This window comes from Mobula birostris, chromosome 22 (genome assembly GCF_030028105.1).
Source record: "Mobula birostris isolate sMobBir1 chromosome 22, sMobBir1.hap1, whole genome shotgun sequence".
Taxonomy (NCBI): Eukaryota; Metazoa; Chordata; class Chondrichthyes; order Myliobatiformes; family Myliobatidae; genus Mobula; species Mobula birostris.
This window is the reverse complement of record NC_092391.1, coordinates 26609273-26736608: the sequence shown is the minus strand read 5'-3', so window position 1 is coordinate 26736608 and position 127336 is coordinate 26609273. Positions and strand designations below refer to the sequence as shown.

Here is a 127336-nt window from a genome sequence, read left to right as displayed (position 1 = left end):
GGTGCTGAGAGTCACTTCCCCCCATATTAGACGCATGGGGATCACCTTTAAAAGGAGATTGTGTAAAAGGATTATTCCGCTGTTTTAGTGAAAGTACCATTTCTGTAAACATTGTAAATAAATGGTGTTTAATAAAAGATTTTGTTTCAGAAATCTGTATGATGTAAGTGAGATATTAAGTGTGCCCTGGCCCTGTGATGCAGTGTTTTATAGCCTTCAAGTTACCCACGTAAAACCCTCTGGTGATTATAACATACAGTAACAGCCAGCCAGACGGTGCTAGTTTGAAAATATGGTGTATTTTCTGTTAACTGCTTTTTGTAAACTGTACTTGTAACAATAAAACTGTGCCAAGGGCATCTAGAACTAATCTACTCCTGTTCAGCTCCATTTCCTTGGTCTTCTTTGGACTCTGGTTCTTTCTTGTCTTCGGGCAGTGCTTCACCCAAATGAAAGGCAACAGCCTACGTTTGTACAACGTTCTTTGTGCTGTAGAACATCACAAGATGCTTCACGGAGTCATCGGTCCAGAGAGACTTTGGTCACAGCCACATAAAGACACCGAGAAGGCAGCCCAAGAACCCGAAGCAAAGTAGACTTTCATTTATAGACCAAGTCATGGCTTCAGCCAGTGAATTTTGACACATAGAATAGTAGGTCTGTGAAATAGGCTGCCAGAGCTGGTGGCTTTTAACAAACTCTTGGAGAGGCACAGGAATATGCAGAAAATGGAGGAACATGGATCACATGAGATTCAGAATCCGAATCAGCTTTATTATCACTGACAAATGTCATGAAATTGGTTGTTTGCAGTGACAGTACAGTGCAGTATATAAAATATACCATAAATTACAATATATATATATATAAAGTACTATGCAAGAGTCTTCTAGGGTGCCTCAGACCTGTGCACTTGACTGTAGTCATTTTATGTATTGCACTGTTCTGTTGCCTCAGGATAAAACAAATTTCATGATATATATGAGTAATAATAACTTGATTCTGATATGGGTCTCCATTGTGGACTGAGCGTGGGAAGGGGGCAGGGATTTTATATATATAATATCTGCCCATAAGGCATGGGAGCAGAATTACACCAGTTAGCACATTGAGTCTGCTCCGCCATTCCATCACGGCTGATATATTATCCCTCACCATCCCATTTTCCTGCCTTCTCCCTGTAACCTTTGATGGCGTGTCCGATCAAGAACCTATAACCAATGACTTGACCTCCACAGATTCACCACCTTTTGGCTAAAGAAATTCCTCCTTATTTCTGTTCTAAAGGCATCCGTTAGTCTTGCAAGACCATGGATCTGCGCCTGGAAAGTCTTCACTCTCCAGGGCGTAGGCCTGAGCAAGGTTGTATGGAAGACCAGCAGTTGCCCATGCTGCAAGTCTCCCCTCTCCACGACACCAATGTTGTCCAAGGGAAGGGCATTAGGACCCATACAGCTTGGCACCAGCATCGTTACAAAGCAATGTGTAAAAGTGCCTTGCTCAAAGACACAACACGCTGCCTCGGCTGGGGCTCGAACTCACAACCTTCAGATCGCTAGTCAAATGCCTTAACCACTTGGCCACATGCCCACACTGTTCTAAAGGGACATCCCTCTATTCAGAGGCAGTTTCCCCTGGTCGTACACTCACCCACTGTAGGAAGCATTCTCTCCACTCTACCCAGGCCTTTCAATATTTGATAGGCTTCAGTGAGATCCCCCCTGCTCCATTCTTTTAAACTCCAGTGTGTACAGGCTCAGCCATCAAACGCTCATCAGACGTTAACCCTTTCATTCCTGAAGTCATTCTTGTGGATCTCCTCTGGACCCTTTCCAACATCAGCACATCTTTTATTAGATAAGGGGCCCAAAACTCCTTACAATCTTCCCACATGTGGTCTGACCAATGTCTTATAAAGCCTCAGTTTCACACCCTTGTATTTTAGTCCTCTTGAAATGAATGCTAGCATTGCATTTTCCTCCCCTACCACCGACTCAATCTCAGAATCAGGGTCACTTTCACCTGCATATATTGTGAAATGTGTCACTTTGTGGCAGCAGTAAATGCAATACATAAAAATACAATAAATTGGCCCCTCTGCACCAGACCTGATGCTCTCTATAGTACCTCTGTAGAAATTTGCGAGTGTTTGGTGACTTACCAATTCTCCTCAAACTCCTAATGAAATATAGCTGCTGTCATGTCTTCTTCATAATTGCATCAATATGTTGGGCCCAGGATAGATCCTCAGAGATGTTGACACCCAGAAACTTGAAACTGCTCACCCTTTCCACTGCTGATCTCTCAATGAGGACTGGTGGTGTGTGTTCCCTCGGCTTCTCCTTCCTGAAGTCCACAATCAATCCTTTGGTTTTATTTACTTGAAGTGGAAGATTGTTGTTTCAATAGATACATATAATGTCAGAGAAATGTATACAATATACATCCTGAAATTCTTTTTCTTCGCAAACATCCACAAAAACAGAGGAGTGCCCCAAAGAACGAATGACATTTAAATATTAGAACCCCAAAGCCCCCCCAACTCCCCCCTCCCACGCACAAGCAGCAGCAAAGCAACGAACCCCCCCACACCAGCAAAAAGCATCGCCACCCCCCCACCAAGCACTTATGTGTGCAGCAGAGCATCAATAAAGACACAGACTTGCAGTACCCCAAAGACTACTCATTCACCACAGTCTCTCTCTCTCTCTCTCGCTCCCTAATAAGGGAAAAAAGAGGTGTCCCCATTTCACAGTGAGAGGGGAGATATAACAAAGCAATTCACCGATTTATGGTGCTAAAAGTCTGTTGCGTCACTTTTTCCGAGCTGTGTGTCCAAACAACTCGGGTCTCTGGGCACACTGCCAGCAGCCAGCTTGCTGCTTTCGATCTTCTGTCTCCCACGATGTACCAGACGGTGGCACCGACCTCAAGTCTGCCCGTCTCCAGAGCCATGAGAAACCGGCACCCTGAAGGCACATTAGTCTTCTAGGCAGTGACCTTGACATATCGAAAAACGGTCAGTCACAAGACCCCAAGAACGGGTACTGTTCCCGCAAAGAAACAAAGTCAGCAGGTAACTCCAGGTCAGGGTCTTCAAAAGAACCCTGAAAAGGAATTAAAGATATTAAAGATAGAAATAGAGCTGTTTCCAAAGATGCAAGCAAAGAAGTCGCTGTTAGGCACCATCATCCTCCTAAACTCCACTCAACCAGCTGATCTATTTTGCTCCTGTATGCCTTGTCCTCACCACCTGCGCGTCTGTCAACAATGGTGTGATATCAATAAATTTATAGATGGCATTCGAGCTGCGCCTAGCCTCACAGACATGGGTATAGAGAGAGTACAGCCGTGGGCTAAGCACACGTCCTTGAAGTGCATCAGTGTTGATTGTCGGGATTTGAGATTATCGACAATCATATTGAATATACAGTGAAAATGAAGATCCGGAGGATGCAATCATCGAAAGCACGGTATAAATCAGTTCTTAATCTGCACTAGGTGACTGTGCTGATTTTGTTCATTTACAGTCAATCAAAAGGCAGCAGCAAACACTGGATTAATTCCTCATCGATAACTATTAGGAACTAATGCATGGTCATTTTAAGTGGGAGCTAATTTAGGCCTCAAGCACCAAAGTGACGGGTGAACAGGGCTTGCTGACCACACAATGATCCAAACTGTTTACCAGCCATTTTAAGTAGTGATTCACTGATACAAGGAAGGAGGTGCAGCAGCCAGCCTGTCAACCTTACTGACTGTAGTGCCAGTGAAAAGGATTTATTGGTGCCTTCCAAACTGAATTGGATTACCTCTGGAAAGAGAACAGTCTAGAAGGACTATGGGAAGAGCGGGTAATGAGACTGAGAGATGGCTGAGTGGGATTGTTTTGTGCTGTAACAAGTCTGAGTGGTGGAAGGTGCTTCAGAAATGTCAATTGTATCTTTCTTACTGTGTGAAATCTATATTAAGTGCCTTGCAACGTGATCTTTAAAGCTGTGGTAGAGGAGCCAGAAGCTCAGTGATCGAGGTACTCACAGAAGCCTGGAAAACCCCTAGCAGTTAGTTGTAGGAGTGTTCGGCCTGACATTTGAGGTAGAGTAGATTCCGGTTAATGGGTCATTGGTTTATCAGGGCAACTGCTTATCTGGGACAACTCCTAAAGAACAAAATCTAATCGAGAAAACAGATGTGATTCCCTTCGTTTATTTGGGGCACCATGCCACTTAAATTGGGACAGGAGGAATTGGTTTTAGCCAGAGGTTGGGGATTCTGTGGAATCTGTTGCCACGGGCAGCTGTGGAGGCCAAGTCCTTCCTATGGATATTTAAGGCAGAGGTTGATAGATTCTTGATTAATCAGGGCTTAAAGGGATACAGAGAGAAGGCAGGAGACTGGGGTTGAGAGGAATGAAAGATCAGCCATGATGAAATGGTGGAGCACACTCCATAGCCAAATGGCCTAAATCTGCTCCCGTACAGTATCTGATGGTCTTATGGAGACTGTTTCCCAACAGTTTCAAACTAATGCCAGTGGCATGCACTTGTGTGGCCATTAGACACTACGTCATGCTTAGAGCAAACACTTTTGAAGTAGCATCAGCGGTGTGTATTTGTGTTCCAAAAACAGTCATTTTAGTCACTGATAGTTTGGGAGAAACAAGCAGTAAGATAATTTAAAACCGTTTTGTTCATTGCGGTTTCAAGCATTCAGGCTTGGAGATGCCAGTAACGGCTGGTGGTGAAATTGGAATGATTTCACTACTTCAACAAGTTAGGGTCTACAAAGGATTTGATATTATTGAATGTTAGGATGAAAATTAAGACTTGGAGGATGCAATCATGAATAACATTGTATGAAGGCAGGTCCAGTATCCGTGTAAAGAGTCTGTGCTGACTTTGTTCACTCACTTAATCAAAAGAACACGGCAGCATACACTGCATGAATTGCTCCATCGATAACTGTGGGGAACTACTACACAGTTTTTTAATACTGTAGTGGTATTGGTAACGTTCTAAACTATTCTGTATTTCATTTAGATGTATAATTTGTTACTCGTGGTACTTTGTCTTTTTTGTAACTTGTTAACTATTTCCATGAAACTTTGGCAAATTGAGGCAGGCACTTAATTGGGACAAAATGTACTGGGCTCAAAGTGTCCCAGTTAACTGGAATCCCCTGTATGTTGAACTGAGTCTTGGTTATTGTGACTCTGGTGCCCTCAGCTGGAGTCCAGAAGAACTGTAGTAAGGCCCCAGTATTCCTCCCACATTTCAGCATCACAAGGAAAAAGGAGCCATTCTTCAGAATCTCTTGTGTTTATGACCTCTCACATTCCATTTTTATTTGCTAATCCCTGTGTGACTCTCTTTGCTAATATCTTCCCTTTAATTCTGTTTCTTGTTCTATTTGTCAGTCCCTATCTCTATCACTTTCTGCTTCTATCTTACAGTGTCCTAGGGTTCATTGCTGTTGAGAAAGACTTTAAGCAGGTGGTGCTTCCGGTCAAACCTAACAAATATTAAACTGAGTCTTTTACAGATATGATGCAGGAGAATATATGATGGGGGATAAGGCAGGTAAATTAAAAAATTTGTGTTTGTTTTTGTGGAAGGGAATAGTGGACAACTACAGGCAATCGTGGTGACAGGCCTAGAGTTAATGAAGAGCTGAAGGATATTAGCATTAATTGAAGAAACACCATTGGACAGGTTAATGGGACTAAAAGCTAACAAAAAATCCAAGGATGTTTAGACCTATATCCCATGGTTTTGAAAGAGAATGCTATGGAGATAATGAATGCACCGATTCTAAAATGGTTCCCACAGACCTGAAAGAAGCAGATGTTACTCCACTATTTTGGAAAGAAAGGAGAGAAAGAAAGCAGGGAAATGACAGTCCAGTTAGCCTCATATGAACAGTAAGGAAAATGCAGAATCTGGCAACAGAGCATTCAGAAAATAATATGATTTTCAACAAATGATTCAAAAAGTAAAGTTTTACAAAACTTTTCCGTTTTGTAAAAGGGAAGTCACATTTGACAGATCTGTTAGAATTTTTGAGGCTGTAACAGGCAGATTGGATTGGACAAGTGGTGTATTGAAATTTCAGTATTCTACAATCATTCATCTTTTTAAAATTGTACACTTGGGATTAGGGGAAGTGTAAGGAATGGATTCCTGCATGGCTGACCATAAGTCATTAGGCTATCGAGTCTGCTCTGCTACTGCATCTTGGCTGATTTAATAACCCCCTAACCTCCATTCTCCTGCCTTCTCCCCTTAACCTTTGACACCTTTATAAATCAAGAATTTATCAACCTCCGCTTTAAATATGCCAAATGACTTGGCCTCCTCAGCTGACTGTGGCAATGAATTCCACAGATTCACCAGCCTCTAATAAACCTGATATTTTTTGTGTTTGGGAGGCTGTGACTTGTGGAGTGCCACTGCGATTAGAACCCATTTCCCAGCTGTTCACGACCTGTATCGATGATCAGACGGCAGAGTGAAGTGCAATGTTTCCAGGTTTGCTGCCGATGGGAGTTGAGTGGCAGTGAGTAACGAGGAGCATGTGGAGAAGCTTTGTAAAGATATAATCAGGTGAAATAAATGAGAAGGGACATTATAGATGGAATGTAACCAATTATCCTCCCAGGAGGGGGGAGAAGATGGCGGCGCGACGGCAGCACGCGCGGCCACTTCCGTGATGAATATCTGTTATCTGTCAAGTAGGGGACAGTGCACAATCCTGATTTGTTGGAGACGGACGTGAGAGTACGGAGGAACATCTGGAAAACTTCTGAAATGCCCGCTTCGCTGCCGCTGCTACTGTGTGGTAACCAGAATATCCGGAGCAGAAGGCCCCGAAATCCTCGGCTTTGCTTGTTTCAGCGGCTAGGGAGAGGTCGAAGACGCTCGGCAGAGGATGGTGCTCAGGTGGCTGTATCGGAGGGCTGGTTGGAGGCTCGAAGTTTTCGGACCGATGGACTCAGTGTCGGCTGTGGTCGGCTGCTTCCAAGGTATCGGCAAGTTGTCGGTACCTGGAGGTTTATGGCAGGGAGTTTCTCCCTTTTGCCACCTGCTATCAGGGACTCGGGAGTCGATCAACTCGGGACTTTGAAACTTTTTTTTACCGTGCCCATGGCCTGTTCTTTATCAAATTATGGTATTCCTTTGCACTGTTGTAACTATATGTTATAATTATGTGGTTCTGTCAGTGTTAGTCTTTGGTCTGTCCTGTTTTCTGTGATATCACTCCGGAGAAATATTGTATCATTTCTTAATGCATGTATGCATTTCTAAATGACAATAAAAGAGGACTGAGTGTTCTCATAATCTAAAAAAAAATTATGTCAACCACTCCGGTACAAACAAAAACACAGAAAAACAAAGTATATTTGAAATGATGAGAGTTTGAAACATGCTGGTGTTCAGAGTGACTGGAGTGCCTTCATACATAAATCACTGAAATTCAGCATGCAGCTATGCCTAGCTATTAAGAAGGAAAATAGTACAGTATTTTGCCCTTTACTGGAAGATCATACAGGGGTTTTACAGGATTTACACAGAGTCCTGGTGGAACTGATCTAGATTGCTGAACACAGGTCTAGGGAAGTGTGTATTTGAGACAGAGGGAATGTAACAGCATTCACCAGATTGGTTTCTAGCAGCGTCTCACAGGGCATAATTAAGAACAGGTAAGCTGTGTTCTTATTGAATGGTATAGCAGGTACCAAACGCTAAAATTCCTTAACATGTATCTCCTTCTCTTTGGAGAATACAACTCAGGTAACAGCAGTGGCTGACTCAACAATATATCAGAAGTCATAACCTACAGTATGTGTTACGTTTCGTAACTTCAAAACATTAAATTAATTGAAATGAAGATGAGGGGGTGTCCGAAATGTGGGTCTGGCTTCATCTTTACTTTAAACGAGGTGCACATGTATCATGTGGGTAGCGTGATGACGTAGGCAATTAACGTATTTATACAGATAACCGGTAATTAATTATTTAAATGAACACGTTTGCTCGAACGGTATATAATATATATGTATATACACACAAGATCACTCAAATATTACTGAAATATTAAATACACAACAAGATGGTTCAGATAGCTCTTAAAGGTACTGTATAGATCTGTTCAATACAGCAGATTCTGGTTAACCGGGACACATCGGGGCCAGTACAATCTGCCACAATTAGCAGAAGTTTCATGGAAATAGTTAAACAGGTATATAAAAAAGACGAACTGAGTAACAAATAATGTATTTAAGTGAACTCCAGAACAAATGAGAACACTACCAATACTTCTACAGTATTATAAAACTGTGTATTATTTCCTAATAATTATGAATGGAGGAATTCATCTGTATCACGTTCTTTTGACTGTAAATTAACAAAATCAGCAGAGACACCTGGATTGCCCTCATACAACGCTTTCGATGACTGCATCCTCTAAATTTTCATTTTTATTGCAACATTCAAGATTGATGCCTTCAAATTCTTCTGAGTTCCTAACATGTTGAAATAATGAAATTGTTTCCTTTTTACTCTTGGCTGTTTCTGACATCTCCAAGCCAGCAAAACAGACCTGAATGGTCTTACTGCTTATTTCTCGCCAGTGACCGAAATTCACTGTGTTTTTCGCAAGTGATGCTATTTAAAAGCTGTTTGCTGTAAGCATGGTAGTGTTGGGCACGTGGCCAAGTGGTTAAGGCGTTGGTCTAGTGATCTGAAGGTCGCTAGTTTGAGCCTCAGCTGTGGCAGCATGTTTGTGCCCTTGAGCAAGGTACTTAACCACACATTGCTCTAGTCTGTGCGAGGAGTGGCGCCCCACACAGACTTCCAATCTGCGCTTTGTAAGGCATGAAAATGCCCTACGCGGGCCTCTCATGGTCTGAGTCGACGTTCCCTCCCCTCCTCCTTCCCTTGCTGTAAGCATGTTGGGGTGTCTAACTGCATGCCACTGACACTGGTTAGAAACTGCTCTGCAACGGTTTCCTGTCCCAATTAAGTGACAGAGTGTCTCAAATAAACAAAGAGAATCCAGGCAATTTTCTCAATTAGTTTTTGTTCTTTAAGAGTTGTTCCAAATAACTGTCTGTCCTGATTAACCAATGGCCCAATTATTCACAATTAGATGATTCATTCTCTACTGATCACTTCCTTGATTCATATCAGTTCCTCTTTGTCTGACTGCTACCAGTAAGTCAGTCTGACTCTGTCTTTCATACGGTTCCCCATCTTCATGCCTCCGCACTTTCTCCGCCTTTTGCTGGACTATTTTGTCCGTTTTGAATCAATATCTCAAATGAAAGCAGAGAACACTCAGCGGGTCAGACAGCATCTGCGGAGAAAGGAACAGCTAACACTTGGGTTGTAGATCCTTCACCGGGACTGGCAAAGTGAAAAGTCAAGTTTTAAATTCAGAGAGGGTGGTACGGATACGACAAAGGGAATACCTCTGGTAGAGCGAGGCCCAGGTTGCCATGGTGATAAGCTGCTTACCAAGCCGTCTGGTTAATGGATGAATGAGAGCACTTAGGAGAAAGAAAGACCAATAGAACATTAAAAGGTAACAGTGAAGCGCAGGACTGAGCTTTTGCTGAAGCCAAAACGAGTTAGAAGGGAATGCTCGTCAGATCAGACAGTGAGGAAAACTGAGGTACTGTGGACAAACAGATAACCTGGCAGCAGAGCTGGCCAGATTTGATAGAAATGAGTTGACTAACAAGGTTAAAATCGACAATGAATCCTGTTGGCTGTAATGTGGCCAGACGTGGGAGAAAGCATGGCTCCCGAGCTCTATGCATGGCAGGGCACCACGGGCAGGAAGGTCACACAGTTTCACCCGTTTGTGCCCCTGGACGGTGGCAAGGGATGAGGTAAAGGGGTAGGTGTTGTTTCTCCTCCGGATGCACTGGTAGAGGAGGAGTGGTTGGCGGAGATGGCGGAGTGGAGCAGGGAGCTGCGAACGGAACAGTCCGGGTTCAAGCTTACCTGTCATATGGACATGGAAGCGTACAGTGAAGTGTGTCAACACAGAACACAAGCAACAAAACAACAACAGCAACATAAGCCCCCATCCAACGCACACTCCCACCCCCCTCAGGATAGGCCGCCTTCGACCTGCAGCCGCCAGCAGAGCCGGCCTCGGGCTTGCAGACGTCAGACCTTGACTTCCCGAGATGACTCGCAAAGGTTCACAGACTCGAGGCTCTGGTCATCAGGCCTCAACTTGTGGACTAGCGACCGACCCCCGGGGCCTCGACCCTCGGCACTGACCCCGGGGCCCGCTGAGCACCGAACACTAGGCCTCGAACTCTGGACCCGCCGATGCTAAGGTGAGCAAAAACGAATGCGAGTGGTGCTGGAATCGTACCACCGGCCACGTTACAGCCAACAGGATTCATTGTCGATTTTAACCTTGCCGGGATGTCCCTCTAGCCGGTAGCAGTTGTAGGTTTTGCACGTACCGATAGAGAGGATTTGGCAAGCTGCTGCAGTGCAGCCTCTCCCCTCCGAGGCAAACCTTTGCAGGGCTGAGGATGACTTGCCTCCACTCCGGTTCTAAATTGACTAATGAGGGCAATGGCGGAGCCCCTGACTCTGCCATACTGATGGGAAGGCTGGGTGGATATTTTAGGAGGTGGTGTACACCTGTCATTGACGCAAGACTTCTCTGTGTTCCTGGCACTTGGATCTGCGGCTCTCAATCCAAATCCCCCTCCTTCGCTTCCGCGGTCTCACAGGGGTCAACGGGGAAATACTGCATTTTTTCAAGGCTTGTGTGAACCTATCCCTCCATCCGTCTGTCCCCACCCCACTGCAGGCCAAGAATGGAAGAGAGTTTCCCAAGGACTGAGCTCATTGGAAGGGACACCTACTGTCACACACACAAGGAACTCAGCAGGCCAGGCAGCATCTATGGAAAAGCATACAGATGACGTTTCGGGCCGAGACCCTTCAGGGTTTCCAGCCTCTGCAGATCTTCTCTTGTTTGTGGAAGGAACACTTGGTTTTTTTTAAAATTGGTGTTAGTACTTTACTTTATACTTTATTGTCGCCAAACAATTGATACTAGAACGTACAATCATCACAGCGATATTTGATTCTGCGCTTCCCGCTCCCTGGATTACAAATCGATAGTAAATATTAAAAATTTAAATTATAAATCATAAATAGAAAAATGGAAAGTGAGGTAGTACAAAAAAACCGAGAGGCAGGTCCGGATATTTGGAGGGTAGGGCCCAGATCCGGGTCAGGATCCGTTCAGCAGTCTTATCACAATTGGAAAGAAGCTGTTCCCAAATCTGGCCGTACGAGTCTTCAAGCTCCTGAGCCTTGTCCCGGAGGGAAGAGGGATGAAAAGTGTGTTGGCTGGGTGGGTCGTGTCCTTGATTATCCTGGCAGCACTGCTCCGACAGCGTGCGGTGTAAAGTGAGTCCACGGATGGAAGATTGGTCTGTGTGATGTGCTGCGCCATGTTCACGATCTTCTGCAGCTTCTTCTGGTCTTGGACAGGACAACTTCCATACCAGGTTGTGATGCACCCTGGAAGAATGCTTTCTACAGTGCATCTATAAAAATTAGTGAGGGTTTTAGGGGACAGGCAAATTTATCGGTTTATTATTGTCAGATCTACCAGGATACAGTGAAAAGCTTGTCTGCAAACTGTTTACACAGATCAAACCATTGCGCAGCGCGTTGAGGTTAAACAATAGGAACGCAGAATAAAGTGTAACAGCTACCAAAAGAGTGCAGTGCAGGTAAATGGTAAAGTGCAAGATCATAACGAGGCAGAGTGTAAAGTCAAGGATCTATCCTAATGGATGAGAGGTCCATTTGAGCATCTGATAACAGTGGGAGGGAAGACATCTTTGAGCTTGGTGGTGTGTGCTTTAAGGCTTTTTTGCATCTTCTGCCTGATGGGAGAGTGGAGGAGAGAGATTGTCCGGGGTGTGTGGGGATCTTTGTGTGTGGCTGGCTGCTTTACAGCAAAGAGAATAGATAGTGCGTAGTGGGGAGGCTGTTTCTGTGACACGCTGAGCCCAGTCCACGACTCTTTGCAGTTCCTCGTGGTCGCGGGTAGAGCAGTCGCCACACACCTGGCATCCAGAGAGGGAGCTTCCTGTGGTGCATCAGTGAGAATCGGTGACCGGTCGCATCGAACGTCCATCCCACAGAAACCATCTGGTTCCGCATTGTTGCCCCTCCTGACAAACAAGGACTCAAAAAGGCCTGGTTCCAACTAAAATTCAAAGACATTGGAAGCAGGTTGATTTCAGCTAATGTTCTAAAAACTGCAGCGAAGAAATTCACTCTCAAGTTTACCTTCTCTCACATCTGAGGAGGGTTGAAAGTGTCAGGGAGCCAAAGTACAGTCATGATGTGCCAGTATTGAGGTTTAACAGTCAGAGTGCAGGTGGGATATTTTGTTCAGGATGGTGTTTCAGACTCGCCCAGAGCAGAGAATACCTTCTGTTTTAGAGTTGTTGGGAAGGTTTTGAGGAGGCAGGAAGTCAGTTTACCTCAGTGGTTTAGACCTTTGCAAATGAGAATCTTTATTGGTTGAACAAGTTGGGTCTTTATTCTCTGGAACGTAGAAGGTTGAGGGGGGACTTGATGGAGGTATTTAAAATTATGAGGGGGATAGATAGCGTTCACGTGGATAGGCTTTTTCCATTGAGAGTGGGGGAGATTCAAACAAGAGGAATGAGTTAAGAGTTAAAGGGCAAAAGTTTAGGGGTAACATGAAGGGGAACTTCTTTACTCAGAGAGTGATAGCTGTGTGGAACGAGCTTCCAGCAGAAGTGGTTGAGGCAGGTTCTATGTTGTCATTCAAAGTTAAATTGGACAACTATATGGACAGGAAAGGAATGGAGGGTTATGGGCTGAGTGCAGGTCAGTGGGACTAGGTGAGAGTAAGAGTTCGGCACGGACTAGAAGGGCCGAGATGGCCTGTTTCTGTGCTGTAATTGTTATATGGTTATTTTTGAGGGTGGGGGGTGGTGCTGTTCGAGAACTTCCAGGAGTGAGAACATCTGTGAGGAGAAAGAGAGAAGAATGGATAAAAAATTCACAACGCATATGGCCAGAAATTTGTATCAGTTGACTGAAATTCCACCATCGCTCATGGTAGAACTGCTTACCACTCAATAATACAAAATAACAGCAAGCCAGGCAGCCTATGTAGAGGAAGAAACACTGGACATGGGAAAACTTCTGTCTTCTGAGAGTCTAATTTTTCCTAATTGGACTTTTCTTGATAAAGGTGCAATGATCTGAAAGATTAACTCCATTTCTCTCTCCACTGATGCTGCCTGAGCCACTGAATTTTCACTTCAGAATTCCAGCCTCTGCAGTTTTTGTTTTTCCATTTAGTTTCCCTTCGTAACTGAGGATAATACAATAACTTGCTAGAAGTTTATGGCTGCATTAGTAAGCAGCTGACATGTATGTGTGACCACAGTCAGACTCCACCCCCACAGTATAAGGTTTGCTCGGGCTCCTTAATCGACACCGGTCTGAATCTCTTGATTCCTTTGGACTTTGGTTCGTTTCCCAGTTCTTTCTGACAGTGAACTGGGAACTTCTCTCAAATCAAGCTGGTAGTGGGATGAAGCGTGAAGAGCTGACGGCATGGACCACCTGATCCAAATCAAATGGGAGAGCTGGTCAATGCACCAGGCTCAGTGTCTGGGACATTCTTCACAGAACTAGTTGCCCTGAAGTCAGCTGACACCATTATTGCTAAACTGCGCCCTGTACACCAGCATTTTCTTGGAAGGTTAATCATAGGCCAGTTGGAGGCAACACGGCTGCTGGCTTTGACCACTGCTCTCTGCCACAGTCCCTCCTCCCACGTTCTTTTATATTTCTCCAATTGACTCCCATAGTAACCACTTTCAGCAAAGCATCACTTAACCATTATGTCACAGGGGAAAGCATTGAACTAACCAAGTCAATTCTCTGCAGGTCAATCCAGTCCCTCCCTTTCCCTAATCTAAGAACATGAGACATAAGAAATAGGAGCAGGAGTCAGCCATCTGGCCCGTTGAGCCTGCTCCACCATTCAATAAGATCATGACTGATCTAGCCAAGGACTCATCTCCACCTGTCTGCCTTTTCCCCCTAACCCTTATGCAAAAATCTATCCAATCTTGTCTTAAATATATTTACTTAGGTAGCTTCCACAGCTTCATTGGGCAGAGAATTCCACAGATTCACCACTCTCTGGGGAAAAGCAGTTCCTCCTCATCTCCGTCCTAAACCTGGTCCCTGGAATCTTGGGATTCTAGTCTCACTGACCAGAGGAAACAACTTTCCTGCCTCGATCTTATCCATTCCTTACATAACTTTATATGTTTCTATAAGATCTCCTCTCATTCTATTCTCAAAGCCTTGTGAGCTTATTTCCCACAAATGCATATCCACCTTCCATTTCATTGACTATCCACACTCCCCGCATCCCTGTAGGCAACAGGTTCTGGGTCATTACGGGAGGGGTTGAGCGAGATAATAAATCAGCCACGATGGAGTGGTGGTACAGGCTTAATGGGCCGAATGGACTAATTCTGCTCCTATTTCTTATGGTCTTATATTACCTTTTTTGTTAAGGTTCGCCATCACTGTGAAATTTGTTGTTTTGCAGTACCGTTCAAGACACAAGATATTACTATAATTTAAAAAGAAATATTAAAAAAGGTAGTGCTCGAAGAGAGCACAGCAGCGAGGAAGCGATCATGGACTGTTCAGAAGTCCGATGGCAGAGGCGAAGAAGCTGTTCCTAAATCATTGAGTGTGCATCCTCAGGCTCCTTCACCGCCTCCCTGATGGCAGTAATGAGAAAAGGGCACCTCCTGGATGGTGAGGGTCTTTAGTGATGAGTGCTGCTTTCTTCAGGCGCTGCCTTTTGACGACGTCCTCGATGGCGAGGAGGCTAGGGCTCATAATGGAGCTGCCATGGCTTTTCTCCATCCTGCGCCTCGGAGCTGCCGCACCAGACGGTGATGCAACCAGTCAGAGGCCTCTCCACGATGCATCTGTAGAAATTTGCCAGAGACACACCAAATCTCCTCAGACCCCCAGTGAAGTACAGTCACCGGCATGCCTTCACTGCGATTGCATCAATACATCAGGCCCAAGATAGAACCTCAGAACTTCACCTTTTCCACTGCAGACCCCTTAGTGAAGACTGGTGTGTGTTCTTCTGCCTTATCCGACCTAAAGACCACAATCAATTCCTCGGTCTTACTGAAGTGGAGTCCAGGGTTGTTGTTCCAACACCAACCAGTCTATCCATCTCACCCCTGTGCACCTCCTCGTCACCATCACAAATCACCACTTGTTGCAGAACTGGTTTTTCACATTCCTGCTGCATATCTTGCCTAAGATCTTCAATGTATGATCTCTAGACCATTACTGTCGGCTAATGGAAGCTGTCTTTCTTTGTTGACTTTATCTAAAACTGCCATGTCTTGTACACAATCAAATCTCTCACCCAGATTGACTAACGACAAGTAGAACAGGAAGGAGATCGAGAACCTAGTGACCCGGTGACATGACAAAGACCTTCCCCACCCCTCCAATGTCAGCAAGACAGAACAGCATGCCGTTGACTTCAATGGGATGGAGCACACATCCCTGTTTGCATCAATGGCGCTGAGATGGAGACAGTTGAGATCTTTAAGTTTCTAGGTGTAAGCATCACCAGTAGCTTGTTCTGGACTGACTATATACATGTCATGGCCAAGAAAGCACACCAGTGCATCTTCTTCCTCAGAAGGCTAAGGAAATTCGGCATGTCCCCATTGATCCTCATCAATTTTCATAGATGTGACATAGAAAGTGTGTCAGTGTGGACATGGTGGAGGATTACAAATACCTGGGGATACGAATTGACAATAAACTGGACTGGTCAAAGAACACTGAGGCTGTCTACAAGAAGGGTCAGAGCCGTCTCTATTTCCTGAGGAGACTGAGGTCCTTTAACATCTGTCGGACGATGCTGAGGATGTTCTACGAGTCTGTGGTGGCCAGTGCGATCATGTTTGCTGTTGTGTGCTGGGGCAGCAGGCTGAGGGTAGCAGACACCAACAGAATCAACAAACTCATTCGTAAGGCCAGTGATGTTGTGGGGATGGAACTGGACTCTCTCACGGTGGTGTCTGAAAAGAGGATGCTGTCCAAGTTGCATGCCATCTTGGTCAATGTCTCCCATCCACTACATAATGTACTGGCTGGGCACAGGAGTACATTCAGCCAGAGACTTGTTCCTCCGAGATGCAGCACAGAGCGTCATAGGAAGTCATTCCTGCCTGTGGCCATCAAACTTTACAACTCCTCCCTTGGAGGGTCAGACACCCTGAGCCAATAGTCTGGTCCTGGACTTATTTCATAATTTACTGGCATAATTTACATATTACTATGCAACTATTTATTACTATTTTCTATTACTATTCTATTACTATTTATTATTTCCATGACTATTACTATTTATTATTTATGGTGCAACTGTAACGAAAACCAATTTTCCCCGGGATCAATAAAGTATGACTATGACAGAAAGCGTCCTTTCTGGATGCATCATAGCTTGGTATGGCAACTGCTCTGCCCATGATCAAAGTGTTGTGGACGTAGCTCTGCACATCGCAAGGTCAGCCACCTCTCCATAAACTCTGTCTGCATTCCATGCCACTTGGAAAACTAGCCGGACAGAATCAAAGACCACTCTCACCCTGGGCATTCCCTCTTCTGCCCTCTCCCAACAGGCAGAGGATACAAAAGCCTGCAAGCACACACCTTCAGGCTGTTGGCCTCTTGTATGATGGGATGGACTCTTGACCTCTCAACTTACCTTGTTATGCCCTCGCACCTTATTGTCTACCTGCACTGCACCTTGACAGCAACAATCTTCCGGTCAAGATGGCGCTAGTGAACAACAGTTCCTCGGGCGACATCTTGCAGGTAGCCAATTTCTCCAATTCTTACACTTTTTCTATGCCTTCTGCTTGTTCTTTTTGTCTTGTTTGTGACAGGGAAACTGTTGGAGCCTGCGGCGTACAGTTTGGAACTTGTTCGAAGGATCCAGCGCTGTGCTGTGTCTGGAGAGCTGCCTTGTGGAGATCAGAGGCAGCAGGGGCGAGGTGGGTGAGGGTGCCGACAAGCTGACTCGTGGACAAGACCAGAGACGAGGAATGACTCCATCCTGAAGCGGCGAGGAAGATCGAAGCATCAAGGGTGAACGCGGAGGCGGCCACTGATCGCTCCCCATGGAGAACGATCGGCAGCGATTGAAAGATGTTCTGATGTCGGCCTCCGAGCCAGTGATGACAGGGTCACCAGGTCCTGCAGGGATTTGCACAGGTGTAGGTTTATTCTCCCTTCTAGAACATGGATAAAAGCCGTTGAGCCCAGCCGGAAGTGAAGAGCCACAGCCGTTCACCATGTTAGGTTTTGCTTTGTAGGAAGCCTGTCAGAGCCGATGTGCTTCAGGCCACGATGGCGTATCTGTTAGGGCTCTGAAAATCGGTGCCAGCAAACTGACGGGAGCGTTCAAGGACACCTTCAATCTCTCCCTGCTTTCGGTGGTTCCCACCTGCTTCAGAAGCATGGCTGCCATACCAGTGCCCAAGAAGGGCAGGGTGAGCTGCCTCAACGACTGTCACCCAGTGGCACTCACGCCTACTGTGGTGAAGTGCTTTGAGAGGTTGGTCGTGGCTAGAATCATCTCCTGCCGAAGCAAGGACCCAGACCTGCTGAAATTTGCCCATGGTCACTGCAGGTCCAGAGTGGATGCCCCCTCACTGGCTCTCCAGTTGGCCATGGGTCATCTGGACAACAGCAGTACCGGTGTCAGGCTGCTGTTGGAAGAAGGTCGGCCCCTGTACTCGAGCCATACCTCTCTCTTTCTTTTGATGGAGGGTGAGAGCATGTTGGTCCTCGAGACGGGGAGCTTGTAGAAGCGACTCAGAAGATTGTGACCTCAGAACTGCAAGTTGCTGGTCTCCGCTCTCACTGTGGCAGGAGTGAGTTCTCTCTCCCTCGCTGGGGAGACAGAGCCTGTCTGAGATGCCAAAGTGCTGGGTTGTGGACTGTAGCTTTTGATGGATTCTAGATCAAGGTCTCTTTTGGGGGGGGAGGCTTTTGCTGTTGCCCGCACAGTGGGTAGGGGGGCAGTGCTTCTGCTGGTGCTCTTGTGAGGGGTGGGGGGTTTCGGGGCTTTGATGTTTCTATCATTCATTCTATGTTTGTGTCTGTGACACCTGTGAAGAGTGAGAACTTCAGGCTGTATACTGTATGCATTCTCTGACGTTACAATAAAGCTTTGAACCTTTGATATCTCGTCCTTGCTGACAATCAACACTGGTGCACCTTGAAGATGCGTACATAGCCCACTGCTCTACTCCCACCATTGTGTGGCTCGACACAGCACGTATGGCATATATAAATTTGCCAACAACTCAACTATTGTTGGCAGAATTTCAGAAGGTAACAAGCCGGCATACAGGAGCAAGATGGTTCACCTTGTTGAGTGGTGTTGTAGAAACAATCTTGCACTCAATATCAGTAAGACTAAGGAATTGTTTGAGGACTTCAGGAGGGGAAGTTGGGGGAACACACACTAGTCCTCGTCGAGGGATCAGCAGTGGAAGGGGTGAGCAGTTTCAAGTTTCTGGGTGCCAACATCTCGGAGGATCTGTCCTGGGCCTAACATATTGATGCAATTACAAAGAAGTCACAACAGCAGCTATATTTCGTAAGGAGTTTGAGGAGAATTGGTACAGTATATCACCAAAGACACTCGCAAATTTTTACAGATGTACTGTGGAGAGCACTTTAACTGGTCACATCGCACTCTGGTGTGGAGATGCTACTGCAAAGAATTGGAAAAAGCTGCAGAAAGTTAAAAAAAACTGGGCCAGCTCCATCATGGACACTAGGCTCACGAGCTTCCAGGACACGTTCAAAAGGCAATGTCTCAACAAGGCGGCATCTATCATTGAGGACCCCCATCAACCCTCTGCTCATCGCTACCATCAGGCAGGAGGTACCGGAGCCTGAAAACCCACACTCAGTGATTCAGGAACAGCTCCTTCCCCTCCACCATCAGATTTCTGAATGGACATTGAACCCACGAACACTACCTCAGCAATTTTCTGCTCTTTCTGCATTACTTATTTAATTTAATTTATATATACTTATTGCAATTTATGGTTTTTATTACTATGTATTCCAATGCATGGCGCCGACAAAAAATTGCTACGTGACAATAATAAACCAATTATCTATCATCTTCACACCAAAGAGAAATACAGTAGTTCACAAGAGAGAGACAGAGAGAGAGAGAGGGAGAGAGGGAGGGAGAGGGAGGGAGAGGGGGAGGGGGAGGGTAGGGAGAGGGGTAGGGGAGTGGTAGGGAGAGGGAAAGGGGGAGGGGGAGAGGGAGGGAGAGAGAGAGAGGGAGGGGAGGGGGAGAGGGAGAGGGAGGGAGGGAGAGGGGGAGGGGAGGGAGAGGGAGAGGGGAGGGGGAGGGGAGAGGGGGAGGGGGAGGGAGAGAGGGGGAGGGGAGAGAGAGGGGGAGAGATAGAGAGGAAGGGAGGGAGAGGGGGAGGGGGAGAGAGGAAGAGAGAGAGGGGAGGGGGGAGGGAGGGGGGAAGAGAGAGAGAGAGAGAGAGAGAGAGAGAGAGAGAGAATGAGAATGAGAATGAGAATGAGAATGAGAATGAACCTGCTTGAGATGTCAAATGACTGGACTGTAGATCATGGTCTCCGGGGGCTTTGCTACTGCTTACATGGTGGGTGGGGGGGTGATGCTTTTGCTGGAGCAAGGGGGAGAGGTTTTGATGATTTTGCTGGAGATTGTGTGTGTGAGGGTGAGGTGGTCTTTGGGGTTCTAACATTTTCCATTATTCTTTTTTCATTTTTTTTCCTTCTGTTTCGTGGATGTCTGTGAAGAGTAAGAATTTCAGGTTGTATACTGTATACATTCTCTGATATTAAATTAAACCATTGACCTGTACCGATTTAAGACAACTTGTTCCTGCAACCTATGAACTCACTTTCAAGGACTCCACCTCATGTTCTCGATATTTATTGCCTACTTATTTTTTATTATTGGTATTTTTTTGTACTTGCAGTTTGTTGCCTTTTACAGGCTGGTTGTCTGCCCCGTTGGGTGCAGTCTATCATTGGCTCTATTGTGACTATTGGATTTACTGAGTCTGCCCACAAGAAAACGAATCTCAGGGTTGTATGTGATGACAAACATGTAGTTCAATAATAAAATCACTTCTTTGAACTTTGAAATGGCACCGAAACAAAGCCGAACACAAAGGGAATTTTTATAACACACTGGTTGGCTTTTTGATATGCAAATAGTCTGAAAGACAAGTGCAAGGAAACTGAACAATGTTTTACAAAAGCAAACTAAGTAAATATTTAGAGGAGAAACTTGGAAGGTTATAATGAAGACATTTAGGCGTTCCACAATCGATGAAGTTGCCCTTTACGACTTCGGCTTCATCCGGCTATTTCCGTTACAAAAATACGAAGCTTTCGATTACCGACTTTAACTTTTAAAATATTATATTTATAAATCACCGAACTAATGTCAACAAATCACGAAGTACTTACATTTAAATATAGGTTGAGAAAAAAATAAATACCTTTTTAGAAAAATTGGTTTGCGGATTTTTTTCGTCCCGTAGTACGCCATGACGTCGAGTGCGCATGACGTCATGATGTACACGTCGCCGATTGGCGAGTGAAGATGGCGCCGAGCGCCCGGTGGCCTGTGTAACGGAGTGTAGTCGTTCGGTCTTCGGCTCTGTGTTCGGTGAGCCTATTCTCCTTTAGCGGGCCTGGCTGGACAATGCAAGGGGAGGAGGTGACTGCACTGAGCTTGGTGACAGCTCATTTGCTGTGGTGGGAGGCTGCCGTACCATAGGCCTGATGGGGAGGGTGAGAGCTAGGGGATCGGCGGACAGGGAGGACCCCGGGTCGCTGAGAGGATGTGGGAGCTGACAGCCTGGACTGTTGGAGAGGCTGAGGGAGGTGGACGGAGGGGCTGGAGGGAATGAGCAGGGGCAACCTCTGAACTTAGTTGAGACTGGAAATTGTAAAGCTTCTGGGTGTTTTCGAGGGGCAATTGTTGAGTGTGAGTTGGGGACATTGGAAACATTCAACATGTTGGTCAACATATGTGGAAAGATCTTCGATCTGAAATGTGAACTGCTTCTCTTTCTACAGATGCTCTTTGACCTACCGAGTGTTTCCAAGATTTTCTGTTATGTTACATATAATCCCCAGCACTTGAAAACTTGATTTTAGTTTTCCCTGTTGTGGAGATCTCTCCCCCTTGCCTGTCACGTTATGCCACTAATCTGTCGCAAGGGCTGCATTAGAACTGTCTGTACACAGTGCACATCTTTAAACATTACAGCCTTCTCCTGACGGGTGCATGCGAAGGCTTGTTGATAATGATGGTAATATTAAACTGAAGCCCTGTGTGCACACAAATGTAGAAGATCTCATGCTATTTTAAAGGGTGGGGAACTTCTCCTTGGTGTCCTAGTGAATGGTAATCTATTAATTAACCAGCATTCTCCATACTTTATTTTTTTCAGAGTCAGTGCCACGTATTTTTCTCTTCCCCACCCACCTTATTGGTTATGCAGTCATTGTTCAGTAAGTTTCCTACGAGCCAAAGACTCTTGGCTTGTGTTGCGACAAAGATGGTATTTGTCTTTGAAACTGAGATCGATGTTTATTTGGGATGTGGAGCCTAAGAAAAGTAAAAGGAGTTGATACGAGATGGAATGGCTGGGGCCAGGAATTTTATTTGATCTTAGCATTGAACCCATGTACTTGTTCGAAGTAAAATTTACTATCGGAGTACATGTTTGTCCCAAGCACAACCCTGAGATTCTTTTTCTTGTGGGCATACTCAGCAAACCTATAGAACAATAACTGTAATGAAAGAGCAAGTAGAGCATAGAAGACAACAAACTGAGAAAAAGCAAATGCAAATAAATAGCAATAAATAAAGGGAGCATGAAATAACCAGATAAAGAGTCCTTAAAGGGAGATCATTGGTCGTGGGAACGTCTCAATAGATGAGTGTAGTTATCCTCCGGTCAAGAGCCTGATAGTTGAGGCATAGTTACTGTTCTTGAAGCTGGCGGTGTGAGTCCTGAGGCCTAATGGTAGCAGCGAGAAAAGAGCATGATCTGGCTGGTGAGGACAACAGTGTTTCACGTAGATGTGCTCAATGAAACAACAGGTTAAAGAGTCCTTAAAGGGAGATTATTGGTCGTGGGAGGGCAGGGGAAAGGAGTGGTTTCTCAGGTGAAGATTTGATTAGAAATCAGATTAGTCAGGGTAGCAGTATCTTGATCCTTCTGTTGTTTTAGTATGCTTTTGTTGAAAGTTGTGATTTGTACCGGATCCCCAAGGTTCCAGGACGCAAGGATTCTGAGTTGGTGATCCTGGTAGTGGGTTTTAGTTGGAGCAGGATATAGGAACATGAAGAAAAGCGGAAAGAAAGCTGTAAGACCCCTTGATCCTGCACTGCCTGCTGTGTACACCCTATTCCAGTAGTGTAAGTAGAGAGCAGCAAACCTGTCTGAATTATTCTTATATATTTGTTTTACTGTCAATCGTGGCACCCTAACTTGAGGGCTGCCAGCTCACCACTGACTGGATCTTCCTGGTCTGACTGGCTAGGTGTCATACAAGACACAGCAGTTTTCTCATTAAAGAAACCATTCACGTGGTGTTGGTCAATGTTCACATATTCTTGTTTGATCTAGCACTTGGATTTAATATGTTCTCAGGATGTAAGCATTACTGGCAGAGCCTTATTTTTTAAACTTGCCCTATTATTGACCTGAAAAAGTGGTGCTGTACTACCTTTGGATGTGCTTGTAGGCACAATCTCCTAAACCAGCTCAAAATCAACTAAGATTGGATATACAGTGGGTTCCAGTTAATTGGGACACCTCGGCATCAGTAGTTTTTCCCCAATTCTGTGACTGCCCCAGTTAGCTGAAGTTCCATGGAAATAGTTAAAAATGTATTTTTAAGAAAGACAAACTACTGTTTAACTGTGTAGTAAATAGTGTATTTAAATGAACAGAACAAATTAAAACACTGCCAATTCTTTATAGTACTATAAAACTGTGTATTAGCTCCTAATAGTTATTGATGGAGGAATTAATTCAGTGTTTGCTGCCATGTTCTTTTAATTAACTGTAAGTGTAACAGACAACTAGGGCAGATAATGGACTGTCTTTATACAATGTATTTGTTGGTTGTCTCCTCCAAATCCTCATTTTTGTTGTAACATTCAAGATGATTGTTGATACCTTCAAATTCTTTGTAGTTTCTAACTTGTTGAAGTAGTGAGATCATTTCATTTTCACTCCTGGTCATTTTTGCATCTCCAAGCCTGAATGCTTGAAACCTCAGTAAACAAAACAGTTCCAAATTGTCTTAATGCTTACTTCTCGCCAACCATTTGTGACCAAAATCACTGCTTTTTGAACATAAACATGCACAACTAACACTATTTAAAAACTATTCACTCTTAAGTGCTGTGTGGTGTCTAATAGCCACACCAGTGCATGCGATTGACTCTAGTTAGAAACTGTTCGGCAATAGTCTCCTGCCCCATAGTGTCCCAAATAAATTGCAGATCGTCTGACAGCTCCGAGTCAGCCATACAGCATCAAAACAGATCATCTGGCCACCACGTCCATGCTGACCACCTACACTAGTCTCATTTATCAGCACTTGGTTCATAGCCTTTAATGCCTACATAATCCATGTGCTCATCTAGATTCTAAAATGTACAAATACTCACTTCCTCCAGCCACTGGGGAGGTATGTTCCAGATTTCGACCACTCTGGTTGGAAAAGTTTCCTTCTCAGATACCCCATCCCATTTTAAACCCATGCCCTCTAGTTTTTGACACCTCTGCTATGTAGAAATGTTTTCTATTATTTGTACTGTCATAGTTTTATAAACCTCCACTGCTCCAAGGAAACCAATCCAGCCTATCCTTTTTCCCCTCGTGAGTGAAGCTCTCTGTGCCAAGCAGCATCCTGGTGAATCTCCTCTGCACTCTTTCCAGTGATGTCCTCCATCTCTTGTGATGAGCAGAACTGCTCAGTGTTCAGTTCTCTTATAAAGTTGTACCATAACCTTCCTGTTCTGCTCTCTGCTCTAGTTAATTGAGATGAGTACCTTTATCTGCATAACTGCGGCAGAGATGACGAGAACAGGAAGGTAACCTGTTTGACTTTTTTTTTATCACCTTATGCATTGTACTATCATTCAGTGTAGATGCAAGCACAGGAAGATCTCACAAGCAGCTCGTTCCTTTAATTCCTTTGTCTACTTTTCTCTTGTTCCCTCGCCTTTGGGATCTTCTTCCAGATTTAGTCGGAGACATTTTCTAGATGAATTCCTTCTTGCTATTGCCATGCACCTTTGCACTTTGTATGTTTGGGAGAGTTAGAGATGACATTATTTGATGCAAATATTGAGTTGTGGTTGTTTTATGAAAGATGCTAAGGTCTTGCTTAAGTTGCAAAAGAGATTTATTCAAAAGGCACCAGAGTAAGTGACTTGTTCTCTGGATGGATAAAAGAACTGTGTTTAATTTAAAGCACAGAATGTTCAGAATTCATGGACTTTTTGAATGTGAATAGAGAGAAATTTTCCATCAGCAGCAACAGGATTTTAGGAAAAGTTGCATAATGTTGAAGGGAGATGGCATTTTCTGTTTGTTATCATCTGTGGCTCACTGAATGAAATGATGGAAGCAGATTGAAAATTGACTTGCAAAGGGAAATTTATATAAATACTTGCAGGGCTATGGCATAGAGCATGGGAGTGAACTAACTGAATACCTCCAAGAAAGCTGTGGAATCATGTGAGACCAAATGATCTTCTGTGTGCGATGATGCAAAGTAAAAAAGAAAAGGCGATCATTCTATAAATAGCTAACCAAGGGAGTCCTTGTGTGTGGATTCAGCCAAGGTCCAACTTGAACCCATTTGGGAAATGCCTATCAGTTGTAAGTGCATCTTGCCTTCTGTTTTGTAATTCCCAGTATAATCAGTGATGAGTTTTCTATGAAACCAAAACGTAGCACAGTTTTGAAAATGTTCTTGCTTGAAGCTACTCTGTTGGTAAATTTGCTGCCAAGAGGGACTTTGTACTTAAGGTGACAGCAAGGAAGCTTGCGTTTTCAGTTTAGTGGATACATTCACTGCTCAGAGTATTGTTGTCTCTACATTGGCAAAATCAAATGCAGATTAGCTGAACACTTTGCAGCACACCTCTGTTCAGTCTCCAGGTGGAACTGAGCTTCCAGTTGGCAGTCACTTCTGTTTTCTACCCTGCTCCCACTCTGACCTACCTGCCCGTGGCTTCCTCCACCTTTCTGTTGAGGCCCAAAGGAAGGCTGAAGAACAGCACCTCATTTTTTTTTATCATCTGAGTATATTGCAGCCTTTAGAACTTGTTCAATTTCAGGTAGCTCATTATTCCTGCTTGTAACAGAATCATGAGTTATGCTTGGCATATTGCCACCCTGCCTCTCTCCACGAACACTGTCTGATCTCCTGAGTATTTCCAAACTTTGAGTTGTAGTTTGCATGTTCCTCTTTTCCATGGCCTCTTCATTAATCTAACAACCTCACGATTTTATAGCAGCGTAATGCTACAGCTGTCTTGATCCCAACCAATCAAGACAAATAGAGCCAAAAGAATGTTTTAAAAACAACTGAATTGCTTTTTTTCCCTTACCCATTTCTGAAAAGACTTCAGCCTGAAATGGTACCTCAGTATCTACGATCATGGGCACTGTCTTATCTGCTGAGTATTTCTGGCTGCTGCTGCTTTTTGTTATTTCAGATTTCTAGCAATTGCATTTTTAAAAAAAAAATTGCAGCTGCAGGGAAGCTAATTTGGCCTGGTTGAGTAAGTGTGTTTATGAGTAAATTAGGCAAACTTGTGCCCATGGTCAATAACTAATGACTGCTAACAGAATATGTAAACCTGTGTATGTCATTTTGCAGGTGATATTGTGCTGCATGGTTGCCAAAACCCATATGTGGGGAATGGGAAGGTGGGTAAAGTGTTGGGAATAGGGTGAAATAAAAATGCAGATGCTGGAGATCTGAATTAAATACCAAACAGGTCAACCAGTATCTGTGGAAAGCAATACTTACTGTTAGAATTGTGGAAAGACAAAAATGTTAGATTTCAGAAGCGTAGGAAAAATGGGTGGAATAATGGAATATTTCTAATAGAGTTTGCCCATTAATAACAGTGCACAGACAAACAGCATAATGTTCTTGTAACCACTACTCTGACTGCTGCTCCCCCCCCCCCCATCCCATCAACACATTTGATATTATCAATCAGCACTTTTTCCTCGGCACTTTCAATCCCTCTCCGACCTTCTCTGCTATTGAAATGTCATTTGATTTTCTCTTCCCTAGTTCTGATGAAAGGTCCTGACCTGAAATTCTGTGTTGTTTTCCATGGATACTGCCTGACCTACTGGGTGTTTCTAGCATTTTCTGTTCTTTCCAGAGGTTAGGTCATTTGGGTATTGAGGCTCCCTGTGCTTTCAGAAGAGGAATAAAGAAATTGAACTGCTGCTTTATCGTTGCTGTATAACCTGTTTCCCTGTGCATTCCCCTCACTGCTTTGGCTCAGCTGCTGGTCCATCAGTTTTAATATTTCCTGTGTGTGATTCAGTGTCAGGTTTTGGTTTTAATTTCACTCTAGTTGGTATTTTAATTGTTCCAATATGCCAGTCAGTGTAAATGAACTTTGGAGACAGAGGAAATAATTGGAACACGTTCTGTCTTTTCACAGTTTAACCAGGAAATCGAATAAAGATCTCTTACTGTGATTGAAATGCTGCACACAAGTAGTGGAATTTTCGACTAACCGTAAGTTGTTTTGTGTATTGTAAGCAGATTTGGCGAGAAAGATCCAAAGATGGGGTGTTTTGCTGACAATTGTCAGGGTGGTGACACTTGCACAGAGTCTGAAGTTATTCATGGAACCTGATAACTCGGTTTATTTTAGTGGGAAGTACCTGGGTGAATGCTATATATTCTGATCCTTAATGGTATATTATCATAGTAATCTAGATTGTATCATCTCTGTGCATGTTTTCTCACACACACACATTCCATCTGTGCTGGCTGATATCCTGGGTGAGTTCACGATGCAGGATATCCGGCAAGCCAGCAGTATGTGATAATTGGGTCAGGATGGGTGCAGCTCAGTGACACTGCTTGATTATTTGAACAATTAGCAGTTTGTTTCTGGACTACAGAACTGTTGACCTTGTGTGAGAGCCAAGCTACAGCTCATGATTGTTATTTTCTGCCCCCTCCTCCTTTTCTTGCTTCGCTCCTCTTGCCCCAACCCCACCTTGATGAGATTCATTGTCATGTAGCCTTTTGTTTTATTCCCCATCATATACTCTTTTTGTGAGTGTTACTATCAACATCTTTAAAATTTATTATCTGAACTCTGCTTGTGGTTGCATTGGTAATTCCTTTGAACTTAAACTTTGATCATTCAAAGTCCAAAGTTAGTTGCTAGGACTGGATAGTTGGCTTTGATTCTGTTGGCAAACTGGAGTGTGGCTATTAAAAAAAAAAGTACTGTAATTTATTTCTAAAGCTATATAAATTTAAAATCCTATATATTAATGTAATAATGAACTATGGACTGGCAGCACAGTCTGGTCTCAATACAAATAAACAGAATGGATAAAGAATGTAGAAAAGATTTATAGGATTGGTAGCTGAACTGAGGTAACAAAAAACTATAAAGGAAGAATGTGTTGGTTACAGCTTTCCTCAGAAAGAAAACTTTGAGGAGACTGGATTGAAGTTTTAAGATTGTGCATTGTTTGAATACGATGTGGAGAAACTTTTCTGGTGATAGAATCCAGGACCAGGAAATACACAATAGTTACGCATACAAAATGCTGGAGGAACTCAGCAGGTCATGCAGCATGTATGGAAAGGAATAATGAATCAATGCTTCGCGTCGTGACCTCTCATCAGGAATCAATCACTAATACACACCAGTAAATTGATAAAAGGGAAAGTTCTTCACTCAGTGCCTTGGGTGACCAAAGGCTATCGATTAGTTTTCAGAGCAAGACCTGCATATAAGAGAAATGTTTCAGAAAGACTGCAAAAAAAAAAAATTAGATGGAATTGGAAGAGACTAGTGAGTTGTATGAATATCAGTACAGACCAGTGTGATCAAATGTCCTCTGTTCTATGTATCTCATCATTGCCCTTCCTGGGACTTGTTTCACTTGGTTGTATTCTGTTTGAAGCCCTTTGTAGTTGGATTTCAGTGGGGCACATTCTCTAAAACGTGTGAAACTGTACAAAAAAAATAAAGCATTGAATTCATGATGCTGAAGGCATTTGGTGGGGAGGGGGGGAGAGAGAGCAAATGACTAAACGAAAGGGATTCTGTAGATGTTGGAAATCCAGGGCAACACACACAAAATGCTGGGAGAACTCAGCAGGTCAGGCAGCATCTGTGGCAATGAATAAACAGTCAATGTCTCTGGCTGAGACCCTTCTTCATGACTGAAAAGGAAGGGAGAAGATGCCAAATAAAAAGATTTGGGGAGGAGAAGGTGACCAGCTAGAAGGTGATAGATGAAGCCAGGTTGGTGGGAAAGGTAAAGAGCTGGAGAAGAAATCTGACTGGAGATGCACCATGGGAGAAAGGGAAGAAAGAGGGGCATCAGGAGCACATGATAGGCAGAAGAGGTATGAGGCCAGAATGGGCGATAGAAGAAAAGTGGAGAGGGAGGGGAAAAGATTTACTGGAAGGAGAAACTAACGTTCATGCCATCACATTGGAGGCTGCCTAGACAGAATGTGAGGTGTTGCTGCTCCACCCCGAGAGTGGCCTCATCGTGGCAAAAGCAGAGGCCGTGGATCAACGTGACGGGAATGGGAATAGGAATAGGAACTTAAATCGCTGGCCATCAGGACATTCTGCTTTTGGCAGATGGAGCAACTGTTTGCTGCCCTGAATGGAGGTGAGGGAGGAAACGAATGGGCAGGCGTAGCATTTCTGTCGCTTGCAGGAGTATATGCCAGGAGGGAGATCAGTGGGGAGGGACGAATGGGCAAGGGAATCACGGAGTAATCCCTACGGAGAGTGGGGGGAGGTAAAGATATGTTTGGTGGTACGATGCTGTTAAAGATGGTGGGAGTTGCAGAAAATGATGTGTTGGTTGCAGAGACTCATGGGGTGATAGGTGAGGACAAGAGGAACTCTATCCCTGTTAAGGTCATGGAAGATGGAGTGAGCATAGATTTCCGGAAAATGAAGGAGATGTAGGTTAAAGTAGCATCAATAGTGGAGGAAGGGAAAATCTATTCTTCGAAGGAGGAGGACACCTCTAATGTCCTGGAAAGGAAAGCCTTATCCTGGGAACAGATGCAGTGGAAACAAAGGAACTAAGAAAAGGAATAATATTTTGACAGGAGACAGGGTGGTAAGAGGTGTAGTCAAGAGAGTTTGTGGGAATTGGTACTGTTACAAAAGATGTTGGTAGACATTTTGTCTCCAGAGATTGAGAAAAGGGAGAGGAAAAAAAAACAGAGTGAAATAAATAGCTGGACATCATTGATTGGGTTTCAGCTGTAGTCGAGTTTAACCCTCAGCACCACAATAAGGAAGTATGGAGATTGTAATGAAATGGGGATGGGAGGGAATGGTTTAGTATGGATTAAATGAGCTGAATGACCTTTTGTATTGTAAGGAAATGTGAAAATCTTGAAAGGATGCAAAGGTGATGTATTATTGGAGTGAGAACAAGATGAGAGCTGACTTCTAAAAATAATGGCTTTTGCAAATAAAAAGTGATCATTCCACTGGTAGGTGAGTGGAAACCAAATAGCACAGACTTGTGGTAATGAGCAGGAGACAGATGAAGTATTTCGAGACTTGAACCCACTAAGAAAAACGAGTGCTTATTTTGTCATGTTATGGACAGGAATTCACTACTTGAAATTGAAATAAAAATCAGCCATCATTGGAGTGCTTGGGAGGCTCTAAGGGAATGAATCCTTTTCCAAATTCTATTGTTTTTTTCTCAGTTATAATTTGTGTTCACACATTTTGTGTTTCAACAATTCTGCATGAAGATCCTGACGTGTTAGTGGAAATGATACCTGAACCTCCGCCGGAATATACACTATTATTTTCCTTCCTAAACCAATCATTATGCTTGTAAAATATATTTTCCATTCAGCCTCTGAGATGTGAAAGAACTATTAGGTTGCATTACCCTACTAAGTAGATTGTGGTTCTCTGTATCGCTTTCTCCAAAATCTGTAGCATCTGATGGAAAATAACCTCTCCGTTGTTTTTTTTCTCTCTTGAATTCCTTTGTGGCTTGGAAAAGTAGATTGATGTGAGTTGGATTCACAGGATTGAATGGGCAAGCTGGTAGATTTTCATTGCTAGAATGTTGACTTTACGGAGAGCACCAAGTGCTGGGCCACCATGCACGTTACCTTGCAAGTAGTCTGGGCTGGAAGCCTTTCAAATTCTGCAGTGCTGGTATATATTGACCCAGTTCACGTATGGTACGTTAGATTCACTTCTACACCTGCAACATATTTGGGACATTTTGCAGCATGAGAGACACCACAGTGCTTTTAATTTTTGTTTTGTCAGCAAAGTAGAGTTCATCAACTGCTGCCAATGTAATATGTGTGGCCATCAATTTTTAACACAGTCCTGATCCGTAAGAAGAAAGTGGGCTTTAGTTATGTGCTTCCTGTAGCCCAGCGGTCCCCAACCACCAGGCCGTGGACCGGTACCGGGCCGCAAAGCATGTGCTACCGGGCCATGAGGAAACGATATGAGTCAGCTGCACCTTTGCTCATTCCCTGTCACGCACCGTTGAACTTGAACATAGGGTTGCAAACTGTCCCGTATTTGCCGGGACATCCCGTATATTGGGCTAAATTGGTTTGTCCCATAAGGGACCGCCCTTGTCCCGTGTCTCCCCAGCTAAGGTAGAGCGTTCCTATGAAACCTTTCGTGCCAAAATGGCGTGAAGCGAAAGAGCAATTACCATTAATTTATATGGGAAAAATTTTTGAGCGTTCCCGGACCCAAAAAATAACCTACCAAATCATACCAAATAACACATAAAACCAAAATTAAATAACACTAACATATAGTAAAAGCAGGAATGATATGATAAATACACAGCCTATATAAAGTATAAATAATGTATGTATACACCCCCCCCCCACCCCACCCTGGTTGGCTGGTCCGCGATGCAAAAAAGGTTGGGGACCCCTGCTGTAGCCTGTCTGTATTACCCTTGCATGCAACTAAGATAGTGACAAGCTTTTTGACACTGAGTTGCTGGGATTACTCTCCAGTTAGAGCATCATAGGTTCAAACCTCACTTCAAAGACTAATCCCCGTGAATTTACTAATGCACCTGGTGTAGCATTAGGTGGGTAATGCATTATTCATGCTTCTTTTACATAACGCACACCTAATAACCCCTTATTAGTGCAGAAAAAGAAAAAGCAAAAAAAAAATGTAAAAACGAAAACGTAGAATATGGGAGATACATAAGATATATCTTAGGAATAACCAAACAACATGAGTTGCAAATTGAGAATGAAAGGAAACTAGAAACTCCAACTTCTGTTATCTGGAAAAAGATGGTGGTGTAGGTAAATAAGGTAATTACCTTGTGTTGGTATTTTGTTAGATTATGAGAAAAGTTAGCATTAGCAAATTGAAAAAAGTAATAGAAATTACATAAAAAATGGAATTAACGTTATTGAAATAAATAATTCTATTAGGTGACAAATCACCAGCACCCAACTGTTTTTTCAATGAATGAAGAAAGGGTCTCTTAGAAAAGATTTGTTTCTACAAAGGTAGGTGGTCCATGTGCCTCAAATTGGAAAGAAATCCTAAGTGAATGGGTAAATATAGTGGAAAATTTTCAAATGTACCAAATAAGATTATCCAACTTTGCAATGAAATGACTGAGCTGATTCTTTTTAAACAAAAGGGGGAAGTAATGAGGATCAAGGAAACAAATCAATAGGGTATATGATTCATTAAAAAAGGGGCTAATAGATTGCTGCCCTTCATTTATACACTAGGCTGAATTACTAGTGAGTGGAAGTCATGATGTAGCTAGAGAGATCTGGGAGATGACTCAGTTCTAATACTACCCTTTACGAAGGACTTGTTGATTGTGGAGGAAGTGCAAAGTGAATTTATTACTCCAAGGGTGAAATTACCCAAACTAGATTTGTAATCAAAGATATTTAGGTGTTAATTGATCTATTTAAGAAATGGGAAATTAGTGGAGTTCATAAAGATGCTCTTTCTGTGAGTGAATCTAAGATAGTTTTAACAATCAGAGCATTTGGGAGTGCAGTCAAGAAAGATTGATATATTGGCCTCACTTCCAAGATTAATACCGGACCAATTAATAACGTTGCTGTTGTTCCTCTCCACGCCTTGTGGCTCATCGGGTGGCAACCTTACCATTTCATTTTCAAAATCTTTTTTATTAATTATTAAAGATCAACAAAAAAAATACATTGTAATCAAGTCAATATGTCAATATGTACAATGAAGAATTAAATTAGCAAAGACTGATTAACAAAGCTGAGCAATATATCAATAATAAGAAAAAAGTGTTAAGAATTTTTTTTTGAAGGAAAAAGGAAGAAAAAAAAGAATCCCTACTAACTAAGAAAAAAAACCCTACTAACTAAAAGAAAAACGAAAAAAAAACCATTGGGAGCACAACCCTGGAGCTATACGTCATGCAAGCTTCCATAAAAGAAAAACATCAATCTGTCAACTCAAATCCATTTAAACAAAAATTGGAAGGAAACCATATTAATTAACTCAAATCAGATGATAGTAGCGGGCAAATGAACCCCACCCTTTCTCGAAGTCAAATCAAGGATCAGAAGTTCGACTTCTGATTTTCTCCAAACTAAGACATAACATCACCTGAGAGAACCATTGTATCAAAGTGGAAGCAGAAGCATCTTTCCATTTCAACAAAATAGCTCTTCTGGCCAATAATGTAATGAATGCAATTACATGTTGGTCAGATAGAGAAATACCATGAATATATTGAGGGATTATACCAAACAAAACTGTCAATTTATTAGGTTGTAGATTAATTTTTAAAACTTTAGAAATTGTAGAGAAAATAGATTTCCAAAAATGTTTCAATACAGAACGCGACCAAAACGTGTGTCAGTGTAGCTGTCTCGGTTTTACATCTATCACACTGACTATCAACTTTAGGAAACATTTTAGACAGTCTGTCCTTTGTTATATAGTAATGATGTACAATTTTAAATTAAAGAGTGACTGGCACAGATCGAAGAAGAGTTAACCAACTTCAAAATCTGCAACCAATCCTCTGTTATCAGGGTCATGTTAAGCTCTCTCTCCCAATCTTGCTTAATCTTAAGTGAAGGGTAATTGTGCTGTTGTAACAATAAATTATAAATTTTCCCAATAAAACCTTTCACTGAAGGGTTCATTTTTAAAGTAATATCTAACAGGTCAGAATCCTGTATATATGGAAAATTACTTAAATATTCTTTAAGTAATTTTTTACATTCTTTATGTAACAAGTGTCTGACCTGAAGATATTGCAGGAAATGTGAATACGAGAGAGAGTATTTAGTTACTAATCTCTCAAGAGACATCAATCGGCCATCTTGGAACAGATCCATGAAGGAATAAACTCCTTTATTCCTCCAAAGAAGAAAGGTAGGATCACTTAATGAACGTTTAAATAAATAATTTCGATAAATTAAACTAAAGAATTTAAATGTTTTGAGATTAAAAAAATTATGAAACTAGAACCAAATTCGTAATGACTGCTTAATCACAGGATATAAATTTAATTTGGCCAGTTGTACAGGTAGAGAAGCTCCTAATAACGAGGTTAAGTGAAACTGTTTCACAGCTTTCAATTCCAAATCGGCCGAAGGTGGTCTTCCATTTTTATCAGCCCAATATAAACAAAAACACATATAACGTATATTAACAGCCCAATAGTACATTCTCAAATTAGGCAGAGAAAGACCTCCATCCTTTTTTAATTTTTGTAAATGATATTTACCAATTCTTGGTCTTTTATTATTCCAAACAAAAGATGAAATAATAGAGTCAACCTGATCAAAAAATTTCTTAGTTAAAAAAATAAGGATATTTTGAAATACATATAAAAATTTTGGTAAAATCATCATTTTAACTGCATGAATTTGGCCGGCTAACGAAAGTGTAAGTGGATTCCATCTACAAAATAATTGCTTCATAAAATACACTAAAGGAACCAAATTAGCTTTATAAAGGTCTTTATGATTTTTGGTAATAATACCTAAATATTTAAAAGAGTCTGTAACTTTATAAGGAATGTCATCATATACAGAAACAGAATCATTTAGGGGAAATAATTCACTTTTATGAAGATTTAGTTTATATCCCGAAAACTTTCCAAGTTTGTTTAATAGTTCCAATAAGCTAGGAATAGATTCTTCAGGATTCAAAATATAAACTAGGAGATCGTTAGCATAAAGGGAGATCCTATGAATAGTCCCGTTTATGAAAATTCCATGGATATCTTTGGCTTCACGAAGTACAATAGCCAAGGGTTCCAGCACCAAATTAAATAACAAGGGACTTAAAGGACATCCTTGTCTCGTACCCCACAAAAGCCGAAAAAAGGGAGATCTGCAATTATTGGTAATAACAGTAGCAATAGGGCTTTTATATATCATTCTGATCCACTTATTAAAATTAATATCAAAGTCGAATTTCTCTAAAATGTTAAATAATTATTTCCATTCAACTCTGTCAAATGCCTTTTCAGCAGCAAGAGAGACAACACATTGCGGAGTCTTAGAAAAGGATGAGTATATAACATTTAACAGTTTCTGAACATTAGAGAAGGAATAACGGCCCTTTACAAAACCTGTTTGGTCCTGAGAGATAATTTTAGCTAGAATATTCTCCAGCTGATTTGCCATTATTTTTGAAAGAATTTTAGCATCCCCATTTAATAATGAAATAGGTCTATATGAAGCACAGTCAGTAGGGTCTTTATCTTTCTTAAGAATTAAAGAAATAGAAGCTTCATAAAATGTAGGAGGTAACTCTCCTATTAAAATAGAACCTTTAAGCATTTCCAACATATATGGAGAAAGCAATTTTTCGAATTTTTTGTAAAATCCTATGGAATAACCATCCGGTCCAGGAGCTTTACCAGATTGCATTGAAAAAATAGCTTTCTGAATTTCGTTTCCAGTGATAGGAGCATCAAGAGTTTGTTGATCTTCAACAGAAATTTGAGGAAAATCAATCTTTTGTAAAAAGGCATTCATTTTAGTAGGATCAACTGGAAACTGACATTTATAAAGTTCAATGTAAAAGTCGTGAAAAATTTTATTAATGTCTTCATAATTACATGCTAAACTACCATCTCCCTTATGAATTTTTAAAATTTGTCTTTTAGCTCTAGCTGCTTTTAATTGAGATGCTAATAGCTTATTATTTTTATCTCCAAACACATAAAATTGACTTTCCAACTTAAGCAAATTTCTTTCAATAGGATAAGTTAATAACAAATTATATTGTGATTGGAGTTCAACCCTTTGTTTGAATAAATCAGTGTTAGGAGAGATTGCATAAATATTATCCAAGTCTTTAATTTATTTTGAAATCTTATCTAACTTTGTTTTTGTCTGTTTTTTAAGCTTAGCTAAATAGGAGATTATCTGACCGCGCAAATATGCTTTAAATGTATCCCATATAACCAATTTCAATACATCTGCTGTATTATTAAAAAGAAAAAATCTTTTATCTGAGTCTTAATAAATTTGACAAAGTCCGAACTTTGTAATAAATTTTCTGGAAAATGCCAAGGCAAATTTGCAGTAACTACATCATTCAATTCAAAAGCTAAGCTTAAAGGCGCATGTTCCGAGGGAACGATAGCATCATATTCACATTTCTGGACTTTGGACAAAAATCGGAGATCAGCTATAAAATAATCAGTTCTCGAATTTTTTTGTGAACATGTGGGGGAAAAAAAGAATAATCTCTATCATTAGGATGCAGATGTCTCCAAACCTCAACCAGGCTATAATCAATTAAAAAAGAATTAATAAGTGATGCAGAACAACTCAAAGCCATTGATTGGTTGAACTCTTATCAATCAAAGGATTTAAACAACAGTTGAAATCACCACCCATTAACAACATGTATTCATTTAAATCTGGCAATAAAGCAAATACATTTTTTAAAAAAAGGATCATCTACATTAGGTCCATATAGATTAACCAGGACAATTTTTCTATTACAAATTGTTTCTTTAACAATTAAAAGTCTACCATTAATATCTGACACGATGTCTTCTTGGATAAATAAAATATTAGATTTAATAAAAATAGATACTGCCTTTGTTTTATTTTGTCAAGTAGTGTGAAATTGAAGGCCCTTCCACATTTAAAAAAATCTATTTTGATCGCCCGTTTTGATATGTGTTTCTTGAGCAAAAATTATATCGGGTTAGAATCGATTAATGATTTTAAAAGTCTTATTTGGCTTAGTAGGATGATTCCAACCACGTACGTTCCAACTTACAACATTTATCTGTTTAGCTACCATAGAAAAAAAAATTGTTTTATCTAACACATAAATACACGCACACCAGCGCAGGCTAATCAAAAATGGCAGTGAGAAGTATACAAAACACGCATGGTCCGGAACTCCATAATGGGGAAAAAAATACAATAAGGAAATACAATAACTAAAATTAATCCTACAATTAATCTTATAACACAAAACTAACCCCAGTCCTCCCACCACCCAAAAAGACCCGAAATTCGGCAGGAAAAAACCAAAATGCGTCCCCGTAGAAGTAAAAAAAAAAGATCAGACTCTGCGAGCTGCCCATTTTATAATGATTTTAAAAGCTTTCCTTAATTCCTCCCCCCAGTTACAAAAAAAAACCCACGGCCCTAAAATAGGAGGGCCCTGCGGAGGAAAAAAAATGTTTATACTTAATCCTTAAAAATAAGCTGGGGAATGCAGAAGCAATCTCCAAAAACACCAAAACAATAAAATTAAACAAAGAGAAGAATGCCTATGTAATCTCTAACAAAGAAAAATCAGCACCATTTTCACTTAACTTACATGCCCGATGAAAAACTGTTTTTAAAAAAAAAACACTAAGTATCTGTCTACTAGGCACCCCCAACTATGTAAGTATAAGAAAAAGTCCTTATGAACTATGAAAACTATCACATAATTGATGAAAAAAAAGGAGGATAGAAACAAATAATCAAACCGATTAACAATCTGTCCGCTGTCTTAATTCGCTCAGTAAACCAACAGATTTTGGAAAAGTCATTCATCAGTTGCATCAAAAAGTTCACATCTTCCATCGATCAAGGGACATCTTAAGCAAATCAGAAATCTTCAAAGCTTGTCTTCCTTCCGAAATAACAATTATTCAGCAGACCTAAAACCATTCAAACCTTGGCTGCAACCGAAATAGAGTTAACATAGTCCAATGCCGATTTGGGGTCCAGAAAAACACGTGGAGTTGAATCTTTGGGAAATAATTTTAATCGGGCTGGATAGCGAAGTGATGGGAATAATGTCTTATCATAGGCTATCTTCATGGTTGGAGCAAATTTAGACCACAGGTCCATAACTTCCCTTGGATAATCTTCATAAAAACGAATCTCGAAACCCTTGAATTTAAAAACTCTGTGTTTCCTTGCATATTTCATGATTTGGTCTTTAACTTTGAAATGAAGAAAGCAGACCAAAACTGACCTTGGATTATTCAGATCCTGAGATTTCGAAGTGAAAATTCTATGCGCTCTTTCAATATCGGGAGGTTGAGGTAAAATATCCGGAAACAGAGATTAAAACAAGTTAGCAAAATAGTCCAATAAATCCCCACTCTCAGATCCTTCCTTCCCAGTCCAACAATTCAAATATTATTCAGACAAGATCTTGCTTCCAAATCGATAATCTTATGTTGAGACTTTTCCAAGCGGGCTGAAATATCCGCTATCTGACGCTTAGTCTCTTTAAGTTCAGAATTCAAGGAAATAATATTTTCCTGCACAAATTGAAAACTCTCTCGTAACGACTTCATCTCAGAAGAGGTAGCATCAAGTTTTACCGTGTTTTTGTCTATTCTGTCGAGAATCGTCAGTGAATGTTATAAATGCTCAGCCCAAACAGGTATATCCTCTGATTTTCTTTCTAAGTTTTTCCCTTTCTGTTGCTGGATTCAGGAAGCTGCTTTCCACTTCTTGGAGACATAATAACAACTATTCCCCTCTAAGATCCGACAAATAGAAGTTAAAAATTCAAAGTTTAGACTGGGGAAAAAGGAAGAATTAATCGCAGCCACAGAAAATGTGTGTTACTCCATTGGGCAGTAGGCGGAGTCTCCACTGTTTCTTTAGCATTTTGTCTGTTATGAGGCCAAGTAGCTAGCTCGACTCTCAACCTAGCTTGGATGGAAAGAAAGCGGGCAAGGAGCTGGCAGGATTCAAACCCAGGACCACTTGCCTCGGAGTTTGGTGCTGATGCCATACCACCACCTGCCGGCAATATTAATAACATTAATTGACTTAAATTGATTTGCTAACCAAAGGTACCAAGAGGTTTGGCAAGTATGCATACAGTGGCATGCAAATGTTTGGGCACCCCTGGTCAGAATTTCTGTTACTGTGAATAGCTAAGCGAGTAAAAGATGAACTGATTTCCAAAAGGCGTAAAGTTAAAGATGACACATCTCTTTAATATTTTAAGCAAGAAAACTTCTGTATTTCCATCTTGGCCAGGCAGCATCTCTAGGAAGAGGTGCAGTCGACGTTTCAGGCCGAGACCCTTCGTCAGGACTAACTCAAGGAAGAGTGAGTAAGAGATTTGAAAGTTGGAGGGGAAGGGGGAGATCCAAAATGATAGGAGAAGACAGGAGGGGGAGGGATGGAGCCAAGAGCTGGACAGGTGATTGGCAAAAGGGATATGAGAGGATCATGGGACAGGAGGTCCGGGAAGAAGGACAAGGGGGGCGGGGGGCCCAGAGGATGGGCAAGGGGTATATTCAGAGGGACAGAGGGAGAAAAAGGAGAGTGAGAGAAAGAATGTGTGTATAAAAATAAGTAACAGATGGGGTACGAGGGGGGAGGTGGGGCATTAGCGGAAGTTAGAGAAGTCGATGTTCATGCCATCAGGTTGGAGGCTACCCAGACGGAATATAAGGTGTTGTTCCTCGGATCCACACAGTCTTTCTCTCACTCTCCTTTTTCTCCCTCTGTTCCTCTGAATATACCCCTTGCCCATCCTCTGGGTTCTCTCCCCCCCCCCCCCGCCCCCGCCGGTCTTTCTTCCTGGACCTCCTGTCCCATGATCCTCTGGTATCCCTTTTGCCAATCACCTGTCCAGCTCTTGGCTCCATCCCTCCCCCTCCTGTCTTCTCCTATCATTTTGGATCTCCCCCTCACCCTCCAACTTTCAAATCTCTTACTCACTCTTCCTTCAGTTAGTCCTGACGAAGGGTCTCGGCCTGAAACGTCGACTGCACCTCTTCCTAGAGATGCTGCCTGGCCTGCTGCGTTCACCAGCAACTTTGATGTGTGTTGCTTGAATTTCCAGCATCTGCAGAATTCCTGTTGTTTGCGTTATTTCCATCTTTTACAGTTTCAAAATAACAGAAAAGGAAAAGGGCCCGAAGCAAAAGTTTGGGCACCCTGCATGGTCAGTACTTAGTAACACCCTCTTTGGCAAGTATCACAGCTTGTAAACGCTTTCTGTAGCCAGCTAAGAGTCTTTCAATTCCTGTTTGGGGCATTTTCACCTATTCTTCCTTGCAGAAGGCTTTAGTTCTGTGAGATTCTTGGGCCGTCTTGCATGCACTGCTCTTTTGAGGTCTATCCACAGATTTTTGATGACGTTTAGGTCGGGGGACTGTGAGGGCCATGGCAAAACCTTCAGCTTGTTTCTCTTGAGGTAGTCCATTGTGGATTTTGAGGTGTGTTTAGGATCATTATCCTGTTGTAGAAGCCATCCTCTTGTCATCTTTGCCTTTTTTACAGACGGTGTGATGTTTGCTTCCAGAATTTGCTGGTATTTAATTGAATTCTTTCTTCCCTCTACCAGTGAAATGTTCCCCGTGCCACTGGCTGCAATACAAGCCCAAAGCATGATCGATCCACCCCCGTGCTTAACAGTTGGAGAGGTGTTCCTTTCATGAAATTCTGCACCCTTTTTTCTCCAAACATACCTTTGCACATTGCGGCCAAAAAGTTTTAATTTAACTTCATCAGTCCACAGGACTTGTTTCCAAAATGCATCAGGCTTGTTTAGATGTTCCTTTGCAAACCTCTGATGCTGAATTTTGTGGTGAGGACATAGGAAAGGTTTTCTTCTAATGACTCTTCCATGAAAGTAATATTTGTGCAGGTGTCACTGCACAGTAGAACAGTGCACCACCACTCCAGAGTCTGCTAAATCTTCCTGAAGGTCTTTTGCAGTCAAACGAGGGTTTTGATTTGCCTTTCTAGTAATTCTACAAGCAATTCTCTGGGAAAGTTTTCTTGGTCTTCCCAAGAAGACTTGACCTCCACCGTTCCTGTTAACTGCCATTTCTTAATTACATTACGAACTGAGGAAACGGCTACCTGAAAACACTTTGCTATCTTCTTATATCCTTCTGCTTTGTGGGCATTATTTATTTTAATTTTCAGAGTGCTAGGCGGCTGCTTAGAGGGGCCCATGGCTGCTGATTGCTGGGACAAAGTTTGAAGAGTCAGGGTATTTATAAAGCTTTGAAATTTGCATCACCAGGCCTTTCCTAATGATGGTTGTGAACAAGCCGTAGCCCTAACAAGCTAATTAAGGTCTGAGACCTTGGTAAAGGTTATCTGAGAGCTCAAATCTCTTGGGGTGCCCCAACTTTTGCATGATGCTCCTTTCCTTTCTTTCACTCTAAAATTGTACAAAACAAAAATAATACACTAATCTTGCTTAAAATGTTGAAAACAATGTTTCATCTTTAACTTTATGATTTTTGGAGATCAGTTCATCTTCTACTCATTTAACTATTCACAGTAACAGAAATTTTGACCAGGGGTGCCCAAACTTTTGCATACCACTGTATGTGAAGTTCAGACAACGTTCACATGGTGGAATAAACAGGTGCTTTACCTCTGTTCCCACCCCATTGTCACATTAGTTGTTTGGATCTTGCCGTGTCCAAACTGGCTGTTGGATATTTTACTTTACAATTCAAAAATACTTTATTGACTGAAAAGCCTTCTGAAACTCTTGAGATAGTGGAAAAAGTTATTTCCCTTCAATGTATTTGATTTGAACTTAATGCTTAATTTGAAACTTGTCTGGTGGGTTCCAGCTTTCAGCTGAAATGCTTTGATGTGTCTGTTTGGGATGATTGAACCTATAAAACTGACTGTTCTGTTCTCTCTACCAAGGCATTGTGAACAGCTGACAGCTGCACCACCCTTCTGGATATCGAGATCTGAGGAGTGCCAGCCTTGATGCACAGCTTGGCGATGCAGCCACCACCCTCCCGATCATCACCAGGTGTTGCCAGTGCTGCAGGAGCTCCACCAACAGGGGCCACCTCTAATGCCTTCCGCCGCAACACCCCCTTCAGGCGTTCCAACACACCACTTTCAGGAGCCCCACTGCCTCCGGTCACCGACCCATTTGGACTGAGTAGGCCTCCTCACACTGGGGATTCAGTAGCACCCCACAGCACCAATAATGGAAACCTGCTCCCTCCACCTTTGCCTACCCAGCAAGATGGGAATCATGTCCCACCTCGGTGGTCCACAGACTCTTTGCACAGCGCGCAGGGGATGTTTCCTGGCTCGCCCACCGCGCCGGGTGAGCGCTCTGAACCATGTGGCGCACCAGCACCCCTCGCCCCAACGTCACGCTTTGGTGATGGCCAGTTCTCCCCCGCGTCCCCTCCTGCTGGTGCTGATGCCGGGCAGGGCCTACCCAACGAGCCCTCGTACTTTCATACAGGACTGGGGCCGGAGGGTGGAGAGTTGGGACCTCACCATGGCTCAACCCCTTCCCAGACACGGAACACCCATGGGCAAGAGCCGCTCCCCTTTCCTCCTGGTGCACCTGCTTTCCAACCACAGCTGCAGCCAAGCTCCTCTTCTCAGTGGGTGGTGAACCATGGCAGTCGACCTCCCTCTGTCCAAAACTACTTTCAGCCCAGTGACCCCCAGACCCAGGGTCTTGGTAGTTACATCTCTCCTCAGGCCCAGCTCTCACCTTTTCCATCTCACCAAAACCAGGTGCCGGGCAGCTTCTCCCAGCAGCAGCACTCATCACCGGATTCCTTTGCGCAGCTCGCCGGAGCAGAGCGCCAAGACAGTGGTCGCCCAGCTCCCTTCCACTTCCCACCCCAGCACCAGCAAAATTTCTCAGGCCCTGGCTTTACCCACCCGGAGAACTGGGCACCCGGCTTCCTGCGAGAACCATGTCTACAGCAGGCGGTCAGACCCAATGGTCCTCCCTCTCAGTTGAGCTATCCCCCAGACTCTGACCCAGGCACAGTTTCTATGTTTTTTAAAGGGGGTGAGGTGGAGAATAAAGAGACCCTAGCAAGCGACCAGCAGCATGGAGCTGGTGTCGCGACCGGAGACAACTTTCAGTCAAGTGGTGGGCTGTTCCTCAGCAGGCAGTCTCCACCTCAGCCATCTGCAGGGCAACAGACAGTAGGCCGGGCATCTAGTGTTGAACCCCAGGGCTTCCTTCCACAACCAGCTAGCCAGTACGGTGTTTACAGCCAGGGGTCTGGGGACCCTGGTGGGGTCGCAGATCCTACAATGCCACAACGGGTTAGCGAAGCGCTGGCAGTGGACAATGATGAGAATTCTGAATTTGTACAGAACCAGGAAGTCCTGCCAAATGAGCCCAAGAGGGTCCCTCTGGGCTTCCAGCCCATCCCTAGTGTAGTAAACCAGGGGCAGCACGTCACCAAAAATATCAGGCCTGTGGGAGGACCACCACCAGTGAATCAGGAGACCCCAGACATGGCACCCCACCCTCTGCGATCAGACAGCATCTCTTCAAACCACAGCAGTGCCAGTCACAGCAGTGGCTCCAGTCTGCGTCGATGCCAACCTCCACCAAACACTTTCATCCAGCAAGAGAGTGGGAAGCCACCTACTGATGGCACCTCCTCCTCCTTCTTTGAACAGATAGATACTTCTCCACTTGCTCGGGAGACGGACAGTGCAGGGCGGACTATGTATTATAGCCAGTTGCCACAGCCCACCAACCCCACACCTCCAAAGCCAATGGCCACCTTCCAAGCCAGCGCGAACAGCTCGTTTGAGCCAGTGAGGTCACACGGACAGTTGGCGGTCAAAGCGGCTGAAGTGGATCAAGCAAATATGGTGATGGAGTTGAACCAGAATGCAGTCAGCACCGTGGGTCAGCGGCAAGGAGCCATAGTGTCAGATACCTCCCCTGGCAACCTGGAAGAACCACCTGACAACATGGAAAACATCAGCATCCCGCAGACTTGCTCGAATCTTTATCCGGGGCCGGTGGCCCCTGAGAATGCACTGCGAGCCCTGTCAGAGACACCCGAGAAGAGAGGATCTCTGAGAGTACATGGTGCTCGCGCAAAGTCTGAGAGCCCAGCTGCCACCCTCTGGGCACAAAATGAGCTGCCAAACTTCAGCGCCGGTATTGTGCTGGCACCAGCTGCTCCTGCTGTGCCTGCTGCAGCCAAGGAGCCATGCGCTGAGGTTGTCCAGCCCCCAGAAGATGGCAGCAAGGAACTGAGCTTCCCTCTGCTCGTAGGAAACATGGAGAATCCTCCCCAGGCACTTGAAGATGGAGACCCAAAAGGCCAGGCAAGTTCCAGCTATGCCACACTTCTGATGCCATCTCTGGCTGCACCAAACCCACCCGTCCTCCTTGCTCGGCCTCTTCAAGCCAGTTCCTCCACTCCACTGTCCAGCCCTGACCGTCCTCTCCGGGATCGAGGCGATGGCCAAAGTGTCTCCTTTGCAAGCCCTGCACCACCAAATTCTGGCCTTAATGCTGCGCTTGGATCACCCTCTGCCCAGTCTCCCCTAAATCTGGCTTCAGATGGTCACCTCGACACGAGGTTTGCTACTGGAGGACCACCAAGGGACACTGCCACCCCTTCAAGCCCCTCCGCTAACCGAATACCTGGTGTATCTATAATTGCCCCAACTTCTGCTCTTCAGCCACGCAGTGACGTCAGTAAGGATGATGCAAGAAATCAAGTTTTTCATCAACCTGAGTCATCTGCCAACTGTGAGCTGCTTGATTTCACTTTGCGTCGCTCTCCGCCTAATCAGTCCATCGCCAATGCTAATCAGCCTGCTTCCTTGCCACCTAATGATGCCACGCAGCACCCTCCTCCTTGCCAGACCTATGCCTCAGGACTCTGCATTAATGACAAACCAGGTTTCTATCTGCAGGTCACCAAAGATGTCCAACAGCAGCAGCAACAGCCGATGGCCACCATGACAGGACAGCAGGCAGCCCCTCCTCCAAGCCCCTCCACCGCTCATGATTCTAGCCTGCAGAGTGGTCATTACCCACCTGCGGGCTATGGGTACCCAGGGTCAGGCTCTGCCCAGCCAGCGGCACAGCACCAGTCAGTGACTCAAGCTCCTGTAACAACAACAGGAGCCCCCCAGCTGCCCTCCCATCCAGAGGTACCGCTGCAGCATCCTTACCCCCCTGTCCTGCCGCACGTAGGCTATGGTTATTCCTATCCGTATGCATATCAGGATTACAGCACAGATCCTCAACAGGCATTTGCAGTGCCTTACCCATCCTACCCAACTCTGGATCCCAGAATTGGTCAGCAGATGTCTTATCAACCAATGGCTTCCAGAGGCAACCATCCATACTATCAGGTAACTGAACCTTTGCCTTTTTTCATCACAGTTTTCATTTTATTCTGCAGCTGTAAAGTGATCATAATCAAGGGAGGTCAGGGGGGGGAATGTTTGTGATTTATTTATTTATTTTAATTTCCTGCACCCTTTGCTTCCCTGACACCTCCTCCAGTCTCTCCGGCCCCAACCAGCACATGCAGTAAGATTCTTCTTCATAGATGCACTGGTGATCATTGAATTTGATATCTGCGCTTATGAAGGAGTATTAAGACTGGTGCAAGTAAAACTTTTTGTGGCATCATTTTTTTTCTTGAGCATTGCAAGATTCAAGGAAGCAGTTGCAGAGCTTCTGGCCTGAGCAGAGAAGGTGGGACTGGTGGTAGTAGATCAAAGTCAAATCAGAAAAATATGTAGGGTTGGACTCTGAGACATATAGGGTGGGCTAGAGATTAGAGGGAGGAGCAAGAACTAGAAGGATTTAAAGAAAAAGGTGACATTTTAGATTGTGTAATGGGCTACTTTTTAAACATTGTAAGTCAGTGGGCATGATTCAATTGCTGAACAAGATTTGTTTCGTTAATCGATGAATTTGTAAAGACACCTGCCAGCCTTGCATTTTAGTGATCTGTAGATGTTGTAATGAGTTGGCTTGTCTTTGGACTAGTTGAGAGGCTTGGAGTGGATCATCATATGGGGTTTCTGCTGCACCTTGTTCTGCAGGGATCCTATTCTGTGTGGTCCTGACTGAGAATGGGATTGAACTTGAGCTCGACCTACCGCCTTTATTTGACTTGTAAGTCCTGCAGTTTTGGTCTAGTGACAAAGCTGGAGACAAATGTGATAATGTCAAGGGGACTTAACTGAAATCCCTGATTGTCATTTCTTTGGAAGTGGGAATATACCTCAGTCTCAAATCTGTGTGGTTAAGACTCTTCGAGGGTTTGATTACTGGAAGTGTTGATGCTGGCTCAAAAAGCACAACTGATGGAAATATTTCACACTTCCGTGGGGTTCTTGAAACTCAGTACATTGGTGATAAAAGAGATAATATTGCTAGGGAAGTGTTGTCAAGATGATGAAAACCAGAATTGGAGATGTACAGGTCCTGTGGAGGGATAGATCTATGGAGCATTTGGAAATACAAATAAGAAATTCAAAAATTGAGTTGATGCTTTGCTAGGAGCCAATGTAAGGTTGAATAAAGGGCTAATATGACTTTGAGTGGCCTTTATAGGTAGAATGAAGTAAGTTGGCATGGACTCTGGAGTAATTCATTTGAGCAAGGATTGCAATAACAGGAGCTGTGGTGAGGAAGAATTGACAGAAGTAGAAATAAGAGTACTTTGTGCTAATGTGGTCTGAAGTTCATCTTGGGATCAAATATGACAAGGTTGAGAAGAGTCCAGCTGAGTTTCAGATATTAGAACGAGGATGACAGTTTTGTGGCTTGAGAAAGTGGTTTGGCTTTGGATTTATTTCAATGGAGAAAATTTCTTTGAATAAGCATTCTAACAGAGGTTACAGAGGGACACTCTTGAGGTAAGATTGTTGACATCCAGATGGCAACTACTATGTTTTTGGTGGAGGGTGTGAGTGGGAACAGCAAGACACCCATTGTAAGTTATGACTAAGGTGGTGATTCAATTTGTTAAAATTGTTCAATTTACACTCAACGTTAATCAGTTTGGGCTAAAGGAGTGCAGAAAACCTAACCCTCTATATAATCCAGTCTAATCAGCACATATATTGTATGTCAATGGTCATTACCTGTTGGTTTTGTAAGGAACTCTAGCCTTAATACTGAACAGCAGCAGCAGTTTCCTTCACTAGGTCATTAGTAGCTCTTTAATTATGTATCAATTCTGAATAATCAATATGACCGTAGGTAGTAACTCCCATTATTTTTCAAACCCTCAATGCTGTCCTCCAAGAATGTTTCTGCTGCCCAGAAAACATTTTGCAATCTCCGAGCCCAAAGGCTGGTTTACTCTGGCTTCCTTTTTTTTCCGCAGTTTCACTAAATCATTAATCTCTCACTGTGAAATCTTAACACATGCGGCTGACTTCAAGAATAAGATATTTGATCCTCTTAATCTGGTTATTCAGTAATTCCAATAGGATGGTTTTCACTTTTGTGTATTTGAGCAATGTCTGTGTATCTTTTTGTTAGTTGAGATGCATTAGATTCTGAGGATCTCCAAGATGAAGGCAGGATAGACAAAGGCGAGTCAGTGGATGTTAACTTAGATTTCAGAAGGCCTTTGACAAGGTGCCATATATCAGGCTGCTAAACAAGATAAAAGGCATGACAAAGGTACTAGCATGAACAGAACATTGGCTGGCTGACTGACAGAAGTGTTAGGACTAAAGGGAGCCTTTTCTCGTTGGTGCCAGTGATTAGCTGTATTCTGCAGGGTTGGTGTTCGGTCACATTCTATGTCAGTGATAGAATTGAAGACTTTGTGGCCAAGTTTGCAGATGATTCAAAGATAAGTGGAGGGGCCAGAAGCAGGGAGTCTTCAGAAGGACTTGGACAGATTAGTAAAATAGGTAAAGAAGTGGCAGGTTGAATACAGTGTAGGGAAGTGAGTGGTCGTGGACTTTGGTAAAAGGAATAAATACGTAGAGTATTTTCTAAACAGAGAGTGTCTTCAGAAATCGAGGTGCAAAAGGACTTGGGAGTCCTAGTGCAGAATTTTTTTAAAGGTTAACCTTGTTGGTTATAAGGAAGGCAGATGCGGTGTTAGTATTCATTTCAAGAGGACTAGAATAGCACGAGTGTAATGCTGAGGCTTTGCAAGGTATTGTTTGGACTACATTTAGGTTATTGAGAGCAGTTCTGGGCCCCATATCTAAGAAATGATAAGCTGACGTTGGAGAGGGTTTAGAAGTGTTTTACAAGAATGATCCTTGAAAGGGTTGACAAATGAGGATTGCTTGTTGGCTCTGGGCCTGTACTTCCTGAAGCTTAGAAGAATGGGGGGGGGATGGGGGCGAATATAATTGAAACCCACGATTATCGAAAGGCCTAGATCGAATGGACATGGGAGAGGACCGAAAGGTACAGCCTCAAACTAGAAAGATGCCCCCTTAGAACAGAAGTGAGGAGGAATTGCTTTACCCAGAGGATGGTGAAGCTGTGGAAATCATTGACACACGTGACTGTGAAGGCTAAGTCATTGGGTATATTTAAAGTGGAGTTTGATAGGTTCTTGATTAGTAAGGGCGTCAAAGGTTACAGGGAGAAGGCAGAAGAATGGGGTTGAGAGGGAAAATAAATCAGCCGTGATAGAATGGAGAGCAGACACAATGGGCTGAATGGCTTGATTCTGCTGCTATGTCTTATGGTTTTAATATATTAATGAAATCATTGTGTATCTAAACTGCATGCACCAAGGACAGTCCCATGTTCAATCCCTAGTGTGTTCAGAATCAGTTTGTCTCAGTTTCAATGGTCAAGCACCTCGAATTGGCCTGTTGACGTGAAAGAATGAATAATTTGGCTGGATTCCTGCTTCTGTTTTTGGTTATGGGCCGGTAACACTTCCAACAGCCATATCTGACCATATTGTATGCCCCTTTCACCAGAAGTTACGGTCTTCAGGATGGGAGAGAAGATAGGTAATGGATGAGGAGTTCCTAAATTTTCAAGTTGATTAGGTAAAAAGAAGGCATTTACATGTCAGGGATGCATATGGTAGTTTTTTTAAAAATTGGCACTTAACAAAGGAGGACATAGGTTAGTAAGTTAGATGTTAACACTAGAGCAGGGAGATGCCTCGATTAGCTGTTTTGTTGGTATTGGTTTTTGCTGGGTGACACAACTATTTGAAAGTAGTTTTCTTGCACTTCCTTTGGTAGTCAGGACCCAGGTGTTAACATGCTTGTTTCTTCAGGATGACCCATACCGGCGTTACAATGTCCGGTATGCCAGATATGATGCCAATAGTGTAGGTTACAAGGATCAAGAGAGGGAGAGGACGAGTCGACCCAGCTCCAGAGCAAGTCAGTCTTCTGACAGACCATCCTCTAGGTATGTTAATTGTTTCATAAATGTTTATTATGCCCACTTCTTGGAGTTTCTTGTGATAGCTTTTCAGTGGATGCATCAATTAGAAGTCAAAAATTCTTTTCAGTTTTTAATTAGCTTCTTTGTTTTGCCCCTCCCCATGAACTAGAGCTGTTCTCTCCTGACAGTAATGAATCTTAATTATCAAACAGTTAATTGATCTATGTTGGCCATAGTAACTGAGCCCACTGTTAGAGTCTCTGAACACATTCAATCATCATTGCTCTGTCCAGCTACTAGTGTTCCCTCTCTGACTGCTTGGTGACAGTACCTCCAACTTAAACTGCAATGGTTCAGGGAGGCAACTGAACACCCATCTTGAGGTTAATTAAGTTTTGGGAAGCAATTGCTTGCCTCTTCAATGGTTATGTTTTCTGAATGTATTAAAAAGTGCATTACACGCTAGCCCTGCATGCAGTTGCCTCTGATTCTAATTGTATCATGGCTTTCCTTCCTGGAGCTTCCCTTTTCAAACTTTAAATTTTGAGATTCAGAATCCCCATCAATGTTAATACAAGTCATATGAGTAATTCACTGGACCCAGAGCTGGAAGTGCAACTCTGTTGCCCTTCATTGCAATACTGCATACTGTTGGGATGGTTCAGAGTGTGTACTTAATCACACTTTGGGCTTCGAACCTCCATCTCTAGCCACTGAATGAATGGCTTGGACATGATCAGGAGACATGGAGGGCTCATCTTTCTCTCTTGCTTGTTGATATTTGGCTATGACTTCAAGTCTGTCTACATAAGTCTGAAAGGATTTGTTAAAGATGGAAATGAATGTTTCAGTAATCCTATTCTGCTTGCAGTTGATTTGCTCGGCTGCAGTAGAACTGCCATGGCTTCATCACCCAAGTGTCCTGAGCATTTTGTTTGAACATAAGCGGGATCATATTTATTTAGAGATACAGTGCAGAGCAGGCACTTCCAGCTCAATGAGCTGCACTGCCCAGCAATCTACCTGTTTAACCTTAGTCTGATCACAGGACAATTTACAATGACCAATTTATCTACTAAACGGTATGTCTTTGGAATGTGGGAGGAAACCAGAGCACCCGGAGGTAAACTCTGAATATTGATCCTTGAAAATCAAAACTGTAGATGCCAGAAATCTTCATAAATAAAAAGTTGGAAATATTACAGACAGACTACATTTGTGAGAAGAGAAATGGGAACGATTTCAGGCTGAAGGCCATTTCTCAGAATGACTGGCTATTTCTTGTTACCACCTTCCCAATATTTACCTATTCCACCTATAGTGCTTATTTTCTTGGGTACCTTTAATTTCACTATTGGGTCAGACCTTTTGATAATTTTGTTTTCACAAAACTACTTTCTAACTTTATTTTTAATTTTCTTCCAATTTATGTTTATGCAATAAGATTCACATTCTCTTAACCCCCTGCACAGTTCACCATTTGTTAATCTGTGTGATGTTGTGGCAGTGAGTGAGGTGTTTCAGCACTCTGACAGATGCAGTTCTTTCCAGGCAATAAATTAATCTCAATATAATTACCCCTGTTTGCTGATCTCCTCAGGCAAGGATACACTGAAGACCCCTATGGTGGCAGAGGTGGCCGAGAAAGCTACCCTGGTTACTATGCAGACTATTATAGTGGCCAGTATCAGTACAGAGGTAAGAAAAGGACTCTCCTACTTTGTAAGACGTCTTGTGTTGTTCATTGGATGGTCGGTGAAGTAAAATGGCAGCGAGTGAAACACCTTTTAAAGTTTTTTAAACAGGAATTGTCTGCGCATGAAATGCGATTTGTCTAGATTTAGAAATTGAGCATCAGCTGTTGTTCTGCCTTTGGGAATATTATCATCAGCCACATCCTGTCCCTGAGGGAGGTCTAGTGTTTTGAATTACTTGGCGTCTGCTAAGTCACAGGGTCAGAAATGTAACAGCTGACTTCATACTGCCTTTGAGGAACATCATCAGTACCATCTAGATTGATAAACATGTACAAGGTATATTGAGGAACTTGGTTTTGCCTTCCATCCATAATAATCATTTCATTAGAATAATGTGTTGATGTAGTACAGGGGAAAACAATCACAAAATGCAGAATAAAGTGCCACAGTTACAGAGAGAGTGCATTTCAGGCAGCCAAGGTCACAGTAAGGTAGATTGTGATGTCAAGAAGGCAGGAGGCTAGGTGCCAAGGGTCACAGTTGGGCCAAATGGCCTGCTGCTTTGCTGTGTATGCTGAGTAATTCTATACACTGTCCAGACCTGTCTGTTAGACATTCTAGTTCAGGAAAGGATGTCACCATATAACTAGGAAGTAAGAGGATTTCCTTCCCGTTCTGATGGAGGCTCTTGTTGCGCATGCATTGTTTATCAATTATTAGTTATGGTGCATTTGTTACATTTCTGGACCATCATTTGCCCCCCCCCCCCCCCACCAAGGATATGGATTCAATTCCTGTTGGTTAGTGTGATATTTTGTTCTTTCAAAAACAAAACCAGTCATAGGGGACCTATAAAAGTGACCAACAACCTGTGGAGTTGTCATTAAAAATTCAACAGCTTTATTTCTGTCACTGAAGGGAATTTGCCTTCTCTGTGGTTCTGGGTTATTAGGCGCTGTGGTTGACTCTTGCCTCCTAAAGCATTTGCTTAGCAGTAACAATAAATGCTGACTTTGCGTTATTAAATGTTGACTTTGTCAATTTTACCCCATACCAGAAGGGAATTTTGTAATCAAAATCAGTTGATAATTAATGGGGACTGCACCAGGAAGATGATTAGCCACTGCATGTGGCATTTTGTGTAAGTCTTGAATTGTAGTTTTATGCTGCAACATTCTAAGTTGTGTGAAGAATTGGTTCTATGCCTATATTTATCTCATCAGCTTAAAGTATTTCATCTGATCTAATAACACCAAATCAAATACTACTCTTCTTAAGTCCACAAACAATTTTATTGCCTTATTGAGTGAAACCGAAGGCCCTCCTTTGTAGGGTTGCCCAAGGCACTGTTGGTTTCTGGTGTTTTTGCGATCCAGAGGTTCCTCAGAAGTCAAGAATGTGGCATAAAAAACTTAACAGCCATTTTATTTAGTGTTATAAGAAAAAAGAATGAACAAGGAAAAGAAGCCGTGGTTCCCTCACACTCAGATAAAGATAACCAAATTCCGATGATAACAATTAATTTACGTATTCAAGTGGCATGATACCCAGTGTCATAGAACACTACAGCGCAGAAATTGGCCCTTTGGCCCATCTACTCCATACCAAACTATTACTCTGCCTTGTCCCATAGTCCTCCATATCCCTCCCATCCATGTACCTATCCAGATTTCTCTTAAATGTTAAAATCAAGCTCACATGCACCACCTGGCTTGTTCCACACCCTCAACACCCGCTGAGCAAAGAAGTCCCACCCCCCCCATGTTCCCCTTAAACAGTTCGCCTTTCACCCTTAACCCATGACCTCCAATTCTAATCTCTCCCAACCCTCAACAGAAAAAAGGCTCCTTGTGTTTACCATATCTATACCTCTATCAAATCATCCCTCAATCTCCTATGTTCTAGGGAATAAAGTCTTAACCTGTTCAACCTCAACCTTTCCTTATAATTCAGGTCCTCAAGTTCTGGTAACAGCCTTGTAAATTTTCTCTAGGCTCTTTCAATCTTATTGTTATCTTTGCTCTAGGTAGGTGACCAAAACTACACACAATACTCCATATTAGGTCTCATCGATGTTTTATACAACTTCAACCTAACATACAGACTCCTGCACTCAATACTGATCTATGAAGGCCAAAGTGTCAGAAGCTTTCTTTACATTCCTATCTACCTGTGAAACCCCTTTCAAGGAATTATGAACCTGTATTCCCAGATCCCTCTGTTCTACTGTATTCCTCAGTGCCTGACTGCTCACCCTGGTTTGTCCCCCGAAAGTGGAACACCTCACATTTGTCTGCATTAAATTCCATCTGACATTTTTCAGCCCAATTTTCCAGCTGTTCCAGATTCCGCTGCAAGCTTTGATGGTCTGTCAAATACACCCTCAATCTTGGTGTCATCTGCTGATCCAGTTTACCACATTATCATCCAGATCTTTGATACAGATGACAAATAATGCACCCTGCAGCACACTATTAGTCATAGGCCTCTAGTCAGAGAGGCAATCATCTACTACCACTCTGTGGCTTCTCGTGCGAAGCAAATGTCCAACCCAGTTCACATCATCATGAATGCCAAGTGACTTAACCAACTTCCGATGCATGACCTTGTCAAGGGCCTTGCTAAATACCATGTAGACAACATCCACTGCCTTCTCTTCATCAACTTTCCTTATAACTTCCCCAAAACTCGAAGATTTATCTCACTTGTCCTTTTTTCTTCCATGCATAAAGCCGTGTTGACTTTCCCCAATCAGTCCCTGTCTATCCAAATCCTTATATATTCGGTCGCTTAGAACAGCGGTCCCCAACCACCGGGCCGCGGACCAGTACCGGGCCACAGAGCATGTGCTACCGGGCCATGAGGAAACGATATGATTTGGCGATATGAGTCAGCCGCACCTTTCCTCATTCCCTGTCCCGGTCACTGATCAGCCATTACGCATGCGAGGTCATGACCCGCGCGTCATCCCTGTCAGGGTGGGAAGGAGATCAACTCCTCGAGCTTGCAAATGATGACAGGCTGAAAATTATGTTTGACGTAACATCTCTGTCGGCATTCTGGATCAAAGTCAAGGCTAAATATCCTGAGATAGCCACGAAAGCACTGAAAACGTTGCTTCCATTTCCAACGTTTTTCTACGAAGCGGAGTTTTCTGCAATGAATGCAACGAAAACTGAACTGCGGAATAGACTGGACATAAGGAACCCCCTTCGAGTATCGCTGTCTCCCATCACCCCTCAATAGGACCGTGTTGCTGCAGGGAAACAAGCCCAGGGCTCCCACTGATTCAGCGATATTGGTGTGTTGCAATGATTTTATATGTTCATACGGGGGAAATATGTGCTGTGTGTTTAATATCCAAATGTTACTTAAAATGTTATGATGCTATTGACTATAAGTGACCCTATAACAATTACAGCACGGAAACAGGCCATCTCGGCCCTTCTAGTCCGTGCCGAACGCTAGGCCCACCTAGTCCCACTGACCTGCACACAGCCCATAACCTTCCATTCCTTTCCTGTCCATATACCTATCCAATTTTCCTTTAAATGATAATATCGATCCTGCTTCTACCACTTCTACTGGAAGTTCGTTCAACACTTCAAGCTCCCCTGTCCTCCCCTGATAATTGACTTATCACTGTATTCATGTGAGGAAAATATGCGCTGTGTGTTTAATATTAAATTCGTTAGATAAACCCTTTTAGAAACAAAATTGAGTGTATTACCCACTTATCGCCTATATTCCAGTGATTAACACCCACCCCCACGAACAGAATCACCAAAAAGGATTTGCTGGGCGGGCAGGTGGGGCGAGAATCGGCAGGTCACGACGCGCATGCGCATTGGTGCCCGCGCAAGGCTTCATGGCCATTGTAGTCTTTCTGGGTAAACAACGCATTTGGCATTTGACTGCTATCTTGTCCATTGGCAACCCTACCCGCGCGCCCCCCCCCCCCCCCAGTCGGCCGGTCCGCAAGAATATTGTCAATATTAAACCGGTCTGCAATTCAAAAAAGGTTGGGGACCCCTGGCTTAGAATACCTTCCAATAATTTACCTACTAATGATAATTTCCTGGTGATTCTTATAGCATTTCTTAAGCAACAGAACAACTTAGCTCTCCTCCAATTTTTTGGCACCTCACCCATAGTACGGACATTTTGAATATCTCTGCTAGGACCCTGGCCTCCCATAGGGTACAAGGGAACACTTTATCAGGCCCTGGGGAATTATCCACCCTAATTTGCTTCAAAACAGCAAACACCACCTCTGTTATTTATACATAGTCCATGACCTCACTGCTGCTTTGCCTAATTTCTATAAACTCTGTATCAGCCTCCTGAGTAAATACAGGTGCAAAGAAAATCCATTTAGATCTCCCCATCCCTTTCAGCTCCATGCGTAGATTACTACTTTGATCTTCCTAGAACCAATTTTGTCCCTTGCTATCCTTTTGCTCTTAATATATCTGTAGAAGTCCTTGGGATTCTCCTTCTGCGAGAACAATCTCATGCCTTCTTTTAGCCCTCCTAATTTCCTTGAGTGTTCCGTTGCATTTTTTATACTCAAGTAGCTCATTTGCTCCTATCTGCCTGTTCCTGCTACGCACCTCCTATTTTCTTAAGCAGGGCCTCAATATCTCTCAAAAACCAAGGTTCCCTAAAGCTGTTATCCTTTCTTTGCATTCTGACAGGAACATACAAAACTATACTTTCAAAAGTTCACTTTTGAAGGCCCCTCACTTGCCACGTACACCTTTGCCAGAAAATGCCCTGACTCAATTCCACACTTGCCAGATCCTTTCTCCAATTTAGAATCTCATTCTAAGAACCAGACCTATGCTTATCCATAAGTATCTTGAAATTGTGTTTCCCTACACAAACTTTTGTCACCTGCCTTGTCTCAATCCCCAACAGGATTTCTAATATTGTATTCTCTTCAGTTGGCATTGCTATGTATTGATCAAGGAAATTTTCCTAAATACATCTGACAAACTATTCTATTCAGCCTTTTACAGTATAGGAGACACAGCCAATGTGTAGAAAGTTAAAGTAATCTATTATCACAACCCTATGTTTCTTGCAACAGTCTATAAATCTCCCTACAAATTTGCTCCTCTAAATCCTGCAGATTGTTGGGTGGTCAATAGTATAATCCCATTAACGTGGTCATCCTTTTTATGCTCAGTAGATGAGCTTTCCTATCTGTCCTATCTAAGCACTGCTGTGACATTTTTCCTGGGTCGTAATGCCTCTTTAATCCCTCCCGGTCTATCTTCTCTAAAACAATGGAACACTGGAATATTCAGCTGCCAATCCTGCCCCTCCTGCAACCAAGTCTCAGTAATGGCTAAAATGTCATAATTTCACCTGCTGATCCATGCCCTGAGCTCATCCGCCTTTCCTACAACATTTCTTACATTGAAGTATACACAACTCTGAACATTAGTCTCACCATGCTCAATCTTTTGATTCCTGACTTTTGTATGTAGGAGTAGGCTTAACTTCATTCCCCACAACCGCTCCACTATCTGCTCTGGCACTCTGGTTCCCATCCCACTTTCTGCATGGATACTAGTCCTCCTCCAATTCATGTGTAGACAGTCCCTTCTGTACACACCCCACCTTCCCTGGAACAAAGCCCAATAGTCGAAAAATCAGACTCCCTTCCTCCAACACCATCTCCTTAGTTACATGTGAAACTGTATGATCTTCCTATCCTGGCATTGCTTGTATGTGGCACGGGTAACAATTCTCTGATCACAACCCTGGAGGCTCTGTCTTTTAACTTAGCACTTAACTCCCTGAACTCATTTTGCAGGACCACATCACCCTTCCTACCCATGTCATTGGTACTGACGTTGACCACAACCTCTGTCTGCTTATCCTCCCACTTAAGAATGTTGTGGATCTGAGATATTCCTGACCTTAGCACATAAAAGGCAACATACCATTCAGGAATCTCCTTGTCCACAGAGCCTCCTGTCTGTACCCTAGATAATAAATCCCCTATCACTACAGCTCATCTCTTTTTCTCCTTTTCTGAGTCACAGAGCGAGACTCAGTGCCAGAAACCTAACTGCTGTGGCTTTCCTCTGCTTGGCCATCCCCCCACCTTCCCTAGGCAGTATGCAAAGCAGTCTACCTGTTCTTGAGGTGAATGGCCACAACATGGGCACTCTGCGTTGGCTGTTAATCCCCTTTCACCCTCCTGATAGTCACCTGTATCCTGCACCTTGGGTGTAACTACCTCCCTGTATCAGCTGTCAATCAACCCATCAGCATCCTGAATTATGCACAGTTCATTCAGCTCCAGCTCTAATTCCTTAACAGGGTCTGAAAGAAGCTATAGCTAGATACATTCTTGTAAGTGTAGCCAGGTACACTGGAGGTCTCCCTACCTTCCCACAATCCACAAGAGGTGTATTCCACTGTCCTGCTTGGCATACCCACCGCTCTAACTATGCAATAAGAAAGAAAGAAAATTTAAATTTAAAAAATCTACCTAGAAACTTCACCTCTCCTCGCCGAAGCCTCTGTGGGCCAAAGCCTGAACTTACCACTCTAACACCGGCCACTCCCACAATGGTCACTCTGCTTAAACTTAACCTCTTTTTATTGGCCTTTGCCAAGTCCCTCATTATGCACAGTCCATCGCCTCCACAAAAACTGCAGTGTGCAGAATGTCCCGGCTGCCCCCACTTGCTTCTTTTGAAGTCTCTCTCCCGCTACCTGATCCAATGTCTCCAAGGGAACTGTAGTGCACATAAAGTCCCAAATACCTTCGCTTGCTTTTTTTTTTACCCCTGCTATAGAAAACTAAAAAGTGTCAAGGAAAAATATAGAAGCAACTGCGCCATAGTTACTGGAAAATTCAGTAAACAGTTATATAGATCTAGGTGATTAACTAAAAATACAAGCGAGCATGAGAAAGTTAAACTACAAGATAAATACAAGAAAAAATAATTCTGTATTCTAATCCAACATGGTTTTGACACATGTTCCTAATTGTCCTGCAGCTAGTGACTACTGTGCTGCTTGTTAATTTTAGAGAACACTAGCTACTTTCTTGTGATGCTGCTTGCCTGATATTATTTACAGTGCCCATAAAAGGTAATCACCCCCTCTGGAAGTTTTCACGTTTTATTGTTTTACAACATTGAATCACGGTGGATTTTTCTCCGGTCCTACCGAAGGATTCAGTTTGGCTTTTTTTTGACACTGATCAATAGAAAAAGACTCTTCCGTGTCAAAGTGAATACAGATTTCCACAAAGTGATCTAAGTTAATTACAAATATAAAACACAAAATAATTGATTGCATAAGTAATATCACACACCAGATCATCACTGGTGGAGGTTTTAGAAGTCACGTAATTAGTTAAATAGAGATCACCTATGTGCAGTCAAGATGTTACAATTGATTGTATAAAAATACACCTGTATCTGGAAGGTCCAACTGCTGGTGAGTCAGTATCCTGGCAAAAACTACACCATGAAGAACAAAAGAACATTCAAAGCAACTCCGCAAAAAAAGTTACTGAAAAGCACAAGTCAGGAGATGGATACAAGACAATCTCCAAGTCACTAAATATCCCTTGGAGTACAGATAAATTAATCATCAAGAAATGGAAAATTTTGGCACAGCTAGAGCAGGCCATCCTCAAAAACTAAGTAACTGTGCAAGAAATGGACTAGTGAGGGGGGCCACCAAGAGACCAATGACAATTCTGGAAGAGTTACAAGCTTCAGTGGCTGAGATAGGAGTGACTTTGCATACAACCACTATTGCCTGGCTGCTTCACCAGTTGCAGCTTTACTGTTGGGGGGAAAAAACACATAAAATCTTGGCTAGAGTTTTCCAGAAAGCATATGAGAGACTCTGAAGTCAGATGAAGAAGGTTCTGTGGTCTGATGAAACCAAAATTGAGCTTTCTGGCCATCAGGCTAAATGCTATGTTTGGTGTAAGCCAAACACCACACATGATCAAAAACAAACCATCCCTACCTGAAGCATGGTGGTGGCTGCATCATGCTGTGGGGGATACTTCACTTCCACAGGCCCTGGAAAGCTTGTGAAGGCAGAGGGTAAAATAAATGCAGCAAAATACAGGAAAATCATGGAGGAAAACCTAATGCAGTCTGCAAGAGAATTGCGACTTAGGAGAAGGTTTGTTTTCCAGTAAGACAAGGACCCCAAGCATAAAGCCAAAGCTACACAGGAATGGCTTAAAAACAACAAAGTTAATGTCCTGCAGTGGCCAAGTCAGAGTCCAGACCTCAATCCAATTGAGAATTTGTGGCAGAACTTGAAAAAGGCTGTTCACTCACGATCCCCATGCAATCTCACAGAGCTTGAGCAGTTTTGTAAAGAGACCATAAGACAAAGGAGCAGAAGTCAGCCATTAAGCCCATCGAGGAATGGGGAAAAATTGCAGTGTCCAGATGTGCAAAGCTATTAGAGACCTATCCACACAGGCTGTAATTGCTGCCAAAGGTACATCTACTAAATACTAACTTGAAGGTGAGTAATTATGCAATCAATTATTTTGTGTTTAATTGAAATAAATTTAGACCAATTTGTAGACATCTGTTTTTACTTTGACATAAGAGTGTTCTGTTGATCAGTGTCCAAAAAACAAATTAAATCCATCGTGATTCAATGTTGTAAAACAATAAAGCATGAAAACTTCCGGGGGGGAGCGGTGAACACTTTTTTGTATCTCACAACCAAATTCAAACTAAAAAATTATCTTGCCACTGCTCCTATGTCTTGTAGTCTTATTACTTTGCTTCTTGTAAAAGATTGCACTACATAGATTGGCAGCCTTATAGTAACTACACTACAGAAAGTGATCTGGTGTTTGTAAAGCATCCTAGGATGCTGACACAATTCCCACATTCTCCTTTGCACTTTTCTTCGGAACGTACCTTGAAGTATGCTTAATTAATTTTTGTTTGTTGTTAGACCTAGCTCCTTGGGAGAGGTATGACCTGGGTGCCTACGATTCTCGATATAGAGACTATAGAGATTACGACCGTCCGTACTGGTACTATGGACCTTACCAAGCACGGGATCCTTATTATCGGGAGCCTTATGGAGACAGGTGAATGAGATTTCCCACGATTGCTCTGTTCTCCCTTTTTTAGGTACCTTAGTGGAGCCATGGTTCCTTGAGATATTAATACAACTTTGAGTGTATGGAATGAGAGTGTGAGAGTGAATGAGCCTCCAGGAAACTTTGTTAGTCATGGCAGATCATTGAACTAGGAAGGCTGCTGCACAGATTCGCTAGCATGATATTTGGACTGAAAAGGTTCAGTGTTTAGATCAGGTGTGTTCTTTGTGTGTGGAGGACCAAGAGATTATCCAACAGAGATGTTTAGTATGGTTTAAGGAATTAATAAAGTTAATAGACTACTACTTGAGGACAGATTACAGAATAAAGGGTATAATGTTGAAATTTGAGTTTTGCAATAAAGCATTTCCACAGATAGGATCAGGGAAATCTGTATCTTTATTCTCCCTTTTATCCTCCTGCCAAAAAAAAACACTTGACAGTTTGCAATTTAAAAACTTAATACCAACAAAGGGTCAGAGATTATCTAACGAAGTGAAAGGACATGCTGGTGGGGTTATCTTGTCTAGTTTTGTTTTTGGCTATATTTGAAATGTCATTGAGGAATGGTGGTGAAAATGGGAAGGCAGCTTGTTTCAAAGGAAAACTCTTAAAATGAATTTTGCAATTTTGTGGTGTCTGTTCCTGATGTGTTTCTACATCTTGGTTCAGAGTGTGAAATAGTCAGTGGATTTCCAAAATTGTGAAAGCCAGGGGGATTCCCTTCTCCCAGAAGCTGTCCATTGTTTTAAATATTCGAATCCTGTGGTTATGAATGACCCTGACTAATGGCAATCTGACTTTGTATAAATTCCCATATATTTTAGAGCATTTTTCATGGTAGTGATAAACACCAGGAAACATTTTATTATTTATGACTGGACATAGTATACCTTCCAAAAGCTTAATTATGGGTAATGATCGGGTGACAGTAAAATGTAAAAGTTATGACAAGTATGCGTAGAGTAATATGACGCAAACACGAGGAAATCTGCAGATGCTGGAATTTCAAGCAACACGCATCAAAGTTGCTGGTGAACGCAGCAGGCCAGGCAGCATCTCTAGGAAGAGGTACAGTCGACGTTTTGGGCTGAGACCCTTCATCAGTTATGATATGGGTTACTGTAAAAAATGGATGCTTTTGAGTACAAAGGAATCGATTTATGGACGGTTCTTGGGAATGGAGCCCTTGCATAACTTGTGTTTGTATTTATCTACTGGGAATTTAGGAACTTTGGAGGATTGTGAATTGCTTGTAGTTGTCCCACTGTTAACTGGAGTACATGGAGAATGGCCTTTCAAGAACAAATAATATAGTTGATTTTTTTTTTCTTCTTTACCTTGTCCTTGTCTCTCTGTGCTTCCTTGAGTTAGGCATAGTTCCCCACCTTATACAATATCTTGTTTACATTGCACAGTGAAGTGTGGCAGCCTGTGTGTACCAGCTGAGTCCATTCCTGTTCCTTAGGAAACTGCACACAAGCTAATTTACTTTGTGGAAATCTTAACATTGGCTGCTGTATTCCTCAGCCTACAGAGATTTAGACAATTTGCAGTGCACAAAAGTGCTGTCTGTCTTTGGCTGTCAATAATATCTGCCTCTCCAACTCTGCCTGGGCCATTATGAGTAGACTATTCCACTTCCCCTTCCGCAAAGTTAAATTTAAATCATGAGGTTCATTGTTGCTGTCTCAACTGTTGAACTTTTTTTCTGTTGCAGTCTCTGTCCAAGCCAGGATCTAGTTCATTTCCAACCTACATGATGAACATCAATCAGAAATCATACTTGTGCTCGTCCAGTCGGTGAATCTTTTGTAGACTTTCTCTCTTTTACACACACCCATCTTACGAACATCCTACATACAAATGAGCTCATAACATTAAGTTAAAAACTAATGTACATACAATACCAATGGCAGAACTTGTTTCCTCTCTATATATCTCTCTCCACTTTTAATAACTGTTTCTTATCAGTCTACGATGCCAGTCATTGCTGCTACATGGAGGCATGGTTACCATGTTGAGTGATATTTGTGTATGTTTCAACTTGCGGAGAAAATTAACTTATGGTGTCTGTGAAAATGGAACGCGTTTGTTACCCAGGTGCGAGTGATGAGTGCTTCTATAAAGATTATCTTCCTTTAAGTAAAACAGTACTCCATTGGATTTTATTTAATAGGCGGAATGGGTATGAGGAGCTCTGGCAATATGACCCTCGCTACGACAGCAGTTTTGATGAAAGCAGTCGGCGAGATCCATACCCTGATGAATTTGACCGGCGCAGTACACACAGTGAACAGTCGGCTCACAGTGTGTTGAGCTCCCACAGTGTGAGGAGCCGCCGCAGCAGCTTCAGCTCCCAATCTCAGCAGGTGAGTAGCATGTAGATCCCAATCCAGATCTCACTGGGGAGTGATAGCCCCAAACAATGCTGTTCATTTTTATTTAAGATTAAGATTAAAGTCTGTCACGAGCCTTGTGGCCCATCAGGCCAGTGCTCATGCCAGTTTCCATGGCATGAAGTGACTGAGAGTACGAGACTCCCCACCCCCCGGAGAGGACGCCAGTCTATCGCGAGGTTAACCCCCAGCATTTTTGCCGGTACCCATTCTCAGCTGGGTAGACTGGAGCATTGTATGGTTAAGTGCCTTGCTCAAGGACACATGCTGCCTCGGCCGAGGCTCGAACCCATGACCTTCAGGTCACTAGTCCAACACCCTAACCACTTGGCCACGCACCACACATTTATTTAAGATTATATAAATATTGATTTTGTTTTCTCCTCAATATTGTTTTATTTTCTTCCTCATTCGTGATGACGACAGATCTAGGCTGTGGTTGACCATGAACAAGTGACTAATTTCTCTGAGAGTTCTTGTGCATTTGTTAATTAGAAATTTTGGAGTTTAAAATAAGAATTTTGATTTTGATTATAATTCCAGGATTGTAATTGCACTGTAATCCTGACTTTCCGACACATTGATAGATTTACAGCATAGTGTTTGCACAGACTGTTCCCATTTACATTTCTGAGCAGAAGACTTTATGGTGGGATTGTATGTAAATAGTTCTGTGTGTGAGTGTAAAGTGGACTAATTATCTATTGGACTTCATCTTGTGTAGAGCCAGGTTTACAGGAGCCAACAGGAATTGGCTGTCCCATATGAACAACCAAGCCAGACAACCATCACTGCTGATTATACATATGGACAATACTCGGAAAACACTGTGCAGGCTAATTACTCAGATTATCAGTATGGATATCCAGCAGAAACAGGATGGCAACCTGTGGAGAGAAGTATGTTCATCTGCACTCTAATGGATCTCTGTGTACAGACATAAAATCTATATTGAACTGAAATCTCTCTGAATAAAGATAAGAAATAAAATTGAGGGGTGGAGGAGAATTTTTAAATTATAGAAGGCTTGTTAATTGTATGCAGTTAATAGCATGCCGGGGCTAGTATATAATCAAGGTATCAGAGGCTGTAAATAGAGATACCTACAAATGAGTCATTGTTTGTCAAAGCCAGTCCTTCTCACTGAAACTTTTTCCCCCTCAACTAGTTCCACCAAGACCTGTGACTCCAGAGAAATTTACAGTTCCTCATCTTTGTGTCCGGTTTGGTCCTGGAGGACAGTTGCTGAAAGTGCTGGGCAACCTCCCTTCAGAAGGACAGCCTGCTTTAGTTGAAATTCATAGCCTGGAGGTACTGTGAAGAGTATGGATTATACACAACAAGGATCATAATTCCTCTTCCAATGTTCCTAACAATATTTTGCTTCGACTTGTTTTTTTTTCATTCTGTTCCAATCTTTATCGGAGTCAGCTAGTTATTTGGCATGTTTGAGTTGGAAACAAAATGCTGAAGATACTCAGCAAATCTTGCAGTATCTGAGGAGAGGGAGGAAAATGAGCCCTTGTTAATCATAGCTGATCTATCTGGAATATCCCCCTGAGACAACACTGACAATATACCTGTCACTTTGTTCCACAAGGCCATAAAAGACAGAGGAGCAGAGTTAGGCCATTCGGTCCATCGAGTCTGCTCTGCCATTTCATCATAGTCATTCTTCATCTGCTTCTTATTACTAGCATTCCCTTTGTTCTACCACCTCACATATCGCTGCAACTTAAAGCATGCTTTCTGTTTCCTTTTCTGATGAAGGGTTGTCCACCTGTTAAATTTTCCTCTTCACAGACACTGTTTGCTTTGCTGAATCCCTCCAGCATTAAGTCTTTAATAATCATCACACGGAAGCCTGGATGTCACATATAAAGGCACGGGTTTCTGCGTTGAATTTTCACTTGTGTCATAAATAGTAGATTTGAACAGTTGGGCAAGTGCCAAACAGTGTTGGGTGTGTGAGGAGAAGCTGAGAAGGACGTGCCCAGCCTGTGCCTTGCCTCTCTGTTTATTGGCTTTAGCTCAGTTTTGGCAAAGGTTTGGGGAAAGAATGGGCCATCCATCACCAATCATATTGTGGGCAGGAGACATTATTATTATTTTAAATATTTTATACTGTGCACAGGCATTATAGAAAGCAAAACTAACTATTTGTTGACTGGAAAATAAATATTTAAATCCCACTGATAAAGAGTTAACAATTTTAAGTAAATGCTGGAAATTCTCAGCACACTAAAAGGGTAAAAGCTTTGTCTATCTTCGAATCTTAAAGGGAGACAGCTTTTCCTCTGAAATTAAAACCCAGAAAAGCACAGCTTTGTCAAAGTACTTCTGGCTGAACTGTTCCGGCCCAGCTTGAATGAGGAGAATCATAGAGGAGGGAATCCAAAATTTTGATGGTATAAGATGCTTGAATTAATGTTCAATTAAAAAAAAATTAAATCTTGCACGCAGTTGACTTGTATTGTTCTGGTTCCAGACGATACTGCAGCAGATGCCTGAACAAGAGGAGTTGAGGAGCTTCCCAGGGCCATTAGCAAAGTAAGTCTTCTAACTCCATATCAGAAGAGAGATTCTGAACACAAGAACAATAATATACAGAATTACAATATGGTTTAAAACTTAAAAAAAAATTTCAAGGGGTATTGGCTGCACTTGCTGGGATGGCAATTAATTGCCCCTTTGAGAAGATGGTGGTGGGCTCCGTTCATAAGACTTTGCAAACCGTGTGGTGTGTGTATACCCCCCAGTGCTGTTTGGGAAACAATCCAGGATTTTGATCCGGTGACGGTGAAGGAACAGTAATATACCTGGTACCAAATATCTGGTAAAAGAACCCAAGAAGATGTTAGCTTGTCACCTAAACCTCAACAGGTTCTCCTGGCATCCATATGGCAATTAAACCTGCTTTCCTTGCCCACTTCAGGCCTATGTAATTTTGCACAGTCTTTTTCTTCACTGTCTTGTATAATTTATGTGTATGTTCTATTTTCTATACCTTAATGCCTGTGATGTTGTTGCTGCAAGCAAGCTTTTCATTGTACCTGTAACTCGCTGTATTTGTGCACATAAAATAAGCTTGACTTGGCCTAGCAAGCAGCTCTTTACCTCTCAAGCATTTTAGTCTGTTTGTGTATTATTAACAAACAAAAGAACAAAGATAAGAACTGGATGATTTCTGGCATCACAGTGCATTCATAGTGATTCCTTTGAGTTGCATATTATTTTCATACACCTAGATCTTCACACCAACACACCCAAAATGAGTGTTAATTTCTGCTGTCTTTGAGCTGCATTCAGGTGAATGGGGTATTCAATCCATTCATGCATATGGAGACATCTCAGGTCACTGGGGGTGTTTCCTGGTCTGCAATTAACCACAAAATGCAACTCCAAAAAGACCATTGTTCTGAGCTGTATTTTAAATTTAGTCTAAATTTAATCAGATGTGAAGACTGGTTGCTGTTGAAATTAATATTTGAGTATTCCATAACTCCAGAATATGCAAGTCCCATCTCGTGGCCCTCCTGGACAAAAATAAATTTATTCCAGGAAGGGCCAAACTTTGAGGATCTAATCAAGAAGGGCGGCAGAAATGCCTTGTATTATGGACCCCCTTCCCCCGTTAACTAATACTGAGGTGCTTGTGTCTGGAAATGATTAATGTTCTCCAAGTGGGATTTGGCTAAGGCAATATCATGCTCTTGGCCTATTTTATTGATGTGGACTTTCACCTTTGTTCATACTGAGTGCCTTCAGAGCAGCTACATTTGGCTTACTTCACAAATAACAACACACCCATAACTTTTAATAATGCTTTATTACTTGTGCTTTGATTATAGGGATTTACCACTGTCCATTAAGGGATATATTGGGATATTTTAACATAACCATGAGAATGATTCCAGGAATGAAAGGGTTACCATATGAGGAACATCTGGCAGCTCTTGGGCTGTTATTCCCTGGAGTTCAGGAGAATGAGAGAGGATCTCATAGAAACATTCCGAATGTTAAAAGCCTGAACAGATTAAGTATGGCAAAGTTATTTCCCATGGTAGGGGAGTCTAGGACAAGAGGGCATGACTTCAGGATTGAAGGACGTCCATTTAGAACAGAGAGGTGGAGAAATTACTTTAGTCAGAGGGTGGTAAATCTGGATTTGTTTCCACAAGTGGCTGTGGAGGCCAAGTATTCAAGGCAGAGATAGATAGGTACTTGATTAGCCAGGGCATCAAAGGGTATGAGGAGAAGGTAGGGGAGTGGAGATGACAGGAAGAATTGGATCAGCCCATGACTGGATGGTAGAGCAGACTCGATGGGCTGAATGGCCTACTGCATCTTATGGTCTTAACTTTGTTCCTTCATCTTAGTCCTTCATATCCACCATTGAAAGCTGGGGCCTAGTATAAATCTCTGCAGTACATTTTAGGGTGCATCCTAAAAATTTATGATGGTTAGCTTTTTCCGGTGTTGATTTGCTTCCATTGTTAAGCAATCCACATCTCAGTTACCCTGTACAACTCCTAATTAAATTATTACTGTGCTGAGCATTCAGTGAACTTTAAAGTTCTGATCTGATTTTTTTAGGGAAGAGACTCATAAAGTTGATGTCATCAACTTTGCTCAGACCAAGGCGACAGAATGCCTAAGAAACGAAGAGCTTCTGGATAAGGAGTCTGCCAACTTGTTATGGGAACTGATTGTCCTACTGTGTAGACAAAATGGGGTGAGTTTCCATATTTTACGAGCTTCCTAGAATTGATGCCCTCTCCTTCGCCTAGCCCTATTTGTATTAATTGCTTTTCTTGATACATGATTGTTTGATTTCAGCATTTTGTATTAGACAGCTTCTACTGTGACATCCTCCAAACTGGAGTTTTTAAACTTGTCTCTTTTCGCGATTGTAAGGAATACAGACAGGGATGAGAATGGTATGCATAAGCTATACAACAAAGGATGAGAATGAATTGTCTCTTTGTAGTTACGTACAGTACCATCTACAGGTGTTGATGGGTGTTCCATGAGACTAAATTTAATAGACTTCAAGGTAACTCACACAAAATGCTGGAGGAACTCAGTAGGCCAGGCAGCATCTATGGAAAAAAAGTACAGTCGGCGTCTTGGCCCGAAATGTCGACTACTTTTTTTCCATAGATTCACAACACGCTGGAGGAATTCAGCAGGTCAAGCAGCATCCGTGGAAACGATGAGTCGACGTTTTGGGCCGGAACCCTTCGTCAGGACTGTAGAGGAAAGGGCAGAGGCCCTATAAAGAAGGTGGGGGGGGAGGGTGGGAAGGAGAAGGCTGGTAGGTTCCAGGTGAAAAACCAGTAAGGGGAAAGATAAAGGGGTGGGGGAGGGGAAGCAGGGAGGTGCTAGGCAAGAAAGGTGAAGAAGGAATAGGGGAAAACACAATGGGTAGTAGATGGAGGCGGAACCATGAGGGAGGCGATAGGCAGCTGAGGGAGGGGACAGAGTGACATAGGGATAGAGGAAGAGAGAGGGAGGGAATTACCGGAAGTGTAGGGACAAACACCTACACCACCTCTCTTGCCACCATTCAGGACCCCAAACAGTCCTTCCAGGTGAGGCAACACTTCACTTTTGAGTCTGTTGGGGTCATCTATTGCATCTGGTGCTCCCGGTGCGGCCTCCTTTACATCGGTGAAACCCGACGCAGATTGGGGGACGGCTTCGTCAAGCACCTCCGCTCCGTCCGCCACAACAGACAGGATCTCCCAGTAACCACCCACTTCAACTCTGCTTCCCACTCCCATTCAGGTATGTCCATACATGGCCTCCTCTACTGCCATGATGAGGCTAAACTCAGGTTGGAGGAGCAACACCTCATATACCGTCTAGGTAGTCTCCAGCCCCTTGGTATGAACATAGAATTCTCCAACTTGTAATTTCCTCCCCCTCCCTTCCTCTACCTCTATGTCATTCTGCCCCCTCCCCCAGCTGCCTATCACCTCCCTCATGGTTCTGCCTCCTTCTACTACCCATTGTGTTTTCCCCTATTCCTTCTTCACCTTTCCTGCCTATCACCTCCCTGCCTCCCCTCCCCCACCCCTTTATCTTTCCCCTCACTGGTTTTTCACCTGGAACCTACCAGCCTTCTCCTTCCCACCCTCCCCCACCTTCTTTATAGGGCCTCTGCCCCTTTCCTCTACAGTCCTGACGAAGGGTTCCGGCCCGAAACATCGACTCATCGTTTCCACTGATGCCTCCCGACCTGCTGAGTTCGTCCAGCGTGTTGTGAGTGTTGCTTTGACCCCAGCATCTGCAGAATATTTTGTGTCATTGATTCTATTGTTTTTCTTGTTAACTATGATTGCCTGCAAGAAAGTGAATGTCTGGGTTGTATATGGTGACATATGTACTTTGATAAATTTACTTAGAACTTTAGATGTATTTCCATTTCTCAAGCTTAACTCACACACAATGCTGATGAAACTCAGCAGGTCAGGCAGCAGCAGCTATGAAGAGGAATAAACGGTCGATATTTCAGGCTAAGAACCTTCATTTTGAATTCTTTTGAAGGATCTTGGCTTGAAACGTTGATTGTTTATTCCTCTTCATAGATGTTCCTTGAACTGCTTGAGTTCCTCCAGTATTTTGTTGCGTTACTCTGGATTTTCAGCATCTGCAGAAACACTTTGTGTTTTCCATTTATCCTCTTCCTCTTGGGGAGTTGGTAATGCTGGATGCTTGCTGGTTGAGTGCTTCGAGGATCAGAGCTTAATTAATTGGTTTTTGCATAGATTGGAATTGTAAGCAAAAGGGTTTATTGGTATCAATGTGCATTACAGACAGTTATTGGTACAGACATTGCAGAGCTCCTGCTGAGGGAACACCGATCTGTCTGGCTTCCTGGCAAATCACCAAATGAAGCCAATCTGATTGACTTCAACAATGACTTGGTCCCACGTGCTGAGGATGAGTCCTGCACATCTCTCCTTGCTGACAGCTTCCTTGATAGCAACATAGTGGAGTGTACTAGCAAGGACACGGAGCGCTTCCGGGAGTTGCTGCTCTTTGGCCGTAAGAAGGTAATTTTCTGATTCAGATCTTCTGTCCTTGTTGGGTGTTGCCTGTTCCAATGAAAGAGTTCGAGGTGGGGAGGTTGGGCAGCATGGCATATCCTTTTCAGAGAGTTATCGTTATTAACTGAGATGTGTTTGCAGGATGCCCTGGAATCTGCAATGAAGCATGGCCTGTGGGGTCATGCTCTATTACTCGCCAGCAAAATGGACAGTCGGACGCATGCAAAGGTCATGACCAGGTAGGGTCTCTATTCAACAATGTCCAAAGTTGCCATTTGTGTTTGATGCATGAATACAGTTACCAAACAGAAGCTATATTAAACGCGTGTAGACCATATTTGCGGAACTGTGCAGTATTGCAGCTTTGACATCACCAACCACTGGAGAAAGTATGAGACAAGTAGTCTTAACGTTTATGTCCAAACACATTTTTGCTCAAAACCTCATCGAACCATTTTCATACATGAATTATTTACCAATGTGACATCAGCAAAAGTCAAATTGATATAACAGAAGCCATCATTATCGAGTAAAAACCACACCCCTCCTTGTTCAGCATAGAGGATAATGGATTTTGTTTAACAGCACCCACCCCACACACCCCTAACCAATTGGATTGGCTTCCCTCGATCACTGTTGTTGTTAAGATATAAATCACCTACAAGACTAAGGAAATTTTTATCAACTCAAAACAGAATAGAGCTTTTAGTAAAGTTTATGCCTTACAGAATAAAAGCCTTGTTCATTTAACAAAAAGCAGATTTTTACATTCCCTTTTATGTCTCCATTAATTATTTAAGGTTACAATATTTTGTTGCACATGGATGTCGAAGCTAAAAATACTTTTTAATATGAATTTAAAGCAACTGCATCTGGTAATCTTTGCTAAAGTCTTTATTTAGAAACTCAAGGTGAAGCCAATGGCTTTTACTCGCAGTGACCAATACTTTGTTAGATTTTATAATTAGCACTGCCTCACTCTGCTGTCTGATACTGTCTGTCTTCTTAACCAAACAGAATAAGCCTGCACTAAAATATTTATATCCACAATTTTAAGGTTGATGCTAGTGCTGAGAGATTTATTAAAAGAATAGGTAAACCTTTCAAAGAGAAGGCAGTGCTATCCTGGATGAGGCCCTGAAGGGGTTTAAAAGGGGGAGTCTAGCAATGTATCCTCTTGGATAGGAAATGTATAAATGGGGCACAATTAAAAGGTAATCATCAAGATTTACAAGGGGAAGTTTAAGCATAGTGTCTAACCAGAATGGATCTGAATCTCATTACCACAAGAGCATGGTTCAGGCAAATAGTGTGAAGGAGAAACTGGATAAGTATCAGGGTGAATGGAATAGTTTGAGACAGGTGTTCCCACATTGTAAACTTCTGTCTTCTGGTTACCCATCACTGTTTGTGGGTAAGTAATTAGGATAGGCCATGCAGATAAACTGTCCCACATAATCAAAACTAAAGAAAACTTTTACAAATGCTAGAAATCTGACGTTAAAACAGCGCTTGACATGGTAATCAGGTTGGGCAGTATCGGTGAGAGACAGTTGATGTTTCAGGTTCCATGATCCACCAGAAATGGAAATATACCAAAATACATTAAAAATTGCAAAGATGGAGAAAAGTGGAGAGAACAAAAATAATACATCTGTGATAAGGTACATAGTAAAATTGTCCAAGTGACATTGCTCTAGTGTGATTTAGTCCTCTGCTTCTAATATCACGTGCAGCCACCAGAGATGCAATGCCTGCCCTATTACCATGTCCACTTTCTATCATCTAGTGACTTGAACTGAAGTTCCAGGCAAAGCAGCAATTCACTGGTGCTCACATTTGAGTATGTTGCATTTGTTGCTGGTGCTGTGTTGTATGTGTTTGTTATCTGCCTTGCAGAACACTGTTTGCTTTGCAAGAGCGACCCTGAGGTTCCAGTTGGTTGTTAATTATTTATTCCACTCCCTGTGTGACATACTGTAATTTAGCTTCCTCCATAGTTATAACAAAACCTAATGTAAGCTTGTAAAATCGAACCCCATCATGTTAGGACTGAGTTTCAGACGATCAGGCTTTCCTTTTTGTATCAGAGCTGATCAGTACTAATGTAAAATCATCTATTATCTCATTTTAGTTCTCCACAAATGCTTGAAGATCTGGGTATTTCCAGCAACTGCTGGGCCCTGCATCTCATAGTTCCAATGTGTTTTATTTTTCCTCTGTTGGCCCTCAGCGATAGATGACAACTCGAGCCATCATGTCACCTGGACAAGTTTAGTTTCTGCCCTATAATCAGGAAAAATTCCTTTATTTTCTTCATCCTTCCCTCTTTCTGCGACATAAAATACACTTTTTTTCACCTCATTATAGATTTTTTGAAAGGCTTTTGACCTGGAGCTTGAGTTCTGTTTCTTTATAAATGCTGTCTAATTTGATTATTTGTAGCTCCTTGAGTTTTATTCTTGTTATAAAAATAATAGTTCTTTTTATATGGTTTTGTTATGCCTGTGGACTAAATTGCTTCCATTATGAAGCTGCTTCATGCTTTAAAAATTCATTTGCCAGCGGCAGTATTAGTATGTGGGTCGGATAATTATAATATGACAAGACCATGAAGACATTTCTGCATAAATTAAGTAAAAATTTACAATGGGGATAAAATAAACCATTTTGTATTTCAAAATTGTTAAAAGTTATATAAACAAGAGATTTTGTAGATGTTGGATATCTTGAGCAACACATCAAATGCTGGAGGAATTCTACAAATCAGGCAACATCTATGGAAGGGAATAAACACACAATGTTTTGGGCCAAGACCCTTTATTAGGACTGGAAAAGGAAGGAGCAAAAGCTAGAATAATATATAATATAAAATATTCATTTAATATTATAAGCTGCTAGAGCTGACCACTGCAGCTTAGGGTTTTTGCTAATATCCCACAGCAATTGTCCTGTGTTCATGCCATTCTCACTTGCCTTCAAATCACCTTCCTTACCCCAATATTGTTCTATTCAGTAATAAGAGAAGCAAGACTACAAGGCATATGGGATTGGCTTGGTGCTGAATCTGGGCTTTTCATCTTGAGCTTCTTCAGTGTCTCAGTGAGTAAATACACTCATTGACCACTTTATTAGTTAAATCTGCTCTGTAATGCAATTCAATGCATAAAAGCATGCAGGCGTGGTCAAGAGGTTCATTTGTTGTTTAGACTAAGCATTAGAATGGGTAAGAAATGTGATCTAAGTGACTGTGAAATGATGGTGCTGGATGGGGTGGTTTGAGTATTTCAAGCTGCTGATCTAGGATTTTCACGAGCAACAGTCTCTAGATTTTACAGAGAATGGTGTGAAAAACAAAAAAAAAACCAGTATCAGTTTTGTGGATGAAAATGCTTTTTTCATGAGAGAGGTCAGAAGAGAATGGTCAGACTGGTTCAAGCTGACAGGAAGGCGACAGTAACTCAAAAGAACACACATTACAACAGTGGTGTGCAGAAGAGCGTCTCTGAAAGCACAACTCATCTAACCTTGAAGTGGATGGGCTCCAGCAGCAGAAGATCACAAACATACACTTAGTGGCTACTCAATCACATTAGGTACCTAATAATGTGGCCACTGGGTGTGCATGCTGTGCAGTGCTTAGTTAATGTTACACAATGTCTGACTAGACTTTGCCTGGTCTAGTAATTCCAGGGCATTATAAAACATAACACACATAACTGTACAGCACAGAAACAGACATTTCAGACCATTGTGCCTCTGCTGGTCTCGATGATAATTTAAACTAATTCCACTCCTCCTAGATTCTGTATTTCTCCATTCTCTGCCTGTTCATGTGCTTGCCTAAATGCCACTTAACTGTTGCTATTGTATGGTATGACCAGTATTTTCCAGTGAAAAGATGGAATCAATCTAGTGTTATGCTTTAGAATCTTCTCCAGATCTCTTAGAGAAGTAGGCCAACTCAATGGTAGCTCCTGAAAATGAATAGCATATTGACACTGTTTATCTGGGCTGAAGTCATGTTTTGACTGAAGACAGTCTGTGTCTGAACCACTTTACAAGCAAAGGGGCATCCTGTTTTCTGCATTATAATTATTTTCATCAGAATTGGGAAATTGGGGTTCTGTGTTCACAAGATGTTAAAAGGGAACTACACTATAAGCACTAGGGATGAAGGGAAAGATGAGGGACTGCTGCCCTCACCTTCAGGAGAAAAGAGGAAGCTGCAAATTAATTGTACAGAGATTACAGACTGCTCTTGCCCTTCCATTATCATCTTCTTAAGTCCATCACCTCTACTGGGACATAGGCAGCTCACTAAAATCCTCCGTCCTGGGCCGATCTTTCAGGTTTTCCCAGTTGTAGCCCATCTACTTGGTGTATCCTTCCTCTCCCAGGGAAGAGGTCTGTGGAGCTTCTGTTGGCATTTCTTGTAACACTTTTTTTTAAAAGGGATGCGGTTGCTAGCCCTGTGTCCAATCATACTCCTTTTGCAGTGGGGCTTGGGACTGTCCATGGCAGAGTTAATAATATTTTGCTGTTGTTAACTCCTTGGTATAGGGTGGCACAGTAGTGTATCGGGCAGTGTAATGCTTTATAGCACCAGTGATCAGGATTCAATTCACATCATTGTTTGTAAGGAATTTATACGTCCTCACCGTGACCGTGTCGGTTTCTTCCCACATTCCAAAGATGTGTGGGTGAGGGTTACTAACTTGTAAGCATGCTGTATTAACACCAGAACATGATGACACTTGCTTGTTGTTCTCACGACATGCTCGGACTGTGTTGGTCATTGACGCAAATGGTGCATTTCACTGTTTGTTTTGATATTTTCACATACACGTGATAAATAAAGTTAATCTTTATCTGTAATGTATGCGTCTAATAATTTGAGTTCTATTCTCTGTGTGTAGGTTTGCTAACAGCCTGCCCATTAATGATCCTCTGCAGACAGTGTACCAGTTGATGTCTGGGCGCATGCCAGCAGCAGCAACGGTGAGTCTAATTTATACTTATAGACTTACTGCACACTGACTCAGAGAACATCCTGGGTAGTTTTCTTTGGAGAAACCTATCTTTTCCTCCTTTAATCATTCTTTGGTGTAGTCCCTCATGGACTGATACAGTTGTCTTTCTGAATCACTTTTGAATCGGCCATTTTGATGTGGGGCTAACGTCCTATATAGGCTCAAACCAGGCAGCCCTGTATAAATAATGTGGACATTTAGGACAGCAGCTTCCCTTCCCTTAAGCATTTCCGTAATTGCTCTTTTTGGAAGAAAAACTCATTTTATTCTGAATTAATACAATTGGAGGCCTGTTAGGGTTTTCAAAAAATCCAACTGCTCTATAACCTCCTAGTCCTCAAATTCTTCATAAATTTATTATAAAATGTTGCAGCAGCTCGAGCTTGTTTCCAGCAGTGGACTTTGCATTCCCTGGATTCTTTTAATAACAAAACTAGAATAATTAACATTAAGATAGCCCTGCTGCAAAACGTATGTGTGTCAGGAAGGACTGAATCAGACTTATTATCACTGTCTTATATGATGTGAAATTTGCTGTTTTGTAGCAACACTACAATACAAAGACATAGAATTACTGTAAATGTTAAAATAATGCGGAAAAAAAAAGGAATGAGGTCATGTACATAGATCTTTCAGAAATCTGATAAGGAGAAGAAACTGTTTCTAAATTGTTGAGTGAGGTCTTCAGGCTCCTGTGCCTCCTCCCTGATGGTAATAATGAACATGGACCATCTTCCACGTGGTGAGGACCTTTAATAATGGATGCTGCCTTCCTGAGTCACCACCTTTTGGAGATGGTTTTGATGGTGGGGAGTGTTATGTCTGTGCTGCTGGCTGAGTCTACAGCCCCCTGCAGCCTCTTGCGATCTAGCATTGGAGGCCCCAGGCAGTGATGCAACCAGTCAGAATGCTTAACACCCAACATTTACAGAAATTTGTATGTCTTTGGTGATGGACCAAATCTCCTCAAACTCCTGACGGCTTGCGCCAGTACACTGGGCCCAGGAGAGATCCTCAGAAATTTTGACATGCAGGAACTCGAACTGCTGGTCCTTCCACTGCTGACCCCTCAGCTAGGACCACATGGATAAAAGGTGTTGAGCTCTTTGAGAAGTGAAGCATCACTGCCATTTATTCTGTTAGGTTTCACCTCAGAAAGTAAAAGTGAGAAGGAGATGATTAGCCTTGCAGGTGATGCTTCTGGTGATCAAGTTGACCATTGGCACATTCAAACTCAATAGGACATACCCTGGACTGCTTTAAGTGAAATAGTACTAGGAAAACCCATAGCTTTTAGCAAAGAATAGTACTAAACAGAAGGCGTCTCTGATAAAGCATCACAATCTCCTTCGTTCTCCATCCACTTCTCTAATCTTGGCTTCTGATTTGCTGTACCACAGTGTGCCTGTTCAGAGACTTGTTATAAAACTAGATTATCTCATAATTGTAAGGACTTCTAGCCTGTAACTTGCCTGACTGTGCTTATTTTCACATTTCAGTGCTGTGGCGATGAAAAGTGGGGAGATTGGCGACCCCACCTTGCCATGGTGCTGTCCAACCTTTCCAATGGACCAGACTTGGACAGGAGAACCATCACTACCATGGGAGACACCCTTGGTACGTTCTAATTCCACAAATTTCTGGAAGTCGTGATGTTTATTCTTCCATTTCCCCTCTTTTCCTGGGAGCCTTTTGTTTCGTTGCTCTTTTCTTTTATTAAAAAAAATGTGATTTTTCCTCCACTTTTGGTTATTTGCTTTTTGAACCTTTTCTGCCATTGAATTAGTTTGATATCTGATCAGTTGTGGTTTAGGGGTTTGCAATCAGCAAGGTTGTATAACAAAATTAGACCCATGTTATTTAAGAGGATCGTCAGGGAATGGTACTTTCTACAAAGGGTAGCAGAAATCTGTAATCCTCCCTTAAAGTAGCTGGGAATGGTAATTGTAAATTTCAAGGGAATTTTCTTGAATGTGGGTGTTAAAGATTGCAGAACTAATGTGACTGAGTACAATAAAGATGCAAGTTGGCTAAATTCTCATGAAATGGAAAATCAGGTGTAAGGGGCTGAATGAAGGTATGAAGATGTCAACAAAAGGATTCTGCATTATTTTTACAGCTGCTAAGGGACTATTAGATGCCTCCCATTTCTGTTACTTAATGGCACAGGTGGGATTTGGAGTATACACCAGAAAAACCACAAAACTCGTTCTGATTGGTTCAAATCACAGGTGAGCTAATGTAACGGCATGTATTTGTTAAGCAGGTAAAAGGGAACTCATTAATTTAAAAATTTTTTAATCCTAACTATTTGTTTTTGCATTGGGGACCCTCATGCAAATTGTACTGCAAAAACAAAGAAGAGAATTCTTCAAAATGTGCCAAATATGAGCTGTGACTGTGAAGCAAAGTAGTAAAGAATCTGGGTATTTTTGGCACAAGTGTAAGATATCGAATACTGAGAACAGCTTTGTTACGTTGACAATGGAAACATTCTGAGGAGAGACAGCACTTTCCTTCATCTCCCATTGTGATTTGGCTGGGCTTTGTTTTACTATTGATCATCTACCCTGGGTATGATCCCAGCTTTCACACGTTGCTCTGCTCTTTGACCTGACCATAGAATCAGTAGACCACAAGCTTTATTTCTAGCGTATTTAGCTCTTCAAAGGAATAAATATTTAATACAGTAGGCTCAGTGAGCTGTGTCCTGTTTAGTTGGTAGTTCACTGGAGAAGAGCCTCAAGTATTCACATAGTGCTTCTTGTGCACATATTCAATGAAACACTGTTTGAAATGCACTCACTAATTAAGTTGGGGGATGTAGCAGCCAAATTTCATAATACAAAAGTGGCAGTAATGTAATAATCTCGGGTGTTGATTGAAAATTGGTGAGAGCATTAAAAAGTCCCATGCTGCTCCATCTGACTGGGTGTCAGTTTAATTTCTCACACAAAAGATGCAACTTTTCCTCCTACAGAGCAGCTGCAGCACCAGTGCAAGATGCTCCTCTCTGTACAACTTCAGGAGTGTTGGCCTAGACTTTTGTGGGGGATGTTAATTGGTCCTAACAAGGGTGGGCATAACTCTCACTTTGCTTTTTGTACAACTTGAACTCCCTTAAGACTCCTAACCATACATCCAGCAACAAAGTAACTAAGGAATTATTATTAAAAAGCCGATTTGTCTTGAAATTGTTTTTATTTTCAGTTGGCCATTCCTGAAATTTGCTTCAAATGAAGCTATCCAGCGTACAGAAGCATATGAGTATGCACAAGCTTTGGGCAGCCAAACTTGCTTCCTTCCCAACTTTCAGGTATGAGATAAACTCAAAAGTTGCGCTTAACTTTCTCCTCCCTAGCCATATCCAAAGCTCCTAGTTGTTTGAAGCTGACAGTTTGTTGTATTTGAACTTGTCACTTTGATAATGCAAACTTTATTCAAACTCCTTAGGTGTTTAAGTTTATATATGCCTGTCGACTGGCTGAAGTGGGCTTGGCAGCACAAGCCTTTCACTACTGTGAAGTTATCGCGAGGACTATTCTCAGGAATCCAGCGTATTATTCACCAGTGTTATTGAGACAGCTCATTCAGGTACAATGACTGACTATATAATATAGGCATATCTTTTTCTTTTTAAAAAAAAAGCTCTCAAAGCTGTGGGACTTTAAATGTAAGGCATATACAATAAGAAACTTGAAAGTGGAACTTTGCTACAAAAAAGTGTAAATGTAAACGAGGTGCATCTAAGGAGAAAATGTGTGAACATGTAGAAAGGAATGTAAGATTATGCTGATGAGGTGAGGTGCAGAAAGCTGAGAATGGCTTGTGTAGGGAATGAGCATGTCGACCTGAATGACATTTTCTACTGACGTACACTCAATGTAATTATAAGCATTAATAAGTATGTGGGTTACGTGAGAATACTTTCAGGCAACACCCAAGGTCAGGTACTGAGTCAGTGGCTCTACCAGCACAACCAGTGTGCCTCCCCTTGGACAGCGAAAGGTCTTTTTCAATCTTATGGCAAAGGTGTTGGAGGAGCTGGGAGTGATATCATTATGATTGTGATGTCAAACTGGTAATGTGGCAGGAGGTCCAATCTGAACTATTTGCTCTTCGTTGTGGTGCAGGATGGTGTGCTAAGGAAAGTTAATGGCAAGTTGATTTGAATCATATATGCTGCAACCACAGTTTGATATTGTGCTTCCCGACCTAGACAACCTAGCAAACAAGAGGAACAAACTGCTGGGGAAACTCAGCGTGTTAAGCAGCATATGCGGGAGGAAAAGAATTGTCAACATTTTAAGTCAAAGCCCTGCATTGGAATTTTTGACATGAAGTGTTGACAATTCCTTTACTCCAGCAGATGCTCTATGATCAACTGTGTTCCTCTAGCAGATTGTTTGTTGCTCTAGATAAGCAATCAAGATGTTATGAATTCACATCCTGTTGTGGGAAATTGCAAAGCTCTATCCTGTAACTTGTGGCTTGGCAGCAAAATGAAAATCTTAAATATGTAGATGATTTTTAGATTTGGGTGGCTTATTTTAGGATGTCCATTACCTGGACTAGATGAGGAAAAGGTACCAGGATGAAAGAAGATATGCATACAAGGACTAAAGTAACTAGACATATTCTTAAACACAGGAATCTAAGTGAAAATAATTTGTTTCCACCCAATTATCTTTCAAAGTATTTAAATTTTTGAAAACCTCAGTTAAATGAAAATTAAGGAAGCATAATGGTTTGCTACATGCACAGATTTAAAAAAGTGGTTTTTGCAGTTATTAAATAACTGGAAGTATGGTTATACAAGATTTTGTGGTAATTTTCACAATGAAATTAGTTAATACTCAAACAGGAGAACTGCAGGTCTATAAAGAAAAGAACAGTGTAGACTTGTTTAAATATCTACAAGTAGCTGACATGAGCCATCTTTTGAAGGGCCTCTTTGTGCTGAGGTTTCATATCCATTTGGTAAGAAACTAGTTTTTCTTACACAGTGTGAACATACAGGTTCACACAGGATTGAACTTGACATTCTCCAACTCAGTTGAGTGACACAATGAGCAATAGTTTGGTCAGTAGCTGTAATCTTGCCCCCTGAAAACCAAAAGCAGATGTTTACCAGGACTGGGTTTAAATGGTGGTTACATGATGTTTTTTCTCTCTGCTTCCTTTCCCCTCATTACTACTTGTTGTCTTCTCTGTGCTGTATCAGATTTCCTCCCAGCTGCGATTCTCTGACCCTCAGTCAAAGGAACGATCAGAGCATGAGTTGCACGTGGAGCCAGATTGGATTCAGCAGCTCCGTCAGATGGAAATCCAGACGAAAGTGAGATTATCTTTATGCACCTCTGGTAGCTAGTCATCATTCTTCCATTCTACGTACAGCCCTAGGTTCCTTCTCTCCTTTACCCAGTCACCTACTCTCCATCTCTTTATTTATTCTCTAGGATGGTGGCTTTATTTGTGGGTCGGGTAGAGCCACTCCCCAGCCGTTCTGCTCTAGCACCCCCAGTTCGGAATATGACCCGGTGAACCATACTGAAGAGCTTCCCACAGGCCCCCAGGAGGAGGTCACGGGAATGGAGAATCCACTGATGACGTCTTTCGTGCCAGATGTAGGATCAACAGAAGTGTCGGGTGTTCAGCTCATGCCCGCAGGTACCCAAAAGCTGTAAAGCACTGGTTATGTTTTCCTATCCTTCACCTTCAGCAACCTTAATCACTTTAAACCCTTTGCACAGAAATGCCAACATTAAAGCTCAAAAGAAGTTGCTGCAAACTTCATTCAACGTACACTTTCACACCTCCTTCTATTCCTGTCTTTCTGGCATCCCATTTAAATGCTTTTATGCTATTATACTACAAATGCAGCAGTTTGCATATGTTCATCACCCCCAGTTTAAAAAAATTCTTGGAGTTATTACTATTATTTAGTCTTTAAATGTATAGCTCAAAGCATGAAACAGATGCTCGAAACCAAGGAAAAAATATTAGAAATAATTGACAGGTCAGGAAGCATCTGTGGAAGGAGAGAGATAGTTAATGTGTTAAATTGGTAACTTTGGCGCTACTGTTTTGAATTAAGGCCATAGACCTGAGGCGTTCACACTTTCTCTCTCCATAGATGCAGTCTGGACTGCTATATTTTGCTTTTATTTTATATTTATATACACTTTGTTTTTAATATGTTTATAATTTGCTTTAAAATAAATGTGCTTTTATATTTTTTTCATAATACTAGTTATTTAAATGTGTTTGGATTGCTTTGTTCTGAAGTAGTTCTGTTTTATTGAAATTCCATTTGATCTTCAGCTTCAAAATAGAGATATTCTTCAGTTGAGATGTTGTAGATTAAAATCCCTGAGAATAGACTCTCTCACAAAGCCATTTTAGCTTCTGGTTGTTTGAATAAATCAAATGAGATTGATGAATGTTTGTTCAGCAAAGCTTAAGGTTTATAGAACCAAGACAGTAAATAAGTTTGAGATGCATATTGGCCATAAAACTAGGACGATGTGCTCACATTACTTTGTTACATCCTGCAAGCTGAGTGGTCTTTGCCTGTTTGTGTGTTTTATTTGCTTTGATTTTCTTGCAGCCCCTCATACTGTACTGGATGGGAGGATGATGGCAGCCCCACCATCGCAGACTGTGACTGATGGCACTGTTCCCCTCTATTCACCGACTCATACTTCACCTGGTTTTCCAGGACAATCGCCCAACTCTGCTTTCAGGCAACCTTGTGATCTCTCTAAAGGCCCCTTCCCTGGATCTCCAGCAGGGCCCCCAGTAGAGACCCTGCCAACAGTGCAGGAACAACAGGGAATTGACAATGCAGGTTAGTGCAAAGTGTCAACGCTTAATGTCTGGTCTACTGGCATTAGAGCAGGTGATAGAACATTTTAACAAAATCTGAGAAACTCTTAACGTTTCTCTGCCAGTACTCAGATACACGTAGCCTCTGATCTAAATCATTATTCTAAATTCTTAAACATAGTTGTACTAATCCAGTGATGCATATATGGGGCAAAGTCCCACAAAAAACACTGATACTGATTATCTGAGTGTTATGTTTCTGGACCATGAACAAGTTTGAATCTCACCTTGGCAATTGGAGCAATTTAAATACAATTAATCTGGATTGTTTTTTAAAGTTGTTCTCACCTATGAGAAGTGGAAAAGAAAGAAAAACATTTGATTCTCTAATGTCTCTAAAGCAAATCTCCTACCCTTGCTCCTTGTTTCTCCACCTATCACTATAGTGTGATTGCCAGCCGCAGTTTAGGGACTGGCAGTAAATGCTATCTCATCTCATGACAAAATTGAAAAAACAAAGTCCAGTTGGTAATGGATATTAAGCAGGCCACTAAGAACTAAACTTTTCAAATTAGGATTAATTGTGGACTCTTGAGATTGTTCCAGCAGAGATTTAGCAGCATGCAAGAGAGCAAAAGGTGCTGGGTTTCTGTAGAAAGCAGAGAGAAAAAAAAATGGTGGTAGGGTAAAGCTGGCCAATTCTTGTGCAGTAATCTTCATCTCTTCCTCAGCTCCTCCAGAATCCAGTTCCATCAATCACCAGATATTGCCGAAAAGACACAGCTTTGGGGAATCTGGGCAGCTGGATTTCTATGATCAAATGGCCAAAATGGTAAGGCAGCTAAATTCCAATATCCAAATGATCATCAATTTAAAATTTAGTGAGCAATTGCACTGCCTTGGTCTTATCCGGTATTCTAGCTGATGCAGGTCTGAAGTTTGTTAAATTCGCCCCATTCTCCACATAGAAGACCTCACTATTTGATCTAGTCCTGGTGTTATTCTTCAACCATCAGGCTCCTGAACCAGCATGGGTAACTTCACTCACCTCAACACTGAACACAGTGGACTCACTTTCAGTGACTCTACAGCTCATATTCTCATTATTTATTTATTATTATTAGTTGGTTTTCTTGTGTTTGCAGTTTGTTGTCTTTTGCACATTGGTTGCTTGTCAGTCTTCATAGTTTTTTCATTTATTTCTTTTGTATTTCTTTGTTCTACTGTGAATGCCTACCAGAAAATGAATCTTAGGGTAGTATTTAGTGACACAATACATATAATAAATTTACTTTGAACTTGAGATCTGCAACATGTTTTGGGTTTGCAGAGAGGTTGGTCATAGCATGAGGTTGTCACCTATGAAGAGCTTCTCTGGTTCTTGCTGAGATGCCCTCCTCCACTGTGCAGAGGAGGAACTTATCCTTCCACAAGTTTTTGGGCACAGATCAAGTGCTGTACCTTTGAGGAGAGCCTGCTGCTCTCACTATTACAATGTACAAGCTCTATGTACATTAATGTTCCCATGAGGTGAAGGTTTCTTTCCCTTTTTCCCACTATTATGTTAGCAATTCTGCTTGATAATTTTATGTGCAGTGATCTGTAAATATTCAGTTTGTTGCCATAATCTATCTTACTGAAAAAGAATATTTCATGTGTTACACTATGGCTGAGGATAGCTTCAGAGACGCTGCCTGGTGCTATTCTTATTTTCTAAGTGTTCGATTACTACTTAATAGATTTAGAATTTTCCTTTTATTAATATAACTCTGATTTGTAGTACTCCATTTTCTCTTTCACCTTTTTCCGTGGAAAAAAAAAGTGGAGATACATTTGCTACTTTTCATCAATGGGAGCTGTCCAAAAAAACCAATAAAATTTTGGAGGATGACTACTGGTGCACTATTATTCCCATGGCCACATGGTGTGAATGTGGAATTCACTATTACAGGGATTGGTAAAACATCAACTCAGACCATGAGAGGCCTGCGTCGGGCATTTTCATGCCTTACAAGGTGCAGATTGGTAGAAACAAATAGCATAAATGCAATTAAGAGACAAGCGTGAGGGGGCGGGTATAGAGGTGACACTGAAATTACGTGAGGAACAGCAGGAAGTGGCTCAATCCATGCATAAACACCATGATGTATGAAAATAAGGACTGCTTGGGCCAAAGCTGTTTTTGTTTGTGTTCTATATGTGCTCTCCTCCCCATGTCTTCTAAGGCACTGGGATTTAGTCTACAGGCAGTCCTGTACTGCATCTAGTGGCATTTATTATGCAAGCTCCTCAGCAAGTATTTGATTATAAAATGTATGTGTTCTGGCCCCCCCTCCCATAAAGTCACTCTCCTTTTCATTGTGTGAAACGCATACAAATGTAAAGGTAAATTCCTGTAAATGTCCATGTAGCAATGCGAGGTTAACATCGTTGCACATTTGTGTCTGAAGCAGGCCCCGGGAAGAAGATCAAGGTCAGCATCTCAGTCATCTTTGCACATGGTACGCAACTCTTGACGCTCAGTGTTAAGATTCTGACGCTTGTATTCCCATTTTAGATTGGTGCACTTTTGGTGAAGGGTTTCTATGCCTTGGCCTCTCTCTTGTACTCTTCCTTGTGCGTGCACCCTTTTCTGTTTCATGTGCTCACTCTCTGCCATCTGTTTCCTCAATATTTGCAGCCTTGAAATCATTTTTCCTTGATTGGCAAATTTCTGCCCTTACATCAGATTGCAAGGCCAGTTTGACATCCCAATAATTTTGCACATCGATTACAATGGGAGAAGATGCAGGCAAATGTGGACTAACCCTCTGAGTGAGCTATTTGGGAAAAGTTTTCCATGCTACACTGTGACACAGTAATTTTTGTAGACCTATTCCCTGTGAATTTTATGTCTCCCCTTTCTGTGGGTGGATGACTAAATTACAGCAAACTGGTGCAAGATTCCCACAGGTACTTCCTCTGGAAATGATCAGTAAACCCAGCACGGATGGAAGGCATGCAAGGAGCCGGCTGGATTCAAACCTGGGACCATTCGCCACGAAGTCTGGTGCGGATGCCACTACGCTACCAGCCGACTTTTCAGTTTGGTATTCCTGTTCAAATGATTAACTGCTTAAGTGGCTTACATGCACTTTTTGAATCAGAGAAAGTTTGCCTTCCATCTTGCAGTAATAATTGTTTTTACCTAATCCTAGAAAGATCAAGTTGCCTGTTCTAGATCTAGAAGGAAAGCGATAATGCAAAATCTTTGGAATAATAGTCCAAAATTGCTTCTTTAAATGACGTACCCCTCCAAACAAGCAACTCACTCATTAAACAACACATCAAAGTTGCTGGTGAACACAGCAGGCCAGGCAGCATCTCTAGGAAGAGGTACAGTCGACGTTTCGGGCCAAGAACCTTCGTCAGGACTAACTGAAAGAAGAGCTAGTAAGAGATTTGAAAGTGGGAGGGAGAGGGGGAGATCTGAAATGATAGGAGAAGACAGGAGGGGGAGGGATGGAGCCAAGAGCTGGACAGGTGATTAGCAAAAGGGATATGAGAGGATCATGGGACAGGAGGCCTAGGGAGAAAGAAAAGGGGGAGGGGGGAAAACCCAGAGGATGGGCAAGGGGTATAGTGAGAGGGACAGAGGGAGAAAAAGGAGAGAGAGAAAAAAACGTGTGTGTATATAAATAAATAACAGATGGGGTACGAGGGGGAGATGGGGCATTAGCGGAAGTTTGAGAAGTCAGTGTTCATGCCATCAGGTTGGAGGCTACCCAGACGGAATATTAGGTTTTGTTCCTCCAGCCTGAGTGTGGCTTCATCTTTACAGTAGAGGAGGCCATGGATAGACATATCAGAATGGGAATGGGACGTGGAATTGTCCCATGATCCTCTCATATCCCTTTTGCCAATCACCTGTCCAGCTCTTGCCTCCATCCCTCCCCCTCCTGTCTTCTCCTATCGTTTTTGATCTCCCCCTCTCCCTCCCACTTTCAAATCTCTTACTAGCTCTTCTTTCAGTTAGTCCTGACGAAGGGTCTCGGCCTGAAACGTCGACTGTACCTCTTCCTAGAGATGCTGCCCGGCCTGCTGCGTTCACCAGCAACTTTGATGTGTGTTGCTTGAGTTTCCAGCATCTGCAGATTTCCTCGTGTTTGTGTTTTTAAAATCACTCATCAGCTGCTATTTTATTCTCGTTATGGATATGGATTGGGAGAGTATTCAGCCTCTGCCTTAGTTTAATCTATTAGCCTTGGTTTTGTCATCTATAATACCCATTCCTTGTCTCAGCAAAAATCTATGAATTTCAGTCTGGTACTTTTCAATTTCAGATTTTTTTCAACTGAGTAGAAGAAAAAATCTTGATGTAAAGTGCAAGGGCATGATTTGAATGTGGGTTATGAGAGATCAGTGAGGCATCAGTTTGCCTTGCATTCAAATTGGGATGCCTCCTGGTTTGCCAGTTGAGTCTGGAAGGTCGAGTCACTGGGTTTCTGTCTGTTGCCAAGAGCTGGGTTCCACACACTGCTTTGATGCTCATTTGCCTTGTTTCAGCCATATGGGAGGCGCTCACGAACAACCTCTGAGTCATCTAACCATAGCCTGGGCCGGGAAAGAAATCGCTCAGCATCTAACCAGCCAACACTTCCGCCTCAGCCAGAGGTTGTTGCCAACACAGCTCTGGACGGGAAGAAAGAACCTAAACGGGAGCAACCCGAGAGCAAAAAAGCAAAGGTAAAAAGATCATTGATTTTCCCTGCTTCTCCAAAATAGACTAAATTAACAGACTTTTTCTTTTCGATTGTCATCTTAACAACGTTGGTCTCCATCCAAACATCAATAGGACTTCAGTTCTCCCCACCTTGGCGCTCTGAAACTCTCCACAGATCCTCCTGACTATCCCTCAGTATTTTGTTGTAGGGTTTCCTGGGATGTGCGTGGAATGGAAAGGTTCGCATTTTAATTCTTAGCCTGCAACGTTCATTCTACCATAAGCAGAATTAGAGCATTTGTCTCATTGAGTCTGCTCTGCCATTCGATCATGGCTGATTTATTTTCCCTCTCGGCCTCATTCTTCTGCCTTTTCTCCTAACTAATCAAGAATCTATCAACTCCCGCTTTAAATATATATACCCAATGACTTGGCATCCACAGCCATCTGTGGCAATGAATTCCACAGATTTGCTACCTTTCTGAATAAGCAGTTCTTCCTCACCCCTGTTCTAAAGCAATGTCCTTATATTCTGAGGCTGTGCCCTCTGGTCCTCCCTCTCTCTCAATTGGAAACATCCTCTCCATGTCCATTCTGCCTAAGCCTTTCAATGTTCGACAGCCTTCAGTGAGATACCTATCATTCTTCTGAATTCCAGGAAGTGTAGGCCCAGAGCCATCAAATGTACCTAGTGTTAATCCTTTCATTCCCGGATCATTTTCCTAAACCACTTCTGGGCCCTCTCCAATGCCAGCACATCCTCCTTTAGATATGGAGCAAAACTGCCCACAGTAATCCAAATGTAGTCTGACCAATGCCTTATTTAAAAACTCAGCATTACATCCTTACTTTTATATCCTAGTCCTCTCAAAATGAATGCTAACGTTGTATTTGCCTTCTTTATTGCCAAGTCAGTCTGCAAGTTAACATTTAGGGAATCCTGCACGCGGACTCCCAAGTCTCCCTGCACCTCTGATTTCTGAATTTGCTCCCTGTTTGGAAAATGTTCTTGGCTTCAATTCCTTCTAGCAAAGTGAATGACTGTGCACTCCCCGACTCTATATTACATCTTCCCCTTCTATGCCCTTTCTTCTAATGCATCCAAATCCTCCTGCAGACTTCCTATTTCCTCAGCGCTAATTGCCGCTCCACCGATCTGCATCTTGACCACAAACCCAACCACTCCATCATGCAGATAGATCACGTATCCTTGAGCCACAGCCTCGCTGATGCCCTGCAGTGCTTGCAGCAGTATTTACATTTGAGGAATTGTACATTGTTCCTGGAGGAGAATAGATTAAAAATGTTAATGAAACAAAGGATAAGCTGTTTCCATTGGCTGGTAGCTAGAGAGCACAGGTTAGACAAATAAGCAGAAGAAACTGGGAAAACTAGATTTTTTTAAAATTTGTTTACACAACTGATTATGTTTTGAAAGTCCAATGGGAAGCAAATACAATTAACTTTAAAGTTAAGTTTATTTTCATTTGACTATATAGATGTATGTAACGTATATAACCATATAATGTATATAGAAACGAAACAAAGCTTTTTCGAACCAGGGAGTAAAGCACAGTAGTACACATAACACACGATAACTGCATTGAATTGATTTGACTTTACTACTTACGTCCTTCACATACATGAGTAAAAACCTTCACGTTAAGTCTCCATCTAAATGTGAATGTAAGGATAAAATCTACAGATGAATCAAACATAAATAACAGACTGAGTGCATTAATATGAAATATTGTAAGGTACAGAACAGTGACATTTCGAATACAATGAGGCAGGTAGTTCAAAAGCCTAAAGGCCTGGAGGCAGAAGCTGTTTCTCATCCTGACTGTGCTTGTTTTTATGCTTCGTAGTTTCTTGCCTGATGGTAGAAAGTCAAAGAAGGTGCCGAATGGATGGGTGGTATCCTTAATGATAGTAAGGGCCCTACAGTGCTCCTGTTAAATGTCTTCGATGGATGATGGGGGGACCACTATGATCCTCTCAGCTGTCCTTTGTAGGGACTAACGGTCTGATGATTGGCTGCTCCCATACCAGATGGAGATACAACTTGTCAGGATGCTCTCAGTGGTGCTCCTGTAAATGCAGTTAAGATGGGGGAGGGAGCCTTGCTGGCCTCAATCTTCTTAGAAAGTGGAGGCGCTGCTGTGTCTCGTTGTCCGGCGAGCAGGTGGGGTCATCAGTGATGTGAACTGGAACTTGCTGCACTTAACTCTCTCTATGGGGAGACTGGAAAGGGCCACAGATTAGATACAGTGAGTCAGGTGGTCACCTCCAACAAGTGGACCTTTACGACCAAGTGAGAATGGCATTGAGATTGTATTCCTTTTATTTGAAGCATCAAGTGTACCATCAGGAAGGAGATGCAGAAGCCTACAGGCACACACTCAGTGATTCAGGAACAGCTCCTTCCCTTCTGCCATCTGATTTCTGAATGGACATTGAACCCATGAACACTAACTCACTACTTTTTATTTCTGTTTTTTTGTGCTATTTATTTTAACTTAACTATTTAATAGACATATACTTAATGTAACTCAGTCTTTTCATTATATTTATTTATCTTGTATTTCATTGTACTGCTGCCATAAAGCTAAAAAATTACACGACATATGCCAGTGATATTAAACTTGATTCTGAGTATTTGTCCTCACTGGTACTTATACTGGGATGAGGTAGAAGGGGTTGCGGGGAGGGGAAAATATCCAGTGAAGTGAGCTTTCTGTAGCCGAGAGAACTTGCTCAGGTGTGTGGAGGAATGAGTGAATCTCCCCAGCAGACTTGGCGCCCTTTCTTAGTATTGCATTCAGTTGGCAATAGGACTTGTATTGACTATAATTACTACCTAGAGGGCCTTCACTTTGCTGCTGCCTTACTTTTAACTATCCTTGTACTATTGCAGAATGTTGGTTCTGGGTATGCAGCATTTTTCATTTCAGGCATTTAGAATTACATTAAAAGCTCTTTTTGGGATACAGCGTAGTACAGCAAAGTTCTTCCCACCTTTCCTGACATTCTTTACTTAAAGCATCACACACAAAATGCTGGAGGAGCTCAGCAGGTCAGGCAGCGTCTATGAAAAAGAGTATCATTGATGTTTCAGGCTGAGGCCCTTCATCATTATTCTTTTCCATAGATGCTGCCTGAGCTGCTGAGTTCCTCCAGCACTTTGTGTGTGTTGCTTTAGATTTCCAGCGTCTGCAGATTTTCTCATGTTTTTGATTTCCTAAAGCCTTGTGGCCCCGACAAGAATCGCGTTTATTCTACTTCCCTGCACTGTCCTCTTTTCTAGCATTGTGATTGTACTTGCCTCAAACTTTTCTATTATTTGGCTGTGGGAATTGGATCCTTATTTTGGGAGGGGGCCGGTAGGTTTTTATGCTGATGGCTATTTTTCATGTAAAATTAGGCAGATATTTTTCTAATTACTCTGAAGGTGGGATGACCCATGTCTGCTGGAGTCATGAAAGAAACTTCAGCATCTTTATTTGACACAGTTGGTGAGACTGCTGCTACTTCCTCCCAGGACAAAATATTTAATTATCTTTAATAAAAGACACAAATTTGTTTTTCTCTCTGCCTCAGGGTGGGTGGCTAAGCTGGTTACGGTCCGGCAGGAAGAATGAAGCCCATTTACCAGACGACAAAAATAAATCGGTGAGTGTTTGTTCAGCTACTGAGAGGGTGAACAAGGGAAGAAGTGAAGATTCTCCAGGAGATATTGCAGTGCTCTTGGCTGGGCTACACGCTTCATGTGCTGCCGCCTTTGGGATTGGGTGTGGGAACAGCCGGCCAACCCTGAGGAAATTAAACAGGGGAGAGCAGTGATCCTCTTAGAGTGGCCCAAGACTGGGAACAATGGGTATAGAAAAGGTGCGTGGACATTGAGAGGGAGCAAGGGGGAGTGGGCTAGCCAAAACATCTGAGCAAAGAGGGAGGGCAATGACAAGGACCAGCAGGCGAGGAGACAGGGACAGCCATGTAATCTGATGGAGATGATGGGGGTGGGGGGAAAGGGAGGTGTGGGAGAGTTACTGGTTGGGGCAACGGTGCCTGGTGGAGCAGGAGAGAAAAGATAGAGAGCTGAGGAAAAGAGATGTAAGGTTGTCAGTATCAATCACTGTGCTCCTGTGTGTGTGTCTACCAAGTCTGGTGTCTAATCATCCTGGACCTCCTTGCCAAGACTGCATGGTAGCTGGTATGAAATGTCCATCGCAGGTTATAAGAAATCATGCACTACTTCTGTTCCTGAGTGGACACAAGTCATTTATAACCTGAGAAAATCCTTAGGATGGAAGTGGCCTCTCTGGTGGGAACTTTTAACTCACTGATCGATGACAGTCATACTTGACCGTGGTGTCTTTGTACTTGTTAGTTTTTCTCCCCTCAAACAACAATGCTTGGAGTGGCTGTTTCAGTGTTGGGCGAGGACAGACTTACATTTCAGTGGAGTTCTCCAGCCCTTATACTGAAAGCATGGCCCCCCTGGGTGTGAGGTACCTGAGGATTGTTCACCTTGTGCCACAGTAGGTCTTGAGGTGAAGCATGAAAGCAAGAGGTCTGAACTGGTTGTCTCTTGTGCACAGATTGTGTGGGATGAGAAGAAGCAGCGGTGGGTGAATCTGAATGAACCAGAGGAAGAGGTAAGCATACAAATATTCCCTTGCTGAATGCCTTTATTGAATTTTGGAATATGATAGTTGTCTTAAAAGTGGTGGTGAGCTGCCTCAGCAAGTAATTAAGAGTCATCCACAGTGATGTTGGATTTAATTCACATACAGCAGGCAAAGATGTCAGATGATCTTCCCTAGAGATAGTGGTAAACCAGGTGAGTTTTTACGATACACTTTAAACTGAGATCAAGCTTATCATTCAGTGATGTGAGTGGATACTCAAACCTTGACTGGCTGACTGAAGAATGTTCACTCACAAGGGAAATGGTGAAAAGCTTTAAACAGAACCACAGTCTGCTGAGTTAACAGATCTTAAGGCTGATTTATACTTGTGCGTCAAATGTACAGCGTAGTTGTGAACCCTACGCCGTACTCTATGCAAACCCTACGCCGTAGCCTAACGCGCACCACTCCCAAAATGTAACTATGTGTCGCAGCAACGCAGACCGAAACAACTGTGATTGGTCCGCTTGGTAGCATCGCATTTCCTCCTACGCTGCAATAGCTTCCCATTGGGCAACTGAAGGGCAGGGAAGGAACTGGCTGCAATGCTTTCCATAAAGCTTTACAAACCTCCGAAATTATGGAGGACACATTTCGCTTTTACGAAAGACCTACATTAGTACCTGTTTTCATTAACCGAAAGAGGATTTTCGCTTTTACAAAAAAAGATGTTCGCTTTAAACTTGTTTACCCCGAGAAAAACTACTATGACCATGAAGTCTTGCGCGGGAAGGTGTGTGTGCATGCATGACGTGCCGATTTTTTTTTTCAACAAATTGATTTTGGCTCAAAATTCCCAATTGTGTTAAGTGAAACTACACTGTACATACAGAAAATTCACCCTCCTTCAGTTTCAGTTACCATTGTTCGAAGTTTAAGTTTCTTCATGTTGAGTTTCAACATGAAGAAACTTAGTTGTGGCGGTGAATTGCAGCGCGACGCAGACACACCAACACACAAGTATAAATGCTCTCAATACCGCAGGCCACTTGCATAGGCTACGGCGTAAGCTAGTACGCACAAGCATAGTTCCCTCTAAGCTGTGTGTGTGTGTGTGCGCACATTGTTCAACCAGTGCACAAGGGAAATTAATATGCGCTCAAAAGGTTATTTACTTAAAATAATGTAGTAGTTAATAATTATACTTATTGAAAATAATCTTTTAGCTAACTGTTTCTGTTAACTAGTTAGTCAGTTTTTCAAATACTACAATGCACGTCACTATGTCACCTTACCTATCCTGTTCCAGTTTGTACAGCTGCATCACGGTGGCAGCCATGTTTGGCGGACAGTGTTCCTTATCGTAAAGTTTACAAAGATCTGTTTCAAATCCTTTAGATAGCTTACTAAGTTTTTATTGGAAAAAATATTGATTCACTATGTCGAATTCAAAAGAAGCAAAGGGCGTGAAGCGCAAAAGAACTGCAAATTTGTTTAAGGTTGAATGGCTTAACAAAATAATAGAAACTGTTACACTGAAAGCTCATGAGGTCATGAACGTTCAGCTACGAGAAATATTTACGTGTGATTCAGAAACTGGAGTAATCTGTTTGTGTTGTCGTGATGTGAAAGTTGCTGGAGAATTTGCTAGTGGAAAGAAGTGGGATGACATTTGGTAACTTGACTTTTTGAAGTGTCATTTGGCAAGTAAATCACACTTGGACAATGTACAAAAGCTCAGGCAACAGAACCCATCATTACACGTTACAGGAGTGCTACGCATGTATAGTTGAGTGCAGATGAGCAAGAGCGAAAACAATCAAACCCAGAGGAGTTCAAAGTTGAGGTACAAGAATGGTCAGCTTTTGATTTCTCCGCAATTGCAGATTCTGACTTCACATTTGGCGATGAACAAGTTAGTGCCTTATGTCTAAAATATCATGAATTTCTAGCTGAAAATATTGTAACAGTTAGACAGTTTAATGAGTTCAAATTTTCCATGCAAGAAAAAGATTAAATCCAAACCGATTTCAAACTTTGCTCAAATGGTGGCATTGACTTCAAAATGAACAGTTTTGCAACCTTGCACAGTTGATGGACATTGGGGGAACCTTTCTTGCGTCTAATGCGGATTGTGAGCGAGGTTTTAGCCTAATGAATCAACTCAAAAACAAGCTGAGAAACCGTTTAGGTGAATGTCATTTGGATATGTTAATAAGAATCAAAAGCTTTTAATGGGATGGAAGTTTTATTAGTCGAGCTAGAGTTTACAAAGAATGGGTAAATGCCAAAGACAGGAGAGAGAGAAAATAACTGAGTGACTTAAATATGATAAAAATTAAATATCTCCATCCTAATGGCATGAACATTGACTTCCCTAACTTCCGTTAATGCCTCTCATCCCCTTCGTACCCTATCCCTTATGTATTTATTATTATTATTATGCTTTTTTTTCCCCTTTTTTCCCTCCCTTTTTTCTCCCTCTGTCCCTCTCACTATAACTCCTTGCCCGTCCTCTGGGCTCCCCTCCCCTTTTTCTCCCTAGGCCTCCCATCCCATGATCCTCTCCCTTCTCCAGCCTCGTATCCCTTTTGCCGATCAACTTTCCAGCTCTTAGCCCCATCCCTCCCCCTCCTGTCTTCTCCTATCATTTCGGATCTCCCCCTCTCCCTCCCACTTTCAAATCTCTTACTATCTCTTCTTTCACTTAGTCCTGACAAAGGGTCTTGGCCCGAAACGTTGACTGTACCTCTTCCTATAGATGCCGCCTGGCCTGCTGCGTTCACCAGCATTTTTTGTGTGTGTGACTTAAATATGTATGTTATTTTGTTGTTATTCTGTGCAGTTTTGTAAACCTACATAAACTGTCCCATGTTTTCAGTGCGCACATACTTTTGTCACAGGAAAAAAATTTGCACAACATAAGATTTTTGCGCACACTGACTACTAAAAATTAAAGGGAACGTTGTGCCCAAGTATAAATCAGCCTTTAGCCCTGCTGACAGTAGGTCATGTTACAATTAGCCTCCCATTATTGGGTCAGGGAAATGGAAAATCCAGCTGGATTCTGTTCCTGGGATGTTTAATGGTGACAGTCGATGCAGGATGTAGAAAGCTGCCAATGATCACTGTTCAGAAACAGCACAATTTATTTGTTGTTAACGTTACCGTGGCTAAGTGTGAGAAGTTGGAGGAGGTGTGTGACAAGAGCTGGGTGCGGTCAGTGTTTGTAAAAATGACAAGCATCTGGGAGGATGGATGACTGGAAAAAGAGGTAGTTGCTTTGCATGACAAGAACAAGATCCCTGGAATCACGAGGCCCATTGATTCCAGGTGTGAAGTATGATTTTTCATTTGTGCATCTGCACATTGCAGCTTAGAAGTTAACCATAAGTTGGATGTCAGACACCAGTGTATCTGACCTTTCACTCCACCGCTGCACACAGCAGCAGTTCCAGATCATACTAAACAATGAGTTGGGTACAACTCATTTGAATGGAGCCACCAGCATTCACTAAAAAGGGAGGCTCAGATTAAGTCCATAAGACCATAAAACATAGGAGCAGAATTCGGCCATTCCACCCATTGAGTCTGCTCTGTCATTCCAGCATGGCTGATCCCAGATCCCACTCATACACCTGTCTTCTTGCCATATCCTTTACCATAACTGATCAGGAAACCATCAACTTCCGCTTTAAATATATCCACGGACTTGGCCTCCACCACAGACTGGGACAGACCATTACACAGATTCACTACTCTCTGGCTAAAAAATTCTCCTTACCTCTGTTCTAAAAGGTCGCCCTCAATTTTGAGGCTGTGCCCTTTAGTTCTGGATACCCCAACCATAGGAAACATCCACCCTATTTAGTCCTTTAAACATTCGGTAGGTTTCAGTGAGATCCTGAAGCGTTCTTCTAAATTCCAGTGAGTACAGGCCCGGAACTGCCAAATGCTCCTCATATGTTAACCCCTTCAATCCCGGAGTCATCCTCGGGAACCTCATCTGGACTCTCTCCAATGACCACACATCCTTTCTAAGAAATGGGTCTAAAACTGTTGACAATGCTCCAAGTGCAGCCTAACTAGTGTCTTATAAAGACTCAGCATTATCTCCTTGTTTTTGTATTCTATTCCCCTTGAAATAAATGCTAACATTGCATTTGCCTTCTTCACCACAGTCTCAACATGTAAATTAACCTTCTGGGAGTCTTGTGCGAGGACTCCTAAGTCCCTCTGTGCTTCTGATGTTTGAACCTTCTCCCCCTTTTAGATAACAGTCCGCACTATTTTTCCTTTTACCACAATGGATTATCATACATTTCCCGATGCTGTTTTTCATCTGCCAACTTTTTTCCCATTCTTCCAATTTGTCTAAATCCTGCTGCAAAGCATTGCTTCCTCAGCACTGCCTACTCCTCCACCTATCTTTGTATCATCCAAAAGCTTTGCCACAAAGCCATTAATTCCTTTATCTAAACTACTGACAAACAATGTGAAAAGTAGCGGTCTCAACACTGACCTCTAAGGAACACCACTAGTCACTGGCAGCCAACCAGAAAGGCCACTTTTATTCTCACTCGCTGCCTCCGGCCTGTAAGCCATTCCTCTATCCATGCCAGTCATTTTGCTGTAATGCCAGAGGACTCTTGTGAGGCACCTTACCAAATGCCTTCTGAAAATCCAAGTAAATGACATCCACGGCCTCTCCTTTGTCCACCCTGCTTGTTACTTCCTCAAATAACACTCTTAACAGATTTGTCAGGCAAGATTTCCCTTTACAGAAACTATGCTGACTTCGACTTACTTTATCATTAGTCTCCAAGTACCCTGAGACCTCATCCTTAATCATGGACTCCACCACTTTCCCATCCACTGGGGTTAGGCTAACTGGCCTATAATTTCCTTTCTTTTGCCTCCCCCCTTTAAAGATTCTTTTGTTTCACGCTACTTTACTTCAATCTGTTATAAATTAACAATTGTATTAAAATTTAATTTTAAATTAGATTTAAAGTTACATTGAATATCTATGAATATTATTTTCATTTGAAAGTTTAAATTGACCTTTGATCGCAGTTACCTGTAAAAGCCCATTGAGATGGGGCTTTGAGTTCTGACATCTGAATCCTGCCCCATTCCCAGGAGAGTCTGGAAATTTGAGTCACGTGGCTTACTTAGCCCAGAATTGGAGAATAATTTAAACTATTTTCCCTGCGTGGAGTATAAAGTCAGTTGACTGTTATCAATTATTACCAGGACATTGCTTCTATTTTTGCAGAGCAAACCTCTCCCACCACCGCCAAGTCTTCCTGTGGTTAGCCATCCCTCAAGCTCCGCTCCCACATCCACTGTCACAGGTAGCCCTCCATCTGTCAACAGGTTCTCCAGGAAAGCAGGTGAGATTTCGGTTGAGGGTGTTTTCCCACTGTCTTTGGTAGACTTAATTAGTTGCTTGACTCCTGTTTGTGCATAATATACTAGTTATTCAGATGTCTAACACCCTTAACTAATGAAGTACTCTTTGAGGAGTGTCATCGTTGTAATGTAGGAAATTTTGTCTATACTGAGTCCCTAGCGGAGGGATAGCTTATGGACAGAATACATAGCGCAGAAATAAACCCTACAACCCACTACCATCTAGCCCATTTTATTCTCCTGGTTTCCCAACATCCCCCCCAGATTTTCTACTCAGTCACACACCAGGGCAATTTACATTTGCCAATTAACCTGCAATCCACGCATTTTTTGGATGTTGGGGGGGGGGGGAACCGATCCACCCAGATAAAAAGCACTTGGTCACAGAGAATGTGCAAACTCCACAGGAGGTCAGGGTCAGACCCAAGTCACTGGAGCTGTAGGTCAGTAGCTCCAGCAGCTGAACCACTATGCTGCTCCTCGAGAAAAGAAAGGGATACAGGAGAAATTTTCAGCCTGTTTAAATGTTGTCATGGGATCTTTCATATTTGAAGAGCAAGAATTCTATCTAAATATATCTGTAGGGGATTCTGAAGTCAGAGGTATTTACTCATAATCCAACAGATGTAGCCCATTGACCTTACGGCCAGACACATACACCAATTGTACAGACCTATGGTTCGTCTTGTACTAATGACACTTAGTCAGTGTTCTTTTAGAAGACAAGAACAAGAGGACTCTGTTCAACACTTGCTGTTCTTTCCTTTCAGTTGAATGGTGGTCAATCAATAGTTAAATTCATTTACTCTTCTATTCTCTATATTCCTTGATACTCAATAGCCAACAAAAACATTGTGTTCAGACGTGAAAGCTACAAATTACTGTAAGCATGCTGCACTTAATGGATTTGAGTTCCAAATTTCTACTCTCCTTTGTATGATTTGCCTCCTAAAACGAGTGAGCTGTTACATTTCCTCTTTCTATACAACAGAACAATATTTGTTTTGGATTTCCAAGCCCATTTAGATAGACTGTGTCATAAGAACTAAAAATGTTGTGAGACGCTCAGCATGTTGAGCAGTATTTATGGATGCAAAGTGTTATGTTTTTGGAACAACACAATCGCTGGAGGAACTCAGTGGGTCAGGCAGCATCTATGAAGAGAAATGAATGGTCGGAGTTTTCGGTCACGTCCACAAGAAGGGTCTTGACCTGAAGGGTCAACTGTCCAATTCCCTCCATTGATGTTGCCAGACTCAGAGTTCCTCCAGCAATTTGGTGCGTTGCTCCTGATTCTAGGATCTGCAGTCGTTTGTGTCTCCAATTAATATTTTTGGTCAATGATCCTTCCAGCCTGTGCAGTTTTATCATTGAAAATAAGAGATCATTGAGCAATCCACTATTTTCGTGGTTGACCCTCTATCTCTGTTCGTTTTTCAGTGTGTTTTTCCATTAGCCTATTTACTTTAAATGGACTTTTAATCATATTTTACATGAATCTCTAAACCTCCAGTTTTTATTTCTACATATTTGGGTTTCTCATGATTTAGAAAATGTTCTTATTTTAAGTAGAGGATTACCTTTGAATCCTGCTCAATTAATCTTACGCTTTCTCCCCTCTATCTGTCACCAAAAATAGGTACAAAAGCTCGTTATGTGGATGTACTGAATCCCAGTGGAACCCAGCCAAATGGTGGTCTCCCACCTCCGGTGGACCTTTTTGCCCCCCTGGCACCAATGCCTATCCCCACCAATCTATTTGTGCCGATGCCAGGTACGTGTTTCTATTTGTGTGCTTATGACTGTCAGTGTATCTTGTCTCCAATTTCAAGGGGCTCCTTGTAGTTCTAAAGTAGTGGAATTTTCCAATAATGTATATTTTCATGACCTTGGACTAGCCAATGACTTGCAGCTAGTGAAGTACTTAGTAATGTCATTGCTTCCTGTGTTAAATTTAGGAAATCTGAATTCCACGAACAAGAGTTTCATCAGTTTATATTTTCGCTTAATATCGGTCCACGATATTAGCAGTTTTCTGCATTACATCAAAATAATGCCATGATATCTTTTACACCCGTCTGAATAAAGCCACCACCTCATATTTGTCTCTCAGTCCAGCACTCCCTCTGTGCTGGATTATTGCCTTGGATCACATGCTGACTGTAAGGTGAAAATATCCGCTGTTGAGGAACGTAGGAGAGGTTGCTTGGAGAATGTTAGTGAATTGAAACTAATCATGTGCCTGACACAGAAATTCCCTTTGTAAGGATCCATGGATAGGATTTGAAACCCCCACCTTCTGACTCAGCTGATCATGTTCTGGTGCCTAACTTGTTGCCACTCTTGTACTGCTTTGGGTCACCTTTCGAACTATCTAGGCAACTATCAGAGCTAAACTAATTTTCCCGTTTATCACTTGCAGGTGAGGGACCTCAGCCTCCTGAAGGAAGCCCAGCAGAGACCTCACAGTCTGTGGAACAGACAAACTCTGAGGCAAATTCACAGGCTCAGGTACAGGTCTGCAGAATGCCATCTGCTCAATATACAACATTAAATCTGGGCAATCCACTTCACAATCTCAGAGTCATAGAAAACTACAGCACAGAAACAGGCCCTTCAACCTGCAGCTGGACCATAGCCCTCCATACCTGTTCATACACCCACTCAAACTTCTCTTGAACTTTGAAATCGCAGTTGCTCGTTCAACACTCACACCACCCTCTGAATGAAGAAGTTTCCCCTCATGTTCCCCTTAAACTTTTCACCTTTCACCCTTAACCCATGACCTCTAGTTGTAGTATCACCCAACCTCAGTAGAAAAAGCCTATTTGCATTTACCCTATCTATAACCCCTCATAATCTTGTATACCTCTATCAAATCAACCCTCAATCTTCTACATTCTAGGGCAGGGGTCCCCAACCTTTTTTGCACTGCGGACCAGCCGACTGGGGGGTGGGGAGTGGTGTTCAAGTAGGGTTAAACTCACCTCAACATGTCTTTTACAGTTAGGGTTGCCAACTTTCTCACTCTCAAATAAGGGACAAAAGTAGCAGTCAAATCCCGGGACACTTTACTCCAAAAAGACTACCATGACCATGAAGCCTTGCGCAGGCACCTGTGTGCGCATGTGCGTACGTGCCGATTTTTTTTCCACAAATCAGTTTTGCCTTCATCTTCCCAACTATACTGTACATACATTATTTCTACTTTATATAGGCTGTGTATTTATCATATCATTCCTGCTTTTACTATATGTTAGTGTTATTTTTGGTTTTATGTGTTATTTGGTATGATTTAGTAGGTTATTTTTTCGGTCTGGGAACCCTCAAAAATTTTTCCCATATAAATTAATGGTAATTGCTTCTTTGCTTCACACCATTTCGGCACGAAAGGTTTCATAGGAACGCTGTACATTAGCAAGGGAAATACGGGACAAGGGCAGTCCCGTATGGGACAAACCAATTTAGCCCAATATACGGGATGTCCTGGTAAAGACGGGACAGTTGGCAACCCTATGTTCAAGTTCAACAGAGCGTGACAGGGAATGAGGAAAGGTGCAGCTGACTCATATCGTTTCTTCACGGCCCGGTAGCACATGCTTTGCGGCCCGGTGGTTGGGGACCGCTGTTCTAGGGAATAAAGTTCTAACATATTCAAACTTATTTGCATCTTTCTTGTAGATAGGAAACCAAAACTGCACACAATACTTCAAATTATGCCTCACCAATGTCTTATGCAACTTCAATGAATTATGGACCTGTATTCCCAGATCCCTTTGTTCTATGGCACTCCCCAGTGACCTACTACTCACTGTTTAAGACCTATCCTGGTTGGTCCTCCCAAAGTGCAACACCTCAACATTTGTCTGCATTAAATTCCATCTACCATTTTTCTAGCTGATTCAGATCCTGCTGCAACCTTTGATCATTTTCCTGGCTGTCCACTACACCCGCAATCTTGGTGTCAAGTGCAAATTTGATGATCCATTTAACCACATTAAAATCCAAATCTGTGATATGCACGACAACAACAAACCTAGCACCGATCCCTATGGCACTCCACTAGTCACAGGCCTCCAGTCAGAGAGGCAACCATCTGCTATCACTCTCTGACTTTTCCTGCAAAGTCAATGTCTAATCCAATTTACCATCTCATCTTGAATGCCAAGCAATTAAATTTTGACCACCTTCCTTAAAGGGACCTTGTCAAATGCCTTGCTGAAGTCCATGTAGACGACATCCACTGCCTCGCCTTCAACTTTCCTGGTAACTTCCTCGAAAAACTCTAAGATTGGTTAGACATGACCTACCACACATAAAGCCATGCTGACTATCCTTAATCAGTCCATGTCTATCCAAGTACTTATATATCTAGTCCCTTAGAGTACCTTGCAATAACTTTCCCACTACTGATGTCAGGCTCACCAGCCTATAATTTCCTAGTTTATTCTTAGAGTTTTTCTAAAACAGCAGAACAATATTAGCTATCCTCTGGTACCTCATCTGTTGCTAAGGATGATTTAAATACCTGTGCTAAGGCCCCTGCAATTTTGCACTAGTCTCCTACAGGGTCCTGGGAACACTTTATCAGGCCCTGAGGATTTGCCTCAAGACTGCAAACACTCTTCTGTAATCTGGGTAAGGTCCAGGACCTCACTGCTACTTTGCCTGACTTATATAGACTCTTGTGTCTATTCCCCAAGTAAATACAGATGCAAAAAATCCATTTAAGATCTCTCCCATCTCATTTGGCTCCATGCATAGATGACCACCCTGATCTTCCAGAGGACCAATTTTGTCCCTTGCAATCCTTTTGCTCTTAACGTATCTGTAGAAGCCCTTAGGAATCTCCTTCACCTTGTCTGCTAGAGCAACCTCATGCCTTCTCTTAGACCTCCTGATTTCCTTCTGAAGTGTTCTCTTGCATTTCTTATACTCCTCAACTACCTAATTTGTTCCTACCTGCCTATACCTGCTACGCACCTTACTTTTTTTCTTAACCAGGGCCTCAATATCTTTCAAACCATGGTTCCCTAAACCTGTTATCCTTGCCTTTTATTTTGACAGGCACATTAGAGGTCCAGTTTTCCCAAATGCAGTAAATTCATTATTTGTGCTCATTTACCATTAATGTTTGCTTGTTTCTCCCCTTCATATCTTGGGTCCATGTTTCACTGTTCTACGTATGCCAAATGGGCTGTGTACCTTCACTGTGATAATGTGAACCTTGTGTGCTGGTCCCTGAGCCTGTGGTGTACTGTTAATTTGGATTTGAGAGCTGTTGTGGCAAAAGAAAGTTGATTTCTTTTCCCATTATAACCCTGGTCATTTGTGTTCACCAGTTTTCAGGTACAGAATGGTGAATGAGGCCAGTTCAGACCCAGCTTTTGTGACTCACTGCTCAGCTCTGCACACTTCCTAAGGGTTGAGGACCAGTGTTATAATGTCCCTGCAACAAAGACAATAAAAACTAGAGTAATCCTGTATCTTGTGCACACTCATCCACAATTCCTTCAGTAATAGAAAATGAAATATTGATTGAAGGAAAGAAAACAGGATGGGAGCCAAATTTCATAATGCATTGCTCTCTCCTTTTCCAAGTTTCAAATATTGATTCTCTGAGTCTGTGTCTGGAGAGGTAAGTCTCATTACTGAACTGCCAGTGTTTACTGATGTGGCACATTTCTCCTATACACAGTCAACAAACTGACGGGGATTGGCCCCATTCTCTCATATTCATTACACATTCAGTAGATCATCTTTTTAAAAATAAAATTAATTGAGAGAGCTTCTTTCCCATTGTTTTACTGATGAAAAGTCAGGAAGATGCCTCCTTTTGGTGAGGTTTAGTTTTTGAGATTACAAGTTGAATTCAGCCTCACTCTAATTACTTGAACCCCTGACATTTTTTTCACTCTGACAAGCATGCGACCCTCTATAATGCTTCTTTCCATTCTGTTACAATCTCTGAATAAAATCCAGGGTATGCTGGAGACCCCAGAGATGGCTACACTTCAGAAATACACTTGTCTGTAAAGTCTTTGGGATATAGAGGCTATGAGAAATCCTGCTGAAATGCCCTTATGCTGTGATGCAATGGTGTATTTAATGTTTACCTGTTTTGCAGGTCCCTCCTCCTGCACAAGGAGGCTCCTCTCAAGGAACTGTTCAGTTTTACAATCCTGCTCAGTTTGCCCAAGTAAGTAATTTGCTTTCAGTTAAAGTCAAGTTTTGCTTTATTGTTTAAGCATTAATAATGTTAGTAAATGGTGTTTTGAATTCTTACAATACTTACCATTACAAATATTTAATGTTCAGTTTCAAGACAGGAGGCCATCATTGCATCATGGCCAAAAGATCAATTCAACCTTTTCCCACGTTCCAGCCCTTGAAGATTACACTGTGTGAAGTATATTTTAAATGCAGTGAGGGCTTCTGCTTTCCAAGGAATGACATTTTCTAGGTGGGGGGAAAAGAAATTCTTGCTCTTCCTCTAATCTATGTATTGTACCTTGTTTCCCCTGGACATCTCTCCTCCCACTGTCTAATTAAATTTAGAGGGTTTTTTGCACAGGCAACCAAAACCTTTTTATCTTTGACCTGTACTTTCCTGGTTATTTGATGGTAAAGTGCAGAGACAGGTCAAATCCATGTTGTACCTGCATGTCAGAATTTGAAGGTTTAGTAAGGAGGAGCTTTACTCTGCTTTGGATCTGGTGATATTCCTGCCCCAGGAATACATGACAGAATAGTGTAATGATCTGTGCCTTTGTTACTAATTGACAATTTGACCTCTGATTTCCAGCCCACAGCCAGCACGGCGGCTTCGAGGACAGGACGGTTTGGGCAAAGAAAATATCCCACGTTAAAATAAAACAAAACCTGGAAGAAATCCTGGAATAAATAATATTGAAAACACTTAATGGGAATGGATGCTGATGATGTGTTCTAGCATTTGCAATTACAGATGATTAAACCAGATGGATGTGCGATAAAAATCAATAAATTGTAAGGGCTTCAGGCAGAACCATTTTTGAGCAAAAAAATTATTCGAGGGACTGAAAATGAAGCTGTATTTTTTCCAGATGTAACCAGTTAAATAAATCTAAGCTTGTAAGGTGCTGAAGCTGGAAGGCTTATGGTCACATTGGATTGTGCTTTAAAAGAAAACACTTACCTTCTGAATGTGACTGTAAATGTCGAGAATGTCTGCTATGTCAAATTGGCATAAACAGATGTTAGCACATCCACAGAAGTCCAGCTCAAAATTTTAAGATGGCTGTAACATTTTTTTCAAATGAGCAAAACATATTTGGGAAGTTTTGTTTTGGAGGTTTTGGAATGGTCACTGTGGGAGGGCTAACGAATAGAAATGATAAAAGGATTGTTTCCGACCATTTGTATTTAGGTAATATATATAAGAGTACTGTATAGCCAGAGCCAGCTGTTGTACATTATACTTTGAAAATTCTGGAGTACTGTGTGAATAAATTTTAGCAGATGTAATATAGAAGTTTGTTCTCTCTCTCTTATTCTAGAAGATTGTGTCTCAGGACATGGGAGGAGGTGGTTAGAAATTCCAGACTGTTTGAGAGGCTTTGGGGGAGATGCCCTCAAAAGATCAGCCCCTCAAATTCAACAGTGTTCTAAAAGTGATATGTTCAGTTGTCTGTCAGACAGCAACTTATAAAATCACCATGAAAATGCAGTGCAAGTTTGGAATCACGATGTACAGAATTAAATCAGCTACCCTTTAATGTGATTTTCCCCTCTTTACCCACTTGCCTCCAGCTGATTCCCCAGAACCACTGTCTTAACTGTATTCCAATCTTCCTGTTTTTGATTCCAAAGAATTCTCTTGTGAAGACTACACAATATTTCAAATTCAGAGGTTTTCTTGCCTAAGGAGTTTATTTTCTTATGTTATAAGGATGCACACTGTAAAATGAAATAAAATATTTTGCATTCTGGAACACCTAACTATTTGCCGGGATTGAATTTTGTTTGTAAGACGGTAACTGCACCTCCACCAAAATTCCTCCCCATTTAAATACAGCTGTTTTCTGGAGCAGGAGAACAAGTACATGGCCAAGATACAGGTGTTCTGCAATCCATTTGAAACCTGCTAACTTGGGTGCAAAGCCATGTAGATTTAGCTATGAGGAACGATGGGTTCAAAGCTATCTTGTTCATGAAGAATTTGGTGGAGGAAATCGAAACTGAGACATTTTTAATAAGTTATTTCCAAAGAATAAATAACTGGTGTGCACTGAAAATTAGCTTCACATGTGTAGACTGACATGGATGCCTGTTGCAGAAATTTTGGAGAAATTATATAAGGGCATGAAGAAGGAATGCATGTAGCCAAGATAATGGTGCAGCTATCAGAACTACTGCTTTGCAGTGCCAGGCACCAGGATTTCATCTTGACTTCGAGTGCTGTCTGTGTAGAGTTTCCATGTTCTCCATGTGATTGGGCGCGCTGGCTTTCTCCCACTTCCTGAAGTTGTGCAGGTTGATAGACTGATTGCCACTGAGAATTGCCCCTCGTGTGTAAGTAAGTGGTAGAATCTGGGAGCAGTTAATGCGAATGTGGGGAGCAATAAAATGGGATTACTGTAGAATTAGTGTGGATAGTGGTTGATGGCGCTAACTAATGGGCCAAAGTTGTTTTGATGCTGTATCTCTCTATGACCCTGAGAAAAGTGAGAGGTGACATTAAGTGAAGACAGGAGCAAAGGACCAAATATTATGCAATCTGTTAAGGTTAAACTATCTTGTGCAGTGACGTTTAGTGGAATTTGTCTGATATCTCTAGACACAGTATTAAAAATTGGAAAATCAATTAGCTTCTGGAAATCTAACAAAGACAAAAAATCATAAACACGAAAGAAATCTGCAGATGCTAGAAATCCAAAGTGCTGGAGGAACTCAGCAGGTGAGGCAGCATCTATGGAAATGAATAAACAGTCGGCATTTTGGCCCGAGACTCTTCATCAGGATTGGAAAGGAAGGGGGGAAGATGCCAGAATAAAACAGTGAAGAGGGAGGGGAAGGAGGATAGCTAGAAAGTGTTAGGTGAACTAGGTGGGCAGGAAGGGTAAAGGGCTTGAGTGGGAAGGAATCTGATAGGAGAAGAGAATGGACCATAGGAGGGTACCTAGGGGAGATGATGGGTAGATGTAAAGAGGCCAGAGTGGGGAGTAGAAGATGGGAGGGGGAAGGAATTTTTTTTTTTAACTGAAAGGAGGAATCGATATTCATGCCATCAGGTTGGTGGCTACACAGATGACAGAACATAAGGTGTTACTTTGCCACCTTAAGGGTGGCCTCATGGCACAAGATGAGGCCATGGACCGACATGTCGGAACAGGAATGGAAATTGGAATTAAAATGTTTGGCCGCCAAGCAGTTCTGCTTTTGTCAGATGAAGCAGAGGAGCTCAACCAAGTCGTACCCCAATTTACGATGGGTCTCGCTACTATAGACGAGGCCACATCAGGAGCACGGGACACAATAGATGACTCTAGCAGATTCACAGGTGAACTGTTTGGGGCCCTGAATGGAGGAGGTGAGTGGGCAGGTGTAGCACTAGTCTCTTGTAGGGATGTGTTGGGAGGGAGATTGGTGGGGAGGGACGAATGCACAAAGGACTCATGGAGGGAGTAATCCCTGCATAGAGGGGGATATGTTTGGTGGTAGGATGTTTGGATAAGACAGAAGTTGTGGAAAATTATGTGTTTAATGCAGCTGCTCATGGGATGGTGAGTATGGACAAGAACTCTTATCACTGCTAAGGCAGCAGGACAATGGGCTGAGCGTGGATCGTCAGGAAATGGTTGCGGGTGAGGGCAGCATTAATAGTGGGGACAGGGGTCCCCATTCTTTTAAGAAGGATGATATGTCTGACGTCCTGGAAATGAAAGCCTCATTCTGGGGACAGGAACAGTGGAGAGGAAGGAACAGAAAAGAGAGTGGCAATTTTACAGGAGACACGCTGGGAAGAGGTATAGTGACAATCAGTAGGTTTATAAGAGATGTTTGTTGACAGTTTGTCTCCCGAGACAGAGAGATCGAGAAATGGGAGAGAGGTGTCAAAAATGGACTAAGTGAATTTAAGGGCAGGGTGGAAATTGGAGGCAAAGTTGATGAAATTGATGAGCATGAAGCAGCACCAATGTAGCGAAGGAAGAAACGGGGGGCATTACCAGGGAAGGCTTGGAACATGAACTGTTCTATGTAGCTAACAAAAAGGCAAAGAAAAAACTGCTGAAAATACTCAGCAGGTCAGGCCATATCAGTGGGAAGGAAGGTTGCGATGTGCCCAGATGCAAGATTAAAGGACAGCACCCTGTCTTCCATCCGGTCCTGTTACAGTCCTCCAGTTTTGAAACAAATTCTCCAACTTTAGCTGATTTGTTTATGTGTATCATAACTGGCCAGTGCAGTTGTAAATCATGCATCTATTTTGCTCTCTCCGTTAGCATATCCTTGCTATTTTTAACACATTACGTCATCTAACTCCCCATTGACTGGTGGACCTATACAACTTATCCCCAGCAATCTTGTTCCCACATATCTGAGATCACCTTTTATCCAATCCATCCTTCTCTTATCTACATCTTAGTAGAAACTTGTTTTCCCTCTTTCCCAGTTATGATAAAGGATTTGTTTCTCTTTCCATTAAATGGTGACTGATATGGTGTTTCCAGCATTTCCTGTTTCAGTTGAAAGCTGTGTTTGTACAACTTCTCTCAAACAATCTTCTGATCTTGTCTCATAAATTCTTGTAATCTGTTCACTTATGAGTTGATTACATTCTCTTCCTCCAGCATCCATCTACTTTAGTGGTAACCAATGTAGCCATTTAATTCACCATCTGTGTTTTACAGTAGATGCTGGAGCACCCACAAGAAGAATGTGCAAACTCCATTTGGACAACATTGGAAATTGGGACTGAATTAGTGACTACTTAATCCAACTGTTGATACTTAAGGATTATTGGCCCAGTATTGTTCCTTTGTTCCTTTTCCCTTATGATGTTTAACAATTAACATCCCCCTCCCTACCCCCACCCCCCGATGCATGCAATGTCCAATTCTGGTTTAGATTGTTTCTGCAGATTCCTGCCATAAATGGTGGGGAAGTATTGCAACTTCATACTCCCTTGCTAGATCACCTATGAGCCCAGCATTGGAATGCATTTGGGAAAGCTGCTGAGGGTAGCATGTTTATTTATTGAGATAATGTGGAGTAGGCCCTTTGAGTCGTACTATCCAGCAACCCCCGATTTTACTGTAGCCTAATCATGGGACAATTTACAATGACCAATTAACCTACCACCCAGTACATCTTTGGACTGTGAGAGAAATCAGGGAGAACACAAAGCTCCTTGCAGGCAGCGGTGGGAATTGAACTCACGTTGCTGGTACTGTAGAGCATTGTGCCACTGTCCTGCCTGATGTTTGCCTGAGTTGCTGTGTTTAACATGGAAGAAAGTCAGCAAACAGATCCATCATGACCTTCAAAATATGGGCAGCCTTAACTACCCTGGTACTTGTACACATCCAGGTCAACAACCACACAACACATTATCCAGTGACAGCAGCTCACTGCATTTTGTCCACCAAGTAAAAGACTTCAGATAATTATGTTATAGTTCATCAGTGGCACAGTCCAGATGGAAAACTAAAAGCTTCCCTGTCAAATCTGTATTGGATCAAGACGTTTGAACATTCTTGCTTGTGTGTTGGATTGAGGCTTATGCCAAATCCATCAGGGCATGAGGGGTGACAATCATAGGCAGAGGGGGCATTAAAGTTCTAGCCTCTTTGTGCATGGACAACATTTTTGCCTCCTGCTCAGTCCCTTTGTCGGTCCATGGATGAATCAGCATATGTGACAGGTCTGAACTGGCCTCGGGAGTCCAGAATCAACTACAGCAAGAGTAAGTTCTTTGGCAACTGGAACAACAGCTCCCTTTACCATCAGGTCCATTTAACCGAGATTGTGGGCTTGGTTCTGGGGAGCCACAGAATGTGGCAAGAATTAGTTGGAGCAGATAGCCATGATGAAACAAGTTGGGAAACTAGTAGTGCTCCCTGTTGATGGCAGGAAGGAGTCTGGTTATAAGCCGGAAGGCACAGGTATCACTCAGCCTATTTTTAAGACCCCACAGTTACCCGAGTCATCTTGCATTTCATCTGGACATCCAAAGTGGATTGCATCCTAATGATCAGTTTTGTGTGTGTGGCTGCATCTAGCTGTATGTGCTATTCTCCATACTCTGGGCAGTTGCACAGGAGATCCCAAGGATGCATTCTGAAACAAAAACAACTGCTACTGGAAGGTCATTAACTTGACGAAAGTGCACTCTATCCTGCTGGAAACTTACTGCTTCACACTCTATCCTGCTGGAAACTTACTGCTTCACACTCTATCCTGCTGGAAACTCACTGCTTCACACTATCCTGCTGGAAACTTACTGCTTCACAAGCAAATTCTACCATCTGGCAGATTCCAAAGCACACTTCATCTGTAGTGAGGACCTGCAAAGGCTTTGTGGAGAAGTTCTGCCACCACTAGACACTGAGAGACTGTGCCTTGTGTAACAGCCCCTCAGATACTTCACTGATGCAGAATTTGTAGAAGAACCTTTGTGGCTTTGGCACCTTTAGGGTAATGTATTGAATTATTAATATATAAATATAGATAATGACGTTCAACTGTACTTATGCTATATGTTATGAATAAAGTATATATTTGGGGGGGGGGAAGCCCATCTCCTGTGACCTTGCCTATTCATTCAACCTGTTTATGTTCCCTTCAGATAAGCTGCATCACCCTCAAAGCCCATGCTTACCACCTTTGTATCATTAGCAAATGGATATATTACAATTGATATAGATTGTGAATGGCCTGTGTACTTACATCTCATGAATCACGAATCCTAAAATCATTCATTTACACTATTTCCTTCATAAATCCATGCTAACCACAAGATAATTTACTTCTACGTTTTTATTAACTTCTTGTGTGACACCTTGTTAAAGGCTTTCTGAATGGATCCATCCCCATTATCAATTTTCTGGTTATAACAGCTCCAGAACATTAACATTTGTCAAGCGTGATTTGCCTATCATAATTCCATGTTGGCTGTGCCCAATCCTGCTATTACTCTTCAGGTGAAATAGATCCCAGCATTTTCCTCACTACTGAGGTCAGGCTAACTGGTCCACAGCTTTCTCCCTCTCTCCTGAATAGTGGCATTGCTATATCTATTTCCCAATCCGTGGAAACTATTCCAAAATTTGTGGAATTTTGGAGCATCCTCATTATATGCACAATTTCCATAGCCAAAATTCTAGAATGCAAGTCATCAGTTGAAGATTTCTTTGCTTTCAGTTCTGTTAATTTTCCATTAACATTACTAATGCCAGGACTGCCTGTTGGCCGTTGATGGAGTGACAGCTCTCTACTATTCTCTCCAACCTTTTGAAATACTACTGTTAGACGGGATATTATTTTAATATGACTACTAAAGCAGCTTTGGAAGCTATTACAAGTTCAATTCAAAAGCTTACTGAGGGGTTTCAACAGTTAAGAAAAGAAATCAGCGCTGAAATTAAACAAATAGGTACAAAACTAGAAGATATTCAAGCAATTCTAACCGGACATGATAAGAAGATAAAGGAACGTGAAGATGTTATTACTTTACTGGACGAGAGAATGGATGATATGCAAAAGCTATATGAAAAACAATTTAAGACCAACCAAATGATGAGGCAGAAGATTATTGATTTGGAAAACAGAAGTAAGAGGAACAATTTACGAATCTTGGGACTTAAAGAACAAACGGAAGGAGATAATCCTAAAGAATTCTTTGCAAATCCTTTGATGGAATAATTCCCTGATATTATAAAGTCTCTGCCTTTGATTGATTGTGCTCACAAGTCACCTATCTATGGGTAGGCTTCAAAATCTAAACCAAGATCAGTCATTATATGTTTCCATGAATTTCAAATAAAGGATCGTCTGATTCGAGCAGCCCATGGAAAAGCTATAATTGACTATCAAGATCAAAAGATACATATTGTTCAAGATTTTTCATCAGAAGTTATGGCAGAATGTGCTAAGTTCAAAAAAGTTATGATGGAGTTATACAGTCAAAATTTTAAAACGTCTCTTCATTCTCCGGCTCGACTGAGGATTACATTGGTACACGAAGGGTCTCAGCCCAAAACTTCGACTGTACCTCTTCCTAGAGATGCTGCCTGGCCTGCCACGTTCACCAGCAACTTTTATGTGTGTTGCACAGATCATTTAAATGGTTTTATACGAAGGAACAGATGCAAGAATTTTTAGACTTAAAAAAATGAATGACTGTATATATATTGAATAGACTAAAAATCTTGCAAAAACAGAAATACTACATATTTAAGAATGACTGTTTAATATTTTTAGTATGAATAATTGTTATTTCTGTTTGATAAACTCATCTAAGCTTGCTTCTCACTGTATCTTATTTAGTTTTGGTTGGAATAGTAAATAACCTTGGAGCGGTTCTAACAGGCTTTCTAAGGGAATGTGTTTAGGTTAAGTAGATAGCAGTTACTCTATGACTGAGTTTCTCTCTTTGGGAGGGGGAGGAGGGATGGGAAGTCTTTTTCTTGAAGCTGATTTGGGAATCTAGTCAATTCTGTTGCTTAGTTAATATATTTTAAGGTTTATTATTTGGGTTTGATATACTTTTTTCTGATTGCTATTTTAATCTTTCTTATAAAGAGCCTTAAAACGGATCAAAGTATTAATTTACTTAGTTTTAATGTAAAAGGACTAAATCACCCCATGAAAAGAAATAAGATTTTTGCCTATATTAAAAAACTTAAGATACCCATTGTTTTTCTTCAAGAAACACATGTACATAAGTGTGACAATTCACGCTTCTTTTTAATCAATGGAGAGGATCTCATTTTCATTCTTCATTTCAGGCTAAAGCAAGGGTGGTTTTGATCCTCATAGATAATAAAGTTCCCTTTGTTCAACATAAAGTAATTTCTGATACTAATGGGCATTTTGTTATAGTATCAGGGAAACTAAGTAACAAATTAATGGGACTTGCCAATGTATATGTTCCAAATATAGATGACCCAGGTTTCTTGGAGCGTTTTTTAAAAAATTTTTACCAGATCTAAGTCTGTACTCATTGGTGATGGGTGGAGACTTCAATTGTTGCTTAGATCAGTTTTAGATCATTCATCTTTTAAACCAATGATACCAAATAAATCAGCTGTGTTTATTAAATCTTTTTTAATGAAATGTGGCATTGTTGATGCATTTTTTTCATCCAGTAGATAAGGAATATTCATTTTTTTCTCATGTTCATCATACATATTCCAGGTTTGATTATTTTTTATTGATAGTCAAATGATTCCATTAGTCAATCCTGTGAATATAAAGAGATTGCTGTTTCAGATCACGCTCCTGTGTTTCTATCTTTAAATCTTCCTGGTCTTCTTCAAACAAATAGATTTTGGTGATTTAATCTAACTTTGTTATCTGATAAAGATTTTTTAAAGTTTATGGAGAGACAAATTACCTTTTTTTTTGAAGAGAGTATGTTAGAGGAGACTTCTAGTCTTATCAGATGGGATGCCTTTAAGGCATATATTAGAGGACGAATTATTTCTTATACTGCAAGTATTAAGAGGAAAGCTAATAAAGAGAGAGGTGACTTAGCTAATCAGCTGAAACAGACCAAGAGTATGCCTTGGCTCCAGAACCTGCTTTATATAAAAGACATGTTGAAATTAAAACTAAATATGATCTTTTTTTAACTTATCCAATTGAAACCCAACTCCTAAAAGATAAAAGTCAATTTTATATTCATGGAGATGAAACAGGTGAACTATTGGCTGATCAAATTAAAACCTTTAGAGCTAAACAACAGATTAAAGAAATATGCAAAGTTATTGGTGGTAGGGCAACTGATTACTTAGAAATAAATGATACTTTCAGAGAATTTTACTCTAAACTTTATAGTTCTGAATCTTCTAAGGATGATACCATAATGAACAGTTTTTTAGATCAACTAAATATTCCTACAATTTTTGCCGACAACAGAATATTGTTGGACAACCTATTTCTTTTGAGGAAATTGTTGAGGCTGTGCACTCATTACGTTTGAGGAAAGCTCCGGGTCCGGATGGATTTTCTGGAGAATTTTACAAGACCTTCTCCTCACTGCTTATACCTCATTGATGTTCATTCTTATCGGATTCATTTAAGTCGGGCAGACTTCCTCAATCTTTTTATGAGGCTTCCATTTCGCTCATTCTTAAAAAGAATAAGGATCCAACTGAATGCTCTTCTTAAAGACTAATTTCTTTTCTTAATGTTGATGCTAAGATCCATAGAATTGAAAATATTTTACCACCTGTCATTTCTGATTATCAAACCAGATTTATCAAAAATTGATATTCTCACTTCAATATTTGCCGGTTATTAAATGTTATTTATTCTCCTTCTAACATGGTATCGGAATGTGTGGTGTCCCTGGATGCTGAGAAAGCTTTCGACAGAGTTGAATTGGAATTACTTATTTAAAATGTTAGAAAAATTTAATTTTGGACCTGTTTTCATTCAAAGGATTAAATTACTTTATTTAACCCTTCTGCGAGGGTTATCACTAATTTTCATAACTCCAAACCACTTAAGCTTCAATGTGGCACTAGACAAGGTTGTCCGTTGAGCCCTTTGCTTTTTGATCTGGCCTTAGAACCCTTAGCCATTGCCTTTCGGGAATCTAATGATATCGCTGTATTTTAAGGAGAGATACTATTCATAAAGTCTCGTTGTATGCTGATGATTTGCTGCTATTTATTTCTAATGTTGAGACTTCATTACCCCATGTGCTTTCTTTACTCTCCTGTTTTAGCCAGTTTTCAGGTTATAAATTAAACCTAGATAAAAGTGAACTTTTCCCTTTGAACAATTTGATACCAACAAATTCTAACTTTCCTTTTAAAACTGTAAGAAACCAATTTACCTGTTTAGGTGTAACAATCACTAAAAATTATAAGTGTCTATTTAAAGAAAGTTTTCTTACTCTATTGAATCATGTAAAAAGAATACTATCAAATTGGTCGCCTCTTTCGTTATTGTTAATTGGTCGAATTAACTGTATCAAAATGAATATATTACCTTAATTTATAGCAACACACATCAAAGTTGCTGGTGAACACAGCAGGCCAGGCAGCATCTCTAGGAAGAGGTACAGTCGACGTTTTGGGCCGAGACCCTTCGTCAGGACTAACTGAAAGGAGAGCTAGTAAGGGATTTGAAAGTGGGAGGGGGAGGGGGAGATCCAAAATGATAGGAGAAGACAGGAGGGGGAGGGATGGAGCCAAGAGCTGGACAGGTGAAACCTAAATTTATATATCTTTTTCAGGCATTGCCGGTTTTCATTCCTAAATCCTTTTTTGATTCTCTTGACTCTATTATATCTTCTTATATATGGAAGAATAAGCATTCTAGATTAAATAAAATTCACCTCTAGAAAGATAAAAAGAATGGAGGATTAGCCTTACCAAACTTTAGATATTTAGATTTTTTTTTGACTGAAACGTCGACTGCACCTCTTCCTAGAGATGCTGCCTGGCCTGCTGCGTTCACCAGCAACTTTTATGTGTGTTGTTTAGATTTTATTATTGGGCAGTTAATATAAGAAATCTTACATTTTGGTTATATTATATAAATTGTGAGGATTGCCCGATGTGGGTTTTTTTAGAAGCTAATTCTGTTAATAAATTCTCTATTATTTCTCTTCTTGGATCCTCACTTCCTTTGTCTTTGAGTAAGTTAACTGATAATCTGCTGGTTAAACACACTATGAGGATTTGGATACAATTCCGAAAATATTTTGGCTTATTGAGATTTTCTCTTTCAAGTCCCATTTTTTCTAATTATTTTTTTGAACCCCCTATGATTGATGTGGCTTTTAAAGAATGGGATAAATTAGGTATTAAACGCTTTCAGGGCTTGTTTGTAGAAAGAAGACTTTTTTCGTTTGAACAATTGTCAACTAAATATAGTTTACCCAAAATGCATTTTTTCAATACCTACAAATAAGAGGTTTTTTACGGTCTCAAATAAGTACATTTCCTAAAACGCAAACAAGAGGAATTCTGCAGATGCTGGAAATGCAAGCAACACATATCAAAATTGCTGGTGAATGCAGCAGACCAGGCAGCACCTCTAGGAAGAGGTACAGTTGACGTTTCAGGCCGAGACTCTTCGTCAGGACTAACTGAAGGAATAGTAAGAGATTTGAAAGTGGGAGGGGGAGGGGGAGATCCGAAATGATAGGAGAAGACAGGAGGGGGAGGGATGGAGCCAAGAGCTGGACAAGTGATTGGCAAAGGGGATATGAGAGGATCATGGGACAGGAGGTCCGGGAAGAAAGACAAGGGGGGGGGGGAACCCAGAGCATGGGCAAGGGGTATAGTCAGAGGGACAGAGGGAGAAAAAGGAGAGTGAGAGAAAGAATGTGTGTATAAAAATAAATAACGGATGGGGTACGAGGGGGAGGTGGGGCATTAGCGGAAGTTAGAGAAGTCGATGTTCATGCCATCAGGTTGGAGGCTACCCAGATGAAATATAAGGTGTTGTTCCTCCAACCTGAGTGTGGCTTCATCTTTGCAGTACAGGAGGCCGTGATAAGAATCTACTAGATGTAATCTTTAATCTGAAACCTTTTTATAATGGATCTATATCTAATATCTATAATATGCTGTTGGGAATGAGAAGTGCTCATTTAGATAAAATTAAAAATCTTTGGGAACAAGATTTACAGACTTCAATTTCTGAGGAAACTTGGAATCAAATTTTTAAATACGTCAACACTTTATCATTATGTGCCCACCACTCTCTCCAACAGTTTAAAGTGGTCCATAGGGCCCATATGACCAAGGATAAGTTGTCTCGTTTTTCTTTAGATATATCTCCGTATTGTGATAAATGTAATAATGGAGAAGCTTCACTCATTCATATGTTTGGGACATGCCCGAGTCTTGGAAAATATTGGAAAGAAGTACTTCAAACCTTTTTGATACTTTTTAAAGTAAATTTCAAGCCTAATCCTTTGACTGCTTTATTTGGTATTGTTGGAGGAAAGGATGTTATTTTGGTGCCACCTGATTTGCACATTTTGGCTTTTATGTCTCTTATGGCCAGAAGGACGCTTTTGCTTAAATGGAAAGATGTGGCCCCTCCTATTCACGCCCAATGATGTGATGTCATGTTTAAATTTAGAGAAGATTCGATGTTCAACCTTTCAATCTAATCAAGACTTTCAAACATTGTGGGGACCTTTTCTGAATTATTTTCCAAACCTTTGATTTGCTATTAAAGCACAAATGATGACTAACAATCTTTTTTCTTTTTTTTCTACTAATCAGCTTCGGTCTTGGTAGTGGGTTAGATTTTTTTAATATAAAATTGTTATTTTCAATGTTACGGACTAATTGACTTGTATGAATATAGGGTAAGGAGTCTTTATATGCAATTTAGTTTAATATATTGACATATTTTTTCCTGTAGTCTATATTCTTATATATATAAATTAATAAAAATGTTGGAAAAGAACATTACTAATGCCAAATTTTCCTCACTCACTACAGATCTGGAATTCTCTACCATTCCTGCAGACTTTTTTGTTGTAAAGGTGGCCATAAAATGTGTTTCTCTGACATTCTGTAAGAAACCACACATTTGGCATGTACTTTTATTTTGACATACTGTATCTATAGAAAGTTTTTTTTCTTCTCATGAGCCTACTCTTGAATTCTGCATTTCCTTTACTTGTCAATATTTTAGTTCTCCCTTGCTGGCTTCTGAAATGTTTCTTGATTCCCTAGACTTGCAACACTAAGATATTATTAGGTCAAAAGTAAAAAGCATCTCTTGAAGTTCTTGTGATAGCTACAGCCAGGCCATGTTCCAGTCCCTTCCTTTTATTGTAGTAATATGGGATAAATTTTACTTGCAAACTGATTTTTAAATGTCAGCTATTTTTCATTTACCTTCAGATCTTCTACAGATGTGTGGTGGAAAATGTGCTGACTGTCTGCATTAAAGCCTGGTATGGGAACGCCAATGCCTTTGAGCAGAAAATCCTACAAAAGGTAGTGGATTCAGCCCAGTACATCACAGGTAAAACCCTCCCTACTATTGAGCACATCTACATGAAACATCGCTGTAGAAAAGCAGCATTCGTCATCAAAGATCCTCACCACCCAGGCCATGCTCTTTTCTCACTGCTGCCATCAGGTAGAAGGCACAAGAGCCTCTGGACTCTCACCACCAGGTTCAAGAATAGCTACTACCCCTCAACCATCAGGCTCCTGAACAAAAGGGGATTGCTACATTCATCCTATTTCCCACAACTGATGGTCTCACTTTAAGGACTCTTGTTATTTCATACTCATTATTTATTGCTATTTATTTATATTTGCATTTGCACAGTCTGTTGTTTTTTGATCCTGTTTACAGTTACTATTCTATAGATTTGCTAAGTATGCCTGCAGGTAAAAAATAGCAAGGGTGTATGTGGTGACTCTATGTACTTTAATAATAAATCTTAGTTTGAACTTTTGAGCCTCACGTTCACTTCTCTACTGTTTACCCCAAGTAAATGTGAATGTGTCTTAAAATAATCTAAGGTCATTATCTTTGTAGTTAGTCTTTTTTTTTTATTTGGAGCCTAGCTCTTCCGAGCCCGTTAGTGGAATCAAATGTAATTGGTTCTCATATAGACCATGCTACAGTATCAGGATCTTTTCTCATCACTGCTGAAAATAAGACCAGAAGATTTAGGAGCAGAAGTGGGCCATTCGGCCCATTGAGTCTGCTCTGCCATTCAATCATGGGCTGATCTACTGGGGCTCATCAGCAAAAGTGATGAAACTATATACAGGGAGGAGGTCAAACACCTAGAGAGCTGGTGCAGGGATAACAACTTGATGCTTAATGTCATCAAAACCAAGGAGATGATCATCGATTTCAGACGGTCTCAGCCTGAGCACACACCCCTCAGCATCAGCGGCTCCACAGTGGAGAGAGTGGAAAGCATCAAGTTCCTTGGGGTGCAGATCTCGGACAATCTCACCTGGTCCAGGAACACCACTGGGATTGTGAAACGGGCCCAGCAGAGACTGCACTTTCTGAGGAAGCTTAAACGAGCACCACTCCTCACTAACATCTTAACTACATTCTACAGAGGCATGGTTGAGAGTGTGCTGGCCTTTTGCATCACAACCTGGTACTCCAGCTGCAGTGCTGTCGACAAAAAAGCCTTGCAGAGGGTGGTTAGGGGAGCAGAGAAGATTATTGGGATCTCCCTACCTTCTGTCCAAGACCTCTTTCAGAGTCGATGCCTCCAGAGGACATGGTACATCATTAAAGACCCCTCACACCCTCTCCATGAACTGTTTGTTCTTCTGCCATCAGGCAAACGTTACAGGAGCATCAAAACTAAAACCACAAGGCTACTAAACAGCTTCCTCCCACAGGCAGTCAGACTGCTAAATAGCTGCTCTACCTGACTCTGCTTTGGACACTTTTAACTTGCACTGGACACTTATAACTGATTTTAACGGACATGTGGCTGTTGTGTTTTACTATTTATTGTTATGTTTATTATTTAGTGTTGCGTTTGTTATGTTATGATTGCACTCCCCCTGAGAAACGCTGTCTCATTCTGCCCTGCAGAGCTGTTGTATGGTTAGAATGACAATAAAGTTTTTTGAATCTTTTGAATCTTGAATCTTGAATCTTCATCCAGTCATCCCCACTCCTCTGCTTTCACCGCATACCCTTTGATACCCTGGCTAATAGAACCTATCTATCTTTGCCTTAAATACACCCAATGATTTGGCCTCCACAGTTACCCGTAGCAACAAATTCCACAGATTTACCACCCTCTGACTAGAGTAATTTCTCCACATCTCAGTTCTAAAAGGACGTCCTTCAATCCTGAAGTCATGCCCTCTTGTCCTAGAATCCCTTACCATGGGAAATAACTTTGCCATATCCAATCTGTTCAGGCCTTTTAACATTTGAAATGTTTCTATGAGATCCCCCCTCATTCTCCTGAACTCCAGGGAATACAGCCCAAGAGCTGTCAGGCGTTCCTCATACAATAACCCTTTCATTCCTGGAATCATTCTCGTGAATCTTCTGTGAACCCTCTTGAATGTCAGTATATCCTTTCTAAAATTAAGGAGCCCAAAACTGCACACAATACTCCAAGTGTGGTCTCATGGGTGCCTTATAGAGCCTCAACATCACATCCTGGCTCTTATACCCTTAAATGAATGCCAACATTATATTCACCTTCTTCACAACCGACTCAACCTGCAGGTTAGCCTTTAGGGTATCTTGCACAAGGACTCCCAAGACTCTTTGCATCTCTGCATTTTGAATTTTCTCTTCATCTAAATAGTCTGCCCGTTTATTTCTTCCACCAAAGTGCATGACTATACACTTTCCAACATTGTATTTCATTTGCCACTTCTTTGCCCATTCCCCTAAACTACCTAAGTCTCTCTGCAGGCTCTCCATTTCCTCAACACTACCCACTCCTCCACCTATCTTTGTATCATCAGCAAATTTAGCCACAAATCCCTTAATACTGTAGTCTGAATCATTGACATACATTGTAAAAAGTAACGGTCCCAACACTGATCCCTGTGGAACTCCACTGGTAACCAGCAGCCAGCCAGGATAGGATCCCTTTATTCCCACTCTCTGTTTTCTGCCAACCAGCCAACGCTAGTAACTTCCCTGTAATTCCATGGGCTTTTATCTTGCTAAGCAGCCTCATGTGTGGCACCTTGTCAAAGGCCTTCTGAAAATCCAAGTACACCATGTCTACTGCATCTCCTTTGTCCACTCTGCTCGTAATTTCCTCAAAGAATTGCAGTAGGTTTGTCAGGCAGGATTTTCCTTTCAGGAAACCATGCTGGCTTTGGCCTGTCTTGTCATGTGCCTTCAGGTACGCCGTAATCTCATCCCTAACAATCAATTCCAACAACCTCCCAACCTCTGATATCAGGTTAACAGGTCTATAGTTTCCTTTCTGCTGCCTCTAACCCTTCTTAAATAGCAGGGTAACATTTGCAATTTTTCAGTCATCCGGTACAATGCCAGAATCTATCAATTCTTGAAAGATCATCACTAATGCCTCTGCAATCTCCCCAGTTACTTCCTTCAGAACCCGAGGGTGCATTCCATCAGGTCCAGGAGATTTATCCACTCTCAGACTGTTAAACTTCCTGAGCACCTCCTCAGTTGTAATTTTCACTGCGCAAACTTCATTTCCCCGACACTCTTGAATGTCCAGTATACTGCAAATGTCTTCCACTGTGAAGACTGATGCAAAATATATATTCAGTTCCTCTGCATCTCTCATTACAATATCTCCAGTGTCATTATATATTGGTCCTATATCTACCCTCGACTCTATTTTACCCTTTATATACTTAAAAAAAGCTTTTAGTATCTTCTTTGACATTAGTCACCAGCTTCCTCTCATAATTCATCTTTTCCTTTCCAATGACCTTAGGTTACGTACCCTGCCACTGTTCTAAAATAATTATTTATGGAAAATGTTTCCGTCATGCTTGCCTAATCTCACTGAAGCTTCTTACTTCGCTACACTAAAACACAGCACACTCTACTAAAACATCGCATACTTCATTTCAGTCTCCAAAACTCAGTACTTCTGCGCTCCCCGGGAAACATTCATAACAGCTAATCTGTTTACACCTGCTCTGGCATTTGAGAGAGAAGAGGAGGGAGAGGGAAACTTTTACAATAATAAACCGGTCCTAGCTAAAGTTTATTTTTGGTTCGAGAAGTAAGTGGTTCTCTGGCAGTAACAGCCAGTTGACAGGGTCTGATAAGAATGACCACTCTAATCCCTAAACTGTGTTTTGTTCAGTGGATCCAGGAGAGGAGTCTGGAGGATTAGAGTCGATCTTGGAAGTTTGCGAGATACTCTTCCCTACGGTCCAGGCTTCCGACATATAAACCTCAGAGGCATGTGTTCCTTCTTGAGACATGAGCTGCTTTTCTCAATTTCCGTGCCTTCAGCTTCAAGATGGGCATTCCTCCGAGAGCAGCAGCCGGTCTTCCACTATCCCTGAATGCACCGCGACCTCAGCATCCACTGCGCACAGCCCGACATCTCCGCAGCGAGTCCTCCGTCTGCCCGGCATGCACCGCGCCGGGAGGTACCGAGCTGCTTCGCTCGCGTTGCTAAGAGCCGCGGGTTGTTTCATGGCTCCGACTTCTGGGCGCCGAGAGTCGGTACGAGGGCCGAAGTCCGTGTGTGAGGTAAGCGGTGAGGTGAACGTTAGATAACCGACAATGGGGAGCTGCCCTGGCTCCGGAACGACCCTGAAGCTGAAGTCTTTTCCGCGACTCAAGCCCCCTGGTCAGACAGTCGTGTCCCAGTCCCTCAGGCGGAGCAGGGGGTTTGGTTGGGTCGGGACGGTACAGGATACGCCCCTTTTCCCCTCACCAGTTACAATGGTGGCGTGGCTGGAAGTGCCAGAGATTTGCTAACCTCCCTCAGGCGAAGTTACATCAGGGAGCCGCAGAGGACCAGGTCAGTACTCGACGTCAAATATAACTCTGGTTGGCTCGTCTCCTGGTCAGACTTTGATCACCTACCCTCAGCACATGCAGAACCCGACTACCTGTACCTCTACTTGCATCAAGTCCCAATGCGTTTGCTGGTTTCCTAGAACATCTCAGTTATAAAATTCTCCCTATTCAGATGCTTTCAGCGGCTTATTCTTTATATTGAACACCAAGCTTCATGTTTATGGTCTAAAATAAATAAACGCCACTTAAGAGAATCGAGATGGGAAATCTGTCAAATTCTGAGGGAAGCTTCTGGGTTAGCTGGATGAGCAGAGAAGTGATATTTTTAATTAGCGGATAAAATTGTAAAATAAGACATTTGGGAATTTATAATAATGGAAGCAAATGATTATGAGGTTAAATTGGAATACAGAAGTAAAATAATCCTTGTATGTAACAGACAACACACACAAAATGCTGGAGGAACTCAGCAGGCCAGGCAGTATCTATGGAAAAGAGTAAACAGTTGACGTTTTGGGTCCTGATGGAGGGTCTCTGCCCGAAACGTCGACTGTTTAGTCTTTTCCATAGATGCTGCCTGGCCTGCTGAGTTCCTCCAGCATTTTGCGTGTGTTGCTTGGATTTCCAGCATCTGCAATATTTCTTGTCTTATATGTAACAGAACAGGTTAGTCAAAATTACAGCACTATTTGTAGGGTCATTGAAGAAGCTGAATCTTTGACTGTAACAAAAGACAACCAGAAGATCTATGGGTCAAATGGGGCTAGCTCAGATGGGAATCTTAGTCAACATGAACCAATGGCGCTGAAGGGCCTCGTTTCTGTGGTGTATGACTCTATGATTTCGGGACTTACAACGCTTTGAGTTCACCTCTGTTATTTCAGTTCCAACCTCCTGTGCAACCCCAATTTCAATTGCCCAGGCCCAGGGCTTCCATTTCCCAGGCTCAAAGTTCTGGAGCTTCCTTTCTAAACCTCTCTGCATATTAATTATAGAGTAAGCTATAATCATTTGTTTTTATATTGCCTTGTTCAGATTAATGAAATATTTAGTCTGCTTCTGTTGATGTAAATGCCCGTGTAAATTAATTATCAGTGTAATCTCAGCTCTTTTTTATTTAGCTCTGCAATATTTAATAAAGAGTTCCCAAGAGTCACTAACAACTATCCAATCAATCCCGTTATTAACTAGACTGGAGAAAAATTTAGAGCACATTTATAAAAAAAGCAATGAAAATCTTCCCTAACTGTTAACCAGGAATATCTGAAAGAGTTTCTCAGTCAGATCTGGGTGTGCAGAATCCTACTGAGATAATGTTCCTCACATGTTGCACTGTTAACAATATTGTTAAACATCTCACTTAGGAAGTATTTCTTTAAAACAGTTCGTTTACATTAAGAGAAGATTTTGAAACACATGGTCTGTGTAAGTGTTTTTGATGTAGCCTGAGAAACATAAGGATGGGAACAGGAGTAAAGCAATCAGTATTTGAGCATGGTTGGTTATCCAGTAAGATCATGGTTCCAAGTAAAATTATACTACCGTATACTACCTTGGGATTCATTTTCTTGCAGGCATTTCCAGGAATAAAGAAATACAATTGTTTTTTTTGAAAATTTGTACAAACCCCATTTCCAGAAAAGTTGGGATATTTTCCAAAATGCAATTAAAAACAAAAATCTGTGATATGTTAATTTACATGAGCCTTTATTTAACTGACAAAAGTACAAAGAAAGGATTTTCTATAGTTTTACTGACCAACTTAATTATATTTTGTAAATATACACAAATTTAGAATTTGATGGCTGCAACACAACAAAAGTTGGGACAGAGTTAAAATAAGATTGAAAAGTGCACAGAATATTCAAGTAACACCAGTTTGGAAGACTCCACATTAAACAGGCTAATGGGTAGCAGGTGACCCCTTTGTGCCAAAATTCATGAGAAAATTAATTGTTAGTTCAAAAGGAACATTTCTCAACGCAAGATTGCAGAGAATTTAGGTCTTTCAACATCTACAGTACATAATATTGTGAAAAGATTCAGAGCCATCTCAGTGTGTAAAGGGCAAGGTCGGAAACCACTGTTGAATGCGCGTGATCTTCAAGACCTCAGGTGGCACTGCCTAAGAAACCGTCATGCTACTGTGACAATTATAGCCAACTGGGCTCAGGAGTACTTCGGGAAACCATTGTCACTCAACACAGTCTGTCGCTGCATCCAGAAATGCAACTTGAACCTGTATTACGCAAGGAAGAAGCCATACATCAACTCTATGCAGAATCGCTGGCAAGTTCTCTGGGCCCGAGCTCATCTCAGATGGACCAAAAGACTGTGGAACAGTGTGCTGTGGTCAGATGAGTCCACATTTCAGCTAGTTTTGGGAAAAAACGGGTGTCGAGTTCTCCATGCCAAAGATGTAAACGACCATCCAGATTGTTATCAGCGAAAGCTGCAAAAGCCAGCATCTGTGATGGTATGGGGGTGCATCAGTGCCCATGGCATGGGTGAGTTGCATGTATGTGAAGGTACCATTGACTCTGCGGCGTATATTAGGATTTTAGAGAGACAGATGTTGCCATCAAGGCGACGTCTCTTCCCGGGACGTCCATGCTTATTTCAGCAGGACAATGCCAGACCACATTCTGCACGGGCTACAACAGCACGGCTTTGTAGACACAGAGTGCATGTGCTTGACTGGCCTGCTGCCAGTCCAGATCTATCTCCTATTGAAAATGTATGGCGCATCATGAAGAGCAGAATCAGACAACGGAGATCACGGACTGTTGAGCAGCTGAAGTTTTATATCAAGCAAGAATGGACAAAATTTCCAGTTGTAAATCTACTACAATTAGTATCCTTAGTTCCAAAACGATTAAAAAGTGTTATTAAAAGGAAAGGTAAACATGCCTCTGTCCCAACTTTTGTTGAGTGTGTTGCAGCCATCAAATTCTAAATTTGTGTATGTTTACAAAATACAATTAAGTTGGTCAGTAAAACTATTGAAAATCTTTTCTTTGTACTTTTGTCAGTTAAATAAAGGTTCACGTGAATTAACATATCACAGATTTTTGTTTTTATTGCATTTTGGAAAATATCCCAACTTTTCTGGAAATGGGGTTTGTACATAAAACAGAGAAAAACTGAAAAAAAAACAAAAGAAGACAAACTGCGAATAACTCTGCGAACATAAGTTGTAAAGAGGCCATAAGACCATAATATATAGGAGCAGTAGTAGGCCATTCGGCCCATCGAGTTGCTCCACCATTCACTCATGGGCTAATCCAATTATTCCAGTCATCCCCACTCTCCTGCCTTATCCCCATACCCTTTGATGTCCTGGCTGATCAAGAACCTATCTATCTCTGCCTTAAATGCACCCAGTGACTTGGCCTCCAAAGTCACTTGTGGCAACAAATTCCACAGATTTACCACCCTTCAATCCTGAAGTCGTGCCCTCTTGTCCTAGACTCCCCTACCATGGGAAATAACTTTGCCATATCTAATCTGTTCAGGTCTTTTAACATTTGTAATGTTTCTAAGAGATCTCCCCTCATTCTCCTGAACTCCAGGGAATACAGCCCAAGAGTTGCTAGACGTTCCTCATACAATAACCCTTTCATTCCTGGAATCATTCTCGTGAATCTTCTCTGAACCCTCTCCAATGGCAGTATATCCTTTCTAAAATAAGGAGCCCAAAACTGCACACAATACTCCAAGTCTGATCTCACGAGTGCCTTACAGAGCCTCAACATCACATCCCTGCTCTTATGTTAAATATCTCTAGAAATGAATGCCAACATTGCATTCGCCTTCTTCACCACCAATTCAGCCTAGAGGTTAACCTTTTAGGGTATCCTGCACAAGGGCTCCCAAGTCCCTTTGCATCTCTGCATTTTGAATTCACCATACACTTTCCAACATTGTATTTTATTTGCTACTTCTTTGCCCATTCCCCAAACCAGGGGACCCCCAACCTTTTTTACACCGCAGACTGGTTTAATATTGACAGTATTCGAGCTGACTGGGGGTGGGGGGGGTGTTCAAGTAGGGTTAAACTCATCTCAACACGTCTTTTACAGTTAGGGTTGCCAACTTTCTCACTCCTAAATAAGGGACAAAAGTAGCAGTCAAATCCCGGGACACTTTACCCCAGGAAAGACTACCATGACCATGAAGCCTTGTGCGGGCACCTGTGTGCGCATGTATGACCGTACGTGCTGTTTTTTTCTGCCACAAATCGATTCTGCCTTCATCTTCCCGACTATACTGTACATACATTATTTCTACTTTATATAGGCTGTGAATTTATCATATCATTCCTGCTTTTACTATATGTTAGTGTTATTAATTTTCGGTTTTATGTGTTATTTGGTATGATTTGTTAGGTTATTTTTTGGGTCTGGGAACGCTCAGTAATTTTTCCCATATAAATTAATGGTGATTGCTACTTCGCTTCATGCCATTTCAGCATGAAAGATTTCATAGGAATGCTCTACCTTAGCAGGGGAAATACGGGACAAACCAATTTAGCCCAATATATGGGATGCCCCGGCAAATATGGGACAGTTGGCAACCCTTTGTTCAAGTTCAACAGTGCGTGACAGGGAATGAGGAAAGGTGCAGCTGACTCCTATCGTTTCCTCACGGCCCGGTACTGGTTCGTGGCCCGCTGCCCTAAACTATCTAACTCTCTCTGCAGGCTCTCTGTTTCCTCAACACTACCCGCTCCTCCACCTATCTTTGTATCATCGGCAAATTTAGCCACAAATCCATAAATCCCATCATCAAATCATTGCCATACATCATAAAAAGCAGCAGACCCAACACCGATCCCTGTGGAACTCCACTGGTAATCGGCAGCCAGCCAGAATAGGGTTCCTTTATTCCCACTCTCTGTTTTCTGCCGATCAGCCAATGCTCCACCCATGTTAGTAACTTCCCTGTAATTCCATGGGCTCTTATCTTGCTAAGCAGCCTCGTGTGTGGCACCTTGTCAAAGGTCTTCAGAAAATCCAAGTACACCACATCTACTGCATCTCCTTTGTCTACCCTGCTTGTAATTTCTTCAAAAAATTGCAGTAGGTTAGTCAGGCAGGATTTTCCTTTCAGGAAACCATGCTGGCTTTGGCCTATCTTGTCATGTGCCTCCAGGTATTTCGTAATCTCATCTCTAACAATCAATTCCAACAACTTCCCAACCACTGATGTCAGGCTAACAGGTCTATAGTTTCCTTTCTGCTGCCTCCCACCCTTCTTAAATAGTGGAGTAACATTTACAATTTTCGGGTCATCTGGTACAATGCCAGAATCTATCGATTCTAGAAAGATCATTGTTAACGCCTCTGCAATCTCTCCAGTTACTTCCTTCAGAACCCAAAGGTGCATTCCATCAGGGCCAGGAGATTTATCCACACTCTGACCATTAAGTTTCCTTAGCACCTTCTCAGTCGTAATTTTCACTGCACATACTTCACTTTCCTGACACTCTTGAATGTCCGGTATACTGCAGATGTCTTCCACTGTGAAGACTGATGCAAAATATGTATTCAGTTCCTCTGCCATCTCTGCATCTCTCATTACATTATCTCCAGCGTCATTTTGTATTGGTCCTACATCTACCCTCGACTCTCTTTTATCCTTTATATACTTAAAAAAGCTTTTAGTAACTTCTTTGATATTAGTCACCAGCTTCCTCTCATAATTCATCTTTTCCTTGTGAATGACCATCTTAGTTTTCTTCTGCAAGTTTTTAAAATCTCCCCAATCCTCTATCTTCCCACTAACTTTGGCTTCCTGGTATGCCCTCTCTTTTGCTTTTACTTTGGCTCTGACATCACTTGTCAATCACAGTAGTGTCCTTCTTCCATTCGAAAATTTCTTTTTATTTGGAATATATCTGTCTTGCACTTCTCTCATTTTTTGCAGAAACACTAGCCATTGCTGCTCTGCTGTCCTTTCTTCTGGAGTCCCTTTCCAGTCAACCTTGGCCAGTTCCTCTCTCATGCCTTTGTAATTTCCTTTCTTCCACTGAAATACTGACACATTAGAATTTAGCTTCTCCTTCTCAAATTTCAAAGTGAACTTGTTCATATTGTGATCACTGTTCCCTAAGGGTTCCTTAATCTTAAACTCTCTTATCACCTCTGGATCATTGCACAACACCCAATCCAGCACAGCCGATGCCTTAGTGGGCTCAACAACAAGCTATTCTAAAAAGCCATCCCTCAGACATTCTACAAATTCTCTCTGTTGAGGTCCAGTACTGGCCTAGTTTTCACAATGCACTCTCATGTTAAAATCCCCAACGATTATCATGACATTGCCCTTCTGCAATGCCTTTTCTATCTCCTGCTGTAATTTGTGTTACGTACCCCGTACTGGGTTGCCAAACCAGCAGAAATGGACCACTTAGTTGGAGTCTGGATTACTGGAACTAAGAAAGTTTTATTAAAGAAATAAGTAACACGGTACTCTAATCGTAAGGATATAAATGCAACAGGTTAGCAATGATAAAACACACATGTACACAGAACTAGGGTAATAGGAATCAAGCAAACTCTATCGCACTCTAGGGGTAAAATGATCAGTCTCGGGGTAAAATGATCAGTCTCAAGTGACGCAGAGTTCAGTTCAGCTTAGTACAGTTCGCAGTAATCACTGTTGTGCCGTTGGAGAGAGAGAGATAATAGGCAAATCTGATTCAGAC

At 41.9% G+C, this 127336-nt stretch overlaps 2 protein-coding genes across 9 annotated transcripts in view; both read left to right on the top strand.

The window, feature by feature from the left end:
• Positions 1-20759: 20759 nt before the first annotated feature.
• Positions 20760-103938, top strand: sec16a (SEC16 homolog A, endoplasmic reticulum export factor). Of its 5 annotated transcripts, XM_072240430.1 has the most exons (32): positions 20760-20847; positions 26908-26984; positions 41631-44045; positions 44643-45086; positions 48965-49101; positions 50678-50775; positions 59745-59883; positions 62075-62267; positions 63019-63193; positions 63463-63605; positions 64783-64844; positions 66891-67029; positions 69116-69355; positions 69491-69588; positions 74269-74350; positions 75882-75999; positions 76502-76613; positions 77593-77698; positions 77836-77976; positions 79607-79720; positions 79842-80052; positions 80993-81232; positions 81942-82042; positions 83661-83711; positions 85756-85935; positions 89513-89584; positions 90514-90570; positions 95822-95939; positions 97598-97732; positions 98381-98469; positions 102086-102157; positions 102764-103938. In XM_072240430.1, the coding sequence occupies exons 3-32, from the start codon at positions 41697-41699 to the stop codon at positions 102830-102832; spliced, it is 6285 nt and encodes a 2094-aa protein (XP_072096531.1). In that variant the 5' UTR covers positions 20760-20847; positions 26908-26984; positions 41631-41696; the 3' UTR covers positions 102833-103938. The 5 variants fall into 5 exon arrangements, with proteins under 5 accessions (XP_072096531.1, XP_072096528.1, XP_072096527.1 ...); XM_072240427.1 differs by having other exon boundaries at positions 41631-45086; positions 81951-82042; XM_072240426.1 differs by having other exon boundaries at positions 41631-45086; positions 83664-83711.
• A 16294-nt stretch (positions 103939-120232) lies between these two features.
• Positions 120233-127336, top strand: part of inpp5e (inositol polyphosphate-5-phosphatase E) — a 27088-nt gene continuing 19984 nt past the window's right edge. For 3 of the 4 annotated variants that reach the window (XM_072240421.1, XM_072240422.1, XM_072240419.1), the window contains exon 1: positions 120233-120354. The gene's annotated coding sequence lies outside the window, so the exon portion shown is untranslated. Of the gene's footprint in view, positions 120355-120374; positions 120629-127336 lie in introns of those variants that run through there. The other variant, XM_072240420.1, reaches the window with a different exon arrangement.

Coding starts and splice junctions, on each gene's coding strand:
- sec16a (XM_072240425.1), top strand. CDS start 41,697: ATGCACAGCTTGGCGATGCAGCCACCACCCTCCCGATCATCACCAGGT. Junction 59,884..62,074: donor CGGGAGCCTTATGGAGACAG/GTGAATGAGATT, acceptor TTTATTTAATAG/GCGGAATGGGTATGAGGAGC. Junction 77,699..77,835: donor GCTTCCTTCCCAACTTTCAG/GTATGAGATAAA, acceptor CAAACTCCTTAG/GTGTTTAAGTTTATATATGC.